Below are 119289 nucleotides of genomic sequence, written 5' to 3'. Positions count from 1 at the left end.
TGGGCTAGTTTGAATTCGCTGATGCATTCATTATAACAAATTTATGAAGATCAAGAGGTCTGATGAGTTCATTCAACAGTTGTAGAGGGGGATAAACGAACAAAAAAACATGTTGGCTGAAGACGAATTATAAACGCGCCTGTGACGTAGAATTGATAATTGTGATGTACTGGGAAAATATTAGACTTCTTTCTTTCTCGTGTAATTGAATCATGGTAAGAATGTAAATAGATTATTATTCTATACGCTAATACCATAATGATATAATGAATGGTGTTCGTTTATTATAAATTCTATATAAATAATGCGAAAATCCTAATTAAAGCAATTAGCGAATATAATATAATTTGTCCAATAAATTCTTATTTATATGGAAGATATCTATTTGTAAATGCAGGGTGACAGCGTCGAGCGCTTAAGTGCTGATGATCTATATGTGAATGGATGCTAAAAAATCTCATCATCCGTTGAAATCCGTCCTAGTTGACAGATTTCATGCAACTACCAATTGCCATTTCATCAGCCACGTTGCTACCCTGTTTCTTCATACTTCCAGCTAGTAGGTATATTGATATCAGTATCAATTTCGAATAGTTCTTGTCTCTTTGCCTGATGAAAAGCAATTGCGTTCTATGTCGGATTTGGAAATCGGATTACGACCTCGATACGGGGTAAAACAATTTCAGGATGAATTTGCGGGATATACCTATCGGTAATTTCCTTCGGGAAGTGGTTAATACAAATTTTTCAAGAGTGTGACCGATTGTTTTTCATCTTCATTTAAATTCATAACTATAGTACAATTGACATATAAATTTGGTATACTCCTCATCCTACTGTAAATATATTTGTATAATTAGATAATACTTGGAAAGGCGTGTCCGTATTTTATAGTAAAAGGGTATGGAGAAGGACGGTGTTGCGTTATCTGCGCAATGGTAGCCGCCAAGTCTCGGAATACAATGCGTACTCTGTAAAATGAAAACTTGAAAGCCTATCGGAGTGTATCCCAAATGTAACGTGCTCCTGAATCGAAGCAGTTACTGTAGATATTTTCAGGGTCATAGATTAATAAAAATAAATTTCTAATAGCCCCTGCATACTCGGAATAATTGAACCACAATGACCTGGACAATTTGTTACGTATCAAGTATTAAAAGAAATTGCGAGGTTCTCTGACTATTGAGTAATGGTATGATTAAACGATTTCCAGCTTAAGTTTCTATATTTTTTATATTTTTTATATTCGACGCGTCCCGCTTGTTTATTTTTATCTTTTACTTTTGTCTTTTCTCCATCGCCATTATTATCAATAACTTGCTTTGACTTGAGTTGCAAGAAGGCACCACTGACTATATGCTATTATGATAGAGTTTGTGCCCGCTTGTTTAAAGATGCATAGTCTCTTCACATGCCGAACAATATTTCACAATTGAAAACAAAATCCAGCAGCAAAATGTGTTAATTGAGTCACGACTTGTATTCGTTTGAATCGGCAATTTGCACAAATTTGTGGTATTCCGTAATTTTCAGGTGCTCTTGTGACAACTAGGGTTAAAGAAATCGGTTCTTCGATCTTTTCTATCTCACATTGTATGTAATATAGAAAACTTCAGACAACATTTGTGCTGTGCTAATAGGACCACAATTCTTAATTTATGCAAGCTTGTGGATATTTCATGATTTTCGTTCGCTTATAAAATGCGACGAGTCGCTTTTAGGTACAGGCAATTCTTGCGGTACCTTTACTACATCGACGTTGGCTTTTGGGAGCTACATACTTTCCCGAATTATCCTTGCAGTTCTTTGCTACCGGTAGGCGTTATGCTCTATATAATATTATGCCATATAGTCATCCCAAAGTTCATACACAATTTTTTGCTGAGGTAATACACGTATTTAGCAAATCGCGTACGATTACGAATTGAATTAACGGAACACATAAAACATATCGGACACATATTGTACAGTTGTTGAAATCGCCGTGGTTCGTAAATGAAAGGAACGAATTACTTTGTAGATGTGTAATGATAAATTAAATTAGGACTCGCGAGTAAATGAGTAAAAAATATAATCAATTCCATATGCACACATACGCAAATGCATGTAGACATACACGTGATATATATACCCATATAAGTATAACTACAACATTATTTGCGATTATTGTTTGGATTTATAAATGTAAGTATATATCTCTGTATGCATATTCTTGATGTATGTTATGTACACCTAAAATGCGATAAGCATTAAGCGCTAACTATCATCCACTACCGTATTTTTTGAAACGTTAGTTGATAGATTATCGTTATAAATGTTGTTAAATTTATCTTTATTTTTATCACCACCACCACCACCACCACCACCATCATCATCATCATCCATATTATTATTATTTATATTGTGTCGAATTCTTTAATTTTAACTTTCCTTTCTCATAAGTATCTTCTGTTTTCATTTACGTTTCTGGTTGCGAATCGGCCTATTAGTTGTACAGGCGATCTAACTACCTCACTTCATAATTTAAATAAATGGTTTTCATTCATAGAAATACATGCGATGCCCTTTGCTTTTCTACTTTTGCCATATCACCTCAAGTTGTAGCCCGAAGATTTGATGTTCCAGAATAAATTATTCAAGCGGGGGTGTGTCAAACTACAGTCCAGTCAAAGAGCTGTAAAGACATAAATATGAAATAACGAAGGTTTGAAAGTGCAACTGAAATTAATCGAGTTGAATTTAGTCGAAACAATATACCTTGAACACAGGGAAAACTTTTAAAATCTATAAAGTTCAAGTAAAATCGTATAATTATTGATCAATTCGAACAGATTCCATAATCGAGTTCTTTATAGATAAAATCGCATCGTATGCCTAATTTTGATACATTAGGGCTCATTTTTTTGGTAAATGAATTCCCTACAAATCCGTAAAATTAGATTTTGGAGAAAGGAGTATTTTTCATTAAGTTACTGGTTGACTATTCATCACTTATAATAATTTCACTAATCATGTTCTTTTATCGACAGAGAATTCAAGTAGAAAATATGATTTAGTTGATTTGTACTCGAAGAGAAAAATGTTGAATCAAAAACAAACAAGTCAAAAAAACTGTTTTTCGCGATACTTTTCATCATCGTGGAAAAGTAAGAGTCAGTCAGTTTGTCCGACAAACTTCCGGGACGATCTGGAAAACGGCCGAGTGAAACATCTGAAACTGCTGGGACTTTGCAAACAAATCAAAAGTTTTTGAAGGAAAAATTAGAACAAAAATGTCTGAAAAATAACACAAATACACATTAAAAAAAAAAAATATACCGTGTGTTCATGAGGAAATTTCGCACCTTATGCGCCTGCGTCAAGGCGTTCGAATTTTATTGGCTGACAGTTACCTAGAAAATGTCCCTAGGAGTCAACCGCTACCTGTGGGTAACTATTGCCGGTGTTATTATGAAAAACAGTTCGTTGATTCGAAGCTAATCCGAAGTAAAATAAATCAGACACACGTTAATCGTGTCAATCAAATCGTCGGATTCCTTCGACGGTCAATTTATTACTGTAATCCGGAAATCATTATTAACAAAATACTTTACCAAAACTTCGAGCTTCCCTTGCAAACTTGGAGGAGGTTATGTTAAATTATTCTATCACTTGATTCTATGATTTCCGTTATGTTCTGATCTCTACTATTCTAAGTGTCTAAATCTCTTCTCTGTGAAGTTTAAAATTGTATTCTTACTACCCTGTTCGATGTTTTAATCTCTTCTGCATTCTGTTCTGAATCTGGGTTAACTGGGTGAAAAAGTAGGAGGAGTATAATACAGTCGCGGTTTCTCGCGGGTCTGAAATGATAGGTTGAAGCTGATTAATACTCGAGGGTGCGAGACGGTTGCTTCAGGAAAGTAAGTGGTGAAGCACTAATTGGTCGCATCGTTGTTAAAACAAAGGCGCTATCCCTAGCTTTGAGAAAGAGGGCTATCTGCCTGTGAGCTATCCACTTAGACCATATAGTACATGGACTGCGCATTCCCTCTGCTTCTGTACAGTTCCGTATGGTCCCAATATATGTACTGGAGCACCACGCTTACCGCCAAAACGTCATGGAGCTGCGCGGAGGACGAGATTGCGACCTAGCTTTAAGTTCTGCGCAGCGATGCTATCGAAGGTGCGCGTCGAGTTGCGCGATCGACGAAATCGATGACGGATCGATTATTGCGTATTCTTGTGGGTATGACGTCACTTGTGGGATGGCGTATCGAGATCCGTGTTGCGGCAGGTAGTAGGTTTTTGAAACCACTCTAGTTCTGGCGGTCGTGATTAGTAGTCACGTTTTGGGGGAGTTTCGCGAAGCAATGGAGTCGCCCGAAAATCGCGAGGGGAATGGAAAGCGGGTTGCAAGGATGTAGAAGGTAAGCGCTGCTTCTATCTCCGCTATTGAATTTCGAGCATAATCGCGAAAAGGCTTGCCGAGTAACGGATAGCCGTTTTGGATTTGCGTTGTAGAGAAGTACTCGAAATTCTTTTGCCGATTCTTTTGCTTGATGACCGTAGCCTGAGTACGCGTGTTAGAGTAGAGTAAATTTTGAGCTTTTGAGAAAGTTGACTAGAGTCACGGGTTTTAGTTGAATCTTTCTCGTTAGTGAAATCAAGTATAGCCGAATTTCGCTGTACCGGGTCGAGCCGCGTTATCGTTTTTTTTTTAGTGTCACCGCTCGAGTAGGTCGGGAAGTGCCGAATTGGAGTGCTCGGATTAGCGGGTAACGTTTTAGAGGATTTTGAAAAGAATTAAGTTCGGATGCGTTGCGATTGCGTATAGTTTAGGTTACGTTTAGTTACGCCTGCATTGAGTTCCGTACCCGTTATTCAAGATAATGTAGATTGAGTTGCGTTACCTTGAGCTTGTGTTTAGTTGAAGTTAAATGTAGTGGTGCTTGCGCTCAGTTAAGTTTACGTTTAGTTAAGATAGTGTTTAGTCGAGTTGAGGTGATGTATAGTCAAAATTGCTGTTGCGTTGAGCAGCAGTTGAGACGAGAAGTTTGAGCATTGAGTTTTAGTTGCGTTTAAAATATAGTAGCGTTTGCGGATTCGTTTAGATTTAGGACAGCTCGCGGTAGCGTCGAAGCTCCGAGTCGGGTGAGATCTCGAGTGAGATTGAGGACGCCGTCTGTTCGGTAGCCCGACGGCGCACCGTCGAATAATTAGTTTTAGTTTCGTTTCGAGCAATAATCGTCATGGAGAACAAATGGCGAATTTCCAAATTGAGAATTGCGTATGAGGATTTTGTGATCGTTGAGTGACGTTTTAGGTAGGGAGCCGCGAGCTCATTAGAGTAAGAAATACAGTAGGTTACGTGTAATTTTCTGTTTAGTTTATACTCGCGATGAGCGATTTTTGGATTACATTTTTTTTGTTTTGTATCACCGCTATTGTGAAATATAAGATTTTATTTTACTTTTGTTAAATATCGTGTGTATTTCGAGTGTCTCTCTCTCTCTCCAAAAATTACCCCTCCCCTCTCCGCGGTACTGAGCTATCGAGCATATGCCCGAGGAATAGCGCATTAATGATTTCGAGGCGTGTTAATCACGCAAGGCGCCCAACAAAACTTTGCGATATTGTTTTAGATCCAGGGTACATAGTGGACGCCAAATTATTGTGCACGCGGTAAGTTCTCGGTCATTTTCTCCGAGTGACTGAGGAGCGGGAAAAATCCACGTCACAATGTTTAGCCAAATATTATTAAGATAGTTCAACACTTGGTAAAAAGCGTAAACGATCGAATTTAACTAGTTCTACAGCTTCTTTGTATTTGAATATAAATTCGTCCGTCGACGTTATCTATTTTTAAACTCACACACTTTATGATTATATCTTCTTTGATCTGGTTTTTCTTTTATATCATTCATTCATTTCATAATTACTCGTTTGGAGAATATACGTTATCTTTTATCAATCAAAATCATATTCAACTATTTATTTTGAACGATCACCTATCCCACTTCATCATTATAAATTAGCCTCAATCGTTTAAACAACTCTCACAGCCCGGTATAGGACTAAGCAGTAACGTATCCATATTACCGGCTTATCGAGAGGGAAGTCTTTCTTAGTTTTTAATTTTTATACATTGTGGTTACGTGGGAGCATTTTTGATTATTTAAAATCATTAACTACCACCGCTCAGCACACGTCTCACCCCCACGTAACATAGGAATTTTTCCTGTTGGTCTCAGAGGTTGATCTCGATTCGCCTACCTTTTTCTTCAATGTTTCTTCCTTTTCGTTTCCCTTTTTTCTATTATTGCTCGTTTCCACGGAAATACTACAAGCCTGACGGAAAGTGTGTTTGAACTCGTTCCCTCTCCCCCTGTCCATCATAATAAACATCGAAATAATATAATGGGGGATGGCATAGGGCACGGTCTTACATACAGGTCTGGTATCTCCGGCACTTTTGAGTGGTAGGGGGTGTCACCGTTAGTGAGGCACACGGTCTTTGTTTCCTATCTATCCGCTAGGGGCGCCATTGGCCCGGGGTACGATAGATAGATACCGACAAGATAACCTGCTCATCGAAGTTTTTAACAGTTCAGACCGTGGACAGTTCATAACTCAGTGTACCGTGCTCAGTGTAAAGTGTGTAAACGGTGTAAAAAAACGATTCATCCGCGTTCAGAAATGCCGAAAGCCTGCATCGTCCCGAACTGCTGGAAAACGTTCAAGAACGACAGTGGAAAGTGTTTCGTGTTTCTCAAACTGTCTCAAAAGTTGTGAGCCCTTGCTTGATGTTTATAGATTTCATTGACTTAAACATTTGAGGATTCCGTTAAAATAAAACAATTATCACACCCGCCATGGAATGCTAGTAAACATCTCAATCATTTTTGAAGTTATACTTCTTTAGGCGCGTTATGAAAAACTGATGAGAGGGAAATTTCAAGATGCGCGCGCATCACTGTAACACAAAATTGTAACACAAAATTAACAGGATGAAGTTGCCTACTCAACCGGATTCAATTTCAAGATGCGCGCGCATTACTGTAACACAAAATTAACAGGATGAAGTTGCCCACTCAACCGAATTCATTAAGTCTCGAAAAATTTGTGAATATTAGTGAAAAAATTGTGCTAAAATACTTTTTCAAGTGCTCCGATATAATTGAGGTTAGTTATCCGTATGTATTATTTATTGATATAAATTAAAATATCATTATTTAATGTAATTAATACTAAATATTATTAAATTATCAATGTTGAATATTTATTATTGGTTTTTTAATATTTACAAAATAAAGAAATAAATTTAATAGAACATTTAATAAAAAGTTCGTGACAAAAATTTAATAGATTATCTAAATATAATGTAAGACATCCGTTATTTGTTTTATTGTTTTTTAATGATGCCAAAGAAGTATGATTTCTCACGCGCGTACATAAGTACACGCACCCATTTTTTGAAGTTATACTTCTTTAGGCGCGTTATGAAAAACTGATGAGAGTGAAATTTCAGGATGCGCGCGCATCACTGTAACACAAAATTGTAACACAAAATTAACAGGATGAAGTTGCCCACTCAACCGAATTCATTAAGTCTCGAAACAAGATGCGCGCGCATCACTGTAACACAAAATTAACAGGATGAAGTTGCCCACTCAACCGAATTCATTAAGTCTGGAAAAAAAGCTAAATATTTATCCACATGGTTTTAGTTTTTACAGTCACAACACGTGTTTTATTTTCATACAAGTGCGAATTATATATGTGGCAATAAAATATATTCAGTAGTGATTTAAATTGAATATTTGGATTAATATTATTTACTATTTGTGAATATTACTGAAAAAATTGTGCTAAAATACTTTTTCAAGTGCTCCAATATAATTGAGGTTAGTTATCCGTATGTATTATATATTGATATAAATTAAAATATCATTATTGAAGTTATACTTCTTTATTTAATATAATTAATACTAAATATTATTAAATTATCAATGTTGAATATTTATTATTTAATGATGCCAGAGAAGTATAACTTCTCACGTGCGTACATAAGTACACGCACCCATTTTTTTTTATTCGCATCTTTCTTCATTTTTGAGTGTTATTCAGGATTGTTGATTCCGAAAAATCAGCTGTTCGGATCTGATTTATGATTGGCTCACCCCGAGGGGGCAGCGCTGCAGACGGCGAAGACGAGAACCACGGTTTTGCCTCATTATCTGAGTCATTCCCCACCCTACTAGTTATCAGACCTGTATGTAAGACCGTGGCATAGGGAAATCACCATCGAGTTCATTAGGTTAATATCGGTGTCTGGTGGTCAAACGGTTGTGCGTGGGGATCCGACAGAAATCACAATCTCCCCGCGTTATGTCCTATTCCAATTCTAACTATTGCGAGTCGCTCTAACGGGGTGGTGCTGCAGGTATAGCTGAAGCGTCTGCACCAAATTGACAAACGAGATAATGCCGCACTGTGGGTGATTGCGTTGGTCAAGAGTTTACATCTGAAATCCTACCGCAGCGGGCCTGTGTTTACAATCAGCCTAAACTAACAAAGCTACAACACCAGCCTCTCACCAACATTGATTTACGTAAATTTGCCATCGAAGAGGAAATTTTACGTTTTGCAGCAGCTTTTCATAAAGATAGATCTACCATAATCAGGGTCGTGATCATGAGTGATCGCACAGGATCGTGATCATGAGTGATCGAATCGTCAAATACAGCCCAATTAGCGATATGCTGAAAAAATTGGTATAAGTCAATTTTATAATGAGGTGGAACTTCTCCCAGCATGATGTCTATCAAACATAACTCATCGTGAATTTCATGTCAAGTTTGGAAAAATAATAAATAATTAAATCAATAAATAAATTTATAAATAAATAATGGATACTATGATGAGTGAAAACATCTATTCAAAGCATCCAACAGCCATTTTTTCAACGACATATTTGCCCCACTACCACCCTGTAAAATGTAGCTGACTTGCTGTTGCGTACCAAGCAGCATTTAGGCTAAATAGACTATAGTTAGCATAACATAGTTTGTGAGGTCTTTCAATGATTTCTGTTTATATCTAAATGTTCACCCGATGGACGGTCAGATGCGAAACATGCTTTCGTACCTGACCGCCATAAACAAAGGCCATAAAACCTTCGTCTGATAAGCTGGCACCCTCCATCCAACAACTTCTGCTTTTTTAGTCTGCGTGCCAGCTGTCAGCAATATAGTTTTATTATAGAGTGCATCTACGCACATTTTTTATGTTCTTGGCATGTTCGCCAGATTTGCCATCTGGCAATTTAAATTACCACTCTTCCGTGATTGGCGATCTCTGGACCTCCTTCTTGGGGTTTCCGGTCTGCTTGACCAATCATCGGTCTCATACTATTCGAATCATGAAGTAAGCATCAACGCCTTCTTCTCTAAGGATCTCGAAATCAGAGATCTCTGTCGAAATTGTCAATCACGGAAGTCAGTCTAGCAACAACCACAGAACTAGTAACATCACATCCAATATTTGACTTATTAACTTCTTTAACGTCACACCCACTATTTGACTTATTAACTTCGTCATCCTTCTAAATCTTCGGTGTAACAACCATACACGTGAATAAAGCGTTAAGTTTCTCAAAATAAAGCACCGCGCAATATTAAGTTGGCGCGCGGGTTCCCGTTTGACGTGACATTCCCTTTTCTCCACCAAAGGGGTGACGAAACTTACACCCTCGTCAGGTATCGTACCAACGTCGCGAGGAGACGGGACACTTGCGGCTGACTCGGGAAACGAAGTAGAGTCGATCGATGGAACAACAATGATTGATCGGTAAAGGAGAGTGCCGTCAATGACTAGCCTATGGTAACGCTTCCACGGGTATCGCCAACTGTCGGTAAGGGTAGAGGTAACTTCATCTTGCGGCGGACGTTGGAAAAAAAAACAGTTCTGACTTTGTCTTTTTCTTTTCTTTCTTGTAGATTGAGCATTTTTATTGAGAAACTTGCACGCGAAAAATTGGAGCTTTGACGTTAATTTCTTTGTCGCGATTTCGCCTGAACCGTGGCCCTGACTGCATTCTGTGGTTTATCGGTTACAATCCTTAGCCATGACCACGGTCTTACATACAGGCTGGACACTCGTCACTAAATCAAGTGGTGGGGATAGAACGCTTATGGAAGCACTAGAGTAGTTTGTAATCCCGTCACTACTCGTCTCTGCGATCTATCCCCCTACTGCGTATTCTCAAACCTAACCACAAAATCCCTGTGTCGTATAGTGTGCTCTGTTGTGCTCTCATACGTTGTGTCTTGCTTTGGTTGTGCTTAAAAATATAATTTAAAAAAAAAGAAAGAAAAGATTTTTGAAAATCGGCAAAAATGCCGAGACGGTGCGTGGTTTCTCATTGCAATACCGGCCGCAAAGGCAATAATGCAAAGGTCGTTCTTCCGGGTGCCTAATGACAATGTTTTGCGCGAGAAATGGGAACACGCAATTCCAGGTGTCATAAAATTGGAACGGTCAGAGGTTTCGTAAAATAAGCATTTGCGTTTTACTGCGTGTTATAATAGTCTACAATAATATCAAAAACGAGAAATATACATTAAGGTGACAGAGATTGAAAAGCTAGCGCTGCCTTTACTCACTTCCTCCACCCATCGTCATCGCGCCGCAGTTTAGATCGCAGCGATTACAGTGGGCAATACATGAACTACACGTCTGGCATCCATAAGCGAACTACCCACACCCCGGGAGTTTCCAGACCTGTATGTAAGACCGTGGCCATGACGGTCAAAGGTTATTTGGATCAGTTTGGATGAAGTTGTGCCGATGGAATCGTTGAGCGTGGAACAGGAACGACAGTTCAGAGCGGTGGAGGTTTGTCACATCTGCAAGGGTCTGATCACGCCCATCACTGTAAAGCACCGTGATCACTGCCATTTCACAGATAAATATCGCGGTGCGGCGCATCAGGGTTGCAATGTGAATAACACGAACGCGAACAGTGTACCGATTGTATTCCACAAATTGTGGGGTTATGGCGTACATTTTTTAATTTGTGATTTGGCAACCGGTAGAGAGGGATTGGTTACGCTTGTCCCGATCAGCAAGGAGAAATATGTCACATTCACAAAGGACGTGAAGGGTACAAAAGTGAATCTACGCTTTGTCGACTCGTTCAAATTCATGGCCAGCAGCATTAATAAGCTTTCAAAGGATTCGGGTGACGTGAATGAGCAAGTTACTCGTAATATAGCATGTAATAGCCATGTGATAGCTACACACGCAGTGATAGGCGCATACGTTTTGCAATAGCTAGGGAGCTGGGTGCCAAAATTTCTAAATGATTTGTTCGCCTGGCAGACATTATTAATATCAATTCTTGTACCAGAAGAAACATTAAGGACCGCGTCTGCCACCATGACAGGCCTGCGTTGCCAATTGACAGCACTTAAAAAATTTTAAAAAAAGGGTGTGCTAAATTATTTGTTCGTGTCTGCCTCTTGGACTGATGGTCAGAATCATCCTGAAAACGATCAAAATCCAGAGGCAGACATCCAGACCTCTGACTTTTGTAGTAGTAAATTTTTTAAGTTTTTTTTTTTATGATTTAAAAGCGTGTATATGAAATGTTCGCTCGGCAGACCTGAATTGTTCGATTAAAAACAATGTGAAGGGCTATAGAAAAGTGGTCTGCCACCATGGTAGCGCTGAGTTGTCAATTGACAGCTCTTCAAAAATGTAAAAAAAAGGTGTGCTAAATCATTTGTTCATGTCTGCCTCTTGGACTGATGCTCAGAATCGTCCTCAAAACGTTGAAAATCCAGAGGCAGACATCCAGACCCCTGATTTTCCAAAGGCAGACCATTTGAATATAAATTTTTTTTTAACTCTACGCTCGCGCTAAGCCACAAGTAAAAAATTCTGCGCCTACAAAATGTTAAATAATTATTTGTTTAAACAATTTGTTAATAACTTTTGGGCAATATTATTATTGATGATTGTTGTTCATAGCATGCGGAATGTTGTTGATTTTTTTCAGATTTTTATTAAATAACGAAGTACGAAAAGTCTGATCGTATACAATTCTTGGCTGGGACGATCCATGACATAAATCCTTAAATTTATTTGCGTCTTCTGACGTTGTAATAAACTGTTTTTTTTTTTTCTTCATTGGATCCAATAAAAACACTCAACAATATAATAATACTAAAACTATTAATACCAACAATAAATAGCCGTAATACCCACTTTCCCTTGATTCTGCGTGAACTTCAAAAAATGGTACACCTCAAAATCAGTGACCAAAATGTCTGTCAACTTTTTTTTGTATTCGGGTAGTCCTATTAAATCAAACGGACGCAACTACAATTACGAACAAATGATTTAGTAGAGCTTTTTTTTTACATTTTTACAACTACGTCTCGTGATAATGCAGGGCCCTGCATGTCTGCCTCTGGATTTTCAACGTTTTGAGGATGATTCTGACCATCAGTCCAAGAGGCAGACACGAACACATGATTTAGTACCCTTTTTTTACATTTTTGAAGCGCTCTAACTCAAAAACGCAGGCACATAGGACCTTAATTAACTGGACCAAATCGATTTGTATCGATCTGAACTTTCATCCGCATGGATATGAAAGACGAACAAATCATTTACCAAAATGGCAGCCGGCCCTCTAATTACAATGTCTACCGGATTCACGGCATAACCTTGAAATTCGTATTGACAACTGTTTGTGTAACCGATGGACGGTTATTTCTCGTCTTGATTGTGTGAGTCTGCCAGCCACAACACGTGAATAACGGAAACAGGCGGAAAAGTGTGTGATTCATTTAATACTTTGCTACTGTGGCAAATATTCGATTGCAGTCTGACCTCTCAATGAGAACGCCCTCAATAATAACGCATCCCCAGTTTCTTACTGGTGCACTTGCTCCGCTCCAAATTAACATCAAAGCTCCAATTTTTCGCGTGCAAGCTTCTCAATAAAAATGCTCAGTCTACAAGAAAGAAAAGAAAAAGACAAAGTCAGAACTGTTTTTTTTTCCAACGTCCGCCGCAAGATGAAGTTACCTCTACCCTTACCGACAGTTGGTGATACCCGTGAAAGCGTTATCATAGGCTAGTCATTGATGGCACTCTCCTTTATCGATCAATCATTGTTGTTCCATCGATCGACTCTACTTCGTTTCCCGAGTCAGCCGCAAGTCAGCCACTTTTTACAGAGTGGTGGTGGGGGAAATATGTCGTTAAAAAAATGGCTGTTGGATTCTTTGAATTTTTCTTTTCTACAGTGTTTGCCAACGCCCGGTTTTTTAAATAAGTAGCAGCATAGATTATTTTCGGCCAATATTTTTTATCTACCTGCGCTTCTGCTAGTAAACAACGCGCCTGATTCATTATTGTTCTATTGTAACGTTCCGCGGTACCATTAAGCTCATGTACGTATGCTGGGCATCTATCTAGATTTATTCCTTTATCTTTTGTATATTTATACAGTTGACCTTTTACGTACTCTAAAGCGTTATCGCATCTTAATGTTTTTACTCTCTTACCGGTAAAATTTTCACTTGCATTTACAAACTCAACAAAACACCCGTGAACCTCATCTCGCGTTTTGATGCAATAGGTTTTCGCTAGTTTGCTATAATCGTCGATGAAAGAAACAAAATATCTTTCACCGTTTAAGCCTGTAGTCCTGAACGGGCCACATATATCAGAATGTATGATTTCTAGTACTTCTTTTGCTTTAACACGATTGTGTGGGAACGGTAAATTATGCATTTTATTTGTTAAGCATATTTGACATTTCATGAACTCCTTTTCTATTTCCTTCGGCAAACCCGTAACTAGCTGATGTTTGCATAGAATATCTAAGTAGTGAAAATTAACATGTCCTAAAATTGTATGATATTTCTTTCTCTCACTCATTTTATTTTCAGAAATTTCAATATTATTTGATAGATGTTCAATTTTCAGGAAACTTTCACCTATATTTTCAACAGTCCCACGAGTCCGAAAACAGTGTATTAACAGTTTAAGATGGTTGGTTTAAGCACCTACAATGTTATTTTTCATGAAAGTTTAATAATAGAAGTTTAAGATAATTACTTTAAATGCATATAGTAATACTTCTTGTAGTGATAATTTTGATACAAGTTTAATGATAAAAGTTGAATATAAATGCTTTAAATGCTTATAATGATATTTTTGATACAAGTGAATTGGAAAAAATTTAATATGATCGCTTTGATTGCTCATGATGATATTTTTGAACCAGGTGTAACAGAGTACTGATCCTGGTCGGTCGGATTACCTTTCGGTGGTGGTTGCAACCCCCTCTAGCCGGGTGCTTAGAATCAACCAGGGTCAGTTCAGGTGGAAGTAGGATAATTGAAATAACTAGACAATTGATTATGATAATAATAATAGTTCCTGTGGTAACCGAAGCGATACGGATATATGTACGTCAGCGACTAGACTATGTGCGTGTTCTGTAACCTGGGTGTGTGATTCGGAGAAGAGCAGTACACGTTGGCCTGTCGATACGAGAGGATCAACCAGCCCAAGTCAAATAAAGGTATTACAAGAATTACTGTGTACTCCTTTGCCCGGTCCTTACAGTTCCATCGCAGCGATTTGTAGGTCACTATTAGAAAAAGAAACGCAAAAGTGCATGTACTGCAATCAACTTGGTTTTTGTTATCTTATATCTCATGATAGCTAAAATACACTGCTATACGCCGCTCAACGAAGCAGAAAATATTCTTATAAAATGGAATAGCGATCAATAGATGGTGGAGCCCATGTAATATAGATATATAGAACAAGATAATAATATATTTATACGACTTTAATCATTAATAGTCAGAAGAGCCGAAAATAATATATGTATATATAAATGAGATCGAAAATAAATGGCTTAAACGATTCGAAATCGCTAATAAACGGCGGATGGCCAGTATTATACTATATATGTATACATACATGAATAATGGTACGGTATTAGGATGTAAAAGGATATATATAATTGTAATTTTATATTAGTATAAAACATCGGACGGCCGATAAGCACTATTACCTAATAACTAAATGTACGTACCTACGTAATTTGGGGAAAAGCCGGCGTCGTGATAGTTGCACAAAGGTATATATTCGTTGAATTTTAGTAATGAGCTCGGTCAAATGATCAAAGCTTTAGAGCTCACCACGGAGAAAGCCTTGGATACCTTTTACACAGACTTTAAAACAGGCAGAGACCTGTCGATTCGAAATGCTGGAATTATTTCCAAATTGGACCCCAGACTAAGAGCGTAGGAATATGAACGAGGAAAAGCAAACACTGGTGACGGAACTGCATAAGCCTGCACGCCGGAATTACCCGCGTCGACGTGTAGACGTTCGCGGCATCGACTAGACCTGGCAGGCGGATCTTGTTGATATGATGTCATACGCTGGACAAAACAAAGGCTACAAGTACATGGTCACCGTTATTGATATCTTTTCAAAGTACGCGTGGGCTATGCCAATAAAGAGCAAGTCTGGAGATGATGTTACGAAGGCAATGGAATCTTGGAATTTTACAACTCGAAATTTGAATCGCTTATGTCACGCTATAAAATCAAACTTTACTCCACGTACAGTAATTTGAAGGCTGCGATCTGCGAACGCTTCAATCGCACGCTGAAAGGTAGAATGTGGAAACGGTTCAGCATGCAAGGAAGCTACAAGTGGCTCCATATCTTATCTGATTTGGTTTCGGCTTACAACAACGTCAAACACCGAACCATACGAATGAAACCGTCGGATGTCACCGTTGAGAACGAAAGGCTGTTATTACGTCAGGCGTACGGAGGGCTTCGAGCGAAATCTACCAAATCGGCAAAGTTCAAAACTGGTGACAAAGTTCGAATCAGCAAATTCAAAAACGTCTTTGAGAAAGGTTACACTCCCAATTGGATGACGGAGATATTCACAATGAGCCAAGTGGGAAATACTCATCCTGTGACGTACAAGCTCAAAGACTACCCAGATCAACCCATCGCTGGCGGTTTCTAAGAACAAGAGCTCCTCAAGGTTGCACATCCGGATATCTATCTGGTGGAGAAGGTGGTCAAGAAGCGTGCAAGAAAATTATATGTTGAATGGTTACGTTTTGACAATACACACAACAGTTGGATAAACGAATCGGACATGTAACATTGAATATGTGAATTTTTGTAAAGACGTATGTGACTCCTTATTTCACACGCGATACGTAACAAGTATGCACCTTCATTTTTTAGACAATCGATAGACCAATTGCATCGTTGTGCAATTTTTATATTTCGGAGCGTTCTTATTCACTATCCTGAATAATAATAATATTTTATACATCATGGTACAGTTATAAATTAAATCCTACTCACATTACGATACAGTAATTACAAAGCTAAGGTGCAGGCTTGTAGCCCCACGGAAGCGTGTCGGTTGTGTTTTGAAACACGATCCGCTTGTCGTCATTCCAGCTCAGTGCCACTTTCTGCCGTTCTACAGTGTATACCTCGTGTTTTCGACTCAATATCAAATAATGATTTCTAGACAAATTTTCACGTTACAAAGCACATTCCAAATAATCGTTGAAAGTTATTTTTCTCAACACTGATCCTTTGGCACCTTTGGCACGTTTATTGTCTTTCTCATCTCCCAAGACTCGGAATGCGCACAATTTTGCTCTTAATCCTACAAATTCCAACATTATTTTCCCGTTATTCCCATCTTTCATCAAGCCGAGAACTTTTTGGTTCGCTAGAGGCATTCCATGGGCGTTATCAAGCGAATGATCAGACGTATCGAATTTATGCAAGTCCTCCTTCATATGTTACATATGTCGGGGACGGTAAAGTTGTAAATCAAACTGTCGGTATCGGTATACATTAATTTTGCTCGGTTGCCAAATTTTCGTTCAATATAATTATAATGAAAATAGTAGATATATGTTTTGGACAGATCCAGGATGGAGAAACCTGCATACAATGGTTCATTCAGCTTGACTTTCGTTTCACTCATTTTGACGATAATTATATCTTTGTCGAAAACGGTGCAGCTGTGAAAATTAGGTTTGGCCATAGTAGCTCTAGCACCGTACCGTCCATCCCATTCGGTGATCAATCGAATATCTCTGTACTTTCGCACGTTTTCCATTGTTTTGCCAAAAACTGCGTTGTTCGTCAGTTTGTCAAAAATTTTTCTCGAATTTGTTGTGAGATGTTTTCCGCAAATCGGTATTCAAATCTTTGTATTTTTCGAGCCACGGGGTTTGCCTGAATTTGAGAACTCTGTGAATTTTGAGTAATTTTAAGCCTAATTCCAAACATTATTTCAATACGCGATAGTGAACAACGTAGTTATTCTTGGAAAGTAACGTGGTCGTCAATTTCGGCTGTTTATTTTTCGAAATCGGAGGTACATAGTGCTCCGGACACAATGGTGAATCTTTATGAGTTTCATGCAACTCCTCAGGATATTCCAAATCTACATCCAGTATGTAACCCAACTCCGCATCATTCGGGATGACAAGAACGTCGCACTCTCTGAAATCTGACACCCATTCGAAGGAATTACACGGCAGAGCTAAGCTCATAGCAGCACCGTACAAATCATTAACGTCAAAGTACATGAGATAAGATTCTTCGACTTCTGGAACGAAGTCCTCTCCCATATATCTATTGTTGGCCTTTGCGTATCTGTTCGAACACTGTGACACACAACTTCGAATACCTTTTTCGATAAACATAACCATATCTATGTCGGTGAGAAGCTCGAGCTCGATGTCGGTAGACTTTAACATTGCATCAAACGACAGACCGGGCGCTGTGTAGTAATGTAATGGGTCCAGTTTGTACGTTGTCCAACAATTCTGTCGAAAATTTTGAAAAATGTCGGCTAGTAAAAACACGTCCGTCTGTAAATACAAGTTCGAATACTCTCCCAAAGTTTGAACGTTAAAAGTTTGCCAAACTTCACATGCATGTGCATAGTCGTTGTCTGATATATCTCGATCATTTAATTTTGAGTAAAATTGTTGTTTGAATCGTAGACGTCTGTCCTCGAGCTTCTCCCAACTGTCTATATATTCGTACGGGAACACTACTTTTCTGGTCAATAACTGAAATTTACCTGAGCTACGATGAAATTTTCGTGTGATTGATTTTTGATCATCACCGAGATACGTTGCTAATTTCTCAAGACTATTGGGCATGAAACAGTACGAATCTATGAATCTAAACTTTATATCTGTCCCCTTGACATATTTTGTAAAAGAAATGTACTTTTCTTTGATTACGGGTGAAAGCTCAATTGTGCCCTCGAACGATGTAGCCAACGCTTTGATTGGAAAATTCGAATCGTAACCCGACAGATTGTGGAATATCACTGGGATAGTGTGCGAATTTTGGTAATTTGAATTGCAACCTCGATGAGCAGCACCACGGTACTTTCCTGTGAAATGGCAGTGATCACGATGTTTCACGTCTGTGAGTGTAAACGGTTTTTCACAAATGTGACACACTGTTGTTGAATGAACTTCGTTGATTTGATTGAAATTGAGCGGTTCCATCGGTACAACAGTTTTGAAAGAAGCTTCTAACGAATGTGCCAATTCCTTTAACTCGTTTGTAAACCATTGGATGTAAGTCTCTCCGCGATTAGTTTTGAATTTTGAAAGCGAATCGTCAAACGCGCAGTGTAGATAGTAAACTATACTATACGGAAGATGCTTCTGATAAATTGTTCTATTTTCCCCAAAATTTTCAAGAGTGGGCTGCAGTTAACATTCTAGATCTGCTTAAACGCAGAATGGAACGGTTTCTTTATGTTTGAAATTGAAAAATTTAAGAATCTTGTCCTCTTCCGCTGGTAAGATAACTTTGGTTTTGTTTAAATTCATGCAATCTACATTGTGCTTTGTTAAACATCTTTCAGATTGAAAGTGAGTCAAACATCTATCACATTACCAAGTACGACATTTATTTTTAGAAAATTGAGAACTTGTTAATCGAGACAGATTTCGAATACAAGTAAAATGAATGATTCTATTTTTTTTCATAATTTTCCATGTCAACATCATCGTCATCGTCAGTGATTTCAGTTTCTATCGCTAAAAGATGAATTACAGGTTTATCAGACTCATTCTGACTCAGGTGAATCGGTACTATTTCACTTTTTTCCGATCACCTTGGTCCATACCATAAACGTTAATGGAAAGTCCATTAAGTTTCTCAAATTTTGAAATGGTGTTTTTGACTAGAGACATAGGAAACTTTATACCATCATACCGTAGCACTGAGCTGAAATGCGGGTACGAGCTAGTCGCGTTGGGATGGTTGTTGTCGACTGAGAACAGAGCTGCGGTGACCGACCAAAGAAAGCAGTAAGAGTCGTTGTTTCTGATGTATACCACAGCCTTCTTATCACTGATATGCTTAGGTAACGGGGTGTATGTGAACACACCGCCTCGTAGTAGCACGTACTTGTTGATATTCACAGTCAAATTGATTATTTCAGTCAGCGACCAGCCTGAATCCTTTTCCTGGAAATCTTCCACCTTTTTCAACAAACGCTCTGTCGAGTTTTCGATGAACCATTTCTTAATATCCGTTGTATGGAGGACGATTTCATTTCTCGTATTGAAAAATTTGATATCTTCCACCGTGTGATCATTTTTTCTAACTTCAAATTCACAAGCCAGGATAAAGTTGACTTTCAAGCTCCTGTCTTTCTGTAACGCGGTTTTTATTCTTGTCACGGCTAGTATCTTTGCGTCTTCTAGAAATTTCTCCACATCTTTATGCTTCAAATTGACGATGGATCCAGTTCGAATTCTCCCCTCGAAAGCTGATTCCAAATCTTCCCAGTGAACTCGATCGCTTCTTCTTTCTTTCCACGTACCTCCACCCGTTTTCTGAAGACGTTAGAATTTTTCCGCGAGTGCTTTCAAGAGTCCGATCGTTGTGATAATTCTCATCTTTTCTCCAATCGATGAAGCCTTTTGCAAAATTTTGTTGTGGAGCCGAATATTTTGACTTTCGAATTTTATCCATTTTTGAATTTCTGGTGTTGATGATGATTTGCCCAAGATTTTGTATGCCGATTCCATAATATCGATCAATCTCAAATACTTCGTGGATTCCATCTTTAGCTTTTTCCTCACGTATACTTGACAAGTTGATACTAAATGATCATTTGCAGTGATGAGCGTCCTTTTTATAGAGCAGCTGTACGTATGTTTGTGTGTGCGCGCGCAGTGTTTTGCATTCTTAGAGCGATAGTAACCCAATACCGCAGATCCTTTGCTCTCAATGTATACTACCGCAGCTATCGGTCGACCTTGCACTCTGGCCTTGACTGAACCCGTTCAAAATTCATCGTAGAGTTCACTTTACAGTTACAAGCCAAATAGAATGTCACGTGGATGATAACGTACCGATATTCGAGCTGGTAAAAAACAATTCTCAGAACCATGAATTTTGAAATGTCGCGTGGTTGATAACGTGGGAAAGGAATGTGAGGTGGTTGATGTTACACATCAGCAGTCCCATCGTGGGGAAAGAATGCGGGACGGTAACCGACATCCAGGTCAGTAAGAAAGTTCATACTCTCTACCGTTGGCAGGCAAACACTGCAGACTTTGACCTTCGGTCGGTAAAATTGTCGGTAAAACAGCACGATTTTGACCTTCGACCGATACAACTGTCGATAAGGTTGCACGTTTTTGATCTTAAGTCGGTACGGCAGACTGTGAGGTCATCGCGGAAAAGGGTTTGAGTCTGGGGAGGATATAGGTAAGTGTCGGTAACAGGAATCTGCGTGTAGAACCTCCCTTGTTATACTACTATGAATTATAGACAATATGTTTAATTATAATAAAAAGTTAAAATGAAAAATAAATGGCATGTACTATTATAAACATCGGAATATGAATAACAGACAAAACTTACAATTTTTCAACTATCTGTCATGCTTCGGTGTTCATCGTACCAGATTTCAGAGGGAAGTGATGTGAATTCTCGAAAATGGCTGGTCTATGTTCGGTGTTTGAGTGTGGTAGTATTGGTTATAGAGCTCTGGCTTATTAGGTTTTAAGGCTTAAAAATTTTAAACTGATTGAAGTTGAGATTATAGAATTTTCGAGTATACGTGGCTAAACTTCCGGATGTGAATGCGTTTTGTGATGTATGCTAGTATAAGACTTTATACAATTTAAACAGCACAAGCTAAGTTTAGGTGAATAGTTTATTGATAAGGCACATCAGTAAAACAGAATGATACAAGCACAGAGTAAGTGACTGGTTCTCTCTCTCTCTGTATATATATATGTATATATATATATATATATATATATATATATATATATATATATATATATATATAAGCACGTAGCCTAACGCGTGGCTCTCTGTAGCGCGACACCAACCAGAGTCTTCCAACCCTTTCGGCGGTACATATTCGCCTATGTGGCGCACACACCCACATACGCGAACACTCACACCTCGAGGAGTCAGCGTGCCTGCTACACGAGTCTATGGCTGACTTATACACTACACGTTTGTTTACTGTATCGTTTTCAGAAATGTGTATCATCTCTTCTATAAGACGCTAATGCCAGTTGTCTTCTGTATCTATAATCTGAATTTCACCAAAATTAAACTCTGGCCCTCAGTGAGTGTATGGAAAACTAGAGCAGACTTTTCCGGATCACGCGATTTGATGTCATATTTGTGATTAGTGATGCTCTTCATCAAGTGTTGTCATGTCTGCCCAATGTAGCACTTAGAACAGGCGGAGCAATCAATTTTTTAAACTGTGTTGATCTGACCAAGAGTTGAGGTTTTAAATCTTAATATACTGAAAATACTATTGGTTGTATGAGAAACTCTATATGCTACGTCTATGTTATGTTTGGCAAGAGTACGCTTTATGTTTTCTGATAACCTATTAATAAAAGGAATCGAACCTTTATTGTTTTCACTGTTAGTATACTCAATATGTATTTTCGCGCTTTAAAACCTAATCAGCCGGAGACCTATAACCAATACTACCACTCTCGAATATCGGACATAGACCAGCCATGTTGGTTTTCGAGAATTCAAATCACTTCCCTCTCAAATCTGATACGATGAACACCCAAGCATGACGGACGGTCAAAAAATTGTAAGTTTTGTCTGTTATATATATTCCGATGTTTATCCCCTTGTAGCCCAAAATGTTAAATTTAAAAAAAGAGCATTTTAGGACTTGTCATTTGTACCTTCCGTATGGATTTTGTAAGATCTTATTTAGTTTGTTACAGAAATGTCACTAGGGGCTACAAGGGGTTAAAATATTACTTGCCATTTATTTTTCATTTTGAATTTTTATTATAATTAACCATATTGTCTATAATTCATGCAAAACTTAGTTTATAAGAAATCGAATCACATATGTTGCAACCTAAAAGAAAAATGCTATTGTACATGACTCGGACGCTACCCTAGTAAATTAAATAGTTGTCTTTTTTTTTGTACATAATTAATGTTCACACTTCGTTCAATAAATTGTCACCTGAAGCTGACAGGCAGGGCCCTGTCGAAACGTCGTCAAAAAGAACAAATAATTTTGAGCCCAGTACTAACCTCCCCCGACGAAACAAAAAATCGGTTATGTAGATTGCGAGCATGTACCTAAATGCATTTCAAAACTGAAGATAATGGTCGATACCGTCATAAAGATGAGTCTAGGCTAGAGCTGGATGGTTTTTCCCCGTTCTGGCGGTAACGGAGACTGACTCTCAATCGGCCGAACGGCCCGATATAACGGCCAGTCACGAGTGCCGGTGGTGCGGGCGCACCTGATCGACGCTTATGGCCCTTACAGTTGCCTGCTGCTGAAGGGCTTAGGGTCCAACAGTGAGGTGGCGGCAGTATGTTGGTTTCAAGAATAGCTAGACTGGTTACCGGCCCGACTACCAATTACCTCGTCAAAGCACAAGTTAAATGAAGAAAGCTTAAGATGATTGGATTAAATGCATATAGTGATACTGTGGATACCAGTTTAATGAAAAAAGTTTCAGGCGATTGCTTCAAATACTTATGATTAATCATAATGATCATTCAAACGCTTGATTCAATTCTATATCAAGTTATCACGAGTATTTCGTCCGAGAAAAGTATTTTGTTGAATTAAGTAAGTATTGTGTTCGCCGCATTTGACCATAGCATTTAGTTTGGAAGAATTTGAACTTCGGTGTCGCACATATACAACGCTAAAGTATCAGCACCACAATTGAAGCTGCGCTAGTACGGCAGATAGTCGGTCGATCAGTATCATTTAAAGCGTGAATATGTAACGAGAAGTATCGATACAATTCAGAATATGAAACTATTGTTCATATATGATCTTGTCACGCTTATTTTTGTTATTTCTGCGTACCCTGTTGGGGAATTTATGTATATATGTACTCTGACATTTAATTTATAAAAAAAAAAAAAAAAATGACGCTATACTAAATGGTCTGACGCCTCAACATCATTACAGATAAAACTCGACACATCGTTCATCAACTCTGTATCTAAACAATAAGTCTTATAATTATACACTATTGTACTTTCGAAATATATCCCTCTTGATCATACTGCCTGCTTAACGATACGTTATAATGTCACTGTTTCGTATTAAATTATGAGAATAAAATCAGATAAGTTGACCTATTATATGACTAAACATTTATATCGTTATATTTATTTTGTGTATCATTTTAGAAAATCAGCTCAGATGTAACAAATTCGTTACAATTAAACTGAATATCATTTGACTCAAATAATCTTTTCCCTCCGTGTAGCATACACACAGGTAAGTTTTGGCGCTGACAGTTTTACCATTTGGGTATATATCGGCGTGAGAGCAGTTGAAAGCGGTAGATTTGAATTCGAGGTGTGATATCAACAGTCTTTCTTTTTGACCCGAATTCGACGCAACGCTACCATAACAACTCTGAGGTAAGCGGTTCGACCAATCAAAATTGGGCATGAAATAGGCCGCTCGAATATTACTATCAGTCCAAGAATCAGCAGTACTCGGCGGAGCACCGCCGAGAGCACACGCTGACTCCATCACGGATGAGCTCCCCAGATAGAGAGGACGAGGCGACAGCCTTAAGTGAATCTTACCCCGACATATACGTTTTGGCTTAACATACCAAGAGTGGTAAAATTATCTATCCACATGACTGATAAAACTGTCGTCGAGGTGTTTGTTACAGAGAACGTGTCATAAACAATACGTCTTCATTGTTATTTAAATGAAAATCTGGACGAACCCTTAAATTGAATCAGTACGACATACTTACCGTATGGAAAAACTAATCTTTTGATTCCGAGAAATTTCTTGCAATTTATAGAGGTACTCTGGTCAGATGAATGGTACAAACATTTTGCTATAACTTTGCATTTATGTACTTATTTCAGTGTAAGGTACAGCAATGACTTCTTAGAGTTCTTCTCAAATCTATAGGTGCAAAGTTCATTTTAATATTGAAAAAAGAAATGCTTATGGGTACTTATATTCATGATCATGGTTTTTTGCACAAGCGAACAATTCTTCTCGTAAGTATCAACTTCAAAACTTTTATTTTTTATTGAAACATAGAATTCTGTATTTCTTCAATCCAAACTATCTAAGCATTGAGTCATCAAGTTTTAAATCAAGAAAACGTTATATTTTTTGTTTCACATTAAAAATATCCAAGTATGTCCAGAGGAATGATGCTTAGAGGAACGGATCAAACATGAGGACAGGAAACTTTTAATCGATGTTTTATAATCGCATTCTTTCAAGTTTACCTTACATACAGTGCCCCTCCGTTACACTGAATGTTGTCTGTCACTTCAAAGAGTTATGAAAAAGCGTCTCGTATGTGAGTAAATTAAAACTTTTAACACACAGCGCTCTATGGTTGTTGACTCACGAACTTTGCTCGATGAGTCAACTCAAAATGACTATGGTGTGGTCCAGCGGATGTTTTTTCACGGTACTACTGTGTCAGGAGTGTTAATGTTGCCTGTAATAAAAATGTGTTAGACATTTGAAGTTGAAAACTGAATAGCATAGCCATTGATTAAAGTTTTTATTACAAGATTGAGCACATGATAAGAGTAAAAATTAAATAACCTTCGATAATTATTTGTATACCTTAAAGTTCATTATACGGGATATAGCAATTACCATGTACGATGTAAAAACACATTAATTTTCAAAACAAATACCAAATTTTCTAACGATCTGCATCTAGATGATTTCGATTAAGAAAATTACGCTGGGCTGTTCATCTTTCATGTCACCATTGATTCAAACTATGATTACAACATAATTAGTGTTGCATCTCCTTCTTCAAAATACGTCGAATCATTGTTCCCTCCACTTCGGCCGAGGTAACTGTTCTTTTGTCTCTTTGAATTGGTTCCCTTTTGATAGAAATGTGCCAGAAAGTAACTGGTTCGAGGACCTATATCAGGTATTTTTTTTATCGCAGAGGAACATCATGACCATGTTAGTACCATAATACAGCATGTGTGCAACCTTGACCAGTCACGAAGCAGTTTCATTAAGGGAAGGTTGGATCCGGGAAACTTCCGAAGAATTTCGTAGACAAGAAACATCCTGAATATACTACATTGCAGTTGTTTTTCGATCGTCTTCCTGCAATAACTGCCTCTTGAATTGCAGTACCTTCCACCAATTGATTGAACCATTCGTGACTGCCATGAAAAAATAAAAGCTGAATTAGCTAGCGTCTAAGGTTCACCCTGGTGAGAACATATTCATAAAAAATTTCAATAACCCTAACATCCCGTGATAAGGTCTTACTGATTACTGAAGATTATTTCTGATTACTGAAGATTACTTTCACGCAATTTGAACGTGTTCAGGGATTTTATAGAAATTTCGCACCCAGTTTGCAGGTATTGGCACTGAGTTTCAGAACAATTTTCAAAAAATACGCTATATTTTAATGAACCGGAAAATCTAACGCTATTTCTCCATGATTTTGAAAGTCTACGCTTCTGCCCCATACCTCAGATTATACCCAGAAAGACTAAAGTGGAACTACAAAATGGAAGGATCAAACCTGTCAGTTCAAATTAGTAGTTTTAATTGATTATCGCTGATTCTTGACTGTAAAAAACTTTTTTGTACACTTTCTCGCACACTTACATTCCATCTGAGAATATAATTAAAATTGGAACAAATTTACAAAACAAATATTAATAAATGTAGCAATCTGTACGAAGTTTTCAATCTGTTTTCAGTGCTTTGATCTAAAGTAATATCTCGAATATTCGAGAAAGAGCAATTCAAGATTATGTTGCATGATTTGCCATACTACATATTGATGATGCAACTTCAAAATCATGTAGTGACTTCAAAATCAATGTCTTGAAAAATTCTTGTAGACAATTTAGCATATACGATCATCGGCTAACTATAATGTCATTGAGGATCACGACCATCACAATATTATATCATATATTTTAAATTTCACGGCTTTTTCTGAGCCTTAGCTCATGAAGCCGTATCACTGAGAGTTCTTTGACCTGTGTGTACGTATGACCAAAATTAGATTATTCAAATGAATTGACAGAAGCCCCTCTCTTAATAGGAAAGAAAATGGTTAATGTAATGACTAGAAAAAAAAAACTGGTTGATTAGCAATATCTTGGATTACGGACTCGGGTAGGTTCCACTACCTTCGCAGCATTTTTATAGACCCGGGTGGCCACGCCATCGAAGAGCATTCTATCACTATTGCGTGTACTCGGACAGACTAGCTAGCGTTGCCATGTTCCTCCACAGTACTCAACCACCAAACCTGTAGTTTCTATTTTATTTTTTTGTTTGTGCACGAGCTTTTCTACCTACGGACTAGGGCGAATGCCGTGGCTGTCTATCTGACTCGTGATCCTCAAATATCGTTCGTCGGACACGGATTACATAGTGTCGTACACCTTTACCCGCATCACCGTTGCTGAAAACTAACCGATTCTATTCGAGCCATCTGTTATTCTGTCAGATGAGAAAACAACTCTGACAAATATGAATTTTGATAAACTTATCGCGTCCTGCGTATATGGATTATACAAGAGAAATATAAGTGAAAATAGCAAATAATAACAAAAATAAGAAAATGAAGAAAATACAACAGAAAATGAATGAAGCTTAATATTTCTGGACTATAGTTTGATTTCGATGTTTACGTTTAGCTGGCTATTTTAAGTAAGCTAAGAGAATTTTTATAAATAATGAGAATGCAAAGGTTGCTGTAACTCCATACCCCTGAGACGTTCTAAGTTTCTTCTAACTGAAATATCTGCTTATTTTGTGATAAGAAAAGACTCTAGATTATCGTACTGCTTCGAGATGAACTCAACCCATTTACATTGACGAGACACGTAGACTTTATCCTCTAACACTGCTTTAACGATCTCGAGTCAGCATAGGTGCTTTGCCTCTGATACTGCCGTCGACTGCTGGTCAGCTGGCTAATATGTATAGAAAATCCGGTCACACCCGGGTGAGGCTTAGTCTATCTGTCGCGTCGTGTTGTGCGTTGGATCATCATCATGTGCCCCGTTGATGTTGTTTGTGTGGGTACATGATATCACCAAGCGTCAGAATACATATATATATATATATTTATATTTTCACAAAGAAACGATCAAGCCAAACCGATGGGGTTGAGAATTTAGTCATATATTTTTTTTCAAAAAGGTTTTGAGTTTAAAAATATACTCCTAAAGGGATTTTTTGCCGATTGGGGGGTTAAATGGGTTAATGGGAAAGGGATTAATTGCCGCTTTCGTTTAGACAGAATCACTCTCGGTCAATTTGAAAAATTTCATATTCAAGGCTAAGTTTCTAATGGAAAAAAAGAATGTTTCAAAGAAACGACCAAGCCAAACCGATGGGGTCGGGAATTTAGTCATATATTTTTTTTCAAAAAGGTTTTGAGTTTAAAAATATACTCCTAAAGGGATTTTTTGCCGATTGGGGGGTTAAATGGGTTAATGGGAAAGGGATTAATTGCCGCTTTCGTTTAGACAGAATCACTCTCGGTCAATTTGAAAAATTTCATATTCAAGGCTGAGTTTCTAATAGAAAAAAAGAATGTTTCAAAAAAACATCAAGAACAGAAAGGTTTTGTTTTTGAGTATAGTTTGAAGAAAAAAATATGCAGTATCATAAAAACCAACAGAGACGAAAATAATGATATTTTTTCGCCTCCTGAAAATACGTCATTGTGTATTTGGAAAAATCAAATCTTAAATTAATTTTTGTCAAATTACGAACGTTTCAAGCCCTCATACACCATGGAATAACAATTTTTCAATTTTTTACATAATATTTCAGAAAAAAAATCTGAAAAAATTTTAGTACGAAAATGTGTTTTATTTTTTTTTCACATATTTTTATTATAATTGAATATTTATTTATTATGTATTCATGATTATACATTATTAAGCATTACTCGTGAAAAACCAGTTTTTTGTGAGTAATATTGACTGAAACTCAATCACTAGAAAATTTAACTGTTGGGCAACTTATTGATCAAAAATGATATTTAGGAAACGTGGTATAAAGGAGAAAATTGTAATTAATTGACTCACATATCACGTATAATGAAATGTCATTTGATTGACATTTATCAATTTTTTTTTGGAATAAAATTGGACATAACTAGTAACATTTTACTGACTTTTCAATAGTATTAAAAAATCCCTTTAGGAATATATTTCCAAACTCAAAACCTTATTGAAAAAAAATATAGTATTAAATTCTCGACCCCATCAGTTTGGCTTGGTCGTTTCTTCGTGAAATGCCCGATATATATATATATACCGTGTGTCCGCAAGGAAAGTGCGCACCTTATACGCGTGCGTCAAGTCGTTCGAATTTTATTGGCCGACACTTACTGCATGATTGAGCAGCCGACGTAATACCAACCGCGACTGTCAGAAAATGTCCCTACGTTGTGTTGTTACGAAAAACAATTCGTTGATTCGGAGCTGATCCGAAGTAAAATAAATCAGACACACGTTAATCGTGTCAATCACATCATCGGATTCCTTCGACGGTCAATTTATCACTGTAATCCGAAAATCATTATTAATAAAATACTTTACCAACACTTCGTGCTTCCTCTGCGAACTCGGAAGAGCTTATGTTCACCGCTCGCGAATTGATGCTACACGAATGTAAATGAAAGTGACGTGTAATAAATAATTAACGGTGAAGAGTCATTCATGGTTAACTGAAAAATTGTAAATTGAAATTCAACGAGATACATCGGCTCACGGCATCGATTTCATGAAGTGAGAAACGTGAAGGGCCATCTCTGTATCGAGCGAATTCAGTAAAAAGAAGCAGCAAATCATACTTTTCGCTTAGAACTCTATCTGAATTCCATCAGGTAAGTGAAAATAAGTCTGCTTTGATACGAAAATATTTGATTCTAGGGATTTTAATAAAAAACGGTGCAAAGTTACATTTTATTATTCGTTGTAGCGAAGCGTAGCGATATATTATTGTTTGATGTTGAATCCGACCAAAATAATGTTGTTGCCATCTCTTTAGGTACATTGAATAGTGATTGTTTGCTTCTCCCGGAAGTCGAAGAGATGTCGCTCGATCGTGCTTTACCTCCGAGTTCTCAACCCGACATTTGTCTTCATTCTCAAGGAAAGCCACAGGAAACCTTGAGAAGGTTGTCTGCGCAGGATGCTTGCCACGAAAACCCTTGCTTTTCCTCGCATCTGTGATGGTTTGCCAATATTGGTCATTGCGATTTCGTCTAGCATCTCTTAACTGTCTGACTCATAGTGCTACTTCATTCCTGCGGCCAAAAGCACAGAGGTGAGTATTTTTCACTTCTTCAGTGACTGTATTCCTGTGTAGTTTAAAATCAACTAACCTCGGATTTCAGTTTTTGTCGTTAAATAGTGTTGGGTAGCTACTCAGTATATATTTTACGAGTTTGTTCGTGGGTTCTTAAAATTTATGAAATTTCACATATTATCCTTTATCGTTAGAACCAGTCAATGAAATTTAGTTTCTGATTTTCTGCATTATGCTTATCCAAGGGGTCCTCATCAAATATTATATACTATCGTTGAAATGCTTACTACTTGTGGCAATGCTACCGGGTTCAAAAACTGTACGATTGGATTTTGCGAACACGGTCTTCACCGAACTTTTGATTCAAAACTCCTTAGCGACAAATGAAATTCCTCGACTTTTTCTTTGTCCCTGACATTTTCAAGTTTTGCCTGCTTACAGGTTAAGAAGATACCCCGGCAAAGTAGCAATGAAGTTATCTTGTTCTGAGGAAGTCTAAGAAAACCAAGTTGCAATAAAAAGAGCATTGGTTCCGGTTCTTTGAAGATGCTGAATTCAGGTATCCGGGAACAAAGGATTCCATATTATTATTAAAAGATGATTCGTGCGACGCCTTCATGCTATTATTCCTATAAAAAATGAATGTGCTGTAACGTGTATTTAGGGTACTAAGAAATATTAATATTACAGAATATGCAGTCATAATTCATAAATAAATGACGCCATTGGAATAAAGTCATTTGAATGTAGTATTTCTGAAGTAAGTCGAGCTTGTTCTGTGGTTACTAAATTCTACTGTCAGTATTTGCGAACAATTACAAGACTACACTCACGGAAAAAAACCCCACTTGGGTGTAAATTCGTACCCCCAACTCGAAGATAATACTAATTTACCATAAGAAAAAAATTAGGGGTACGAATTTACACCCAATTTGGGGTTTCTTTCCTTGAGGGTAATTTCTCGTAAATTTTACAATTAGATATAATTTAAACAATTATCTTCCCACTTTCAAACTTTTGACTAATTTGTAGGGTCCGACGAAGCTTGCGACGATTCCACTGTTCACTGTACCTAAAGAGATGGCAACAACATTATTTTGATCGGATTCAACATCAGACAATAATCTATCGCTACGTTTCGCTACAACGAATAATGAAATGTAACTCTGCACCGTTTTTTATAAAAACCCCTCAAATAAAATATTTTCGTATCAAAACAGACTTATTTTCACTTACATGATGGAGTTCAGATCGAGTTCTATGCGAAAAGTACGATTTTCTGCCTCTTTTTACTGAATTCGCTCGTTACAGAGATCGCCCTTCACCTTTCTCACTTCATGAAATCGATGACATTAGATAATGTATCTCGTTGAATTTCAATTTATAATTTTTCAGTTAACCGTGAATGACTCTTCACCGTTAATTATTTGGTTCACGTCACTTTTATTTACACTCATGTAGCATCAATTCGCGAGTGGCGAACATAATCTCTTCCGACTTCGTAAGGGAAGTGCGAAGTTTTGGTAAAGTATTTTGTTAATAATGATTTATGGGTTATAGTGATAAATTGACCGTCGAAGGAATCCGATGATTTGAATGACACGATTAACGTGTGTCTGATTTATTTTACTTCGGATCAGCTCCGAATCAATGAACTGTTTTTCGTAACAACACCGACATCAGTTGCCCACAGCTAACGGCGCGGCGGGCTCCTAGGGACATTTCCTGACAGTCGCGATTGGTATTGTGTCGGCTGCTCAATCAGGCGGTAACTGTCGGCCAATGTAATTCGAACGACTTGATGCACGTGCATGAGGTGCGCACTTTCTTCGTGGACACACGGTATATACTAGGGGGCCTCGCTCCCCTGCGCGCTTCGCGCACCAACCCCTATTTTCGAGTTTTGATGGAAGGGGAGAGGGGTGGCGATAGAGATTATATATGTATAAAGGGTCAAGTGTTGAATCCTTGATTCATCGGTGGATATATATACAGAAGGTAAAGGGTCAAGTCTTCATAGGTTTTGCAGTATACTATACGTAGGGTAAAGGGTTAAATCACTAAAAGTATAATGGTATATAGATAGGGTGAAGGGTTAAATCGTCACAGATATATGCGTATGGTAAAGGGTCGAATCTTCACAGCTATAAGGGCATATACGTAGGGTGAAACGTTCAGTCTTTACAGGTATCATGTATGTACGTGCGATGAAAGGTAAATCTTTATAGCCATATAGGCATAAACGTAGGATAAAGGGTTGAATCTGCATAGGTATGCGGGTACATACGTAAGGTAAAGGTTTAAATCTTCATATGTTTAATGGTATATACTTAGGGTAAAGAGTTAAATCGTTATCGTCACAAGGGCATAAACGTTGCAAAGGTCGAATGTCGATCAAAGGTCAAAGGTCGATCGAAGATCGAAAATCGAAGGTCGAAGGTCGAAAGTTGAAGCTCAAAGATCAAAGGGTGACGGGTTAAATAGGGGAAAGACGGGTGATGGATGAAATGGCTAGGGCGGGGCGGAAGGGCGGGAGGGTGAAGGGAAGTGGAAGGGGATTCTTGATACGGTGGCGGCGGCAATATCTTTTTATAATATAGTACGACGATGTGATACGATATTAGGGTTATTTAACTCTATAGGTATACTGGTATATATTTAGAGTGAAGGGTAGAATCTGCGTAGGTATAAGGGTATATTTAGGGTGAAGGGTTAAATCTGTAAGGGTATGAGAGCATATACCTAGAGTAAAGGGTTAAATGTGTAAAGGTATGAGAGCATATATGTGGGTTCGAGGTTGGATTTGTCAAGGCATAGAAGGATGGAAAGACGGGCGGTCTTTCTGGTGACGGACATTACGGCAGAGAATAGGGCCAGGGCGGGAAAGGGAGGGGGTGAGGTAGTGAAGCGAAGGGCGGGTGGTGGAAGGAAGGTCTGGATTCCTGACACAGCGGCGGCGGCGGCAAAATATCTTTATAATATAGAGATATTGTAACGTGGCATTTTTAATGCACATACGTACGGCTCCCCGAACCCTAGGTGGAACCAAAAAGTAGGAGTTTCGCAATAGTAATCATTCCGGAGAAGAGCGCCATGACGAGGGTCACGGATCCAAAACTCTAAGAGGGGATACATTACAGGCAGGCGAGTGAAATATTTCAGGAGTCTTGTTTATTTTTGTTTTCGAGTAAGTGTAACATCAAGTAGAGAATCAGTAGTGAATTGAGCGACATTATCTGGCGAAAACAGCACGGGAGTTTCGAAGGCAAATTGCCGAGCATGAGGCTAATAGCGCGAGAGGAGCCTGCCACGAGGTTACATTCCCTATGTAACGATAACGCAGAGGTTTGCCGCGAGAGAAACGAAGGTGGAAGACATTCATTTCCGTTGCTGACAACCGAGTCGTAGCCTCTCCTCGTTCACCAGTGCCTCATCACATCGCGAAGTTATCACTATGCCGCGGGCGAACTCTGGTACAGCGACAAGTCCAACCGCCAATCAGTATGCCGCGACAGTGGAAATCGACGTAGTGATAAGCCAGATTTAAGAAGTACGTGATCACAGAGCCAATAAGAGCCGGGTAATGAGTGTGAGTTCTCGAGGTCTTAGGTCCAATGAACAAAAATCAAATGACTTGACGTTTCGGCCCTTTGAGGGGGGCCATCATCAGAAGGTAAAGTGCAAGAAATACGCCAAAGTGATATGAATAGTAAATTCTTAGATGTAACATATCCAGAAAGCATCACAATCAATAAAAAAATGAAGGTGGAACAGCACAAGGTCATTGATGAAAAAGAGATCTGGATCACACCCACACAAACCATGGGTTATTCTTATTTGATTACGTTTATTGGGTTATTATATTTATAAATCTATTAGTTAAAGTAATCTGGCACCAAAGGAGCTTGATAAATCTTGTAGCGGGATTCCGTAACTCTCTAGCGACGATTATCGCTATCGTTAACGCCTCCTATCGACAATTGTCGCTAGTGGTGATTCTGTATGACGCAGTTAACGATATTTGTCGCTAGTTCGAATCGTTAGGTTACGATAATTGTCGCTGGGCTAGCGATGGATATGAAAGTCTCGCTAAGACGTAACGATAATCAGTCACATAGTGGACGATAGTATTGGTGCAACAACGTGTCAATGTGTTGTGCGTGAATTTTTTCTCTAGCCTTCAAAATAGTATTCAGATTTAAAAAGGATCGAAAACTTCATCATGCAAGTGAATATGAAGATTCACTTCAACAAGCAATTATTTTTTTCAGCACAACAATATAATCGTTTTAACGTTCTCTATAAAACGGTGTTCATTATCCAAGTAATTGTATAAAATTCAAAAACATACTTTTAAGGTTACGTTGACTCAATCCTCAATATCTTTCCAAATATACGAGTCCATTTATAAGATATCGTAAGGATTGATGAAATAATAGTATTTAATCAAATCTGTCGATGGCTTTTTAATATAAAAAATAAGAAGTTCATTTTTTATTCGCCGTAGAATGGATTTAATAATAATATTTAATGAGCTCTTTCGATGCTGAGAAATAGACTTATGAAGAGGGCTCAGTCAAAGTAACCTAAAAAAATATTTCTGAATTTTATACAATTACTTGGATAGAGTGATTCTAATCATTAATAGATGACAAACAGAGGACATAAAGCCTTTTTTTCAAATCAGTTTAGTTGAGCATTGCAAAATTTATATAGTTAATAGTACTCAAAGTAGCTAAAACCATTGGAACTGTTTGGGCTCAGTATACTTGCACTGTTTCATTTTTTTCCATTTTTGATTAATCGGAGAAAAGTTTTTTTATACAACGCGAGGAAAGATCACGGCAAAGATACAGATTTTGTTTGAGTTCACAAATAATCTATTCGAAGTTCTTAGATTTTTAGTCATAATATCTGCGACGTTGTCAAATTTGCTGAAAATCTATCGACATTCATCGATGCGCCTGTGACTAATTTTGTATCGATGAATATCGTTGCGTCTAAGTTACAGAATCACCCTACGTCGCTAGCATCGTCGATAGATTTTCAGCAAATTTGACAACGTCGCAGATATTATGACTAAAAATCTAGTAACTTCGAATAGATTATTTGTGAACTCAAACAAAATCTGTATCTTTGCCGTGATCTTTCCTCGCGTTGTATAAAAAAACTTTTCTCCGATTAATCAAAAATGGAAAAAAATGAAACAGTGCAAGTATACTGAGCCCAAACAGTTCCAATGGTTTTAGCTACTTTGAGTACTATTAACTATATAAATTTTGCAATGCTCAACTAAACTGATTTGAAAAAAAGGCCTTATGTCCTCTGTTTGTCATCTATTAATGATTAGAATCACTCTATCCAAGTAATTGTATAAAATTCAGAAATATTTTTTTAGGTTACTTTGACTGAGCCCTCTTCATAAGTCTATTTCTCAGCATCGAAAGAGTTGATTAAAGACTATTATTTAATTAACCATTACGATATCTTATAAATGGACTCGTATATTTGGAAAGATATTGAGGATTGAGTCAACGTAACCTTAAAAGTATGTTTTTGAATTTCATACAATTACTTGGATAATGAACACCGTTTTATAGAGAACGTTAAAACGATTATATTTTTGTGCTGAAAAAAATAATTGCTTGTTAAAGTGGATCTTCATATTCACTTGCATGATGAAGTTTTCGATCCCTTTTAAATCTGAATACTATTTTGAAGGCTAGAGAAAAATTCACTCGCAACACATTGACACGTTGTTACACCAATACTATCGTCCACTATGTCACTGATTATCGTTACGCCTTAGAGAGACTTCCATATCCATCGCTAGCCGACCGACAATTATCGTAACCTAACGATTCGAACTAGCGACAAATATCGTTAACCGCGTCGTACAGAATCACTACTAGCGACAATTGTCGATAGGAGGCGTTAACGATAGCGATAATCGTCGCTAGAGAGTTACGTAATCCCGCTACAGGGCTCTTTTTGATTGATGACCTTGTGATTTATGTTCCACCTTGATTTTTTTACTGGTTGTGATACTTTCTGGATGTGTTGCATTTAAGAATTTACTATTTATATGATTTTTGGCGTATATCACGTACTTTATCGTCTGAGGAGGGCCTCCCACAAAGGGTTGAAACTTCAAGTTATTTGACTTTTGTTTATTGGACCTGAGACACCGAGAACTCACACTCATTAATGGGTAAGATCGATAAAAGATTATAATAAAAGCTGGGCAATATTGCGATTCGTAAAAGTGGATGTTTTGAACGGCCAGCTCCACGTAGCGAAACTAATCGACCTTGTCCTGATTGCGGTACCGTTTAGCGATTTCATTAGAGAAATTGAGTGCCGATTTTGTGGAATTTGCTGAAAAATTATCTGTGTAGTCATAGTGTTTTTCAATAGTAATGCGCGAACGTGGCAATGCCCGCACGAGCGTGAAGGTGCAGCACGAGCCCAAAGACGAGTTGAAGGGCGAGTATGGCGCATTCACTCGAGTTAGGCGTTGCTAACTTTCGCACATGTATCGAACTCTATTTTTTGTTACATCTGTCATGGAAAGTCCGACATAAGAAAATGAAACCAGTCAATGAATGAAAAAGTTCGAAAATCTTGAAAAAGTGGATTTCTAACAGACCACTGTGCGTGACGTTGCGGTTCAGAGGCAAAGCCTCTGGTGGGGTCGAGGGGCGAAGCCCCCCGACCTAAAGCAGGAACTGAAATCCCATTAAAAAAAGCAATATCATCGTAATAGTATACGATGGATAAACATAAGAATATGAAATGAAAAAAATAACACCATTTCCTCCCGGCACGATGTCGAGCACGGCAAAGAGTGACAAACTATTCCATCAGTGGCGCTAGTGCAGCTGTTTGCGAAATGCGCAACCGTGGATAAAAGCGCGACCACCTTTTTCGTATACCGTTAGCAATGTGCGAAGTTTTTTCTCACAACGGTAGCAATGCGCGAAAGTTTTTCCCGCATATGTGTATAAAATACTACTTACGGTGCTTCTAAATGCTGCATAAAAGTGGACTTTCTATGCAGGTGTTGCAAGAAAATACCTTATGTCGTGGAAATACGAAGAATTTGGCGAATTTGCAGTGTGGTGACACAGTGATAAGCGCTAATTTCCTTCGCGCGAACAAAATTCGAGAATGATTTAGATCAGCACACCGACTAACGGTTGGCTGTTTTGAATTTACAAATAAGTGTGCTCGTAATTTACCTGTCGATCTTTTTGCTTGTTGGCCGTAGTCTGAGTTTTGCGATTACATGTTGAGTCAGTTTTATTTGTTGTAAATTTACAGTAGAATCATGGCATTTGAGTAGTCATTTCATTTGTAAATTGCGTGCAGCAAAATTCCACTACACGGGGTTTGGTTGCGTTAGCGTGTCTTGAAAGTGTCACTTCTCGAAGATAGCCTACGTATTGCTGTGTGTGAGCGGATGGTGTAATAAATACGTTTCTTGGTTTTTTTTTGGTGGTCAGTGCCACAATTACTTGTAAGATTTGACTTTGTTCTTTTTTTGTACTTGGCAAATAGCGCCGCAGTTGATATTTAATTGAAATTAGTGGCGATGTGGCTTGGTTAATTGCAGGACGATTACTGTTAGAGCGTTCAAATAATCATTTTTTATTTTTTTTTGTTGTTGAGAGTGTGAGTAGTGCAGCTAAAACTAAGATTTATTTTGCATTTTGATTTGGAATCGCGAAGAGTCAATTCAGTATTTCGTTCCTTTTTTTCGTATCGTTTTTTATAAAATATATTCTTTTTGTTGTACAGTGTTAAAAATGCTTGTAAATTTACTATACTTTACTATACAAAAGTGTAGCCAAATTACAAGTCTCGTGTTTTAAAGTGAATTACTAAGAATTCTCATTAACTTTGCAATAAAATTGTCTAATAGCACTTAGTTTTACTTGATAGTATGTTACACGTATTGTATTTAAAAAGTTTCTTAACAGTATTTAGAAATTCCAGAATTTTCTTGTGATCTACTCAAGTTGTACGTGTATAAATTTTATACAAATTACTTCACAATATCGGATTTCAGCAAAGCCGAAAGAATTACCATGTTCATTTTAGAATTAGTAATCAATTTTTCAATTGCAGACAATTGCACTGTCAATTTACTGACTATGTTACAATTGATTAAATTTGGAAAGTAAATGCTGTTGTGAATTTATTTAAAATTGTATTGCGAGTACGAATTCTGAAACTATAATCTTATTGATGAGTTTTCAGTGACTGTATTATCGTGCCCGTGTGGACCGTACATTGAATTATCAATCAAATAAAGTCATGGTTTCCCACAAAGTAGTTTGGCGTGGTAGGTCTGACTAGTAATCAGAACATTACGAGCGAACGATGTTCGAGCCTTGGTTAGGAAAAAATAATACGCTAGGGTTTCTAATCGATTAAATATGCGTTTTCATCGATTGTAGCTACTGACAAGTTGTTGAAATGCTGTTTGTGTTCAGAAAAATTATTACCATCAATTATACAGCCGTTCTACATCTATTTTTTTTATTTATCCATTAAATTTACAATCCATAATGTTGTAAAAATAATACGCGGATTTATTGAAATTACGGCACTAATAGTTCTTAAAAATTTACTTTCATTACAATTTTAGTAAATTTCCAATTATCGTTAAATTTAAGTGTAACGGTGCATTCGCACAATAAAAGGGCTGAAAAATGATGTACTGGAGCAGCGTTTCCTAAACTTTTTTTGCCCTGGTCGGTACCTATTCTGCAATACGGTATTGTGGCCCAGTGCCAGGTCGCGACCCACCAAATGGGAAACACTGGAATAGAGCATTCGTGCGCGCAAACATGCTCAAGCTAGTAGGCACCTTTATATACAGTGTCGTATACGTTGATAAATACGAGTGCTATTGACGCAGCGATTCTACCTGGCGCCCGTATAAGCGACTTTTTTTAAAACCTGCTACACAAGCTTTTCGTGTCCCGTATTATGCCTCATCAATAGGTACGACGATCACTCGCACATAGCTGTGATTGGTTGGCGCTACGTGCCAGTAATTGTATACTGGTCACGATCTCCGTAAGTGAGCCGACACGACAAGTTGATGTCGCCGGCATAACTTTCTGGAAGTACGTCTTGTAAGATTTCTTCTCGATCCTGTTTTTGTAAACTTTTACTGCCGACTTCTGCCCTTGGCTCTTTTCTGACAGATACCTAGCATGCGTTTCTATGCGAGTCTCCATGTGGGCTTGCTGCTTCCCAACTTCTTCCGCTCCTGGCGCCTATTCCCAAATTTTCTGGTCATCACTGGGCTTATATGGCTTTACCTACCAGCAATCCGTGGATCGTGCATTCTCTATTCCTTTACCCATATATTGATAATATCGATACCACACGCTAACGTTGGGCAAAAGTGCTGCTTGTAGGGCACCTGGACGTATTTCTTGGACACCAAAAAGAAGTATAAATTAACAAGGGGACCTTCAAAGTTGTCATTCACGAATTTTGATGCACCTCAGGTATGTTCTAGAGGAACCTATCCTGCGTTGTGGAGTAACGGGATTTCTTCAACGGCCCTTCGTTTCCGAGAAAAGTTTTTGGCAATTGAACTCATACTTCGTATACAGGTAAGTGTCTGCAATTTTTATGTTACCGAACGTAGCGCTACTGCGTTTTGTGTTTTGGCTGCTTTTACGACAAATAACACCCAAAATTCTGCTACAGCATAACAAGTGATGACAATGACAGCGGGCAAGAGAAACCAAATCATTTATAACATAATCAAATCAATAAACTGCAGTTTCTTATGAAGGATATAACTTCTTTTGCTACAATATTAATAAGATTTTGCATAGACCATTTCATTACTTTAATCTTACGTAAGATGAAAAAAAAAAAATAAGTGTTGTCAAGGCAGGATTTAAACCCGGATCGCTAGCGTAGGAGCTGATAACCTTGTCTACTGCGCTACGCTTGCTAACTTGGAATTTGTAGACATTTACCGACATACAAGATACGAACGAGTTGAATTGCCGAAAATTTTTCTCGAAAATTAAGGGTCGTTGAAAGAAATCCCGTTACTCAGGTAGTCAGTGTGGGTCCTTCTACAACATACCCGGAATGAATCAAAATCCGTGACACCTTGAAGGTCCTCTTGTAAGATCTGCTACGTTGTGCCCATCCTCAGGAACCAGCAGTCAACCACCGCCACGACCTGCGCCGCCACATCAACCGCAATCGTCTTCAACACTGAATATTTGATTTCATTATTAATATTTTTTTACAAATACCATTGGTTTTCATAGATAGAAATGTGGCAAATAACTCGCAAATACGAAAAATTGTGTCTGTTTTTCAATTGATCATAAATGCCATTTGAATTTTCATCCCATTTTTAACCCTCAAAGCCGCCCTAGTTCCCGTACATCTCTACGTAATCAAACAGTTGAGCTGTTCCGCAGGAGCATCTTGGGAATGCCACTGTTAGAATTTCATATTTTAAGCAAGAAAACAGGCTCCTCTGAGATTATCTCCCAGAAACTTGCCGTTTGCTGCACCCTGAGCAAGTCGTTCAGCCTGTTAATTCTGCTACTCTGCGAAAGATGCAGCTGATGTTATCACCGTGGATGTTCCTTGTTTTTGTGATAATCTCACCACCGCTATAGTTAGACAGGTTTTCACAACCCCAGACTGTGCACTGACCGGTGGAGACATTGTGTTCCCGCGTTTTCGTGTTCTGTCAATGACATCTGCCAGTGCTTGATCGAATCGTCTAACTCGCTTCTTGTTTAAGCCACGAACTGCGGAGGCGCCAAAAAGCGGCGTGGGTGTCTCTCTACCATGGACCTCCCTCCAGCTTTACTCAGTGCATCCTTCAACATTTATGTCAATTAGCTGCTCCTTTCAGATCATCACAAGCCAGTTATAGTTGGCAAGACTTTTGCAAGGAATGAATATCGCTATGTTTGGCATAAGGAAAGTATCATTTATTTTTTGAGACGAGACAATAGTGCGCGGTTGCAGCGTATCCAGACTACCTTTAGCCTTGATGCATTTACATCCTCTTGACTCTCGATCTCAATCTTAACACTTTCGCCTAATTGGACGTCTTAGTTTTTTATGACTTCACAGTCTGCGTCGCTAAATATTACCTACCTACGTATTTCCGGCTTCATTGCAAACTCTCTACGGGACCACATAGATTGTATACGATATTACTTTACTATTTCACTCTTCCAGATCATTACAGTCTTGAAATTTGTCTATATTCTGCTAGTCCTGACTCAATTACTTCTCTCGCTGGTTTTTTTGTCTTCCGGAATGAGAGGGTAAGAAAAATTGACGGCGGCGTGGCGCTGTATATACATAATACTCTGCGCATGAACGGTCCAGCCTTTTTTACATCGCAGCACTCATTCAGAGTACCTCATCGCTGAGATTACACCGCCTCGCATCAATTTTACGGCCTTTGGATGCGACTTCAATCTGTTTTTCAGTATGTACAGCCAGTTAATTATTGTTGGTGACTTGAATTCCAACCAACTAGTAAACACATACGATGCAGAAAATGTTTGCATTTTCTATTTTATTCACGTGCTTTATCTAGTATCGTGTTTTCCAACTTACCTACCCACGTATCTGATATCACCCTTGATCTTTGTTCGGTTAGTGATCGTGATGTTATGGTTGATTGTGGACATACTACTACCCCGTTTATTGCCAGATATGATCTGATTTATGTTTTTCAAGCTATTGCGTCCCCTGTTTCGGGGGAGAAAATGGTCACTGCTTGGCGTGACAAGGCATTCTCCTTTGGAAATTTAAAGGCCAACGCCCACTGTTGCTGTACAGCACGGGATCAAAACAGCTCCGCTTGGCTGCGGCATACCGTCGCGGCGTCGCACAATTTTGCCAGTCGATGTACGGTAGGGCACTCTTAGTATAACGCAATAATAAGACCGTTAAGCGCAAAACAATATAATTCATTCCGCTGTAACTCTCACTGGTCTGACATGAGACTAAGGATTTTTTACGATTAGTATCATAATTGATCCCCATAATCGAAGTCCGATCCCGTGCCTTACTGCAACAGTGGTGTTGGCCTTTATATGGCTTAGCTCGAAGTCTCCATCTGCTTTGGCTTCAACCCGACTATTTCGATGGTTGATATGCTTTGTCGTCTACAGGCAAACTTGACCTCTTTACTTAATTGTCTTGAGCCTTACTGAACCTTCATCGTACAGAGCAGGTCTCCACGTTGGTTAGAGTATATTTCTGGAATTTGTTACCGCAGATGTGGGAAGAGAAGTGTTCTTATACGGCTTTTAAATTTGTCTTCTGCCATTATCGTTTCGACATCGAGTTTGAACGGACGTAGGGTGACCCTGATATATGCATTCTGTCTGTTCTCTGTCTAGCGCAGGTACTGTATTACGCGCTTTTCTTACCCTTCCTGGCCTTATCTAGTTTTTAATTATCTTTAATTTCTTTGCATCTCTTTTTCAGCTCACTTGTAATTACTTTTGCCTATCCAACTTTGCTATAGTTATACATCACCCGGGTCTCACATTCAGCAATGAATAAATGATGTGTATATGGTCGCATACATTTTTCATCATACACAATACATATTTATAATAAAATTATATTTAGCATACCTGGATATTCCGTCTATGATTTTGTCGACGCTCGTCTGCCCTTGGCTGCGGCATGCTTTGGAAACAACGGAACAGATAAATCTTTTTGTACATGGTGCAAGGTAAGAGTTGCCCAGAAATACTTCGTTTATGGTTTCGCCATAATTTCCCCAATCCTGCTGCAAATTATCGGACCCTATAACACGAAACGCATGTAATAGATATCACGCCCGAAGAGACATACAGAAAATTGATGTACCTTGCTTGACTCAGGAGCCAATTATCACATACATTTAATATAAATATCGGGAGTTTTTCATGAATGGTGCCAACGCAAACGATAGTTATCGAGCAGAGAGGCCAAAGTTGCATGTGATTTGTCCACTGCCTGTTAGCATTGTAACCATGGACCGATGTCTGCTATTTCTGAAGAAACATTTCTGTCTCCGAGATTGCATTGTATACGCAATTCTGAACAAACACACTGCAACACTTTTTCATTTGACGAGAAATAAAAATATGACATGAATTCTACAAATTTACTATTGTGATTTCGTAGCATCTATGCCCTTTCTTTATTTATGTGTCTAATGAAAATGTATCTGAGTATATTTGTTCAGAATTGCATATAGAATAGGGCTGTTAAGCTGTTCTGCACGTTTGAGATACGTGAACCTCAATATTTTGAGATATACATGTCAACATCTAAATCGACCAGGGCACCCGCTTGGTGAAAAAAAAACAGAAATTCCTGAAATTTGAAAATAATGGTTTTTTTTTTTTTTTTTAAGGGCAGTCTGTGCTATCACGATTTTACACTTTTTTTCATTTAATCACTTAGGTATTGAGCACATGTTTGCTAACTATACGCATCGGGCGGAGGTATCATTTCTGAAACTGTAGACACCGCGCATGGTCCACGGTTACCATCCCAGTATTCTTTAAACAAATCACATGTGACCTTGGTGCCTATCTTTCAGCGAAATATCGCGTGCGGCGACACCTTTCATGTAAATGATTATGATCCAACTTACTGTAGTTACGCATTGTGTGAGGCTTAACTAACAGAGGAACAAGTATTGTTGATACAGTCGTGAATATCCCAGCAATTGCCAATGCTTTTGCATTTATGTTGATCAACGGTTGTGTTGTTCCATACCCAGGGTCCAACGGTATGGATAAAAATGGAATTGATAAATCAAGGTCAATCTGCAAGTAAGACGCAATGGGAAAATAAATGAAGAGAAACATTTTCAGACGCTTGAAACTCCAGATAATATTAAATAATGGAATGAATTTTCCTGAAATGATTCATTTCTTATTTATAGGAAGTTTTTATTTAACCACTGGAATGCTCAAATTCCGCAGTTCAATTTCAGTAATAGTTTTCCACTCAATGAAAATATTAGTAAGATATCATTGGAGTATTCATCATTCGGTGTTGCTACTGGAAGCAATTTACAACTTGCTGAGGATACCGTAATCACGATCACGTAGTCGGTCCCCTCTCAGCTTTTAAAGAAGGAACAGCCAGCCAGACCACGATAGTCCTCGGTTAACCCACTTACGTCGATACATCAGTAAAATTTTATGTCTCGATTTGTTTGAAATTTTAACTCATAATAAAGCTTTATAAAATTGGTGGTTTACATCCAGTATTATTGACAATTGACCATTATTTTGAAAGCACAAAAATTTCGCTGGAAAGGAAATTGTCAATTGCGATTTTTTGGTACAATCAGGTGGTAACTTGTCGGATCGCAATAGCCGTAGCAATGTTTATTTCTTTCGTTTCACCGATAACCATGGACTTTCGAAAGAAATTTTACAAGATTTGTACTGCACCGAAAAAATGCTCAGTCGTAACAACTATAAAATATATATTGAGAGGAAATAGTCGTTTAATTAATCAAATAAAAAAAGAAGATAATTCGATCAACTAAATGCGGCGTTCACGGGCGGTGAAACGAATACTTGGTTATTACAACAATTCATAAGTTACACGAACTAAATGAAAAATACTTCTGTTGACTGAATTATTGTTCAACATAAATCCGAGGATGTTCAGTCATCGAAATATTAAGTTGAGTAACCTATATTATATTATTGTTGATATTAAAATCATTTTGTCAAACCGAATACCCGACTTTTTGATCTAATAAATTTTTGATCAATGCAAGTTCATGTTCTGTTGGTTTAAAAAAATCTCAGTTAACAAACCTGAATATTTAGTTGGAAAAATCACATCTAGATACAAGCAATTGAACATTCAGCTCAATATGGTGTTTCAGTTATTAATTGAAACAGTTTATTTGTTGAGTGTAGTCTCATATCGTTAAAATGAACAAATGCTCAAGCAATAAAGTAAGGTAATGTTTTATCAGAAATACTATAAATTTCGGCTGACGCGACTGAATCATGGAATGAAAGGAAGTCCTGCAATCATTTGGAATAGTTCTGATCACAAAAAAAAATTTTAATTCTTAGCCTTATACGTAGTCGGTAGATTTTTCAATAATGCAAATAACTTATAAGTGTTCGCAAGTCGGATAAACGCCGCGCGATTTTGTTCGGAGTTCGAACCGGGGCTCGTCCGTAAATACCTATCATCCTATTGTTAGTCGCATATCTGTATCCACTACGCCAAAGTACGGCACAGTCTTCGGGTTAACTCATGCTCACTTAGGTGACGATATATATTTATCTTATTGTCAGTGATACGAAGCTATTGCCAGGTGACATGAAGAAATTTTGTACAAAAATGCAAGGATTGCATCAATATCTCATCAATTTAAAAGCAGTGAAAAAGTCGTTGAAACAGTTCAGTTAACGAATAAAATGCTTCCAATCAAATATATTTTGTTGAAGCGATTCCACGCATTCAACCGTAGGTACCCCTTTCTTCAACCGGATCATTGAGTTGACACAGTTAAATATGTTTGAGCCTATCAAATTTTCAATCAAATCAGCTGCATAGTTCAAATAACTCGTTTGGTTGATTTGGCCTGACGGAATTTGTTATGTTAACTATGTTATATTAAGTTTCGCGAAATAATGATTGAAGCAAAATTTTTTCACCAACCTCATCACCTACTGAATCGATTCAGTTGATTGAATGACTATTTTCTCTCCGTGTAGCTAAAACGACTGTTGTCGAGGAACAGATTAAACGAAAAATTCACTAGAATCCGCGCTCCGGTAAGTTCATTCCCTCGCATTTTTACGGAATGGTGGATGCGTCCGGAATACGCATATCATAACATTCTGTTTACGGCGTTTGCAGGAGCAAACATAGAGGTTCCCATGTACCCAAATTCCGGAACGGAGTGCCGGAGGGTCAAATTTTATTTCATGAAATAATTAATTATAGTTACAAAATTCAATCGGACATGAAAGCTGATTGGTTAAATTGTATATAATGATACAAAAGCTTTATCTAAACAAACAAATAAAGTTGAATAGCACAAATCTGAATCAACTCGAAATAACAGACCAAAGATTGGAAATATTATCTACTCATCGATGTAAAACGGTGTTAGAACTTGCGATCGGAAGTAGCTGCTCGTGACGATCGGTACACAAGTTTAACTTGTGAAGAATATATTATATTTTTGAAAAATATGGTCAAAGACCTCAAAACTAACGTTAAATCAGAAACATTCTTCCAAACTGATTAGACAATATCGTTTCCAGTGTTATTTCTGTATGTGGAAAAAATCATCTTGAGGTCGTGCCCATAAAAGAATTAAAAATATCGGTATTTAATTTTTTTATCAATGACGGACCTTTACGAAACAACTGAAAAAATCACAGAAAATTACACAAAACCAGACGTCCAAGCTGTCGAAAAGAGAAGGTGGTCACTTAATAGAATTCACCGGAAATCAGCAATGTAAATGTTCAAGGATTTTCAGACGCTTAGTTTGCTACTGAAAAAAAAATCATTGACATGTGTACAGATGTCCGCTAGATTTGTGATTTTTTTCATAATTCTTGGAGTTGGAATAGCGGATTTAACGCAAAAAGACTGAAAATCGCGTTTTTTTTGCGATAACTTCACTTCAAAATGGAATTAGAACGCTAAAATTTGGTATGGGTCAACATTCATCAATAGAAAACAGAAGGTCGCTTGCAGAATTCATACCGAGCGATGGCACTTTTGACATGCTTACCCGGCTATAACGTTTAATGTTCAACTAAAAAAGGACTGTTATAATTTTTTGATAGCTAAATTCTTTGAAAAGTTATTTAAGGTTAAAATTGAAATCATGTGAAAATTCACCTTTTTCGAGATTGACCGCGAAAATGCTGGACTTGTCAGCAGATATTGTTTATTTTCTTGTAAGGCATCTTTATCGCTATCAAATCATATTATTCAATTACTTTTCAACCTAAGAAAATTTATTTTGTAATTATTACAAGTCATGTCATACATATAATTCCAGTTTGAAAGCACCTGTTTTAAGCAAATAATACATTGGCTTGAGTTAAAAAGTAATTGAATAATATGATTTTATAGCAGTTGAAATGCTTGAAAAAAGAAAAATTCATATTAGCTCTTACTGTGTAGAGCATCAAATTTCCTTCAGAAATATGAATCGTACATTTGTGTACAATGCCTCGTTATTGAGCTACAAAATGAAAAATTGCGTTCAGATACCACTAAATCTTGACATGATGGGTTCAAATTACAACAGGCGTCTTATTGCCTCTTTCTACAACTATCATACACGTGACATTAAAAAAAATGTCGATTTTTTTCGACCAGTCCAACAGCTATACGATTACCGTTGGCGAGGTAGTGCTACGAAGTATAGATAATAATTGATGTTTATATTTTTTTATAGTTAGTATAGCAATAAAACATTCAAGGACCGGAAGCGCACTGTATTTTTTCATTATTTTATAATTGTTAGAACTATAATTTTTTCCAAAGTGCAAGGTGCCTTTTCAAGAACATGGAGTTTGGAGTTATTTCAAATAATATCTGGACACATGTGGAATAATTGATTTAAACCGGGCGGAAGCCACTTGTTTCATGATGCTTTATTGTGAGTCAAAAGTCAAAGCAAATGGAAAAATTGTAAAATTTCACTGACATGACCCCTTAAGAATTAATGGCTCTAAAATTGGAATCTGCGTGCACCGTTGATCATCGGAGACGACAGTAATCACTGTTGTTACTGTATTGCTGTATATTGCTCCTCACAACCCGCATGAAAAAGATATTTACGGACAATATATGCGCAGATTCATTTATTTTCCATGATTATGTATGATGCTTGTATATTGTATGTATTAGGGTGCTTTTTTTGGGACTATTTTTTTTTCGCTCCCGACCTGAAATTTTGTTGGAAATGCTTGAAAAAAAATTTCCTGAAATATGAGCCCTTAATATTAATATTAAGTACTCTCCCAGAACGTGAGAAGATTTCACATTTAAATTACATGTAAAATTTAATTTTTTTATTTTCAAATTTCTATAACTCAGCGGCATTTTGTGCTATCATATCGCCCGAACTTGAAAATTACTCAAGATTAAGCGCTTTACAAAAGTGCCCATTACGACTTAACTGTAACTCACACCGGTGAGGCAGTACAGATCACTAAAGTCAAATTTTGTAGTAATTTCTTACGTTTTTGTCGTTATTTTGTTGATGGCTCAACCCACAGGAAAAATTTAAATAGACCATTTGTAGGAAATTTAATTTTTTACAAAAAAAGTCCTTTAAAGCAAACCTCTAAGATCGATATTTCTCGAGATATTGAGCTTTAACTTTTTTGTAGCATGAAATTTCAATGGATTACTGAGTCAAATTTAAAAAAAAATTGATTTTCTATTCCTTATTACAAAATTTATTAATAGTTATCTATTTTTCAAACTACCAGTGAAAATAATGATCATAATTTTTTGCGTGAATATAGTTTTTATGATATATTTAATAAATACCTAATTTAATGACAATTTGAACGAATATCAAATATGTTAACTATATTAAAGTTAATGAATTGTCCATAAACACGATTAAAATATTTTCTCGTTATATATAGCTCGTTCAAGGTCAAGTATATTCATGCCGAACAAAGCTAAAGGTTTGAGTGTACAAATAATAATCAGCATCCTATTACAGAGTATTGAAGATATATATTTCAAATTTTTATCTTGTTTATAAATCATAGATGACGCTAAAATTTTATAGATAAAAAAATAATTAACCTATGAAATATAACTTATTATTACAATTATAATTCAACAAAAAAAAAAAAACATTTTTTCTTAAAGTTTTTTTTTTTCATTTCAGATTGAATATTTTATATTATTTATCTTTTTCTTTATTTGCAGCTTGAAAAATAGATAATTATAAAAAAATTTTGTAATAAGGAATAGAAAATGAAAATTTTTTTAAATTTGACTCAATAATCAAAGAATTTGTGAATATACCATTTTTTGGAGTGGCCAGTTTTTCCCTATTCTTATAGTTTTTTCATCGTTTAGAGCGGAGCCACACTGCAGACAAACTTACTCACCTTCACGCAGAATTGGTATTTAGCCATGTTTTGTAAAATAGCTAGTTTCACTTCACAGGTTGTATTTGTTCCGTAAAAATAATGTACGACGTATATTAAATATTCCAGGCCATTTTGACTTGGTCATGATCTTCATCATTTTCAACTTCGTTCTTTTGATAAGTCGTACAAAGGCGTTACGAAAAAAAACATGGTTTGCTAACTTCAAGACTTAAAAAAATGTGCTTGCTAATAATTGCACACTTAGCGGAATTACTCACAGTCACAATTCATTTTGATTTAATTCGCCCAGCAAAATCTTTTTCTATAATTTCTATAATCTACGAGATATAAGCAAATGATTTGAAACATGAAATCCCGTTAAAACAGAAAAAAGAATTTAAACATGGACGGTAAAATCTTCGCTGATGATTTTTTTTTTGCTGGTGCTTTCTCACCATGTCAACTCTGAATCGAATTTCAATTTTTTTCTAACTCTCTTTCGTGTACCTCCAAAACTGAATAAAGGCTCATTTTCAGCCTAGTTATGACATTTTTGATATCTTACTAAGAAATTACTGCGTCAACAAAATTGATTATGGTTATCAGGGATTCTCTAATCGATCGATTACTAGAGGAGTGATTTTTTTAATATGCCGAAGTCAATAGTACCCTGAAGTACATTAAGACAAGTGTACATTAAGTGTATATACAGTCAACTGTCATATACAGGGTATCTCATTTTCCTCAATCCATTCAAATATTTCGAAAACAAAAGGTGTGAGTCAAACATGTTTTAGAAAAAAGTTGTAAGGTTCGAAAGGGCAAAGAAGATGAGAGTGTCAGATTTTCGGTAAGTGGATCCACCCAGGTTAGATGAGGGTAAATTTGTCTTTTTTTTTAAATGGAACATTATATTTTTTCATCCGCGTCTTTTTTCAGGGCATCAAAACGTATACACTCACCACCTAAACTTGACTATTGATAAGATACGAGTCGGTCAAGTTTGTACGGAAGGTTCCTGTCGTACTTGGTTCATCAGTTTTGTATCATAAGTAGGACTCGCAGAGGCACGCATCTGCAAGGGGCCAGGACGTGACGCTCCCGCTGTGGCCCTTTTTACCTTTCATATAAATAGTTATCTTTTATTTCAAGTTTTATCCTTAATTTTTTAAATTATTTCTTTTTTTTCAATTACATTTTTAATTTTTCAGTCTAAATTTCTAATAATTGCACATTTTCTTATTCCAGCTATTTTTGAAAAGATGTTTGTTCATTTTATCAGAAATTTAAAAAATAAAACGTTATTCGTAAATCGTATTTACGACAGCTAATTATCGAATTGTCAACACGTATGACGTTATTCCGAGAGCTGTACTACTATCCACAGTCGAACAATTTCAAATGAGAGCATAACGGGGCATTGAAGTGCCCGGAAATGTTTTTGAACATTTATTGAAGTGATTTATAACCGGACGTAATTTGCTATCATAAATACGGTACACGAATAACGTTTTATTTTCAAAGTTTCTGATAAAATGAACAAACATCGTTTTGAAAATACTTGAAATAAGAAAATTTCGAATCAATAAAAAATTAAAATAAACTATTAAAAAATTATGTAATCTAGAAATATAAACATTAGAATTGTAACAAATATAAATATTTAGCAAAAAAGGGTAAACGGGGGTGACAGTGGGAGCGTTCATGTCGCGGCTCCTGTCAGATACACACCTCTGCAAATTCTGCTTAACATGCAAAAGTCATGAATCAAGTATGACAAGAATCTTCCAGGACAACTTGACCGGCTCGTATCTCATCACCAGTTGAATTAAAGTGGTAAGTATAGTACAATTTGATGTGGAATTTGATGCCCTTTCATATGCCGATGAAAAAAAATATACTGTTCCATTGAAAAAAACCAGGTTGATCTTCATCTGACCTTGGCGAGTCCACTTACGAAAAATTCAACACTCTCATCTTACTTCCCCCGATGAACCTTACAAATTTTGTCTGAAACATTTTTCACTCATACTTTTGGATTCCGAGATGTTTGACAGGATTGATTAAAATGAGACACCCTGTATACAAGATAAAATTATGTCCCTCGTACTACTTCCATTTCTGTTAAATAGCTCAATTAATTTGTAAAAACCACATGCATTAGTTCAAACAGTATAGTATGTTGATTTCACTACGATTGAATCAAAGAAATGATAGGATATGTTGCTCTAGAACTATACGATCATGATTGCAGGTATACATTATTAGGAAATCGAATTAATGCGATTTCTCTAATGTTATAATTCCAGTATCTAATTGAATGTAAGTTAACGTGATCAGGTAGGTTTAGAATTTTTGTAAAATGTATAATATTGGCAAAATATTGCATTGAAATATTACTGGAACCTAGCTGGATATATCTATGTACAACAATCGCTTACATGCGTCAGTACGTTTGGCTGAGTTCCACTGAAGATCAGGGTGAGTTTTTGGAAGGAGTTCTCTGAATCGATCTAATGCATACAAATTTCAAGCAGATGAATAATTTCCGCTACTTTTTTTTAACTTGAATGACTATGTTCTATACTGTTTCATATATTCATCATATCCTTCCCATAACTTCGATCAATTTTCCACAATAAAAGATTTCCGAACGTGCTCAATTGACGACTCAATTATATAGATAGAAACGGAATCAGCGGACGAGGTTGTAATCACAATATTTATTTGGCTGAGATACGCCGAAGTGTGTCGATTTAGAACTAACTATATGATCTTCTGTTTGAAATCTCTTGCATATTATTTTGTATTCAACGCTTCCAATATTTAAGTTTTGTACATGAAATGCAGGGCTGTGCTTTTTCTGTGAAACCTAAGGTACATTAGCTATGGTGAAAAGTTGTCATTTCTCATCATAGTCCCTTAATATGGAGAGAGGGATTTGTTGACTTCACCAAATATGGTAAAAGAAATGTTGAATTTCTATCCAAAAAAAAAAAAAAAATACAATTGAATTCGACAAATCGTTAATCAGAACAAGTTTTATCAGCAATTGAAACTAGATTTCGCAGAATAAATGAAACATTCCTTGTGCCATGTTTTTACCGCCTACAACGTAGGATAAAATTAACACTCCTTTTTGAGTGCGAATAATACTGCACTTCATCTACCAACACAAAAAATACGAGAAAACTAACCCAGAGATACATCTTACATAAATATATTATATTTCGTCTGATCTTATATCTTTTACAACCTCTTAAAGTTATAAGATACTTAAACCTAATTCTTCCTGCAAGCATTTTCAACCCAGTTCATCCAGTAAATTATGCCGTTACGACTCACCCCAATTTTATCGCCAAGGCTATTAAAGGTCACATATTTTGAATTCGGGAACATATCCGTCCTTGCATTTCGCGATGATCTGGTGATGTTGTCGCCAGTCACGAAACGGGCGTCGTTTATGCATAATAACGCAAGAAGTAACTTTACCCATGTTTGCCTTACGTCGCGATGCCACTCGATCATTTTGCTTCTCAATTTCAAAAATCCTACTCCTGATCCACTGCACAAAGTAATTGACCCAGTCGAGGGTGTGTATTCAGAGTATATTTTGAGTCGCAGGTACTTTCATTTTACGACATAGACCGTCAAAGCTTAAATTCAAAAATTGAAGAAATTTCACGCGCCTGTTACCATAGGTAAACGTAAAATTTGAATTTACGAAAAAATCGGATTCTGAATATGCAACAAGTTTCTATGTTTAACTAATTTCGAAAATGTTTTTTCTGTATAGATGTCTAGATAGAAAGTCCATCGATGTACTGACGATCACGAAACCACCCAAAATCAACACCTTTGTAGCCCTTGCAGACAACAGACGAGCCCCCAAGTCTTTCTTACCTGCGCTGGTAAGAGCTACCCTTCACTATAATCTGGTCTAACAAAATCTGTCCCGAACTCGGTCAAACTCTAGTTTATCTAGGTTTTCGAGTATCCCCACCTCCTACGCATCGCTTTTATTATTACTATTAAGAATTTATGACAGAGACATTTCCACACCATAATTTTCACAGTAAAATTGCGACTGGGGGCGTTATAATAATTATTTCGACGTTAGTCGGTTGCATATGATTGTTTCCCCGTAATTGCTGCTAGAGAAATTACATTGTCTTCCAGAACTTGAAAGTGCGGCACTGCGACAGTGTCATGTTCAGTGAGCATTTTCGAACTCGTTCTTTAGAACCAACTCTCGTCCCTCAATATTTAGCCAGTAATCCGAAAGTTTTGTAGATATTATATCTCAAGACGGACTCGGACGACCCCATCTTGATATTTAAAATAAACAGATATTTGATTTCATTTCAATTCCACTCACCAATAAAAAGTATACTACAGTGGGTACGGTAAGAATTACCAAAAATAATCGATTTTCGATTAAATTGATTATTTTTTCCCGGTTAATTGAGGGTATCGATTATTTTTCGCACTCGATTAATCAACCAACTCGGTTATTTTTTCTCATAATGGGTTTTTCTTTTTACCCCGATGAACGACGCAATAGAATATCAATTGATGTGATTAATATATTAATCACTATCATTGTCTTATTAACCAAGTATCTATTTGATATAATAAGTAAAAGATGAATGAATATTTTTATCTCTGATTAAAAAATATTTTGTATAGAATATCAATCAATTCGTTTCAGGATAAATTATTTTCAGCTTAGTCGCCATCGCTTGCCAAGAATGTAAGTGTCGTTCGATTCGAATGAAAATCTTTATATTATATATATATATATATATTTTTTGTCACTGTATACAATAAATTGGGTGTAGAAAAATATGATGTAGTTGGTATACATTTTTCATAAATAAATGGTGAGAGCAACAGAAGAATAATTGATGAAAATCGTCAACAATACGAGTGAGAACGTTGAATGTCATTCCCGTCTCGCTGTTTCGCACAGATGATGATGGCCTCAGTGGTGAAATCTAAAATTACACTCACTCATAATGGCATTGCGAAGGAAGAATTGTTTCTGGTGGTGCACACAAGTTTGGTAGATGAAGAATAATTTTATGAGAGTTGGAAAAATCACGCCTGCTACACACGATAAACCGTAGTTAGTTAAGCCTGGACATCGTAACGCTAACAGAACCTCGGAAAAGAGTGTCTGCCGTCACGGTGAAGCGCATCGCACTGACAACGAAAGCGAAACTCGCCGACCAATTATCCCCGCGTTCATCATTGTCTTTGTCATTCTCCACTGAAGTCTACTTGTTTTTAAACTGTTGAATTCCCTTTTATTCGTGGTGACGCCAAAGGCCGAACGAAGGCTGGGAGAACAACAATTACGGGTATATATACCAAGACTTGGCGAATGCAGTTCTCAGTCAAAATCTTGAGTCTATCTACAACATTCAAATACTGCAAGGCTGTACGGCGCAAGTTTTGCTATTACAATTGGGAACAGAGATTCTTTCTCACAAAACTGGTAATTGGACGCAATGCAGCTGATAAATTGCTAAATAATAATTTTTCCTAATAGGAATCTTTGATTTTTTTTTTACTAACCAAAAAATGGGTGTATTTTAAAAAGGTGTGAGGTTTCTCCGATATGGGTCGATATTTTGAATAAATTTATCGTCAAAATGACGAATATTATGTTAGTCAATTGAGAAAAATCTTGGTAAAGCAGTAAGGCAATTGTTAAGAGAAACTTTTACAGATTATAACCGTACGGAGTTTTAAGTCTCGGGACTGAAGTGACTTGATGTAATATTGCATTAAAAATTTGATTATTCGTAAGTCGACCCCCACTCATTGCTTCCTCGTTTGGCGGATAATTTCATTATCTATATTGTAAGCAGAATAAAAACAAAAACAAATAAATTTTTGGACATAAGTACTAAGTTATAATCGAACTTTTTCAGCAATGTGGCTGACGTTCTTCGGCGGTTGTTCGCTAGGAATCTTACTGTGTGCAGCGGTAACTGAATGCGTTCCAAAATTTGAATCCGGCGGGTAAGTTCTACATGTATAAATGCATCTGCTCATTAAGATTGCTCGAAACCCATGAAAGGATAAAGTTTTTCTACGCAGAAAACTCTAGTAATTTTACTTTTGACGCAAAATTCAATGGTTCCGCATTTCGCATATCTTAATTTAGTTTCATTTGTTTTAATCTTGCAGTAATTTATGTTCAGTGCCATAGAATATTCTGGTAACTATCTAGTTGGTTTTCATGTATAAGAAATTTTGTAATATTTCGACCAAAGTAACTTTTGACTAACACTTTTTTTGGTACCATATTTCCGAACAACCAAATGTGTTAATCCTTACATTAAGCTAAAAATTATTCTGGTATTAAGAATGATATACTTCTAAATTGTTGAATGAGTCGAGTGGACGTGACATTAGACATCCCCATCCATTTAAACCAGTAAGGAATAAGAGCGAAAATTTATGTGTAATACACTTGTTGATACTTGCCACAATGATATGATAAATTTTCAACCGCATTTTAGATTCAAATTAAAAATGAGTGACGAATATATGTCGTGACTCTAACTAAGGAATGAAATGAATTCTCCTGTCCTGTAACCAGGCAGAGACAGGTTTTTTTAAAACACAGATTTTCGAAAATTCTTGTTTAAGGTGGGGTAGAGAAATTTAAGCATTTTGATTTTGAGGGCCTTGTTATTCGTGGTTTCAAGAACATTTTAGAATTTTTTCATTGAAATTAATAACAAAGTGGCGACGTGGTGCACATAAGCAGCGGACGACCACGTTTTCAACCCGGTGGCGTAGATTCCTCGATCAATTTTCATCCGATCAACTTGAAATTTTTACATAATCTTCAAAACTTGTATGTCGATTCAAGCACATGACTAGATTTTTGAACTTCAACCCCAGAAGATTTTGATAAAAATCTTATTAACAATTTTTCGGTCGAAAAATGAAATTTATTGTTCATAATTGTATGTATTTACGAATTTTTTTTTTACATTTGGGGTACGAGCTTGCACCCGAAAAGATGTTTTTAACTCAAAAAATTTTTTGTACCTGTTACAAACTCGATGGTAATGACAGGAGATGTCCCATTGCAAAAGCCCTCGAGTTCAGAGTCGTTCGCTACTTATATCCATCACACCGCCGTTTTGTTATAATGTCAATGACAAAATTCTGAAATTTGGTTGAAACTATAAATAATAAAGTCCTCGAACTGAAATTGCCTTAAGTGCTCCCATTTTCTTTGAAAAAAAGCTCCTAACAATAAGTATGATTCTAGACCGTCTTTTTGTACCCCCTCCCGCCCCCATAATTTGAAATAATATCGTTACCCATCTTTATTTAACATGAATAAATCGACATTTGTTTCAAAAAATACCATTCATTAACAATATACGTTCCAACAAAATACTTGTTTCGGAGGACGATCTACTTTATTAAATCTAAACATAGTTTGTTTTTTTTTTTCAATGGAAGAAATTCATTTAATGGGCTACGAGTACTCTGCCTAGACAACACCTGCACCCGTACGAAAAATACGATTTCTGGAGTATTACGCATAAATTTTATGATAGGTCGTATTATAGAAGAAAAGAGCAGATTGTTGGGCGTTGGATTTCAGAATAGAAGTAATTGCATGAGTAATGTTTTTTTGAATTTCTAGAGGATTCTTTCCCAGTTCGGGAGGTTTTATGAGCAAAGCCGACAAAATGGATGATCAAGTAGCGATGCCGTCTGAAACTCGGAGTGTAGACGCATCAACTGAAACCTCGAAACGTTCAATAGCCGAGAAGAATGATATGTCCGATCGCGATCAAGAGCCACGTTTTGGCTTTACTAGTGTTGGTGCGACGGGCACGGTACGTGGTCTGAATATTGGGTTCTTGCAGAAAACGACTCTAAAATCAAAATAAGGCAGATGTTCTTAAATACTGATTCCAAAATTGGCTTATATTCGTGACAGGGGTATGGAGGAATCTCGAATTACGCACCCGCCAAGGTAGATCTGGGAGGAATACTTCTTGGCGCAATAATCGGCGTCGGGACGATTCTGGTAATTCCTAAGTTGCTGTACGTCTTCTCTGGATCATACGGTGCTTATGCAAGAAGTAAGTACGTCTTTATCTGTGTTATATCACTTTGAACTTTAAAAATTGCGAAAGTTGTTGTGAGAACATTGCTTTATCATTTCTCGGAAAGTCACCAGACCTCATCGGATATTACTCCCTTTATGCGTTTACAGAATTGTATCGCCTTTGGATTACATGCTTAGCAAAAAACAGTAATATTACGTAACAGCGAAAAATTTTAGAAATTTCCCGTAATTATTGGCAAATCATGAGGCTTACCATGAGGAAGGATTGGACGGGTTGAAGAAATGACGACACTTCTTTACTTCACAGAAATGAAAGAAAGTTGTTTTATCAACTTAAATAGCTCTACACATTACAGAGTAAAGAGATCAACTACATACCAGCAAGAGAGAGAAAAACTCTGCCTCCTGGCGTTTGCGGAAGACCAAGCTCGGCCAGCGATACCCTAGCGCCTCTCACGCATGTTCTGCTAACGCGATAACCCAACTGCCTCAATACTACCGACCGTTTGAGCATGTTTCTTGAATCGAAGCTATATTTATGATTTCGTATAATTTCCGAAAACTGTCTCTCGGCAGCGCTTTTGTGAAAATGTCAGCTCGCTGTAACTCCGATGGAACATACATTACCACTATCTTGTTATTTTCGAATGTTTCACATACATGATTATAATGTATATCGATGTGTTTTGTCCGCTTGTGGAAAACAGGGTTGTTCGCCAAGCGTATCGTGGTCTGACTATCGACGTACAAAATTAATTCGCGTTTGCAAGAATATCCTATTTCGCTAATTAGTTTACGGAGCCATATGGCTTCTTTGGTCGCTGTAGCAACAGCCACGTATTTTGACTCGATTGTGCTTAGCGCGACTAATTTTTGTTTTTGAGATGACCATGATACTAGCCCACTGGCCATCCAATATATATATACCCCGTCGTTGACCTTCGCGTCTCGGTATCGTTTGCATAATTCGCGTCTGAGAAGCTTACGAGGTTTTTTCCGCTATCGCCCCTTTTGTACTCTGATCCGTAATTTTTCGATTCTTTCTGATACGTAAAGGCTCGCTTGACCGCTCACCAGTGCTCAAAATTGTGTTTGATTAGGAATTTACTCACAGAACTCACATCAAACACTACGTCAGGCTCTCAGCCCATTAGGAAGATTAAGGATCCGATTGATTTTGATTGCTTCACGATATAGCACGTTACTCGATGGCTCGTTGCTATGTTTCACCGGATATAAAGTTACTTAAGAATCAATTGGTACCCTAACTGGTCTTGTTTCTGGCATCCCGAATTTATATTTTCCCTTACAATTCTAGTTACAATACTATAATTTTTCTCACGCACGCGCTCTGATACGCACGAAGTTTGTTTTCTCGATTACTTTCAAATTGCATCCCGACAAAGCGACTTGGGTCACCTATTTTCATTTTGAATACTTCTCGAAATTTACTCGATGTGTAATTTAGTGTAAATTTCGTTTTCCATTCTATTTCTAGATTTCATTATGAGCCACGACGTTGGCCTCGTCCGCACTCGATTACGCGACGCGAAGAAACATGCGGTAAATGTAATTGTTCTATCTCACACGGGTTGCAACAACTTCCAACTCGCTCACTATGTCCACGTAATTGTCTATAAAGATCAAATCGAAGCAATATTTCGTTCATGCGCCAACGGAAAATACGTTTTTCTTTAATCTGGGAACGTAAAGAACGTTTTTACAACACCTGCTCTGGAAGTTGACTTTTCGAGCGCTGTATGTCATCTCCGAAATACACAATAATCGCATACTTGACTATATGTGTTTCATAAACGTACATGTCGGTTAAGTATCAAATAACTGCACAGATTCCACCTAAACTATACTACTATAGAAATATAACCACACGAATACAGTCTGTATTAAACTCACTCTATCTTTTTCACTTTACTAGAAACTACTCAAACGCCATCTGAAGCCGCTATAGTAATTTAAGTTTTAAAATTATTATAATCCGCTCAAATTGGACTTCCAGATCAGTTTTTGTAAAAAATATTGTATTCTACGTGTGGGATAAGTAGCAAATATAACAGTCGTGATTACGACACGACTGTCCGATTATTTGCTACTTATCCCACATGTAGCATAAATAACTATTTCAATTCATGGATCCCTCCACAAATCCCCAACGAGCTTTTGCGCAATCACGTCACCTTTTCCCACTACACTGTACTCGTTGCCATCACCGAACGACACCGTTTCTTCATTCAAGATGAATTTGTATTCCGTTAATCAATTCCGCCGATGGGTCATGTGTCTTGACAGATCACTGTCTGTTACCCATACGCCGTTTTTGTTTACCGCGAGCAGCTTGATTCACGCTTCCCTCTTAATAGCTCCACAGACAACAGAGTACAAAGATCAACTACACAGCAGCAAGAGAGAGAGAGAGAGAGAGAATGAATGAATGAATGAATGAATGAATGAATTGTTTATTTAGCTAAAAAGCTATTTCTTTTACACATACATTTTACATATCCTTATATCTTACATCTACCTTACAGCTACCCCTTATTATTATATTTCTACATATTACTCTTTACTTCAGCACCTGCCTCTCTTTACGTACTGCACTACTTTCCTCTTCCTTTCTTCCATATTTTTTATACCTTTCATATCTTGTGGCAGTTTATTGTAAATTTGGAAACCCTTATAATATAAATCTTTTTGTCCCATAGCTCTTTGACTGTGTTCTATTTTTAAATGTCTGCTTGTCCTGTTCGCATACCAGCTCCATTCCACACTTTTGCAACCGTTTGAACATTTTGCTCTTTCTGCACGTTTACATCCACCATCTTAAATACGTACATAATTACATTATATTCTATTCGCTCCCTTACATTAAGAAAACATAACGCGTCCAGCATATCATTCACTCTCATCCAACGGCAACACTGTAATATTACACGCATCGCTCTGTTCTGTAGTTTCTGAATGTCATCAATATCTGTTTTATTCATATTAAGCATTACCGTACTACAATACTCAATATGTGGTGCTATTATAGTCTTGTACACTGTACATCGTGTCATTGGTGATAAGAATGTGCCCAGCCTATTTAAAAAACTGCCTTTTTCCGACTTTTTTAATTGTGTAATCCTTGTGTGCTGTCAGGTTGAGTCTCGAATCTATCATTATTCCCAAATACTGTATCTCCACTACCCTTTCAAGTTCTTCTCCATTTTTACATACAACTTTAATTTCACCTCCTTTCCTTTGTCGTGGTCCTCTTATGATCATAATCTTTGTTTTTTTGGCATTTATTTTCAGTTTATTCTTGCATAGCCATTTCTCTGTTCGTTCTAGTTGTTTAGTCAATTTATATTCTAGTTCTGCAGATTCTTTTGCCTTCGTGTAAATGACCATGTCATCAGCAAATAATATGATATTAGAATCAGAAACTTCGGCAACAATGTCATTTATATACATAATAAATAATAAGGGTCTGAGTACTGAACCTTGCGGCACGCCAAATTTTGTCCTCATTTCTTCTGAATTAGTCTTATTTATAGATACTATCTGTGACCGATTTGATAAGTACAACTTTAACCAACCTATAACTGTACCTCCAATACCAAACTTTGTTAGTTTATTCATAAGCTTCTCCCGATCTATAGTTTCGAACGCTCTCTTCAGATCTACAAATATCGCTCTAACTATCTTTCCGTTACTGATGTCTTTGTTCCACCCGTTAGTATTTGCTGTATAGCGTTCTCACACGATTTTCCTTTCCTAAATCCGTATTGTAGCTCCGTGAGTAGGTCGTTTCGTTCTAGATATTCCATTATTTGCTCTTTCACTATGATTTCTAATACCTTTTCATACTGTGGCAACATATTTATCGGTCGGAATTCATCTGCCCTTCTAGTTTTACTCACTTTCGGTATCGGTATAATTTCCGACCTTTTCCAACTTTCTGGAAAGTATCCCTGGCGCAGGGATTGATTTATAATCAGTGTCAGTTCTCGACTGATTGCTTTAAATGCTAAGGTTAGTATTTTGCTCGATATCCCCTCTTGTGTCCCAGTTTTCTTTGGCATATTTCTTATTTTGATACCCAACTCTTCTTCGCTAAGCTCTTTAAATTTTGTAAACGTCGTGCTTACGTGTATCATTTCTTCATCACTATTTTCTACAACTACATCTATACTACCTACAATCTCCTCGATACTGTCTATATAATATCTATTGAAACAGTTTGCTATTCCCTTTACGCCCTTTATTAGTGTGGTATTAAAATAAATGCCCCCCGTGTAATCGATTTCTTGCTGTTTACCTTTTATGATTTTTTTCAGTGTCTTCTATATCTCGGAACTGTTATTTTTATTACTATCGATTTTTCTCTCATAATATTCCTTTTTTTCCTTTCTCAAAAGTTCTGCCGCCCTATTTCTACTTTTTCGATATTCTTTCCAGTCATATTCGGTGTTTCTGTTTTTAGCTACTTTATAATATGCGTCTCGCTCCCTTAATGCTATTTTTACTGTCTCATTTATCCATTTTTTGCCGTTCTTATTGCTGTTTACTTTTATTCCTTTGTACGGCATCTCTTTGTCTACTGCCTCTATTATTTTATTTATTGTTTCATTTGTGTAGTCTTGGTAATTTGTTTGGCTCGCTTCCAATTTTCTTAAATACGTTTTACTCTCTTCGAGCCTTTTTATAAACCTTGTGTCGTCAAAGTTTCTCACATCTCTTTTCATCGCATTTGATTTGATATTGTTTTCCGTTGTTAAATTTATTTTTACGTCCAAGATTCGTGGTCCGTAATTTTCGGCGTGTCCTTTATTTCAATATCTACTTCATTATTACTAAAGACTAGGTCTATGATGGTTTGGGACTCCTCCTCTACTCTCGTTGCACTTTTGACATACTGTATCATGCCTTTTTCTAAAAATAATCTAGTCAGTCTTTTCTTATAGTATGAGTTATTGTTAAAATTTATATCAAAGTCTCCAACGAACAAGCAATCCTTATACCCGTATAATTCTTCACTTATTTCATCAATCGAATCAATAAAATCTCTATCACTTGCACTAGGAGAGTGATATACTAGAGCTATCACCCCTGAGTATGTATTGAATCGATTTTTTCCTATTTTTACCGCCAAATACCAACAATTTCCTTCTATCTTTCTATTTATTATGACTGTAAATTGTATTCCTTTTTTTTATATAAATAGCTACTCCACCTGTCCGTCTATTTTCTCCATCGCATCTTATTAAGCTGTAATCTTGTACTGTTACTTCTTCATCGTCAATTTCTTGTGTCAGTCGCGTTTCTGTAAGTGCCATTATTGATGGTTTCATTTTTTTTACAACTAGGTATTTGATTTCGTCTAGGTTTTTGATGAGGCTTCGAGCATTTAAATACACTAGCGACCCTCCCACTTCCTTTACTTTATCCTCACTCCTTTTCTCATCTTTTCTGTCTCTAAAAAATATTTGTACGTTGGGCATAGTTTATCGTATACGCTGTGTTTTATGACTTCTTGTTTTAGGTTAAGTTTTACTAAGTGCCCTGCACAACTCGCACATTTACTTTCGTTATTTTTACATTCCTTTGCTTTATGTGCTCCTGCACACTTGCCACAGCGCGTTTCTTTCTTACAATTTTTGGCTATATGGTAATATCCCCAGCAATTGAAACATTGCGTTATCGTCACATATTCAAATGCTTTGCAGCTCTTCCAGCCTATCCTTACTCGATTTTCCTTTATTAGTTCTTTATACGTTTCTGAGTCTAATTCTAAAATAAATGTCATATTTTTGTACTGCTCATATGTCCATTTTTTAATTATTTTAATATGTAAATTCTGCCTTTCTTCGTCAATATTGTTTTGGACACATAGTCTAGTTATTAATTCATTTTATGCTATATTGCTGTCCTCGATGTCAATGACAATTATTTTAATTTGTCTATTGGTCGATGGGGTGTTTACAGTGTAATTTCCCCCTAACTTGCTTACCATAAGATTTATTAATTTGTCTCTATCTTCTTGTTGTGGACAACCGACTACAACTTTCCCGTTTTGGGCCGCTGCAATTTTATTTACATTTATTCCCGCCTCGACTTTATCTATTTTTTCTTTCACTATTTGCTTCGTCGTGGCACTACTTTGCTCTGTTGTTGGTTGCACTATAATGATTTCATCTCTCTCTCTACTACCTTCTTTTGTAATTGACGCGTACGTGGCTTTCCGCGCTCCCTACCTGTTTACATCAACTCCTACTCCCCCTCTGATTTTACTGTAATTTATACTTTCTTTCAATTTTTCTATCGTCGTTTGCATTTTCATTATTACCTCGTTAAAGTTTTGATTTATCTCATCTCTCATTTTTATTATCTCATCTTTGATTACCTCCCTCACAGCTTCCTTGACACTAATTTTTATCGCCTCTCCTTCGCCTAGTTCGTACATCCAGTCGATTATTTCATTTAATTTTTTGTCAATAGATGCATAATGTTGACGCTTTTCACCAATATCATCCTCGACTCTAGTTTCATCGTCCTCTACCTGTTGTATCATTTCCAACTTTCCATCACACGTTACAAGTTCCTGCCTTTGGTCATAAATTTTATGATTTTTCGCACATCCCGGATGAAAATTTTTTAAGCATCTCTTACATTCATAATTTACATTCATGACTAATTTCTTGCATTTTGCACATGGCTGCTTCCCCCCCTCATTCAGCATTTTGTATTGTTTCTTTTATTCGTTTCCTTTTTTTTCTCTCTACCTTATTTGGGTGTTCATTCGTTTACAATAAGTAAATTTCCGGGTTTGTTATTCGATAGAGTGAATTACTTGATTTGTTATCCTGTAAATTATACGCTCTATTGTAGTCAGCTCGTCAGCTTGGAAAATGTATCATTAATGCTACTCTGATCTGGTTGGTAAGTCAGAAGTGTGTATTAGTCTCGACAACGGATGGGTGTTGTTCTGATAAGCTCACCGCCCACTCCATATACGTCGGTGATTTTAAAACTCCCTAGAAGGCGGATATTTTCGTCCATCGATATTATCTATCGATACTACTGATCGATAGTTATTGTATATGTGACTTGATGATATCATACGCAGCCTCACTTGAAAACTTGAACACAACCGTCTTGTGTATCACTGCCCGATATGGTTGTAGGGTGACTGTGTAGCGTGCGCAGCATCAATATTTACCCGTCCGTGAGATGACAGCTTGATTATGTGTGTAATGAAGACCGTTTTGTAGGGAGAGCTCCAAAAGTAAGGTTAGGAAAAACCCGTTGAGTAATCTCAGCTTATCCACTTTGTAGACAGCTCGCTGATGTTAATGGAATTGTCAAAGTGGAAAGCAATTTTTGAGCGTGCTCTTCCTGAAAAACAAAAACGCCCGGGGGCACGATGCGGCAGAGAAAGTCGAAAAACAGTAAGATCGATAACGACAATAAACCTTCAATACTCACAGAGAGAGAGAGAGAGAGGGAGCAGGGGGGAGAGAGAGAGAGAGGGAGAGAGAGAGACGCCGCCTTTTCGCCTTTGCTACGAGACGCCTCTCATGCATGTTCTACTAGTGCGACAAACTAGCTGCCTCAATAAAAAATAGTAACAAATCATAGTACTCGGTAAAATGTAACTGGTCACATTATTCGAAAAACGGCGATCATAATATTTCTCATCGAGTTTTCGGAGTGTTGCTTTGAATTATTCCGATGCTACCTCAACGTTTTTAGATTAAGATATCACTTTTCCGACACAGGTACAAGTGTTTATAAATCTTGTGTTGAACGACCCGTGAGTTCTAGAAAGTTTGCCCACCATCATTTGACAAAATCTATTTTATTAATGTTTGTTTATGCCTTCAAGGTGATGAGGGGACTATAACCCAGACGATGGTACGTCTCGACGATGCGCTGGCGCGCTACGGGGTTGATACGACTTCCTGCATGCAAAGGGCTGTCTGCACTTATACCAAACAAGCCACCGTGGCGTTGCGGGATCACACAGAGCATCAGAGTATCGAAGCAGTCTCTCCCTTGGATAGGGCGATCGATGCTGTCGTGACAAATCAAGTTTTTCAAACAGCCATGGAAGGCACGGCTGTACAGGATGCGATTCAAACTGGAAAGGAAGGTCAGGATTGTCCGCGAGTCTATTCACACTGCGGTCTTTCTTTGGAGGCACTTTTGTCCTTATTCACCACGATGATGACGGCTCCCTCGCCATCAAATGTCCGTACTTCCATGTCGACGTCACCTTTATAGTAACGTGAACATTAACCGCAAGAACCGCCATAGAATAATTAGGCGAGAGCTCAGAGCCACTAGTTTGTCAAAAGGATATCATAATAGAAATGTCGTCGGGTCAAGAATGCGGGCGTTAGTGGGGAATCATTTTTGTGATTCAGTTTATATTCCTTCAGTTCAGTAGCTTAGTCATTAACACAATTTGTATAATTGTTCAAAAGTTTCCCAATATACAGTAAGTATTCCGTTTGGACATCAGAAACAATGCATTTTTCAATTAGGTATCGCCATAAAACTTCGAAATGATCGTAGATTGACTGTCTTATCGTGACCTCATCACATCAATGATACCGAATTGGAGGTTAGATGCGAGGTGTATGGGATCAGGATAATTGTACTATGGCTAAATCAGAATAATACAGATTTTTTTCGGTAATACCGATGGGCATCTCTTTAGCACCGTTCTTTATTCCGATTGGCTGCCATATGGCGCATAGTCAAGACCAACTTAAGCTTTTAGCGAGAAAATAAATGTTCCTAACTCTTTTGTTTTTACACAGAAAACAAAAAAGTGCATAATCATTCCAACCTGCTTTCAAAGTTGGAAAACTCCATAGTTAAAAAAAAAAATGTTTGAAATCACAAAACGACCTCATTAGCTGACGAACTTTATTAATCCTAGTGGCATAAAGTTGTGTTCGCAATTTGTTTAATCCCATACAACATAATCGTATCCCAAAAAATTCTGGAGTACCTTACTAGTTATTTTCGAGCGTCTTCATTTGTGATTCATTTAGGTATTTTTACTTCAGCAGTGGAAAACAATTGGTGATAATAATTCATATGTCTCTGTTACTTATCGATCTATAAAAATCCCGAATTATATGATTAGCCCATGCATGTTTTAGTGCTCATTATTCACCTACAAGAAACTGTGACTCTCAACTTTCAACTATTTTTTGACGCATTTTTACAATTAGACGCAATGCAGCTAAGGTATTCAAGCTGTTATAAGGTGATATTTTGCAAGCTTATTGGCTTATTGAAAAAATCATGACAAAATAAATGATAGTTCGAATAGGGCCAAACGATGTGAGTACCATATTATTTTCAAATAATTGCCTCTTAAAAATGTCAAATTGACTGTAATATCTTCAAATCGATATCATATTTTGAGTTCCCCTGATATTTTAGCACAGATTGCAACAAATTCCAAGATCTGGAACTCATTGTAATTTTTTTAAGCTCATGCGGGTGCGACGTGCAACAGCTGCACCAGTTGCACTCGTATTCAGCTACGAATGATATGAAAAAGTGAGTATGAAAATGAATAAATTGAAAAAGTTAATTTTTCTCTGCACATACAATAACAAATTCACATTAACTATTGGCATTTTTTGCGCCCTAGACTATGATCTGGCTCAAGGAACCCGAGTATGCAAAGCAGAGGTAGAAGGAGCGCTGACTTAAAACACCCACGTTTTCGATCAGAAGTTCTGGGTTCAGTGCCCAAGTCTCGCAAAATTGCAGTAACGGACAAAAATCCCGAGTTTTGCAATAAGTAGCTCTAGTTAAGAAATCTGGGTTTTTCAAAAGTAGCTCCGGCTTAACAAACCCGGAGTAAACTCTACGAAAGCAAAAACAGCTTACTTCGTTACAAACAAGGGATGCCACGATATTTATATTATTTTAATCGGTTTTAGCTTTAATAGTATAGATATGAGAGGTCTGGACCAAAAAAATGGCGGCATACCGGCAGAGTAGCCCGACTCCTACCTTACCGACAGTTGGTATGATACCACCGCGATGGTAAGCCTTAATTACGATATTGTTACTGGCTGAAGCGTTAACATAGATGGCGCCACCAGTACTTTTGCTCGATTTTACCGACAGACAGTTTGACAATTAAATTTTTTTGCGTTGTCAGATGAGTAGCCATTTTGATTTTTTGCCGTTGGATGAGCGGACACTTCAAATTTTTATCATTAGATGGCTGGCATTTTTTACCGACAGTTGGTGTTACAGGGTGTTGGCGCAGGTTTGTCGCATGTGGCGCCGCACCGCATTATCGATCAATCGATATTCCACCGATCGACTCTGCGCTGTTTCCAATGTTCGCTGCAAGATGGGAACTTTTTTTTCATTGTGTGGTTGGGTGAAATAGAACCTCTCAAAAAATAACGGTTGGATGGTTTGAATAGTTAGTAAAAAAAAATTTCTCACGAAATTCAGGTCGAGACCTGCGGAATAGGGGATTTTTATTAGGTGGAGATGGTAGTGGGGGGGGGGGGGGGGGGAGAGGTGAAATAAAATGCTTCAAAATAGCGGTTGAATGCTTTGAATATATCGTGAAATTTTTTTTCTCACGCAATACCAGATGGTATTGTCAATAAACCAGTCTGGGACAAGAGGGGTGGGTCCATAAAAATTCTACCTACGAAATGCTTGTTGAGACTTGTCCGATGGAAAATTGTAGTGGGGATGGGTGGTATATAAAACGTGAGCCTCATCCGATAGTAACTTTGATCTCATCGTCTCTTCGCGTCAGGAACTGTTCGGACTTGTGAAAAAAAGAAACTCTGATTGAAACGCAATGGATCTGACAAAAATTAACCACGTCAGCCACCTGGAGAATCTGCCGACCAAGAAGATGTCGGAACTCGAAATTGGGGAGGTGTATGACGTCACTGGGTTACGACTGGTCAAAAAAAAATTTGGGGTACGCGTTCTGGAGACGATCGAGGGAGAATACAACGTCTTTTTACCACCGAGAATTGCGAGGGTTCTACAAGAAGATTGTGATCAGCTGGCTGAAATGAGTAACATGGCTAGGGAAAATCGTCTGCAAATAAAATACCATGGTGGGGAGTTCAACAAGTTTGAATTTTCATGCAGATATGTACCGATGAAAATGGACGACAAGATTGCCAGTTGCCTCAAATGCCTCCTACATTATACACCAGGACCCGATGGCGATATAGTGGATGGGCCAAATCCTCTAGTAAAAGACTGTCTGAAATGCAACCGTCTGTCTAAAAAATTCCCGCAATATGTACAAAAATACCAGTAGAATTCATTACAATTATATTATAGTTTACACATAGAATTAAAATGGAATATTCAATAAAATTATTTACCTACCAAGGTTTTCGGCAAAGTATCGAATAGTTAAATGTGTGTCTCGTGACACTCAAAATCGTCCTCACGCATGCACGCATCAAAGATAATAGGTAAAGAAACAGTTATGAATTAATCAGAAAAAGTATAACGAAATAGTAATGCTCAATAGCTAAGATAAGAATTGACAATTTAACAGAACACGCTGCTATACAGCGATATTAGATATTTAGGTATTCTAGAAGAGAGAGATAGTAAAATAAAGCAATAGTCACTAACAATGCGTAAGTAAGAGTCAACCAGTCGCGAAGTTACTTGCAATGAGAAATAGAAAGTGATAAGATAAGGAATAGTAGAAAATAAGGTACGAGCCCAGGTGGCTCACGCAGACCGACTGCGAGAGAGAGAGAGAGAGAGAGAGAGAGAGAGAGAGAGAGAGAGAGAGAGAGAGAGAGAGATAAAGATACGATATATTGCAAGTAATTTCGTGGCTTCACAAAATAGAAAAGGAACCTCACTTACGTAAAAAGAAGATAGAACAGGCACCGAAGATGCGGTAATAAAGCGAGAACTGAATCTATGGATAGCGATAATAATTCTGGGTACTACGAGAGCACGTCTTGATTAATGGAAAACTGAACGTAGAGTGTCGAGACGAGCGATGATCCTGATTTTCGTCGTGCTGCTGTCACGTGATTCTTCCTCAAATTTGCGTTATTCTAATTGGGCCAGCAGGTCGCGTAGGTCTGTTCCACAGGTAAGCGGCGATAATCCCTCGCCGCTTGTTTTTCTTCTTTCTCGACGACAGGTATCGAGGTATCGGGACGTCGGAAGGTGGTCGGAGATGTTTACCCTCAGCTGTGCTGCATCGTTGGTGAGAGGGGAGGTCGTACCGCTCATGTGTTGCGATATCGAGGTAAGTAGTGTATACATGAGAGTTCTAATCCAAAGATGGCGGCGTTCCCCCCTAGTCCCCCCCAACCCGCGGCGCTACACCCCCCACCCTCCCCCCAATCCGTGGCGCTACCCCCCCACCCCCCACCCCCCAATCCGCGGTGCTACCCCCCCCCCCCCCCCAAATCCGCAGCGCCACCCCTCCCAATCCGCGGCACTACCCCCCCCCCCCCCCGCCGTTGATCATTTTCGCGGTTTGCCACAAGATGGCTATTTTCATAGGATTTGACACACACACACACAACATAATTCCTGTCAAGACTTGTTTGGCGCCGGAAAGCCGCACATAAATCGGATAGGGTAAAATTCCCGCTAGATCTATTGAAAAAATTCCAGGAAATGACCCCTGAAGGAAGGTTTAAAATGGCGTTTGGAATGCTTTTAACAATTTTTTTATTTAACATCAATTACATTTAGTTTTCTTATTCTATTCTAAATTATCTTATTCTCAATTTGGCGAGTAAAATTATACATATTATTTTCAATATCCATATTAATTAAGCATATTATTACTCCAAAATTGACTTATACCAATTTTTTTACAGTACCACTAATCGGATTATATTCAACAATGCGGTCATGCAAGATCATGCAGTAGGCGGAAGTGTGTGGTGGGAACGTAATGCTTGAGTCAAATTCCAATCGAATGTCCACAGGTCCAGTTTTCAATGTTTCGTTCTGCTTGGAGCAATCGATGACGATAAGGGGAGCTTGGTTTATAAATTCACGCTTCTATAGCAAAGGCTCAGCTTCTTTGTTATAGTAGGTCATTTGAAACCGAACATACATATCATAGAGAATGGCGTATTGATTATTGTATATATCAAGATTCATATTTCCGTAGGCATAGCACTGTGAGTTGAGGAAGAGTTTTACATCCCTGATCCGACAATGATCAAATACGCCAGCATTTTTCAGCGGCTCGTTTCTCCTTGCAGTTTGAAATCCTAGAACGACATATCTTGGCTTCTCAAGCTGCGTCGATGTCTTGACTGACCATATATGCCGCGTTGTTGATGGGAGCATCGGATACACGTATGTTTCCCAAGAACGAAAACTCATGGATATGGCCGGATCGTTGGCGAAGTAGTTGAGTAGCTGGATTTTTGGTTTATCTGCCAGTTTGATGTAGGGCAACAACCACTCGATTTTATTTAGGGTGATTTTAAAGTTTTCCGTCGCCGAGGTCTGAATAACGGCATTCAAATCAGTGTTGGAACGTAGGTGAGAATTAACTCATGTTTAGTATTGACGATAACTCGACGATAATCTTCGGCGAAGCCTAGCACATAATTTAACGGTAAAACAACATCGAAATTTCCAGCGGCATCGGTTAGTTCCTTATCCCCACTCAACCACCCGGTATTCTCCAGACTATATTGCTGGCCTGGAGTGAATGATACGTAACCCGTCATAGTGCTGGTGATGCCAACATTTTTATTCCGATCAATCTCTACACCGTTCAACTCATAGCGAACTTCCTCAAACAAATGACAAATAGCCATATTGATCAATTTCGTTACCGTCACCGCAGCCACACCATCATCCTTTGTGATTTTTCCATGAATGTGTACAGAGCTTTTACTGGGCAGTAGACACAAGTCTTGATGTTGAACAACAATATGGATTTCATCGTTGTTCTGGAAGGTGGATGATGCAAACGGCTGATGAGCATGAATCTCAGAGTGCGCGATCGATTCGTCGAATACCACAGGCTTCTGTATTCTCATTATTTCTTCCATGGTAACACACACAGGATGCAGCGAACACGAATTCTTATTTTCGAAAATTTCCACGTAATCGAAGACCCAGGCTCTGGAGAAACCGAACGTTCAGAGGTGTCAGTCTCGTAGGCGGTGTAAACGTTGTCAGAGGTGTCGGGCGTATGATGATTTTTGACCATGACGTTTGACTTTTATAACTTTTGCCCAACTTTCTCGTCTCAAACACGATTCCCATTATTTGAGTGATTTCACGTGTAAACGTACGGTAATCGTTTCGCCGCGAAAATTAATCAGCTCGTCGTCTTGATCGACTATTCTCAGCTGTAAATGATGTATCGACTGTACGGCGATTGGTAGATAAATGACGTTGGTAGGCACTTCAACAATCTTATGTCCCGATGAAACGGTTGGGAAAAATTCGTGAATCGTGTGAGCTCGATGCTCGTTTATATACGCCCCTGTGGTTATGCTACACTCAACGCGTAAAGTATTAACCTTCAGTATGGCTACGGGTAATTCAGATTTATGAGTAACGTTTCGTGATAGCTCAACCACCTTAAATCCCAATGTTAGCTTGAAACTATTATACTTTGTATATCTATATATGTATTCACATACACACACAGACACACACTACACTATACACTAGTATCTAATAAATCTGTGTTTCTGTGTAGCAAGCCTAACTAAGAGCACGTTTATTTATCTATCCCAATAATCCATGCAATCTATTTAATAATAGGTTATGGGCCTTATAATTTGTTTAAATTATTGATTGCACCGTTCGGATTTAACGAGATAAAAGTTTATTTTTGGTGGTTTCAGTGAATTCATAGTGGAAATTGGACAAAATAAATTCTAACCCCAAAACTGCTATAGTGTGGCTAAGTGCGCACGTGATCGTTGCTCTGAAAATTTTTCTAACCTTTGTGGTGTGTTAGTGCTGTGTTTTATACTATACAAACATTTTTCTCATTTATCTCATTTTTTGCGTTACAATATTAGTTAAAACGTCAAAAACTTTGTGCAGAGAGATATTGAGACAAGAGAATCAATATAGTGCTAGGTGTTAATATTGATCAAAACTAAAAGTAAATACCAGATCTAAGTGATGATGGCTGACGTACAGCTAGCTGGTATAATTAAACTACAATCGAAAGAACATTACTCAGACTGGTCCTTTGCAATGGAATATTATTTAAAAGACCAAGATCTGTGGGGTTGTATAGAAGATACTGAAAGCTATACACGTGATGAAAACAAAATGAATAAGGCGAAATCTAGAATCATCAGCTCAATACATGTGAAAAACTACTCTCATATTAAAAAGTGCTCCACTCCGAAGCAAATGTGGGACGAGCTGAAGAGTACATTCGATGGAGGTGGCCTAAATAGAAAAGTGGGTCTACTGAAAACGTTAGTAAGTACCAAACTTGATGATTACCCTAATACAGAAGATTACGTCAATAAAATATCTGACACAGTTCAGAAGTTGGAATCTCTTAAGATGAAATTGGATAGTGAACTGGTAGGTGCTCTGCTTCTGGCTGGCTTACCTGACAAGTATGATCCTATGGTGATGGGACTTGAAGGATCAGGTCAAAAGCTTACAGCAGAGACAGTTAAATCTATTATCCTTCAAGATGTGATAAAAGATGAGAAAAGTGCAACAGAAAATGCTTACGCAGCAAGGAATTTTAACAGAAAGAAGTTCAACAACAACAATAACAACTTCAACAAGAAGAATAACTACAAGAAGCAGTTCAATAACGACAAGTTCAATAACAATAGCAACAAGAATAGAAGATGCTTCAAATGCAACACCTATAGACACATAGCAAAAGACTGCAGAGTGAAAACAGAAACCAGCAACTTGGCAAAAGAAGATGACGATGAAGAAGCAGTCGCTATTGTATGGATGATTACAAATGAAAAGTGTAAGGAGTCAGATTGGTATCTGGACTCAGGCTGTACTCAACACATGACACCATTTCAGAGGTGTTTATCTGAATTTAACACAACAAAACCAAAGATGGTAAGGTTGGCTGATAATAGGTTAGTAGAATCCACTGGCCAAGGAGTTGCTAAAGTTAACCTATCAAACATGGACAAACCAGTGATTTTAAAGAACACACTACTCGTACCTAAACTACATGCAAACTTAGCCTCCGTACACAGACTAACCGTGACTGGATTTCGAGCAAGTTTTGATGACGAAAAATGTGATATTATAAATAAGAAGACTAATCAAATTGTTGCCACAGCAATCAAAGAAGGAAAGATGTGGAAGTTTATCAGAAAAGATGAAGAAACTGCAGCTCTAGCCAAAACTTCAAAAGTGCCAAACGCTATATGGCACAGAAGATTAGCCCATTTGAACACGCATGACATGCTAAAGTTAAACGAAATGGCCACTGGATGTAAAATTATTGGAATAGACCATCAGGCATGTGAAAGCTGTATCAAAGGTAAACAAACAAGATTGCCATTCCCAAAAGAAAGCCAAAAAGCAGAAGAATTACTTCAGATAGTGCATTCTGATATGTGTGGCCCAATGAATATTAGCTCATTAGGTGGAGCAAGGTATATACTCACCTTCACAGACGACATGAGCAGATTCACACACGTATATTTTTTAAAGGCAAAATCAGACTTACTGGAGTATTTACAAGATTATGTAAATTTGGCCGAGAATCAAACAAATAAGAAAATGAAAACTCTCAGATCTGACAATGCACTGGAATACAAGGACAAAAAAGTTCAAGACTTTCTCAAAAGGAAAGGCATAAGATGGGAATCATCATGCCCTTACACACCAGAGCAGAATGGAGTTGCTGAAAGGAAAAATAGAACCATCGTGGAAAAAGCAAGGACAATCTTATTAGAGTCAAATGCTCCAAAGTATCTATGGGCCGAGGCATCATATACAGCAAACTATCTGATCAATCGTTCACCTTCAAGAAGTATTCAATCAACGCCATTTGAAATTTACACAGGCAGAAAGCCAGACTTAAGTCACTTAAAAGTTTTTGGATGTACAGCAATGAAACATATACCAAAAGAACAGAGAAAGAAATGGGATGAAAAATCAAGTAAAAGAATGTTTATTGGTTATAGTGAAACTCAGAAAGGCTACAGGTTGTTTGATCACAACACAAAGAAGATTACCGTTAACAGGGACGTAATTTTCATAGAAGAGGAAATGTTGTTCAAACCAAAGGAAGCTCCAGCGGTTACTTTACCTGAAAAAGAAGAAAAAGAAGAAGAATTTGTATACTTACCACTTGAAAAGTGCCTAGAAAAAATAAATTTAAATCAAGAAATAGAAGAAGAAAGAGACTCAACAGGTATAGTGGACATGTCATTAGATGAAACAGTTGAAATTCATAGACAAGAAATGGACGATCAACAGCAAAATCAACTTGAAAATAGGCAAGCAGAAGAAGAAGAAGAAGTCAGAGAGCAAGTGATAACACAGACTCCGACCAGGCCTACGAGAAACAAGAATCCACCAGCAAAGTTTAAAGACTACGTCATGACTGCGAATGTCAAAACAAAAAGAAAAAGAGAAGAGGAAACAGAAAAGATAAAAGAGCCTAAAACTTGGCAAGAAGCTCTTAATTCAAAACTCAGAGATGAGTGGTACCAAGCAATGAAAGTTGAAATGGAAAGATTTAACGAAAATGAAGCTTTTACACTTGTAGAATTACCCAAAGATAGAAAACCGATTGACTTAAGATGGGTGTTCCAGATCAAGAGAGATGAAAATGGCAAAATAGTAAGACTCAGACCAAGACTCGTCGCCAAAGGATTCATGCAAACCATCAACATCGATTATTTCAAGACATTTGCACCAGTTGTACGCTACGCTACAATTAGATTTTTGGTGAGTCTAGCCATGAAGTATGATCTGGAGATTTATCATTTGGATGTGGATGCTGCATTCTTGAAAAGTTTACTAAAAGAAGAAATTTACGTCAATCAACCAGAACCATTTGTACAAAAAGGAAGTGAAGATAAAGTATTAAAGTTGAACAAAGCAATATATGGACTCAAACAAGGATCAAAAGCGTGGCACGAGACGTTTACACAAATACTAGTAGAGATTCTCCAATCTCATGGTCAACAAAAAAGCAGAAGACAATTGCAGCCTCTACTTGTGAAGCCGAATATCAAGCTTTATCCGCTGCCTGCTCAGAAGCTAAGTGGTTGAAACAATTAATCATGGAGTTTGATCCAGAAGTAGCTTCTAAACCAATAATTATAAAAGTAGATAACAACAGTGCAATAAATCTAGCTGAGAATGAAAGCTACAAAAGGAAAGTCAAGCATATCGACATCAAACACCACTTCATAAGGGATATGTGGAAAAACAACATCATTGAAATTGAACATGTATCAAGTACGAAGATGGTAGCTGATTATCTGACGAAGCCGCTGAAGAAAGAAAAACATCTATTCTGCCTCAACAACTCAGGATTAGAAGAAACAAGTGATAATTAATTATAAGACTTTTTCTATTATCACAACAAACTAAAATTGTTTACAAAAATGTTATTTAGTTTTTTCTCATTACATTTCTTATTTTTTTATTTTGTTATTAATAGTTTAGAGGGAGTGTTAGCTTGAAACTATTATACTTTGTATATCTATATATGTATTCACATACACACACAGACACACACTACACTATACACTAGTATCTAATAAATCTGTGTTTCTGTGTAGCAAGCCTAACTAAGAGCACGTTTATTTATCTATCCCAATAATCCATGCAATCTATTTAATAATACCCAATAATCGGCCGATCGAATCTTTGGGCTTAAAGTCTACCACATGATTGCATGTGACTTTACTGTTCAGCTCGTTGATGTTAGTTATCAGACTAAGGGTGATGTCGAAGGGTAGCTCCTTACGCAGAAAATTTTCAATATCCTCAATTTCATAGCTTCCCATGGGTATCGCGATGCTCTCTCTGCTGTTGTCCGCTCATTTCAGGTAAAATTTATTACACCTCTCATGAATATTGGGTATTGAATTGAATGTCAGGAACTCGACGAGTCCGAGAACATGGTTCTTCTCTGGTGATAACTCGATTGGGGGGAAATATTGAGCCTCCAGCACGGAGGATGTGCCCGACAGTATTAACGTCAACGATTCTGGCATGACTAATGCTTGCTCAAGTAACACTTGTCTTTTTATAGTTGTTCGCTGAGAATCTTGAGGCACTAGTGGCCGCAAATCACAGTATCATATTCTTGATAACTCTTATGATTGTATTCAACGCTACCAACACCGAGATACCTCATCAAGTCCTTAGGCGGTTTCAAATCACCGAAACTATCGAAATACACAACATAGTTACCATTTTTCTTGTACGCAACCCAATGTGGCCCTAGACCGTTTTTATCATCAAGATTAATAATTGCGGATTCTCGCATTTTTGGTCCTGATTTCGGCAGATCATTCCACATGAAAACACCACGAAAATGCGGAATTTTCATATTTTTAGCATAGTTGCGTAAATCTATGTTGGTGAGAGCTCGGTGTGGCAGCTTTACTAGTTTTTTGCCGGACGTAAGTATAGGCCCATTCCGCTGCGGTAGGGTCGCAGGTATAATCCCTTGCCCAAAGCAATCGCCTCCATTGTTGTATTGTGCCGTTTGGCCTCGTTCATCTGATGTTTGTTGACACTAGCTTCGTTGACAGCTTTAGCTATACCTGCAGCACCGCCCGCAAGAGCCCCAGTAGCGCTTAGACTGGCCAGAATTGGAATGAGAAACGGCAGGATGCCGCCAATTTTATCAGGCACATGTATAACGCGAGGCATACGAATATTCTTCCCAGTCCCACGCGCAGCCGCACGAGCACCCGCCAACGCCGACTCGACGGCTTTATAACCCGGTCGCATGGGGACCTTTGCTGCTGTGATGATAGATTTAAGATTCACAGTTCTCTTCCGCTGTTTACTCTTCCCGCCAGTTCTAGATTTCTTCTTCGCAGCCGCTCCAAGTTTCAACCGCTTCGCAGCTAAGCCCATTCCGAGTTTAGATTTAGCTTTCATGGTGTTGGTGACTCCCCAGGCTACAGCCTTTTCACCCACACTAGCGTCCTTGGCCAAGACGCGATTCCACGCCTTCTCAGCGAGCGCTTTGTCGGCAAGATTTCTTGCTGCGATATCGCGATTCTTTGCGTATGCAATGTCGTGGTCTTTACACGCGGCATCCAGCGGATTGATCCCCGAATCTCCACGAGCCAACCTCTTGGCCAATTTCGTTTCAGGTCCGCAGTACTGATACCCTGGCACATGCAATTCAACTGGGAGATAATTGATGATTTTATTTAACAAACCACCACCGCGTTTCTTCCGTGTGCACATCCTCATAGTCGGGCAACAAGAAGCATCATGAGATTTCAAGATCAGCCTAATAAACTACCTATCGTAAATTTCGATAAAATGGTTCGACGTGGTAAGAGGAAGATAGGAAAACGACATGGAAAACTGCTGCCAAATACCGTGAGAGCAATTTTTTGCGGGCCATCCAATTGCGGTAAAACTAACGCTCTTCTCGCACTCATCACCCACGGCAATGGATTGCGATTCGAAAATGTCTACGTCTATTCGAAATCTCTCATCCAGCCAAAGTATCAATTTTTGTAAAAGTTACTGGAACCCGTGCAGGGAGTGGGTTATTTCCCGTTTCGCGAGAACGATGAGGTTGTAAAACCGGAAGATGCTCGCCCCAACTCTGTTATGATTTTCAACGATGTGGCTTTTGAAAAGCAGGATAATATCAGAGCATACTTCAGCATGGGCAGGCATTGCGATATCGATAGTTTTTATCTAATCGTAAGTCAAACGTACGCGCGCATTCCAAAACACCTAGTGCGTGACAATGCAAACTCATTGGTGCTATTTCGGCAGGATGATATGAATCTGAAACATATCTACAACGATCATGTAAACACGTACATGACGTATCAGCAATTTCAAGACTTGTGCTCGGCATGCTGGAATGATGACAATTACAGTTTTACCGTAATTGACAAGGATTGTGAAATCAATGGGGGGCGATATAGGAAGGGGTTTGACTGCTTTATAAGCATAAACTAACATAAACTTGCACAGTTTCGTTGCAACAATCGAGCCGGCAACATGGAGAGTGCCAAGATTCGTAAGCATAGCGATACGTTGAGTGAAATATCAAAAGCATCCGATGTCATACGGCGGAAGCATAAGATGCTCAAGTTGGACTAGGACACGACCGAACAGGTTATGGGAGAGGTATTAAAGCCTTCAGTAACACCGTTGCAAAAATTGGTTGATACCTCAAGACAGCAGCAGCAGCATATTAAACGTGAAATTAAAACGGAACTACCGGATGTGACAATGAAAAAAGAAGAAGAAAAAGATGACGAGAGTATCGGGGATGATGATGATGATGATGATGAGGAGGATGCGGATATGGATGAGGGGAATTTCATGGATGCAAATGATAAAACACTGAAGTTTGGTGAATTTTCTACTACAAGTACACCGGTGAAGAAAACAACGGATTCCACAGCACAATATTTGAAAATGTTCAGCTCAAGTAAAAAGAGGGATTTGGATACCACATACGGTGTACGAAAGTTGATAAACGGTATGATGATTGGTGATACACCGATCAATTCCACTGATAATCTGGTCAATATGGGGGATAAAATTTATGAGAGAACACCTGGATTACTTGAATTACTGTTTAAAAAATCACCCGATGCATCGGTTGTAAATGACGCGGACAAGAATGATTATATAAAAATTGTAACGACGACAAATGCGCATCGAAAACGTTACCAAGCCGATGGAAGCCTTCCAGATGATTTAAAAAGCGCAAAGTATAGAAATTTCATTGCACTACACGTTGGCTCGCCGAAAAAACCAGGTAAAGGCTTACCCGACTATAAGATTGCGCGAAAGGAGGGGCAAGATGTTGATTACGTCTACTGGGATGATGCAAATGAAATTGTAGATCGTCTCCGGCTGCTTATGGCGTCACAGGCTGCAGGCAATACCAGCCATTCCAACAAAATAGTCTCCATTATTGAGGAGTTGCGCGAGGCTGGAATCGTTTATTAGCGGCGTGTAAACATGAAATCATCATTTGTTCAGTGACCGTCCAGTGATGAGCATAGACATATTCGGACGACACTCGGAGCGTGGTGGTGGTAAAAAATTTATTCGAGGGCCTCCGGGTGTCGGATTCAAAACCACCAACGACAATCAGTAGGATATAGACGGCAAACGATTGTGTAATACCGCTGATCCGCAGATGGAAAACGATGCCGTTTCCCTAAAAGTTCTCAATACCGCTTTATGATCTATGGCTGTGGATATTGTGGATACTTTTCAATCAAATTTTGAGAGTTTCGTGCATAATCACAACGAAGAGTTGAAACAGCTACGCATAACTGACAAAATCATAGGAAACACGTTGAATCGCATCAAACTTATTGGGAAGCAAGCAACACCGACGCCGGGACAGACCAGCAGGGAATTAGTATCGATTGAGGAACCAGCGTGGTTGGACGGCAATTCGAAAAATTGATAGGTGAAGAGTTGGGAACAATGAAGACTGTAATAGCTGCCGAACTTCACAGGCAGGCTCGACGCAACTATCCGCGCTGAATCGTAGATGTACGCGGACTGGATGAGACCTGGCAAGCTGATCTCGTCGATATGACTGCATACAGCTCGTGCAACAAGAGATACAAATACCTACTAACAATCATCGATATATTTTCCAAGTACGCGTGGGCGGTGCCGATAAAGTCCAACAGTGGGAAAGATGTTGCTGCTGCCATGAAATCTGTACTGATCCAGAGTCGTATACCTACACATCTGCACATTGATCGAGGCAAAGAATTTTACAACAGCGAATTCAAAGCCCTCGTGAAGCATCACAATATCAACATGTATTCGACATTTAGCAACTTAAAGGCGTCGATATGCGAACGTTTCAATCGAACATTGAAGAATAAAATGTGGAAGCGGTTTACTCTTCAACGATCGTACGAGTGGATTAATGTTTTGAATGATTTAATGAAGTCCCACAACAACACCAAACATCGCACGATTCGGATGAAACCGGTGGATGTTAGCACGGAGAATGAAAAACAGCTGTATCGTAGCGTGTACAAGCCTCGGCAAATCAAACGAAGTGATCGAGCGCGGAAATTCAGTGTAGGCGATCGAGTTCGAATCAGCAAGTACAAGAATGTATTTGAAAAAGGCTATACACCCAACTGGACGACAGAAATATTCACCGTGAGTGAGGTGAAAAATACCAATCCACCCACCTACAAACTTACCGATTATCAAGATCATCTCATCGAGGGGGGCTTCTACGAGGAAGAGCTCGCCAAAGTGAAATATCCCGACGGCTACCTTGTGGAGAAAGTATTACGCAAACGGGGGAATCTGTTCCATGTGAAGTGGTTGGGTTTTGATAGTTCGCACAATAGTTGGATAAATAAAACAGACATGTAACACAATTTGTATGTATTTTCCGAAATACAATAAAAGATTTCGAATATACAAATATTTCCACATTTTATCTCCTTTGTACGCACATGTGCCATTCTTTGTACTACGAAAATAATAATAATAATAATAATAATGATAATAATAATGATAATATGCAATTTTGCCATACGATTATTACACATTTTATTTTTTGGAAAACTTTTTTTCATTTTCAGAAAACGTTTTTTCATTTTCTGAAAACTTTTTTCGTTTTCAGAAAACTTTTTTTCATTTTCTGAAAACTTTTTTTCATTTTCTGAAAACTTTTTTTCGTTTTCTGAAAATTTTTTTTCATTTTCTGAAAACTTTTCTCGTGGTAAACGAATAAATATTAATAATTGCTCGATATATTAATAATAATAAATAAATAATTGTTGAGTATATGAATTCACATTTTGAAACTTCAAATCCATTAAATATCGTATTGATCGTGAAACGTCTCCGCCCGATGGTGGATCGTTCGAGGCATCAAACATCAAATATTTACATCAATTGGGTATTTGCATGATTTTTATATTTCTTAACTTTTGATGTTTTTCGATTCTATAAATTTTTTTAGAATTTTAGACAAAAAAAAATATTTTGTTTTTGTTTATAAGTATTTAAATAATTTAATAAATAAAAAAAAGGCAATATTTAAATGAATAAGTAGCTCCATCTCGCGTATGTGACGTCACAATGCTGAATTTTTTTGAAATTTTTAGCGCCAAGTTCTCCTGTAAGCACGCCGTACGTGTAATCAGCTGTTGCTCTGTGTTGTGATTGATGAAAAGAACGTCTGATAGTGCTGTTTATTGTAAACTAAAGTTATTAAATTATTTAATATGTCATTAAAAAACGATTTTTGTTGGTGTATAGTACCAACTTGTAAAAATACTGGTAAATCTACCCCAAACAAAATTTTTATTAATGTTCCATCAAATGCTTCAAAGCGTAAAAATTGGTTGGATGCATGTGGAAATAAAACTTGTTATTCAGCATCAACTCGGCTTTATTGTTGTGAAGATCATTTTGACGTAAGTATTCATTAAAAATAAGCAAAATTGATTTTAAATAAAATTATAACCTAAAATTACACTTTTATTTTATTACGTAAATTAAAGATTGAATTTATTCATTTTAGCTAAAAGTGGATATGGACAATTGGCTGGAGTGGACAATGGTTGGTGGTAACAAGCGGATAAAAAATAATGTTGTGCCGCATAAATTTATTCATGAACCAAATCCCATAAACATAGATGATGCTCGTTCAATGGAAGTTCATCAACAAGGTTTTGAAAAACTTGATTTATCTATTGATAATTTAACACTAGACCAAAACTCTAGCAGTACAATGGATAATGTTAATCTAGAAGTGATTGAGTCACTCAATTGTATTGCTGAAGAACATTCTAATAATAATATATTCAATAATATGAATATCAACGATCATCAAGGATCTGAAATGATACCAGCATTCAATAATGTTTGTCATGATTATCTCGCTACTGGAAATGAAAAAATTAATGTTGCTGTTCAAGTTAAAATAAGGAGCTCATGCAGAAGTACGAAAGTTCAATGTAAACCTCAGACTAAAGATCGTGCAACGTCTCCAATTGAACTGTCATTTGAGAACAAAAATCTGCACAATTCTTGTTCTTTGCCAACGAACAATCGTCAACTGACAAATCTATCGCCTAACATCTCAAATTTATCACCTAACACAACAGTGAGTTCATTTCCCACTTCTTCATCAGATAATTTTTTATCCACACATGCAAGTACTGAAAATGAATGGAAAAGTGCATTTCAACAAGAAGAATTTCAAAAATGTAACTCGAAGCAAACATTTGAGAGAATTCGATTATCGCCTCGTAAATATATCGGAATCCCGAGTGACTGTATGGATCTTATTGATATTTTACGTACTGCTAACTTAACTGACGTTGATGTATTTATCACGTTAAAAAAAATACGATTAAATGAAAGTTTTGCTATTTTAGCTGATGATTTTGGAATGTACACTTCTAATATAAGTCGCATATTTACAAAGACTTTACCAATCATGGCAAAATATTTAAAAGACTTTATTATTTGGCCTTCATCAGCAAGAATCAAACGTCAGTTGCCAATAAGCTTTCGAAGTCGTTATGCTGCAGTAGAATCAATAATTGATTGTTTAGAAATTGAAATAGAAAAGCCAACAGATCCTGTAAAACAATCATCGACTTGGTCTGAATACAAAAAGTGTAATACGGTTAAATATTTAGTTTCTTGTACTCCTGATGGAATAGTTAATTTTATTTCACCTGGATTCGGTGGTAGAACATCGGATGCTGAAATCGTCTCTCAATCTGGATATTTGGATTGTTTGAAACCAGATGCTGCTGTACTAGCTGATAGAGGCTTTAAACACATTGAAAACTTGGTGATTGCTAAAAACTGTACGTTAATTGTTAATTAAACGTAAAAGACTTACTTAAAATTTTTTTAGCGCTAGAAAATATTGTACATTACTCTTTGTGGATTCAAATAAACGCGCCAGTAGGAGCACAATAATGTCAAACCAATCACATTCCGTTTTATGTCACGTGACTTTTATGTGATTTAGGACCACTTTTATTTATTAAATTATTTAAATACTTATAAACAAAAACGAAATATTTTTTTTTCAAAAATTCTAAAAAAATTTATAGAATCGAAAAACATCAAAAGTTAAGAAATATAAAAATCATGCAAATACCCAATTCTATGTCCACAGTTTATCCTATAGCTATTGGGGGGCTGGGACAAACCCCCAAGGTACGGTGTCGGTCTGTCCAGGTATCAATTTCCGCTTGTCATCCTGCGAACTCAGAGCCAATTTTTTTTGTACGATCGTGCTTACTTCGTGTTTTTTGCTGTGTATCAAACACTGTGGAAGAGTCAACTCTTGGTAAGCCGTCAGACAGCGCTTAAAATCATCAAACGTGATGCTATTTATCGATGAATTTCTTACACCCTTGGCACGCTTACTCACTTTTACGCCACTGTCATATTTTTCCCCATCCTCACCCATCGTAGTAAATGTGTACAGCTTTGCTCGCAGTCCCACAAACTCTGTCATAATTTTACCATTATTTTCATCCTTCATTAGTCCTAGTTTGTTTTTGTTTTTGAGGGGAATACCATACACATTGTCGGGCGGATAGTCAGAGGTATCTACATCACGTTTGATGATATCGTACATATTGGGCACATTGAATTGATAAATAAGGCTGTCTGTGTCGGTATACATCAATTTAGCTTGTTTATTCGAAAAGTTGGTTTTAATATAATTATAGTGGAAATCGTAGAGAAAGATTTTTGACAGATCTAGAATTGATGCGCCGACGTAAATAGGTTTGGCGAAGTGAACTTTGACAGGATTCATTTCAATGATAACCATATCAGTGCCAAATATGGTGCAGCTGTGAAAGTTTGCTCGGACAATAAGCGTTCTCGCACCACCTCTTCCCTCCCATTTTGTGACCAATTTGACATCTTTATGATTTCGCACATTCTCCATAGTTTTGCCGAACACAGCGTTATTCATGAGTTTGTAAAAGTTTTTCTCAAATTCATTCCTAGACCGCTGACGCATGTCTGTATTGAGCGTGATGTAAGGCTCGAGCCATGGAGATTGTGCAAGCGTTAAAACTCTGTGCACTTTCGTTACTTTTAATCCTAAACTCAAACACTGTTTCAAATTTCTATAGTGCAATATATACTTTGTTTTGGGGTGAAGGGTGGTCGCGAGTTTGGCATTTTTACTACCTGGAGGAGTAAAATGTTCGGGTCCAAGAGGTAAGTCTTTGTGATCGTCGTGGAGTTCTACAGGGTAGTCCAAATCTGCCTCCAGAAAGTAATCGATCGGCGAATCGTCCGGATGGTTCGTCATATCGATGTGCTGATACTCCCACTCGAACGAACCGATTGGTATGTGCATGCTCATAGCTGCACCGTACAGATTATTCACGTCAAAATACGTGAGATACGATTCCGCTTTGTTTGAATCAAAATCTTTTCCCATGAATCTATTATTGGATCTAGCGTGTCGATTACAACATTGTGCTACGCCGCCTCAAATGGCTCTTTCAATAAATAACACCATTTCAGGGTTGTCTAAAAGTTGCAAATTTACATTAGTATGCTTGAGCATCGCGTCAAAAGAAAGTCCCGGTGCAGTGTAGTAGTACAACGGAATCTAAATCGTATGTTTTGAAGCAGCTAGCGCGGAAATTTTCGAAAATTTCGGCAAGCAAAAGAACATCGGTCTTTAAATATAAATCTGAATAGCCCCCCAATGACTCTAAATGGAATTCCCCCCAAACAGTTTTCGCGTGCTCGTAATCGGCATCCCTAATATTTCAGTTGGTGAGATGAGAGTAGAAATGCGCCTTTGCAGGTAATCGCGTTTCATCGAGTTTCCTCCAACAATCGATGTATTCATAGGGAAAAACGCCTTTGCGGGTCATCAAACTGAACTGAGTCGGGTTATTATAAAATTTACGTGTTATGCGTTTATCGGTATCGGTCAAATATGTGGAAAGTTTATCGATGCTGCTAGCCATAAATCGGAACGAATCGATGAATCTCAAGTGCATCATTGTTCCATCAATGCGTTTCGTGAAGGATATATATTTCTCCTTATTTATGGGTAGCAGTGTAATTTTACCGGGAAAAGTTGACGCGAGGGATTTTATTAAAAAGTGAGAATCGTAACCGGACAAATTGTGGAAAACTATTAGAATTGTGTGCGACTCTCTAAAATTCAAATTACACCGATTATGAGCAGGATCACGATATTTACCCGTGAAGTGACAGTGATCGTAACACTTTTTCTCCTCAGGGGTAAACAGTTTTTCACAAATATAACAATTCTTTGCGCGCATGTGACGATCGCGTTGCACTTGGGTAAGAGACTTCATCGGAATTATGTTTTTGATGCATGACTCTACTTGAATTGATAAATCTTTAAGCTGTTTCATAAACCAATCTATGTAATCGACACCGCGTTTACCGTGGAACTCCGATAAAGTCTCATCGTACGCGCAATGTACATAGTACGCTACACTGTGCGGGATATGCTTTTGAATTTCACAAGTCTTACGAGTTTCAAATTCATCCACAGGTTCAGGGATTAATATACATTCAAGATCGGCGTATACGACAAACGGAACGGTGCCTTTGTTTTGAAAATTGGAAAATGCTAAATCTTTACACTTGGGAAATTCCATGCGTACTTTATTTAGTATGATACCAATCTTGTCGATGATTGTCGTAGGCGTGTTTCACGCTAAAGTGGCACAAACAATTGTCACATAACAACAGCTGACCATTATGATCAGACAATTATATGCTCACCAATCGGGAAAGATCTTTAATCCAAGCAAAGTGGAATCTCGGTGCAAACTCACCAGTCATATCGACTTCCGGATTACTCTCAACCATTAGAAGATGGATCGTGTCAATGTTTACGCTATGCAAATTTTTACTCAAATAAATTGGCACGATGACGCTTTTATTCGATTTTGCATGATGCGAAAAAGTTTGAGATTCTATACTATATACATTGATGCGCAAATTATTCAATCTCTCAAGCTTTTCCACATCATGTAGAGTAGCAGGGAATTTGATACCTGTACAGTGCAACTCGGAAATATATCGATGATAACGGCTAGTCTTTTCAGTGTGAGTGTTGACTGGGTGGAGGGCTGCTGTAACGGACCAGAGAAGGCATCTTCCGTCCTCGTTCATCACGTTCACCACCGCTCTCTTCCGTTGATTGTCTTGGGGCAGCTCGATGAATGTTGAAGCTCCCGCGGCGAGAGGCTGGTAGCGATTGATATTTACAGCGATGTTGAGGATCTCAATCATACTCCAGCCAGAATCACGTTGCTCGAAATCTTCCACCTTTGATAGCAGATCACCCCGTGCACGTGAAAACCAGCCATTTATATCGCTCGATGGGAGAAGAATCGCCACGTTGGAGGTGTTGAAACTCTTAACTTCGGTGGAGATCTCTTCGTACTTGGCATTTTCGAATTTGCACGATAATATGAGGTTAACCTTCACATTTCCCTCCCCGCGCAGTACCAGCTCCAACTTCTCGATGACGACGCGCTGCACATTGTCCAGAAAGGCGTCCAAATTCTTATGATGGAGATATGTGACAACCACCGTTCTGATTCGGCTGGCAAAAGCACTATCCACATCGTCCCACTGTACACCCGCAGGAGTACCGATATTTCCACCCGTCACCACTGCGTGCTGCTGCAACTGCCTAATCTTCGTCGTGATCTTCTCAGCAAATTGTACGTCCCCTCCATCTGCTCCGCAAGTCCCATATACGCTTCGACGGTCATGACTTTAACGGTTATAGGTAACAATTGTATGTCAGAGAAATGAAAATTATAGGCTTTTGACTCGCACGTATTGTGTAAGACTGATGAGTCTGCATCGGATGCGTTGAGCTTAAATAGGCCGATAGATCGCAAGAATTTGAGTGTGACGGTGGGGGGTCCAAGCTCTGTACCACCCCCACCATTAAAGAACCAAAAATTTTTATGGTATACAGATCTGAGCCTGCACACAGCAACCCCAATCAGCGTGGAACATGTGGTGGGAAAAATCGGTCAACGAAAAGCAGGTAGCGAACAGTGTTTGGCGTGAGAAAAATCTTGTCTTGCCTGCTCTTGACTGGCTGGTATATGCACATACAGTTTTTGGGTTTTATGAGTCGTTAATCAGCGTGGTATATGTGGTGGGAAAAATCGGTCAACGAAAAGCAGGTAGCGAACAGTGTTTGGCGAGAAAAAAAATTTGTCTCGTCGACTCTTGACCGGATGGTATGTTCACATGCAATTTTTGGGTTTTACGACTCTTTATAGCGAACAAGTCGGAGCCTGCACACCCCCAACCATATTAGCGTGGGGTATGCAACGAGAAAAAAATCGGCAAACGAAAAGCTGGTAGTACGCAGTGCTTGGCGTGAGAAAAATCTTGTCTTGCCAACCCTTGACCGGATGGTATTTGCACATGCAGTTTGATATGTGTATGGAAATAATTGTAGAAAAATGGGCGAATGAAACTATCGTAATAATTACAGGTGTCGAAAATAGCGATGATGATGATGATGATGATGATGATGATGATGATAATGTTAGCGAACAGGATAACGATAATGATTTCATGGATTATTTTGAGGAATAAACCACGCTAAATTCACAATTATTGATTATATATTTTTCAAAAGTAAAAATTCATAACATTTACATTTTGTGTGACGAGAATGGGTGAAAGTTATAAAGATTGTGACGTGAATTTTTCCCGCTCTTCGGTCACTCGGAGAAAATGACCGAGAACTTACCTCGCGCACAATAAATCGGCGTCCACTATGTACCCTGGACCTAAAACAATACCGCGAAATTTGTTGGGCGCCTGGCGTGATAAACACGCCTCGAAATCGGTAATGCGAAATACCGCAACCATATACTCGATAGCTCAGTACCGCGGAGAGGGGAGGGGTAATTTTTGGGTAGAGAGAGATACAACACAAGTAAGCCAACGCGTGATTTGGCCAAAGCACGATAAAATTCCAATAATATATTTCTCGTCAGCGATAATACAAAAAAACAAATAAGAATAAAAATAGTAATACTGCTGCGAAAGTCGTTCTTCGCGATTCTAAATACAAATGCTTAACTTCAACCCAAAAGAAACAAGAAAGGGAGGAACAAGCAAAATAATATAAAGAAAAAAAAATGAATAACTCTAGGAGACCTCTACGGCCTACGTGCGCTAGTCGCCGTCTTAATAATACCCTAACTCGCAAAAACCAAAAACAAAATTTTGACTCGATGCGCTGCCCGCGATTGTCCTCTACTACGACGCTAATCTTCACTTAATCATAAACCGCTAGACAAAAACGTGATCGAGATCATAATCGACGCGCTAATCGCGATCGTGATTCAATCTAGGTGATGTCTTACTTCTACGGGCGCTAGTCGCCACCTTACTGATGCACAAGAATTCATAAAATAAACCAACAAGACGTGGCTCGACGCGCTAATCACGACCGAATTAATAACTCTAGGAAGCTTTTCTGATCGTGCGGGTGTGTAGCGTATTATGACGCATCCGAGCTCCAGTCGTAGTCACTATTTCCACAAAGTTCGCAACCCTTCCCGCTAAACCGAGCATCTACGCACAGTAACACGCGACCCCCACGAGAGGTGACCCTTTTTACATACGCAGACTCGACGAGACCCCGTGCAGCGGAATTTGGCCACACTCAATTTCGAACCGAAATTGTTCCCCACTCGAAACCGTGACTCTACGCGAGACTTTACAGGGATCAACTTGATTCTACGCGTTATCGCGAAAACTCAGGCTACGGTCATCATCAAGGAGATCGGCAAACAAATTTCGAGCGCTACTCTAACTCAAGGATTAAGTGGGCCGACCGTTTACCAGTGTGCCAATTTAATTTGCGCTCGAAATATGCTCGCAAAGAATTACAAGCGCTTATCGCTCCGCAGCCACACGAGGAATTCCCCGACTCCCGTTTCTGCCATCGTACACAATATCTGGTTTTTTTTTTTTCTTTTGCTAACTTTTACTTTCGACTGTTTCACTCACCACGTAACGTCGCCAGGACTCAAGTGGCGAGTCCTGCAAATCGGAGCCGCAATTCGAACATGCCCCGAACATGGGCGCTATCCGTAGTCAAAATTCTTCCGATCTAATTGGGGTTCTCGTTACGAAACTCTTACAGCCTATCGTATCGCTATCGTTGAATTCCGCTGTCGCGGGGTGTTGATTGGCTGGCCAGTCTCTGGTACCCCGTAGCTCGAGAGTGGCGTGGTGACGACTTCGCGCGGGCACCTGTCGTCAGTTGGCCGACGGGGGGGGGGGGGGGGGCTGCGGCTCGCCGGCCACCAACGGGAATCTCGTCCGCCTTGGGTTCCCTCCACTGATATATATACATAAACTGGATTGGATTAAGCGTGGTGCCGTCACGCCAATTGAACGGTAGCCATTTTGTACAGATTCTTGTCACTTCAGATATATATATATATATATATATATATATACGTGATATATGTATGTGTATATAATCGATTGCGATGGAAAATTACAGTAACAATTATTGAGGTAACAATGAGTAGCTGCGTTTTTTGCAAAACAAAGGAATCAAAATATTGTGGGCGATCATTTCACAAGTGAGTATACAACGCTGAAGCGTTCTGCAAATGATAACTTGCAGAGGTTATGTCAGCATACGAAGTATTTACTAATTATATTTAACGAGTATTATAACGTACGAATCGTGTCAGTAAAAATTCACAATATTTGAATTATGAACCAATCTGATTATAATTGAAATTGAAAACTCGGGTATTATTGACTCAGGGATTAAATTATAATTCGATATGTAGATTTCCCGTGAAAGATGTGTTGCGCCTTCAGCAGTGGTTAAAAGAAATGAAGAGGAAGGACTGGAAGCCAAACCGAAATAGCACATTGTGTTCAGCTCATTTTACAAATGACTGCTTCGATAGAACAGGATTCCTAATTACATTGAAAAAGAACAGTGTACCAACTATATTTGACAACCCAAAATCAGAGTGTTCATCTTGTCACCGATTAAGGGAATATGGACGTGGCTCTTCATTCTTCAAGTAAGTACCGTTACTCAATGCAACATAACGTGTGAATTAATAAATTTAAACTTTGCTTGTTATGTAGGTTCCCATTGGATGAACCTGATATTATGAAGCAGTGGATCGCAAATATAAACATTGGACCGTGGTCCCCATCAAGTGATAGCTTTCTGTGTTCCGACCACTTTGAACCCTCTTGCTTTCAGAAGAAAAGTAAAAATTATATAACTTTACGAAAAGGCAGTATCCCAACGTTATTTGGTAAGATCTGAAACTATTAATCCCTTTTAGGTCAGAGAAAACTCAGTGTGCATAAAGACACGTTGATGTGATGCACTATTGCGTCAATGCCGTCGAAGCGGTTAATTACCTACAGATTATAAAGTGCTCTGTTACAGAAAAATCGTGTGTGACACATTTCTGTGTATTTCCATTGTCGTTATTTATTAGTAACTTATCTGTAGGTGAAAACTTGCAGCAGACCGAATTTCAGGATGAATCCGATCGGCCCACCACAGTGAATGTAACCAAATTACATGATCACCTACACATTTGTACCTGATTTGCATGCTCAGATATGTACATCTTTTTTATTTTCTTTTGATTGTGCTTGTAACTTTTTCTTCATGTGAATGGATCGTGGATTGATACTACTAATTATATTACGGTTGTAGTTTATCGCACGCAACTCTATAAAAATGCCTTAACGTTTGCAAGGAATGTTTTATTCTCCATATTTTTGAATAAAGTTTTTACCCACCCAATTCGATATAATTTAATTCAAAACTTTTTTTACATGTCTTAAGCTCCACTTTGATGATCAATGGATGGTAAATGGATTCCCTGACGGTTGAATTAGTGTTATACAAATTTTTGAATAATCCGTATGGAATTCAGCCCACCATAGGATGAAGGATAATGGACGGAAACTTCTTAGAATTGAGGACTTCTTTTGAACATAAAGAAAAATCACGCTTAAATACAAGTTTTTCGTCAAATTATTTAATGATCTTTTACACCATATAATTGTAAATAATAATATACTTTCGAAAAAATGATTTGTTCTTCATTTAATGTATCAAACATTATTTTACTCGTCAAAAACTTTTTTGTGTGACGAATATATCGTTAGATCCAAATAGCATATATTACGCAGTTCAAATCTAGCGCGCATTTTGTGACAACTTTCTGTACAAGATGGCGGAAATTCAATTGTTCAATTGGACGCACGAGCTTACACGTAGAGTATACGGTAATATCCAATCCGGTGTATATATATATCAGTGGTTCCCTCGCTGCAGAGCTCTCCGTTGACGCTCTCTCCGTAGCCTCGTGTAAGGCCCTCCTTTCGTCGCGATCCGCCGCGATTGCCATCCGGTAACGTCGTTCGAATTTGCTGCCAATCCCCTGTCTGAGGCCGCATTTACTCGCCACCCAAAAAAAAAAAAAAAATAAACTAAAATCCTGAATAGTCTTATTCGCTAGACCGACTATGGTCCCCTCTCAGAGTCTCGGATGCGTGACCGTTCTCCTGGCGCTCTTTTTCTAAATGAGCCACGGTCTGCTCCGCGGGATCCCTAAGTTTAGGGTCCGTCTAGAGATCGGGGAGCCGTGTGGAACGCGCAGTAAAAATGCCACGTTACAAGATATATATTTGTAATGTATCCTATTTCTACATTATAATTTTATCGAATAGTACATTTTTTTAATTCTATGTATAAGCTATGATATAATTGGGATTAATTCTATTGAATATTCTACATATAAACCCGAATATAATTGTATATATTGTAATAAATTCTATTGTTATTTTGGTAAATATTGTCCATATTATCTATACACATGATTGCAACCTGGACAGTCTTTATTTAGAGGATTCGGTCCATCCACGATATCGCCATCGGGTCCTGGTGTGTAATGTATGCTACATCTGCGGAACCTTGCGACGGCGTGGTCCATTTTCATATTCTCTGGTAGTTTATCCCACGCATCATTGATGGAGTTTGATGCGAACGTGCAGATAAATTCTTTTGGTAAAAAAGCTATATCCTCGGACATCATTCCCTTTAAACCGTCCAATTCTTTGTACAGACGGAAGGATTTCTCGAGGGAGCTGGTACACTCCTTCGAATACCAACTCCTTAGTCGCTGCACATTTTCAAAGGCGCAATTGTATGCCGGGATGTATTCAGAGTTGTCATCATACCAAATTCAGCCTGGCGCTGCTGCTTTCTGGAGGTTATTCGCTGGAGAGTATCCATGGTTCGCGTCGTGCCACGATGCCGCTTCCATATACCTCAATTTTTCCATTTCAGGGGGTATGATATGCAAATCTTCCATATTAATAACCCTCGTTGTACCATCGACGATCTCCGTCAGCCATGCTTTCTTCTCCGCCCCTTTGACGTATACGTAACACGCATTTTCAACCATTTTTCTCACAATCTTCGTCACATCCTCGTGAGATTTGTTGCCCGCGTTCCATGATATTCCGTGGTGATTGTGCGTCAACCATACATTGGTAGCTCTGAATTCAAGTGGTAGGCTTGCCAAATCATAGGGCGGCTTGAAAATGATGTAATCCAGACCCGACCCGTTTACATTCACGACTGCGACTTCCTTGGGTACAAACTTCATGTTATGACCGATAAAACATTGCACGTCTAGGATCATCGCCATGTTGAGGAGTGGGAATGTTGCGCTCGATTATATACTGATGGATTGTATGTGGAAGACTGACTATTCCATCTCCAGCACACCCGCTTTTACCCCCTCGTGGATGAATTTTGTGGAAGTAGAGGGGGATCGCATAGTTCATTTAAGGCGCATAACTGCATGAAAATTCGAACTTGTTGAATTCTCCACCAAGGTATTTCATTTGCAGACGATTTTCGCCGGCCATGCTACACATTTCAGTCAGCTGACTGGAATCTTCTTGTAGAACTCTTGCGATTCTCGGTGGTAAGAAGACGTTGTATTCTCCATCGATTGTCGCCAGAACACGTACCCCGAATTTTGTTTTGACCAGTCGTAACCCGATGACGTCATACACTCCCCCAATTTTGAGTTCGGACATCTTCTTGGTTGGCAGATTCTCCAGGCGGCTGACGTAGTTAACTTTTGCTAGATCCATCGCGTTTCGAGGTTATTTCACGAGCGAGAACAGTTCACAATGAGAATACGATGAGAACAGAGAACATCTGACGATCACGATAGACGTACGCTTTATATACCACCCACCCCCACTACAATTTTTCCATTGGACAAGTTTCGACACGCATATTGTGCGAGGAATTTTTATGGGGACCACTCCCCCACTGCCCCAGATTGGTTTAAGTGCATTGTCGGCACCATCTCAAAGAGCAATTTCTTGGAATTTTTTCAATAGATCTAGCGGGTTTTTACCCTATCCCATTTATGTGCGGCTTTCCGGCGCCAAACAAGTCTCGACAGGAATTATTTTTTTTTTGTGTGTGTGTGTGTGTGTGTCAAATCCTATGGGAATAGCCGCCGAAAATGACCGGGGGGGGGGGGGGGGTGCGCGGAGAGAGGGTGCGCCGTGAGTCGGGGTGGGGGGGCTAGGGGGGAGCTAGGGGGGAGCTAGGGAGGAGCGCCGCCATCTTTGAGTTAGAACTCTCATATATACACTACTGCTAAGAAATGCTGCTTTAACCAAACATGGACCAAAGAATAATATATTATGTGCCTAGGGCGTAAATGACGGTTTTACACCTGAGTGCTGAACGCCGCGCGCGAGGGCCAGCAAAGCCGGCCCGAGGGCTGCGCCGATCACACGAGGGGGTAAATCGTACGCCTGTGGTGCACACGATATTTTTTACAACAGTGTGCGGAAAATTCGGTCAAATATCAGTAATGTAGTCCCCGTGTCCAAAGAGCTTGGAAAAGTCGACCTTTGACAGACCACTGTGCTGCGCGGTGGGGTCTAGGGGCGAAGCCCCCGCCGGGGGGTCGAGGGCGGCGAAGTCCCTTTCAACGTAAAATATTTTAGTTCAAGTTTTTTAGTTCAAAAAACGTAATTCATTTTTTATTCTGAACATTTATCACATCGATACATTAATGAATCTTATCATAATACTGTTTTCAGAACTTTTGTTTATAAATGGGATGGTTTACAAAATTATTAAATTCATGTTCAATAATCTTTTATCGATTAACAATCAAATTATAAAAATTATAAAAATTAACAGATCCGTGTCAAATAATCTTTTGACAATTAACAATCAAAGTATAAAAATTATGAAAATTAACAAATTTATTTGACTTATAGTCGAACATAATTACATAGACGCTAAAACATAATTCGATGCTTGTATTAATCTTTTATTTGGACCGTTTTTTTTGGTAACTGTTATAACGGTAGTTTGTTTTTTTGATTTTTTCTTGGAACTTTCATCAGAGTCTTCATCAATCGCATCTGTTAGTTGTTTTCCAATTTTTCTTTTGTTGTTCACGGAATTTTTGATGTACCCTTCGGCTACTTGCGTGGATTTCCATCTACCATGTCTTTTCAACGTCGCGATGTCAGCTCCCGAATCTACGAGCAGAGTGGCTGAAGAACGCCTAAAACTGTGTCCTGTATACAATTCAGGATTTTTTAACTCTAACCATGTGGCAATTTTTTTCGGCATACCACCGATTAAATTCTTCCCCGTTGGTTGATTACAGTACTTGCCGTTGCGGTAACCGATGAAAAGTTTTGTTATTGGTGTATGTTTCGGTCTTAATAGCATGTAGTCGGTCACGATCTTGTGGTATTTACCTTCGAGCACGAAGGTTCTTGGTGAATGTGTTTTCGTATCGGGTATTGTCGCAACGAGATAGGCGTCGTGTAGTTTACTATTATCCATAGTCAAACCATGAAGCTCTTGACCTCTGCATGCCCCATGTATGCCAAGAATAAGAGCAACCTACGGATAATTGAATATTCATTCACCGTAATTGAATGTTTTCTTTTCTTTTCTTTTCTTTTTTACACGAAAATTTGAAAACTTACCTTTGTAACCAAAAATTCTTTGTCAGGAGCTTCTTCTAGAAATGTTTTTATTTCAGCTGGTGAAAAAACTTTGGCTTTTTTCGGTGTGTATTTGGTGTGCAATTTTTTCAAGTAAGCTTGCAACTTATTGTAGCTACTGATATCTATGGTATGTTCAATGTTCAACATTGTTTTCAACACTGAATATTTCGACCATAGAGTCGAAGATACAAAGTTTTGTGAAAGTCCGTGAAAGTATGCAAAAACACTTTTTCATCGAAAGATTTTATTTTGTTATTTTTCAACCACTTTCGAAAATCATCGTAACACGCGCGGTAAATAATCTTCGATTTATCTGGAAGCAATTGGCTCACCGCATCTTCAGCCGCTGCCAAAATACCGTCCGGAATAGAGTTACTATCACTCATTTCATACTAACGATTATACGGAAAGATTGAGCACGTGTTGTATCGTGGATAATCAAAGCGGGACTGATTATATGGTTACGCATGGAAGCGGGTGACACACACACTCATGGACACATTATTGGTAGAGTCGGTAAGGTAGGATTTGAAGTGTCCAATTGATTATGAACTTAATTTTCAAATGCAGGCGTAAGAAATTTCAGTTATTATTTTACGCCCGCATTTTAGGGCCCTCTAATTTTCTTTCCTGTGTATCATTAGGATGTTTGAACGTAAAAAAACGAATTTTTTATTTTACGCCTGCAAGGTGTAAAATTGATTTTTACGCACAGTGTTGAAGAAAGTAGTATTTTACACCCCGAATATCGAGGTGTAAAATTGAATTTTACGCACACTGTTGCAAAAAGTATCTTATTATGGTTAGAGCCGGTCCTGACCGACAAATTTTCTGCGCGGTGCTCTATAATGTAGCACAACATTCTTTCTGAGTAACATGGGTCAGCAGGCCTTAAAAAGTCACATGAATGATAAAAAACACAAAGAAATTGCAAAGAGTCAAGTCACGGCGAGCTTTCTTCCGATAATAGCCAACAATAGTATGATTGAAAATGAATCCACGAACACGATACCTGTATTGAACTTTCTCAACGTGGTTAATAACGTGCCATCACAGATAATTGACTACAAAAATCCGTGGCAATGTCCAACGACTCCAAGCGATGACAATTGCGGAAGCAAAATACGTTCTTCTGCTTGTGCGGTGCATTGCAATACATCATCCGAAATCGCAGGGAATGAAACGCTTTATTTTGAACGATCGGACCACAGAGGCAGAGGTCTTATGGTGCCTGCATACAATCATGTGTCACAAGTCTCTCAGAAATATCACAAGCAGTACGTCATTGATGAAAGTCGTATTTTCCGACAGCAAAGTCGCACAAAAAATGCAGTTAAGCAAGACAAAAGCAGCGTATATGCTACGCACGTAACTCCGACAGCGCTGCCCTTGCGGTCACTGTTCGAATCAGTGGGGTTATAGAAGCTGTGAAAATGAGCACCAAAGCAAGTGTTTCTACCAAATTATTATTAAAAAAAGGGTCTAACCGTATGTGTTGTGTCGTTGGATGCTTAAATAGTGAACGGAAGAATCCCGAGTTAAAGTCTTACCGATTCCCAGGGATCGCCTGGGAAGTAGACAGGAAAACTAAGTGGATCACAACAGTGCGTCTTCAAACGTAAGTACACGATTGAATGTCGTAAAAGTGAAGATCCAAACACAATTAGTTAATTTTTCTATGAAACCAGTGAATATAGACTTAACAGTGTCCGTAAATATTTTTTAAAGCGTTTAGCTTAAAAGTGAAGAAACAAAAAAATCACGACAGAAAATGAACTAAAGCCACCAAAGAAAAGAAACCAATACAAAAAGCTTTTATCGATACAACACTCGTTAAGGTTTGGCGTTTAATGTGCACAAACAACTCGCCAATTGTTTTTGAGGTTATTTTTTTTACCATGCCTTACCTCAATTGTTACTTGGTAACAATTTTCATTTTTTTTTTTACTTTCTGCCCCTGGCGTTTCCCTTAAAACAGTACCAAGGACACGGCGATATGCTTCGTCATAGATTTTCTCCCGGATCGGATACGTGAAAAGAATCCAATAATTTTTGCCCTTTCGATACACTTTTTTTTCGGAATACATCTAAAACAACCTCCTGAAACCCGCTTCTAATGATAATGACCATTATTTATAGATTGCAAACGAACATTAAAGCTAAAAACGTTATTTAATAAAACAAGTTGTCCCATATGATTACACGTATTTCTCTACGGGATATTAGTTTCTGTCATCCCACATTCCGAAAGATGGCGCTGCTGCTCCGCTCCAGAGTTATAGGCCAGTCAAAACGTCTAAAATATTGCAGTTGTGCACAAGAGCTGCAAACTTGATGGTAGGGTAATTCGATGACGCTGAATCGAATGGTGATAATTTGTTTGCACTCTGACCCCGGGAACATTGCAAACAACGCACCGAAAAATTTCAAATGCGTTTAATTCAAAATGTTGTACCCAGAACGAAAACGCACAAAAAATTACTCAACGCTTTTTTTGTCAAAACAATAGGTGAATTGTGAGGCGCGAATGAAACGAAAGTGCCTCAAAAAGGAACAAAACCGGCTGATATGAGTCACCGCATCGATGTATATATAGATATAGGAGCAGGCTCAGCGTGCCCGCTTTGTGTCCCCTCCACGCGCCGCCACATATACCTCCTATACTCAGCCGAATGATCGTTCGTGAAAGTAGCGAACATGTGTTGGTAAAGCGTCTTCTTTCACAACATGATAAATTGTATTCTCCTCGGCGCGAAGAACGAGGGAGCATGCGGATATGTATTATATATAGGTATATCTATAAAGGCCAAGCATAATAGCATTTTTACATGACATACAGTTTTTGCGTATAAAACTGAAACTAATCAAGCAATCCCAACGATGTGAATGGGAGAATTGTAGAGAACTGAATGACACAGAAAATGCGGGGTCGATCGACCCGATCGGACGATTAGATACCAAATGCTATGAAGATGAAGTATGCAGTTTTCATCTACTAACTGTCTCACGCATAATTGCACAGTCAGTTGTCAAGTAGTATTCACTTCAAATTTCGGCTCTTTTTCTGCTCTGTTGCTTGGCCTAATACATTATATACATTCAGCCAATAGGGGTGTTCGTAATTATTAGATTTTACTTCGAAATTTTACAATCGGTGCAGCTGCCGAAAAACGGCTGCTGTGCACTCAACAGTGCAAACACTGTGGAGGACAATCCTGCTCCAAATTTTCAATCAGCACAGTCGATGATGAGATTAGGGGGAAGTCCCCCAGTACCGGACACCTAAGGTTATTCGTTAATAAAATCGTTATTTAAGTGAAAACATAATTATTTTTATTTTTGTTATAATCTTTAAAGTATGTTTAACAATATAGGGACTTTTTGAATTAGTATATGACGTTGAACTGAGAATAAAATACAATTTTATTTAGTAACAAAAACTAGGCTGTCAGAGAAGTGTCCCCTAGTACCGGACACTAATAGTACGGATGGAAAAAATGTATTGAAATTTGATGAATTTTACAGTGGTCACATACACCGGGACAATCTCTTGAAACTATACATACAACGCGCATGCGCCAAATAATTTGATCTCATTGGTCGGTGAAATCGCCCCGCGGTGATGTTTTCGTCTGCTGAGCAAGGCGCCAACGTACACAAAATGAAACAAAAGCTGTAAATCTCTCGCGTGTAAAGCCGTGGATTGAGGTTATGGTGCTGTTTATTTTTACGTAGCGTGAATTGTCTAAGAAGAATAGTATCGTTCAGCAATACCGTGGTCGATATCGGAAACTGAGTGTTATTTATTGAAAGAAGAAATCTGAAATTCAACGTGAAATGTCATTAACAAGTGGGAGTCTGGACAAACAGAGGTAGGTAAGTAAAAACAATGTTTATTGTAAACAGATTCTTTATTTACATAAAATTAAAAATAAGTGAATGGTTGAGACCCAGTAGAAGGTATTTCCAGAGTAGATTCGTTACGGTGCAGTGCTCCAGAAGAGTAATCAGTGCCGATGAACATGAAATAAATGAAAGAAATGAGTAACAAGGAATAAAGAAATCATTCATCTTAAACAAGAAGCTGAGGAGGACAAAGAGTAGCAATTAACGGAAAACGTACCCGACGCAATACTCACAAAAATCCTCGCCGACATCATCGATTAGTTGACAAAGTTTTTACAGCTCCATTGTACAACAATCAATGTTCCGTTAACAAAGAGGGTTCACCAGATATCCAAGAATAAAAAGAGAAAAAGAACAACAGTTAATATTACAGTGTAACTCATGCTATTAAAGAAAAATTAGAAAACAAAACAATAACTTACAAGACAATCGTCCGATAACACTGGGAGGCCAATCTCCACTCTTCAGATCACCCCTCGTCTGGCCGTTGGTTGCCTTTCAAAAAGTGCTCAAAATGCCCTCCAGCAGCTGCGGCGCAGTAACCGAGCCGGTCGTAAAAGGCATTTGTCGTGTTGGATATGATATCCGGAAACAGATTCTGCAGGATGTCCAAGATCCTAGCTTGCAGTGCGGCAAAGTATTTAATCCTATCTTGGGCATACAGGACATTTTTCAAATGGCCCCACAAGCCGTAGTCAGAGGGAGTGAGATTAGGTGAACGGGCTGGCCACTCGACCTCCGGGCTTGCCCTACCAATCCAGCGTCCAGGGAATTGTTGGTCGAGGTAATCACGCACCGCACGTGTGAAGTGCGGTGAGGCTCCATCCTGCTGAAACCAAACAGGTTCGCCCCAAACACAGGAAATGATACGTTACTTGTAGTAAGCATAAAATTATTCATTTTAAAATCAGACGCACTCTGCTAATAATAACGCCAGCTTGACATGATAAAATACACTCACCATTTCTTCTTCAATCAGCCTAAGAGCCGGTACGATCCTCTCTCTCAGCAACCAGAGGTACTTCTCACCGTTGAGGTTTCCATCAATGAAAAATGGCCCAATGAACCGATTGCCAATCGCGCCGAGCCAGACGTTGAGCTTCAACGGGTACTGCGTGCCCGCCTGAATGAACAGACGAGGGTTGTTTCGACACCAGGCTCTGGTGTTCTGCCTGTTCGGGTTCCTGACAAGTATCACCGTATTTTCATCAGAGAAACCAGGATCCTTGCCACCTAAACGTTTTGACCATCAGGTAAGGTATAATTTTCCTCATGTTAATCAAAGTTTAAGCTTCGAGCCTGCTGAAAAAAAACGAATTTTATCATTGGATATATGTTAAAATGTTGTCATTGTCAAAGATCACGTGAATGGAAATTTACCTACATGCTTCCATGCCTGACAAATTTAGTCCCGCTTTGAAAATGAATTATTTCGTACCTGAAAATATTAGAAGCTATTATTATCAGACAGGATCTTTTGGTATTTTTGGAGACAACTTATTTCCAATGAAATGCACAAAACATAAATCGTTAATGAGACGCATTGCCACCAGACATCACCTGGCTTAATGCTCGAAAATTACAATCACAAATTACTGATCGTTAGATATCGTTTGACGTATTGCTTTTGTGAATACCATTTGTTGAATTTGTATCGTAGAGTTTTTTCATAGTCTAAATTTTTCCGAAATCAACCAAATTCTTCGAATAGCAAATTCACAATATGGTCGCGAATGTCACGGTATGGTCGCGAGGTTACTGAAATTCGTTCACGAGAACCGCTGAATACGAGGTGAATAAACATCGCCGATCACATCGCAAAACTATTTCCTTGTTTTCCTACGTAATGATGAAGAGGGACATCGATTTTTAGAATTGAAACTCAGAGACAGATCACCACGTGGTATTTAACCAGATAGTTCGTATCCTAATTCTGTGCATACCGGCGACACTGGGTGGGCGTGAAAACCACGATTCTGGTGATACCAGAATTTGATTGGATGAGGGCAACGATCGCGACTGGTATCAGCCAATATAATCATCTTTCTCCAGAGTTTCGTAACTTTCCCACTCGCGAATATAAACGACCCCGCTCGCGTAAATTGACCACTTTGCAAAAAGATCGCGCGTCTTCAACCACGTGTCTGGCAATTACCTTGATCCTTTTGTGAATTTTTTAATCGTGTTCATTAGATAAAAAATGCCTAATTACACGTTTTCTGTGCAGGAAAAAGTGGAGTTGGTGAAACATCATTACCAGGGCCTGTCTTATCGGGAAAATCAGGACCATTTCGCCGTCACACACCCGAATCGACCGACACCCTCGTTAGCGAACATTAGGAATCTGGTCCTAAAATTTGAAAAATCGGGTAGTGTCGACGAGAGGACCAGGAAAATCTCTCAACCAAACCGTCAGCTGAGCTGGGATACCAAGCCGGACATCTGCTTGACCGTCGAAGAGGATCTATTCAAGCCGATCAGCCGCATCACCCAGGATTTAGAAATATCAGACGCGTCGGTCAGAAGAGTATTGTGTGAAGCTAAGTACAGATCGTACAATTTTCAAGTCCATCAAGAACTCTTGGCTGGTGATAACGATAGTCGTCTTTGCTTCAGCCAAGAGATGATAGAACGTCTGAACGCAGACGAGGGCTTGTTGAGTCGCATTTGTTTCTCTGATGAAAGTACAGTGATACTTGTCAGGAAACCGAACAGGCAGAACACCAGAGCCTGGTGTCGAAACAACCCTCGTCTGTTCAGTCAGGCGGGCACGCAGTACCCGTGGAAGCTCAACGTATGGCTCAGCGCGATTGGCAATCGGTTCATTGGGCCATTTTTCATTGATGGAAACCTCAACGGTGAGAAGTACCTCTGGTTGCTGAGAGAGAGGATCGTACCGGCTCTTAGGCTGATTGAAGAAGAAATGGTGAGTGTATTTTATCATGTCGAGCTGGCGTTATTATTAGCAGAGTGCGACTGATTTTAAAATGAATAATTTTATGCTTACTACAAGTAACGTATCATTTTCTGTGTTTGAGGCGAACCTGTTTGGTTTTAGCAGGATGGAGCCTCACCGCACTTCACACGTGCGGTGCGTGATCACCTCGACCAACAATTCCCTGGACGCTGGATTGGTAGGGCAAGCCCGGAGGTCGAGTGGCCAGCCCGTTCACCTAATCTCACTCCCTCTGACTACGGCTTGTGGGGCCATTTGAAAAATGTCCTGTATGCCCAAGATAGGATTGAATACTTTGCCGCACTGCAAGCTAGGATCTTGGACATCCTGCAGAACCTGTCTCCGGATATCATATCCAACACGACAAATGCCTTCTACGACCGGCTCGGTTACTGCGCCGCAGCTGCTGGAGGGCATTTTGAGCACTTTTTGAAAGGCAACCAACGCCGAGACGAGGGGAGATCTGGAGAGTGGAGATTGGTCTCCCAGTGTTATCGGACGATTGTCTTGTAAGTTATTGTTTTGTTTCCTAATTTTTCTTTGATAGGATGAGTTACACTGTTACGTGGGGGTGAGAGTGTACTGAGCAGTGGTAGTTAATGATGAATTGAATAATCAAGCTCCCACGTAACGACAATGAATAAATATTAAAACTAAGAAAAGACCCACCTTTCGATAAGCCGGTAATTTGCATGATCATGTTGCTATAGTCCTGTACAGGTCTGTGAGGTTTGTTTAAATTGTTGAGGCAATTTTATAATAATGAAAATGGGAAAAAGGTCGTTCAAACTAAATGGTTTATCATGATTTAACTGGTAAAAGATGAAGTATATTCTGTATGATTTGGTGGTTAAAATGTCTGATAACAATGAATGGTGATAATGACATAAAAGCCGAAAGTAACAATTTATAAAGCGTTTGAGTTTATATAACGATCCACGCCGACGGACGAATTTATATTCAAATGCAGAGAAGCTGCAGAATCACTAAATTTGACCGTTTGCGGGTTTTGGCAAATTATCTGTTATTCTATTTTAAAGGATATGATTATTTGGTACCAGGAACATCTACTCTGAACGATGGTTATAACTAACTGGTCGTGATTATTCGATATTGTATTTCTCTTTTTAGATTATCTTAAATCAATTATATATCCTGTTGTTAATTCTTGTTGGTTAAATCTTGGAAACAATAAGTATGATTTAATTGGGGGTAGTGAAGCTAGCCACCAATTCTAGACTTGCTTTTAAATGAATATTACTGAAGTAAATTTTGATTATAAAGGTGAAACAAGAATTCGTTCAATTTCGAAGATTATCACTCAGATTGACTTATCTTTAGGTGAATCGGTCGACGAAATTGAGAGCCGTCGGATCGTGTCGGTCTGCGTCAGTACAATTCTGGACCAGGGCCTCACCTCAAGTTCGGAAGAGTTGATGAATCGAACGATGTTGAACGTCGGTCACTTAGTCTTTGTAGATTTAGAACGATATCTTATTATCGAAAGCTATAGTTGAAAGTGTCAATTGCTGATTTTGATATATATTAAAGATGATTCCAAAGATTATTTATTAAAAACGCTAATGTAGTTATTATTATTAGCACTTAAAATTACCTGATTCGGTTGAATCAGGGCCGAACTCAATTTAATTACGGAAAATGGAATAGCATAAAAATGTCTATTCTCGAAATGATGAGATTTAGTAATGCACAGAAAAGATGGAAACGTAGAAGATAGTGAGTCTTTTGCAGCTAACAGAATAACTGAATGCTCGAATTTGACGAATTAGCGCGAGACTTTAGGCCGGTCCTAACTAAGATTTTCCGAACGCTACTATTGCTCAAAAAGGGCTAATACGGGTTGACGTCCACGCACCTCGCGACTTGACAGACGAAAGACGTGGCTTCTTGGGCCCGAGGATCCAAGCAGCTGCAGTTGCAATAAGTTACAACGGTAATTAGCCAATGAGGTGCGAGGGCGACCTCCTGGTGCCCAAATCCACATGGTCAGCGTTACTTCATGCTCTTCGACGGTGTTTCGACGATTCTCAATCTCGTCGGTGACACATTAAAAATATGAACAAGAGATATTTACATACAATGTTCACACATTCATTCATACATCCTAATAAGTAATCTATTTTAATTTGGTGTTTCCAAAGGTAGTGGTTTATCCTAGTTATTGGTTATAGTTTTAACCTAAAAAGAGGGATATTTCCAGACTGAGCGCTACTGATGCTACTTCAGCAGTCTCTTATCTCCGTTCTTGGTACCAGTAAAATAGAAGAAAGTCGAACCTTATACTAGGGATCATTGTTGGTCTCTACGTGACTTTTGCCGGGAGGGGTGGAACTCGCCGTTATTAGAATATGAGATTTTGATGAAATAATATCTGTGCATTGAAGACATTAAAGAACTGAAACGAAATGGAATCTTGAAAAAGGTACGCCAAGGCGGTACGTCGGGGCGTAACACACTGTAATACTAACTGTTGTTCTTTTTCTCTTTTTATTCTTGGATATCTGGTGAACCCTCTTTGTTAACGGAACATTGATTGTTGTACAATGGAGCTGTAAAAACTTTGTCAACTAATCGATGATGTCGGCGAGGATTTTTGTGAGTATTGCGTCGGGTACGTTTTCCGTTAATTGCTACTCTTTGCCCTCCTCAGCTTCTTGTTTAAGATGAATGATTTCTTTATTCCTTGTTACTCATTTCTTTTATTTATTTCATGTTCATCGGCACTGATTACTCTTCTGGAGCACTGCACCGTAACGAATCTACTCTGGAAATACCTTCTACTGGGTCTCAACCATTCATTTATTTCTAATCTTATGTAAATAAAGAATCTGTTTACAATAAACATTGTTTTTACTTACCTACCTCTGTTTGTCCAGACTCCCACTTGTTAATGACATTTCACATTGAACTACAGATTTCTTCTTTCAATAAATAACACCCAATTTCTGTATCATTTGATATTTGCTTTTTCGTTAAATTCTTCATTACGTCGGTTGAATATCTTTCGATATCGACCACGGTATTGCTGAACGATACTATTCTTCTTAGACAATTCACGCTACGTAAAAATAAACAGCACCATAACCTCAATCCACGGCTTCACGCGCGAGAGATTCACAGCTTTTGTTTCATTTTGTGTACGTTGGCGCCTTGCTCAGCAGACGAAAACATCGCCGCGGGGCGATTTCACCGACCAATGAGATCAAATTATTTGGCGCATGCGCGTTGTATGTATAGTTTCAAGAGATTGTCCCTGTATGTGATTTATGTGCTTGTAATTAATATTGATCCCATTATTCATTATATTAAAGTTTTATTAATGATTCCAAAGCTTATAGTGTTAAAAACATTTAATTTAATTACATGTCATTTATGATTCCATTCGCCCCGAGAATTGGGGCGATTCGGACATTTCTGTCTTTTGAGTTTTTGGTTAATATTTTGGAAAATTTATCGACAATTCAAGTTTTAAAATGTTTATTGCGTAGCTGAATTGTTACCGATTACCATTGTGTCAATAAAAGTTACATATATTTCACTTTAGTATGATTTTCATATTACTAAAAAAAATTGATCCGACTCGCCTCGGTCTACCCTATATGGTTTGTCCGGGAGACTCACGATCGAGTTATTCATTTTGTTTTGTTTTGTTTTGTTTTTCGGGCAATGCTGTCTCAAGGCGTAGGGCTTCATCAGCCACCGTTTCTTCTCCTTACCTTTGACATATACATAGCATGCATAAATCACAGCCTTTGTTACAATTTTCTGCACCTCAGCATAAGGTTCGATTCCCGCATTCCAGGGTATTCCGTGAAAATTGTGTGTTAGCCAAGCGTTAGTAGCTTTGTGTTCAGCTGGTAGATCCGCCCAAGCATACGGCGCGGCGGCGGCTTGAAGAGAATGCGGCTCAAACCCGATGAGCTTATGTTTATGATGCAAAGTTCCTTGGGTATAAATTTATCGTCGGGGCCAACGAAACTTTGAATTTCCATGACCATCTCTATATTGCAGGCTGAAACAGTGCTTTTTGTTACGCTCAAATTGCTCATCTGTCACACAAAAATTCAAATTTGTTGTATTCGCCCCCTTGATATTTCATTCGTAGAATGCCCTCGATTATTGTCTTCTGCATCCCGTTAAATTGCACCACATTATTTTCCACGAGACTTACGATTCGGGGGGGTAAAAATATTTTGAATTGCTCATTTAGCGCGAGAAGAATACTCGTGCCGTACTTAGTATCTATAGGTCTTACCCCCGTCACGCTGTACTCCTCCCCAACCTCCAGATCTGACATTCTCTTAGTGGGTAGCGCTTCCAGGCGACAGAAGTAGTACAGCAAGGCGGGTTCTACACGCAGATTCCTGTTACCGACACTTACCGACCGAGTCGCTCCGCGCAGCCCAGACTCAAACCCTTTTCCGCGATGACGTCACAGTCTGCCGTACCGGCTTGAGGTCAAAACCGTGCAACCTTACCGACAGTTGTATCGATCGAGGGTCAAAATCATGCTGTTTTACCGACAATCTTACCGACCCCGTGCAACCTTACCGACAGTTGTATCGATCGAGGGCCAAAATCGTGCTGTTTTACCGACAATCTTACCGACCGAAGGTCTGTAGTGCTCGCCTGCCAACGGTAGAGGGCGCAGCGGGGGCGAGAACTTTTTTACCGTCCCGCATTCTTCTCCCACGATAGGACTGCTGATGTGTAACATGAACCACTCCGAATTCCTTTCCCACGGTAGGACTGCTGACGTGTAACATCAACCACCTCACATTCCTTTTCCACCTTATCAACCACGTGACATTCCAAAATTAATGGTTCCGAGAATTGTTTGTCTCAAATTCAACGTCGCACCGAAATCCTTTGACCGCATGCCGCTCGCCGTCAAGTCGAAACTTGTCGAACGCATTGTTTTGTCTAACCACCTTATCAACCACGTGACATTCCAAAATTAATGGTTCCGAGAATTGTGTTTCACTTATTCGGATGTCGGTTTGATATCAACCACCTCACATTCCTTTCCCACCTTATCAACCACGTGACATTCCAAAATTAATGGTTCCGAGAATTGTTTTTCACTTACTCGGATGTCGGTTTGATATCCAAGGTCGACCGATAGTCGCGGTACAGAGCCATGGATCTGCGGTGTCGGGTTACTATCGCTCTTGGAATGCCAAAAGGTGCGCGCGCATTCGTACAGCTGCCCTATAAAAAGGACGCTCATCACAGCAAACGATCATTACGTCACAAGCTGTCAAGTATACGTGAGGAAAGAGCTCAAGATGGAATCCGCGAAGTGTTTGAGATTGATCGATATTATGGAATCGGCGTTCAAGATTTTATCGGAAAAATCGTCGCCGGCAGAAATTGCAAAATGGATTCGACTCGGAACCCAAAATATCAGGCTTTTGAATAAAATCTTACGCAACAACGCCTCAACGATCGGGGAGAAGACAAGAATTTTGACTACAATTGGAATTCTGAAATCGTTGACAGTCAAATTTCAACAATTGCAGAAAGTGGGTGACGGATTACGAAGCCGGCGAAGAAGCGATCGAGTACGGTGGGAAGATTTGGAATCAGCTTTCGAGAGGAGAATTCGAACTGGATCCATCGTCAATTTGAAGCATAAAGATGTGGAGAGATTTCTAGAAGACGCAAAGGTACTAGCTGTGACGAGACTGAAAAACGCTCTGAAGAAAGACAGGAGCTTGAAAGCCAACGTTATCCTGGCTTGTAAATTTGAACTCAGAAAAGTTGATCGCACGGTGGAAGAGATCAAATTTTTTAATACGAGAAATGAAATCATCCTCCAGACAACGGATATCAGCGAATGGTTCATCGAAAACGCGACGGAGCGTTTGTTGAAAAAGGTGGAAGATTTCCAGGAAAAGGATTCAGGCTGGTCGCTGACCGAAATAATCAATTTGACTGTGAATATCAACAAGTACGTGCCACTACGAGGCGGTGTCTTCACATACACCCCGTTACCTAAGCATATCAGTGATAAGAAGGCTGTAGTAAACATCAGAAACAACGACTCTTACTGCTTTCTTTGGTCGGTCACCGCAGCTCTGTTCCCAGCCGACAACAACCATCCTAACGCGACCAGCTCGTACCCACATTTCAGCTCAGTGCTACGGTATGATGGTATAACGTTTCCTATGTCTCTAGACAAAAACACCATTTCAAAATTTGAGAAGCTTAACGGCCTTTCAATTAACATTTACGGTATAGACCAAGGTGATCGGAAAAAAAGTGAAATAGTACCGATTCACCTGAGTCAGAATGAGTCTGATAAACCTACAATTCATCTTTTGGCGATAGAAACTGAAACCACTGACGATGACGATGATGATGATGATATGGTAAATTATGAAAAAAATAGAATCTTTCATTTTACTTGTATTCGAAATTTATCGCGGTTGACAAGTTCTCAAATTTCCAAGCATAAACGTCAAACTTGGTTGTGCGATAGGTGTCTGTCTCATTTTAATTTCGAAAGATGTTTGTTGAAGCACCGAGCTGATTGCATGAATTTAAACAAAACCAAAGTTATTCTACCTACAGATGAGGAAAAAATACTGAAATTCAAAAATTTCAAGCACAAAGAAACCGTTCCATTCTGCATTTACGCGGATCTCGAATGTTTACTGCAACCCACACATGAAAGTTTTGGGGAAAATAGAATAATTTATCAGAAGCATCTTCCGTATGGTATAGCTTACTATCTGCATTGCGCGTTTGACGATTCGCTTTCAAAATTCAAAATTAATCGTGGAGAGGCTTGCGTTCAAAGGTTTGTGAACGAGTTAGCGGAATTAGCACATTCGTTGGAAGTTTATTTCAAGACTGTTGTACCGATGGAACCACTAAATTTCAATCAAATCAACGAATTTCACTCAACGACAGTGTGTCACATTTGTGGAAAACCGTTTACACTCGCAGACGTGAAACATCGTGATCACTGCCATTTCACGGGAAAGTACCGTGGTGCTGCTCACCGAGGTTGCAATCTAAATTACCAAAATTTGCACATTATCCCAGTGATATTCCACAATCTGTCGGGTTAAGATTCACATTTCCTGATCAAAGCACTGGCTACATCGTTCAAGGGCACAACTGAGCTTCTACCCGTAAACAAAGAAAAGTACATTTCATTTACAAAATACGTCGAGAGGACAGATATAAAGTTTAGATTCGTAGATTCGTACCGCTTAATGCCCAGTAGTCTTGAGAAATTAGCAACGTATCTCGGTGATGATCAGAAATCAATCACACGAAAATTTTATCGTAGCTCAGATAAATTTCAGTTATTGACCAGAAAAGGAGTGTTCCCGTACGAATATATAGACAGTTGGGAGAAGCTCGAGGACACACGGTTACCATCCAAACAACAATTTTACTCAAAATTAAATGATCGGGATATATCAGACGACGACTATGCACATGCATGTAAAGTTTGGCAAACTTTTAACGTTCAAACCTTGGGAGAGTATTCGGACTTGTATTTACAGACGGACGTGTTTTTACTGGCCGACGTTTTTCAAAATTTTCGACAGAGCTGTTGGACGACGTACAAACTGGACCCGTTACATTACTACACAGCGCCCGGTCTGTCGTTTGATGCAATGTTGAAATTTACAGGCATCGAACTCGAGCTTCTCACCGACATAGACATGGTTATGTTTATCGAAAAGGGTATTCGTGGTGGTGTGTCACAGTGTTCGAACAGATACGCAAAGGCCAACAATAGATATATGGGAGAGGAATTCGATCCTGAGGTCGAAGAATCTTATTTCATGTACTTTGACGTTAATAATTTGTACGGTGCTGCTATGAGCTTTGCTCTGCCATACAGTTCCTTCGAATGGTTATCAGACTTCGGACAATGCGACGTTCTTACCATCTCGGACGACGCGGAGTTTGGTTACATACTGGAGGTTGATTTGGAATATCCTGAGGAACTGCATGAAATTCATAAGGATTTACCACTGTGTCCAGAGCACTACATACCTCCGATCTCGAATAGTAAGCAACCGAAATTGACGCCCACGCTATTTTCCAAGAAAAACTACGTTGTTCACTACCGCGTTTTGAAACAATGCTTACAATTAGGCTTAAAATTACTCAAAATTCATAGAGTTCTCAAATTCAGGCAAACCCGGTGGCTGAAAAAATATATAGATTTAAATACCGATTTGCGAAAAAAATCTGACAATAGATTTGAGAAAAATTTTTACAAGCTAATGAACAACGCAGTTTTTGGCAAAACTATGGAAAATGTTAGGAAGTATAGAGATGTCAGGCTGATCACGAAATGGGATGGAAGATACGGTGCTAGAGCTACCATAGCCAAACCCAATTTTCACAGCTGCACCGTTTTCGACAAAGATATAATTATCGTTGAAATGAGTAAGACGAAAGTCAAGTTGAATAAACCATTGTACGCAGGTTTCTCCATCATGGATCTGGCTAAAACATATATCTACGATTTTCATTACAATTACATTAAGCAGAAATTCGGCAACCGAGCAAAATTAATGTACACGGATACTGACAGTTTGATTTACAATTTTACCGTCCCCGACATATACGAACACATTAAGGAGGACTTGCACAAATTCGATACTTCTGATTATCCGCTCGACAACGTTTACGGAATACCTCGAGCAAACAAAAAAGTTGTCGGCTTGATGAAAGACGAGAATAACGGGAAAATCATGCTCGAATTTGTAGGATTAAGAGCTAAGTTGTACGCATTCCGAGTCTTGGGAGATGAAAAAGACAATAAACGTGCCAAAGGTGTCAAAGCATCAGCGTTGAGAAAAATAAGCTTCAACGATTATTTGGACTGTGCGTTGAAACGTGAAAATCTATCCTCAAATCAGCATTTGATCATGAGTCGAAAGCACGAGGTATACACCGTAGAACAGCAGAAAGTAGCACTGAGCTGGAATGACGACAAGCGGATCGTGTTTCAAAATACAACCGACACGCTTCCGTGGGGCTACAAGCCTACACCTTAGCTTTATAACTTTACCATGTCTGTCTATTGTCTAAAAAAAGACGCATACTTGTTGTGTGTCGGATATAAAATAAAGAGGGACATACGTTTTTACAAAAAATTCATTTATTCGTTTATCCAACTGTTGTGTGTATTGTCAAAACCTAACCATTTAACGTATATTTTTCTTCCACGCTTCTTGAGCACCTTTTCCACCAGATAGATATCCGGATGCTTAACCTTGAGGAGCTCTTGTTCGTAGAAACCACCAGCGATGGGTTGATCTCGGTAGTCTTTGAGCTTGTACGTCACAGGATGAGTATTTTCCATTCGACTTATCGTGAATATTTCAGTCGTCCAATTGGGAGTGTAACCTTTCTCGAAGACATTTTTGAATTTGCTGATTCGAACTTTGTCGCCGGATTTGAACTTTGTCGATACGGTAGGTATCGCTCGAAGCCCTCCGTACGCCTGTCGTAATAACAGCCTCTCGTTTGCAACGGTGACATCCGACGGTTTCATTCTTATGGTTCGGTGTTTGACGTTGTTGTAAGCCGAAACCAAATCGGATAAGATATCGAGCCACTTGTAGCTTCCTTGCATGCTGAACCGTGTCCACATTTTACCTTTCAGCGTGCGATTGAAACGTTCACAGATCGAAGCCTTCAAATTACTGTACGTGGAGTAATGTTTGATTCCGTAGCGTGTCATAAGCGATTCGAATTTCGAGTTGTAAAATTCCGTTCCTCTGTCGACGTGTAAATTTTTCGGTACCCGTCCTTGGACAAGCACAGATTCCATTGGCTTCGTAACATCATCTCCAGACTTGCTCTTTATCGGTACAGCCCACGCATACTTTGAAAAGATATCAATGACTGTGAGCATGTACTTGTAACCTTTGTTTTGTCCAGCGTACGACGTCATATCAACAAGATCCGCCTGCCAGGTCTCGTCGATGCCGCGCACGTCTACACGTCGACGCGGGTAATTCCGGCGTGCAGGCTTATGCAGTTCCGTCACCAGTGCTTGCTTTTCCTCGTTCATATTCCAACGCTATTAGTCTGGTGTCCAATTTGGAAATGATTTCCGCGTTTCGAATCGACAAGTCTCTGTCTGTTTTAAAGTCTGTGTAGAAGGTATCCAAGGCTTTCTTCGCGGTGATCTCCAAAGCTTTGATCATTTGATCGAGGTTGTCGATTTGTTTTTGCTGCACGCTGAATTTTCGTCTCAAGGTTTTTAAAGTTACAGCATTGTTCGGCGCTGCGGGATCTGCGACGTTGCACAGTCTCTTGTTCCGTATATCGTAATGCCCGTCCGCTGTTATTTGAAACCCGACACCCGGAGGACCGCGAGTGCTCGCGGTCGTGTTTTTATTCAGCTGACGTCCAAACACGTCGACGCTCATCTCGGTAATGAATGCAAAAATGACGGGAGCTGCTTAATAAATGATTCCTGCTTCGCGTAGCTCTTCGATAATGGCGATTATTTCGTTATTGTGACTCGGATTTCCCGCTGCCTGAGATGCCAGGAGCAAACGAAGACGCTCCACCAACTCGTCAGGATCATCCCAGAAGACGTATTCCGTTTCAACACCTTGTCGAGTGATCATAGCTTGCGGAAGTAGACCTTTACCCCTTCGGCGAGGTGATGGGGAATAATCCATAAATTCGGCAATGACATTTCTAAATTTGTAACTGTTATCGTTTCGAACAGCCCCGTCGGATGAGTAATACTTCTTATGCGCGTTCGTTGCGAGGATTATGTTTTTAAAATTTTCCCGATCTCCGGCGCTCACAGAAGAACCGTCAGGCTTCTTTTTGAACAAAAGTTCCAGCAAACCCTTCGTTTTCGGGTAACGCGTGTCGCCAATACGAACGTAGTCACTCTCAAAAGATATCAACGAATCACCGATCATTAGTCCGTTTGAGAGGTTGCGTACACCGTACACGTCGTCCAATTCGCCTTTTGTCTTCGCATCTCTCATCAGTGCAAAATACTCGTCCTCGACCGGTGTTTCTACGACTGTTTCATCCCCCGCCGAAGCAAAGGAATCGTCCATTTCCGAGACAGTTTCATTTTTCGTTTCATTTTTCATCTCCTTTATTTCTTCTTTAATTTCTTCCACCTCTTGTTTGACAGGTTTGGTATCTTTTGTAACATTCACCAGTTCTTGCAACGGAGTCACTACTGGTTTGAAAACGTCACTCAATTTCTGAGTCGTAGATTCCCTGCCCGACTTGAGCAATCTGTGTTTTCGACGGATCGCAGCACTTGCTTGAGCGATCTGATGTAGGACATCTTTTTGCTTGGAAATTTCAGAGCTCTGCATGTTGACGCAACTGAGTCTGTAACGCTACTGCGTCTCTCGCTCGAAAACGGTAGATTTTATTCCTTTTCCAGGCTAACAAAAGAATCGAATCCCCTCCTGTATCGTCCTTCGTTGAGCTCACTGTCTTTGTCGATCACCAGAAACCCGTATTTGTCACCGTTCCAGCATGCAGAGCACACACTTTTAAACTCTGTGTAAGACATATCGGTGTTCACATGGTCGTTGTATACGTGTCTCAGGTTCATATCGTCTTGTTTGAATAACACGAGTAAGTTTACGTTGTCGCGCACGAGATGTTTGGGAATACGCGCGTACGTCTGACAGAGATAGAAACAGTCAACGTCGTGATGTCTACCCATGCAAAAGTAGGCTCTAATATTGTCCTGCTTCTCGCACGCTACATCGTCAAATATGATTATTGAGTTGGGCCGTGCTTCTTCCGGTGGAATCACTTGCTCACGCTCGGTAAACGCAAAATACTCCGTATTCTCAACATGGTCCAGCAATTGCTTCAACAATTGGTATTTAGGTTGGTTGAGAGATTTCGAGTAGATGTAGATATTTTCAAATCTGAGTCCATTGGGATGGGTTATAAGTGTGAGCAACGCATTAGTTTTACCACAATTCGACGGTCCACAGAATATCGCACGTACACTGTTCGGGAGTAATTCACCGTGCCGTTTGTGCTTTTCGACATTTTGCTCCGAAAGTTTGTCAAAATTCATCACGGGAAGCTTGGTAGGTTGTTTCTCAAACCGCATCTCGGACATGACTGATCGGATTTGCTATAAATACCCCGTTTTAAAGCACTTTTCTTCAGTCAACGCACGAACATGATCGCGTACAGAGGTAAACGAAGCAGCAGCAGGCGGCAACATCATGGCAAGGGTCTGGTGAATAGAATCATCAACAAACTTCCGATCGAGTTGCATGTTCCCGGTTACCAATACTGCGGTCCTGGTACGAAGTTGACGAAAAGACTCGCGAGAGGCGATTCCGGTATCAATCCTCTCGATGCAGCGTGTAAGGAACACGATATAGCGTATTCGAAAAATCGTGAGAACCTTGAGGTTAGAAACGAGGCTGATAGGGTGTTGGCTGAGAAAGCTTGGAAACGGGTTCTCGCAAAGGACGCAAATTTGGGTGAAAAGGCAGCCGCTTGGGCAGTAGCTAATACAATGAAAGTAAAATCAAAACTCGGAATGGGAATGCGAAAGTCAAAAAATGTGACCTTGAGAAAAATTGTAAATGCTGCAAAACGTTCTATGGTTCCAAGCAACGATGCAAAAGTAGCTATCGAATCTGCGCTGAAGGGAGCTGAGAACGCCGTTAAAAAAGCGGGTGGTAAATGTAAAGTGCGAACACCTCGCGTTCTACCGGTACCTTCGAAAGTCGGTGGTTTTCTACCGTTTCTGATTCCTATTTTTGCCGGTCTCAGCGCTACGGGTGCGTTAGCCGGTGGTGCGGCCAGTATAGCAAAAGCTGTGAACGATGCGAGCGCGGCTAAACGAGAATTGGAGGAAAGCAAACGACACAACAAAACTATGGAAGCTATCGCGTTGGGCAAAGGGCTTCATATGAAACCGTACAAAACAGGTCTTGGTCTCCATCTTTCAAAAAACTAGATGCGACGCTACCACGTCGAGCGTTGACTGATTGGGACTTGTTGAAATATGCAAAAATCTTGAGGGTTCCGCATTTCCGCGGTGTTTTCATGCGAAACGAAATGCCCGAAAACGGTCCACGAAAAAAAGAGTCAGCTATAATCAACCTTGACGACAAAGACGGTCCGGGAACACACTGGGTTGCGTACAAGAAACGCGACAATAATATCGATTACTTTGACAGTTTCGGCAACCTTCAACCACCCTCGGACCTCATAAAATACCTCGGCGTTGGTAGCGTCAAATACAATCATGAGAGGTACCAGGATTATGATACATTTGAATGCGGACACTTGTGTCTGAAATTTCTAAGTGGTGAGCTATATAAACATGGTGCGTGATTCGTCAAAGTCAGTCTACCACTCGCAGTCATGGATGATTCGTTAACGTTAACGGAATAAAATTCGTTGATTTGATTGAAATTTAGTGGTTCCATCGGTACAACAGTCTTGAAATAAACTTCCAACGAATGTGCTAATTCCGCTAACTCGTTCACAAACCTTTGAACGCAAGCCTCTCCACGATTAATTTTGAATTTTGAAAGCGAATCGTCAAACGCGCAATGCAGATAGTAAGCTATACCATACGGAAGATGCTTCTGATAAATTATTCTATTTTCCCCAAAACTTTCATGTGTGGGTTGCAGTAAACATTCGAGATCCGCGTAAATGCAGAATGGAACGGTTTCTTTGTGCTTGAAATTTTTGAATTTCAGTATTTTTTCCTCATCTGTAGGTAGAATAACTTTGGTTTTGTTTAAATTCATGCAATCAGCTCGGTGCTTCAACAAACATCTTTCGAAATTAAAATGAGACAGACACCTATCGCACAACCAAGTTTGACGTTTATGCTTGGAAATTTGAGAACTTGTCAACCGCGATAAATTTCGAATACAAGTAAAATGAAAGATTCTATTTTTTTCATAATTTACCATATCATCATCATCATCGTCATCGTCAGTGGTTTCAGTTTCTATCGCCAAAAGATGAATTGTAGGTTTATCAGACTCATTCTGACTCAGGTGAATCGGTACTATTTCACTTTTTTTCCGATCACCTTGGTCTATACCGTAAATGTTAATTGAAAGGCCGTTAAGCTTCTCAAATTTTGAAATGGTGTTTTTGTCTAGAGACATAGGAAACGTTATACCATCATACCGTAGCACTGAGCTGAAATGTGGGTACGAGCTGGTCGCGTTAGGATGGTTGTTGTCGGCTGGGAACAGAGCTGCGGTGACCGACCAAAGAAAGCAGTAAGAGTCGTTGTTTCTGATGTTTACTACAGCCTTCTTATCACTGATATGCTTAGGTAACGGGGTGTATGTGAAGACACCGCCTCGTAGTGGCACGTACTTGTTGATATTCACAGTCAAATTGATTATTTCGGTCAGCGACCAGCCTGAATCCTTTTCCTGGAAATCTTCCACCTTTTTCAACAAACGCTCCGTCGCGTTTTCGATGAACCATTCGCTGATATCCGTTGTCTGGAGGATGATTTCATTTCTCGTATTAAAAAATTTGATCTCTTCCACCGTGCGATCAACTTTTCTGAGTTCAAATTTACAAGCCAGGATAACGTTGGCTTTCAAGCTCCTGTCTTTCTTCAGAGCGTTTTTCAGTCTCGTCACAGCTAGTACCTTTGCGTCTTCTAGAAATCTCTCCACATCTTTATGCTTCAAATTGACGATGGATCCAGTTCGAATTCTCCTCTCGAAAGCTGATTCCAAATCTTCCCACCGTACTCGATCGCTTCTTCGCCGGCTTCGTAATCCGTCACCCACTTTCTGCAATTGTTGAAATTTGACTGTCAACGATTTCAGAATTCCAATTGTAGTCAAAATTCTTGTCTTCTCCCCGATCGTTGAGGCGTTGTTGCGTAAGATTTTATTCAAAAGCCTGATATTTTGGGTTCCGAGTCGAATCCATTTTGCAATTTCTGCCGGCGACGATTTTTCCGATAAAATCTTGAACGCCGATTCCATAATATCGATCAATCTCAAACACTTCGCGGATTCCATCTTGAGCTCTTTCCTCACGTATACTTGACAGCTTGTGACGTAATGATCGTTTGCTGTGATGAGCGTCCTTTTTATAGGGCAGCTGTACGAATGCGCGCGCACCTTTTGGCATTCCAAGAGCGATAGTAACCCGACACCGCAGATCCATGGCTCTGTACCGCGACTATCGGTCGACCTTGGATATCAAACCGACATCCGAGTAAGTGAAAAACAATTCTCGGAACCATTAATTTTGGAATGTCACGTGGTTGATAAGGTGGGAAAGGAATGTGAGGTGGTTGATATCAAACCGACATCCGAATAAGTGAAACACAATTCTCGGAACCATTAATTTTGGAATGTCACGTGGTTGATAAGGTGGTTAGACAAAACAATGCGTTCGACAAGTTTCGACTTGACGGCGAGCGGCATGCGGTCAAAGGATTTCGGTGCGACGTTGAATTTGAGACAAACAATTCTCGGAACCATTAATTTTGGAATGTCACGTGGTTGATAAGGTGGAAAAGGAATGTGAGGTGGTTGATGTTACACGTCAGCAGTCCTACCGTGGGAAAGGAATTCGGAGTGGTTCATGTTACACATCAGCAGTCCTATCGTGGGAGAAGAATGCGGGACGGTAAAAAAGTTCTCGCCCCCGCTGCGCCCTCTACCGTTGGCAGGCGAGCACTACAGACCTTCGGTCGGTAAGATTGTCGGTAAAACAGCACGATTTTGGCCCTCGATCGATACAACTGTCGGTAAGGTTGCACGGGGTCGGTAAGATTGTCGGTAAAACAGCATGATTTTGACCCTCGATCGATACAACTGTCGGTAAGGTTGCACGGTTTTGACCTCAAGCCGGTACGGCAGACTGTGACGTCATCGCGGAAAAGGGTTTGAGTCTGGGCTGCGCGGAGCGGCTCGGTCGGTAAGTGTCGGTAACAGGAATCTGCGTGTAGAACCCGCCTTGCTGTACTACTGACAGATGAGGTTTATTTTATTTAGATCCATCACGTTCGATGTAGATTTTATAAATTTGACGTACTATGGATACTGAAGTTCACAATAGGAAAACTTTGAGAACAATGTAACGTGTTGAATGAGCTCGCGATTTATATACCAACCAACCACACTCTCCCCCCCTTATAAGTTCTTGAAAGTGAAAGTTTACGAATCATCGTCGACTTTGCCAACCTATCTAATTGTGGTGTCGCCATCCGTTCAATTAACACAAAAGGATGTATTCGAAGTATGTGGAAAATATTATTTTCCGCCCTTGGGGTAAACTGTTAGCGTGGAAGTTTACGGGTAACGGTAAAAAATCAAAATGGTACGTCGAAAATATTATTTTCGCCCTGGGGGCAAACTATAAACGTGAAAGTTTACGGATGACGGTGAAAATATCGAAACGGCTGCTCATCCGGCCAAGCAAAAAATCTCATGATCAAACTGTCTGATGATAAAAATCAAAATGGCTGCTCATCCGACTAAGCAAAAATCAAAATGGCTGCTATCAAAATGGCCGCTCGTCACACAGCAAAATCGGGCGATTATACTGGTGATGTCATTGCAAAAAATCACATTATCACACTGTTTAACGATCAAAATCAAAATGGCTGCTCATACGACTAAGCAAAAATCAAAATGGCAGCTCGTCTGACGGCAAAATCGAGCGAAAATGCTGGTGACGTCATGCATTGTAACAGCCGGTCGCAATATCATGGGTAAGGCTTATCATTGTGGGGGGGATGACATACCGACTGCCGGTAAGGTGGGGAGGAAGGAGGGAGCCGGTACGCCGCCATTTTTTGAGTTAGAACTGTCATATCCTATCTACTTATGTTTTGACTGAATAAATGAAATCGTACGTATAATTTGAGTTTACTATAAATTATTGCG

The 119289-nt window shown here is 38.8% G+C and overlaps 4 protein-coding genes across 9 annotated transcripts; 3 read left to right on the top strand and 1 right to left on the bottom strand.

Annotated features, from left to right (window-relative positions):
- Positions 1–25210: 25210 nt before the first annotated feature.
- Positions 25211–52675, bottom strand: LOC124303727 (uncharacterized). The gene is made up of 4 exons (XM_046761309.1): positions 52413–52675; positions 43592–43766; positions 42579–42753; positions 25211–25778 (listed from the first exon to the last, which is right to left on the bottom strand). Exons 1-4 carry the CDS (start codon positions 52593–52595, stop codon positions 25625–25627), a joined length of 687 nt encoding a protein of 228 aa, XP_046617265.1. The 5' UTR covers positions 52596–52675; the 3' UTR covers positions 25211–25624.
- A 1803-nt stretch (positions 52676–54478) lies between these two features.
- Positions 54479–66710, top strand: LOC124303725 (uncharacterized). The gene is made up of 5 exons (XM_046761305.1): positions 54479–54567; positions 55007–55097; positions 56749–56944; positions 57049–57193; positions 65066–66710. Exons 2-5 carry the CDS (start codon positions 55009–55011, stop codon positions 65461–65463), a joined length of 828 nt encoding a protein of 275 aa, XP_046617261.1. The 5' UTR covers positions 54479–54567; positions 55007–55008; the 3' UTR covers positions 65464–66710.
- Positions 66711–81731: 15021 nt separating this feature from the next.
- On the top strand, positions 81732–83248 carry LOC124302829 (uncharacterized). Its single transcript, XM_046759396.1, has 2 exons — positions 81732–81821; positions 81929–83248. Exon 2 carries the CDS (start codon positions 81941–81943, stop codon positions 83246–83248), a length of 1308 nt encoding a protein of 435 aa, XP_046615352.1. The 5' UTR covers positions 81732–81821; positions 81929–81940.
- A 6548-nt stretch (positions 83249–89796) lies between these two features.
- LOC124303726 (peroxynitrite isomerase THAP4-like) lies at positions 89797–91529 on the top strand. 6 transcript variants are annotated; one of them, XM_046761306.1, is made up of 5 exons: positions 89873–90029; positions 90246–90488; positions 90556–90731; positions 90935–91045; positions 91277–91506. In XM_046761306.1, exons 1-4 carry the CDS (start codon positions 89968–89970, stop codon positions 91030–91032), a joined length of 579 nt encoding a protein of 192 aa, XP_046617262.1. In that variant the 5' UTR covers positions 89873–89967; the 3' UTR covers positions 91033–91045; positions 91277–91506. The 6 variants fall into 6 exon arrangements, 3 of the variants coding, with proteins under 3 accessions (XP_046617263.1, XP_046617264.1, XP_046617262.1); XR_006907971.1 differs by lacking the exons at positions 89873–90029; positions 91277–91506 and adding an exon at positions 89797–89838 and having other exon boundaries at positions 90935–91042; XM_046761307.1 differs by lacking the exon at positions 90935–91045 and having other exon boundaries at positions 89870–90029; positions 91277–91529.
- Positions 91530–119289: the final 27760 nt, after the last annotated feature.

Source organism: Neodiprion virginianus, chromosome 4, assembly GCF_021901495.1.
Source record: "Neodiprion virginianus isolate iyNeoVirg1 chromosome 4, iyNeoVirg1.1, whole genome shotgun sequence".
Classification (NCBI taxonomy): Eukaryota; Metazoa; Arthropoda; class Insecta; order Hymenoptera; family Diprionidae; genus Neodiprion; species Neodiprion virginianus.
The sequence above is the reverse complement of the archived record's forward strand: the minus strand, read 5'-3'. Positions and strand labels throughout refer to the sequence as shown.

What these genes read in the sequence shown, in the direction of transcription:
- LOC124303727 (XM_046761309.1), bottom strand. Translation starts at nt 52,595, where the DNA reads ATGATCGAGTGGCATCGCGACGTAAGGCAAACATGGGTAAAGTTACTT. An exon ending in TCACACAATGCGTAACTACA is followed by an intron (nt 42,754 to 43,591) that starts GTAAGTTGGATC and finishes TTCGTGTTATAG; the next exon opens with GGTCCGATAATTTGCAGCAG. An exon ending in ATCATAGACGGAATATCCAG is followed by an intron (nt 25,779 to 42,578) that starts GTATGCTAAATA and finishes TTTTCATGGCAG; the next exon opens with TCACGAATGGTTCAATCAAT.
- LOC124303725 (XM_046761305.1), top strand. Translation starts at nt 55,009, where the DNA reads ATGTGGCTGACGTTCTTCGGCGGTTGTTCGCTAGGAATCTTACTGTGT. An exon ending in CCAAAATTTGAATCCGGCGG is followed by an intron (nt 55,098 to 56,748) that starts GTAAGTTCTACA and finishes TTGAATTTCTAG; the next exon opens with AGGATTCTTTCCCAGTTCGG. An exon ending in ATACGGTGCTTATGCAAGAA is followed by an intron (nt 57,194 to 65,065) that starts GTAAGTACGTCT and finishes TATGCCTTCAAG; the next exon opens with GTGATGAGGGGACTATAACC.
- LOC124302829 (XM_046759396.1), top strand. Translation starts at nt 81,941, where the DNA reads ATGGACAATTGGCTGGAGTGGACAATGGTTGGTGGTAACAAGCGGATA.
- LOC124303726 (XM_046761306.1), top strand. Translation starts at nt 89,968, where the DNA reads ATGAGTAGCTGCGTTTTTTGCAAAACAAAGGAATCAAAATATTGTGGG. An exon ending in TGTGGGCGATCATTTCACAA is followed by an intron (nt 90,030 to 90,245) that starts GTGAGTATACAA and finishes TTCGATATGTAG; the next exon opens with ATTTCCCGTGAAAGATGTGT. An exon ending in CGTGGCTCTTCATTCTTCAA is followed by an intron (nt 90,489 to 90,555) that starts GTAAGTACCGTT and finishes CTTGTTATGTAG; the next exon opens with GTTCCCATTGGATGAACCTG.